Below are 144179 nucleotides of genomic sequence, written 5' to 3'. Positions count from 1 at the left end.
AAATTGTATGTATAAGCGTACCAAGGATGAGAATGTTAACAAATAAATAGTGGTCAGCAGAGGGAACACACTATTACAAGATTTTTTAAAAGACAATGAATATAGATAATAACAGAATCAAATGAAAAAAATTATTATACATGTATGGGTATTTCAGTAGAAAAAAAATATATATCTAAAATAAAAAGCCATAATTATTACTATACATATATAGGTATTTCAGTGGAAAAAAAATTTGATAAAAGCCGCATAATAGAAGCCATAACAATAGAATCGGCAACACAGGAAAAACATTGTATGAGAATTAGTAGAAATTATTAACACTCAATAAAATTCGAACAATGGCAAAAATAATAATTACAATAATAATTTAAAGCACGCAAGGGAAATTATTAGCAGACGATGAAAATTATCATTGTCATTATTATCATTCCAGAGTGGATTCTGTTAGGTCATTCAAACCATTAGGATGTAGAGTCACAAGCTTATAAATCCAATAATTTTCCCTTTGTTTGAGTCTAATAAATCTATTGGGTATGTCTACTGGGATCTGTTCTATTGGGGTAACTGTTATATTATCAAAGTTGCAATCATGTTTAAACGTACAATGGCGTGAAACACTTTGCTTTAAAAAAACATTTCTGACATTTGATCTATGTTTATTGATCCGATTCCTAAGTGTTTGAGTCGTGCGTCCCACATATTCCAGGTTGCACGTACATTGCAGCAAATAACTCACAAAAACGCTTACACAATTCAGGGAGATTTTAATAGGGAATTTTTCAAGTGTTACTGCAGGAGAGTAGACTGTGTGTTTGTTTGTAATGCTTGTGCATCAAAGACATCTATTATGGCCACAACGGAAAAAGCAATTTTTTGCTGTCAGTGATTTAGGGACCTTATGTTTAATACTATGTAATTTGCTTGGTGCTATCAGATTTCTCAACGTATTAGCTCTCCTATATGTAATTATAGGTTTAGCAGGAAGTATTGATTTTAAAAAAGGATAATAAGAATGTACCAATGTTTGTTAAGGATAGATGTGATGAGTTTACTGCCATTATTGAAGGAGGTAATAAAGTTACAATTATATACACCGTGTTTCGTTTTTTTGTTAATGATACTCGGTGCTGTTGCCTTTATACACTCAGTTTGCGTCATACCTCTTGCTCTCAATTCTGCGCCCTTGATTAAACTCTTAGGGAAGTTTTTTCTTTAAATGTCTTTTTTTTAAATATCACATTCTTTAGTGAAACATACATCATCTGAACAATTTTTCCGTATCCTTCTGAACTGGCCAAAAGGAACATTTTTTAACCATGATGGATAGTGGGCACTTTTAAAGTCCAGATAACTGTTAACATCAACAGTTTAAGGCTGGATTCACACGAGCGTGGCGTTTTTGCGAGCGCAAAAACCACTTGACAGCTCCGTGTGTCATCAGTGTATGATGCGCGGCTTCGTGTTTTTCGCGCAGCCGCCATCATAGAGATGAGGCTAGTCGACGTCAGTAAATAGTCACTGTCCAGGGTGCTCAAAGAGTTAACTGATCAGCAGTAACTCTTTCAGCACCCTCGACAGTGAATTCAGATCACAATATCGAGCAACCTGTTAAAAAAAAAGACGTTCGTACTTACCGAGAACTTCCCTCCCGGCCGTTGCCTTGGTGACACGTCCCTCTCTTGACATCCGGCCCCAACTCCCTGGATGACGCGGCAGTCCATGTGACCGCTGCAGCCTGTGTTTGGCCTGTGATTGGCTGGAGCTGTCACTTGGACTGAATTGTCATCCCGGGAGGTCAGACTGGAGGAAGAAGCAGGGAGTTATCTTTTTTTTTTTACACGTTCATGTATATTGTGATCGGACACCCTGGACAGTGACAATCTCCTGACGTCGCGTACCGGAAATTTTTTTGCCGGGTTCCGTCAAAACGAGTTCGGCCGAACCCGGTGAAGTTCGGTTCGGTTGTCCGGGTACGCTCATCTCAAAGATACTCCGTTTGGATGTTTGTAAACAGAAAAGCACGTGGTGCTTTTCTGTTTACATTCAGAGTTTGACAGCTCTTGCGCGAAGTTCTTCCGTGCGGCATGCGTGGTTTTCACACACCCATTGACGTCAATGGTTGGGTGATGAACAAAAAACGCAGAAAGAACGGACATGTCGTGACTTTTTTTCAGCGGACTCACGCTGAGTAAAAATCACGCACATGTCCGCACGGCCCCATAGACTAATATAGGTCCGTGCAACGCGTGTGCAAATCACGCGCGTTGCACGGACGTGATTCCCGTTCATCTGAATAAAGCCTTAAAATGGAAAACTGATTGACATTCTTTCCTATTGTTACATCCAAAAAGTCAATCGCACTATCTGTGTATGTATGCGTGAACATAAGACCGAAAGTATTATTATTCAAATGTTTTATAAAGGCATTGGCAGCAATCTGGAATGATAATAATGATCATTTTCATCGTCTGCTAATAATTTCCCTTGCATGCTTTTAATTATTATTGTAATTATTATTTTTGCCATTGTTCGAATTTTATCGAGTGTTAATAATTTCTACTAATTCTCATACAATGTTTTTCCTGTGTTGCTGATTCTATTGTTATGGCTTCTATTATGCGTCTTTTATCACATTTTTTTCTACTGAAATACCTATATATGTATAGTAATAATTATGGCTTTTTATTTTAGATATATATATTTTTTCTACTGAAATACCCATACATGTATAATAATTTTTTCGTTTGATTCTGTTATTATCTATACTCATTGTCTTTTAAAAAATCATATAAAACTTTGTTCCCTTTGCTGACCACTATTTATTTATTAACATTCTCATCCTTGGTACGCTTAGACATACAATTTTTTGCCTCCTTCAGACATTATAGATTTTTATTACTATTATCTTTTTGTTCTGGTTGTTTAAGTTTATTAGTTTTAATTAATTCTAATGAATTGTAATTACATACCTATTGACTTTATTATCCTTTTTCATCTGTTTCTCTTTAATATCATCTTTCAGTCTCCCTTCTTTCCTTTCTTGCGTACCACCTTGCGTGTCATGTTTTCCTTTTTGGTCTTCCTCGGCCACCGTACTCATTTGGTTGTCTAGACGCCAGGGACGCTTTTTTAGCGCCGCCTGTGTTTTACCCATTTTTGTTTTTGGGTTTTACATTGACATGTTTCTCTGATCAGTATAGTTTATTTCCTTTTCTCCCCTGCCATCCTATGGGTGAGTAAACTTTCTTTAATATTGTATTCTTTTTACTATTTTGTATTACGTAACCATTTCCCAAACATCAACATCGTTATCCCTATCGAACTATCGACTTCTGTGGTTTTTACTCATGTTCTCATATATGTTCTTACTCTCTCTGCTATTATCATGTTTAGTAATTTTGAACAGCGTTTTGGTGTAATTAACTGATTCTGCGGAATTGTGTTTTTATGTTGGGATGCAATGATTGACACTTGACTTTTGACATTCGATTTTTGACGGTTCTTTTTGACAGCTAATTGTTATCCATTTTCTCTGTATTTAAACCTTTGTAAATCTCACTGTCTGTATTGGCCTGATGAAGACGCCGGTCCGGCGTTGAAACGCGTAGCCTGTCTACTTTTAATAAATACTATTGAATGCTTTGAATTGCCTAGCCTTGCCATTAATAGCAGCGCCTTTTGGTCCATTTTTTCTGCTCTCTTTTTTACTAATACTTGACAGCAAACTTTGTTTTGTTGTGTTTTTACGGACCTGGCAGCAGCTTTTTTACATCTCTCCCCATTGTGACACTTGCCAGTGTCTACAACCCAAGGTGAGCACATTTAGCATATTAGTAGCTCCACTTCTATCCCGCTTTTATTTGCACTATGTGGCGCCGTGTCTCTTTTACTCTCTCCTAGTTTACTAACTACACAGGGCATTGTGACAGTTAATATATACTAGGGGCATTGTGACTGGTGCTATCTACAGGGGGCATTGTGACTGGCACTATCTACAGAGGGCATTGTAACTGGCATTATCTACAGAGGGCATTGTGACTGGCATTGTCTGCAGGGGGCATTTTGACTGGCGCTATCTACAGGGGACATTGTTAGTGTATGTGGTGTTTTACTTTACAGTGTTTGATGCAATTTAATTCATCGGGACAGAGTATGGTGCTATTATATTCAGTGACACTGCTTATAGTACTATTGTATTCAGGGGCACAGTGCGTGTTACTATTATTTTTAGGGGCATAGAGTGTGGCACCATGAGAATTTTATCTTTTTTAGAGGTTCTGAAATGGAAAAGTCAGGAGCCGAAGACATCTGAACGGCAAACTTTGCAGAGATGGGCTGTGGCCGGGAGAAGACAACATAAAAAGAAAGAAAAAATAATCTTAGGTGTCACCTGTGAGTCACTCAATGCTCAATGTGACTGATCAGTACTGTAGTCACTGTATGATCTGCAGCGAAATGATGAGTGTATCGTTCTTTTTTTTTTAGAAAAAAACAACTGCCAGCATAGCCTAATTATTGTTCTGTCTATACTGGGAGCTGTCGTCATATGTCGTACAGTGGTTATATTGAATTTGAAAATGATATCTGTACGGAGCTGTATTTGTGCTGGTAATGTATTTATATGTTGAGCTTTGTTCTGATGCTGTATATATGTACTGAGCTTGGTTCTGGTGTTTTATATATATATATGTACTGAGCTTGGTTCTGGTGCTGTATATATGTACTGAGTTTTGTTCTGGCACTGTAAATATCTACAAAGCTTTATTCTGGTGTTGTACTATATACTGAGCTTTGTTCTGGTGCTGCATTTATGTACTGAGCTTAGTTCCAGTGCTGTATATATGTACTGAGCTTTGCTCTGGTGCTGTATATATCTACTGGGCTTGGTTCTGGTGTTGTATTTATGTACTGAGCAAGTTCCTGGCACTGTATTTATGTACTGAGCTTGGTGTTATATATATATATATATATATATATATATATATATATATATATATATATATATATATATATGTTGTAGCAGTGCAGCTGCTGGACAGTGCAGAAACTGTTAGGTTTTAAGCAACCAGGGAACATGTTCAGCAGAGAGGATTTTCTCTGCTGTTGCTTTTGTGTAAAACCTGGAATAGGGCCTGGCTTGCTGGAGTATGAAGGAGAAGGGCGGGCTTCCACTCCGTACAGACAATCTGTGTCTTGGGCTGTCTGATGAGCCTAGTTAGGCTTCACCTGAGATGGCTCTTTAATTCATGTGTGTGCAGTTCGCACAGCTCTCAGTCTGGGGAAGACAGGCATACTAGCCTTTGAGAGTCACCACCATGTAAGGTAAAGCTGTGAAGGTTTTCAGGTACCGGGCACAAGGCTCTAGGTCTCTTAGTGAGGGACACGTAATGTTTAGTTAGAGGCTGGACGGCCTAGGGTTTACTTTGTATGTTTTTTGTTGTAACACTGCTTGCTGTGTTACATAGTTACATAGTTACATAGTTACATAGTTTGTACGGTTGAAAAAAGACACATGTCCATCAAGTTCAACCAAGGGATGGGAAAGGGGAAGTGGGATGGGAAAGGGGAAGTAAAAAATTTCTACACATAGGAGCTAATATTTTTTTGTTCTAGGAAATTATCTAAGCCTTTTTTAAAGCCTTCTACTGTCCCTGCTGTGACCAGCTCCTGCGGTAGGCTATTCCATAAATTCACCGTTCTCACAGTAAAGAAGGCTTGTCGCCACTGCAGGTTGAACCTTTCTTTTTCCAGACGGAGGGAGTGCCCCCTTGTTTTTTGAGGGGGTTTTACATGGAACAGGATTTCACCATATTTTTTGTATGTGCCATTAATATATTTATATAAGTTAATCATGTCCCCCCTTAGTCGTCTTTTCTCAAGGCTAAATAGGTTTAGTTATTTTAATCTTTCCTCATAACTTAGATTCTCCATGCCCCTAATTAGCTTCGTTGCTCTTCTTTGTATTTTTTCCAACTCCAGGGCATCCTTTTTATGAACTGGAGCCCAGAACTGAACTGCATATTCTAGATGAGGCCTCACTAATGCTTTGTAAAGTGGCAATATTACATCCCTGTCCCGTGAGTCCATGCCTCTTTTAATACACGACAATATCCTGCTGGCCTTTGAAGCAGCTGATTGACACTGCATGCTCTTATTTAGTTTATGATTTACAATTACACCCAGATCCTTCTCATCAAGTGACTCCCCCAGTATAGCTCCCCCTAGGACATATGATGCATGCAGGTTGTCCGTACCCAGGTGTATAACTTTACATTTATCTACATTAAACTTCATTTGCCAAGTGGACGCCCAAACACTTAGTTTGTTTAAATCTGCCTGCAATTCACAAACATCTTCCATAGTCTGAACTATATTGCATAGCTTGGTGCCATCTGCAAAAATAGAAATAGTGCTATTAATCCCATCCTCTATATCATTAATAAATAAGTTGAATAATAGTGGTCCCAGCACTGAACCCTGGGGTACACCACTTATAACTGGGGACCATTCAGAGTAGGAATCATTGACCACAACTCTCTGGATACGGTCCTTGAGCCAATTCTCAATCCAATTACAAACTCTACTTTCTAAACCTATAGTCCTTAATTTACCCATTAGACGTCTATGGGGACATTGTCAAATGCCTTTGCAAAGTCCAAAAACACTATATCCACAGCGGCCCCTCTGTCTAGGCTTCTGCTTACCTCTTCATAAAAACAAATCAGGTTGGTTTGACAGCTTCTGTCCTTTGTAAAACCGTGCTGGCTGTCACTTATAATACTATTTATTGTCACATAATTCTGTATATAGTCTCTCAATAGCCCCTCAAACATTTTCCCCACAATTGATGTTAAGATTACTGGTCTATAATTACCCGGTGAAGACCTAGAGCCCTTTTTGAAAATAGGCACCACACTTGCCCTGCGCCAGTCCCTTGGCACTATACCAGTCATGAGAGACTCTCTAAATATTATGAAGAGGGGGACAGAAATAACTGAACTAAGCTCCTTAAGAACTCTAGGGTGTAACCCATCTGGTCCCTGGGGCCTTGTGTACATTTATTTTATTTAATTTAGCTTGCACCATATCTACATTCATCCAATTCAGTATGTCAACTGATATATTAACAGCACTGGCAGCGGCTACATCAGCTGCTCCTTCTTCTGTTGTATATACAGAGCGGAAGAACCCATTTAGTAACTCTGCCTTCTCTTGATCCCCTGTGACCAACTCCCCATTACCACTATCTAAGGGTCCTACATGTTCAGACCTTGGCTTTTTTGCATTTATATGCTTGAAGAATTTTTTAGGATTTGTTTTACTATCCTTGGCCACCTGCCTTTCATTTTGTATTTTTGCTGATTTTATTATCTTTTTACAGATTTTATTAAGCTCTTTATATTTTAAAAAGGCTACAGCTGTACCCTCAGATTTGTATTTTTTAAATGCCCTTTTTTTTGTCACGTATTGCCCTTTTTACAGAAGGTGTAAGCCATGTGGGGTTTAATTTTAGTCGTTTATACTTGTTACCTGCAGGAATAAATTGTGCACTATAATTACCCAAAGTAGATTTGAAAATCTCCCATTTATCATTTGTCCCATTATTTAACATTAGTTCTTCCCAGTCTATATCCTGAATTGCAGCCCTCATCCTGGGGAAATTGGCCTTCTTAAAATTAAGTGTTTTTGCCCTCCCAGCCTGTGTTTGTTTTTTACAGTATAGGTAAAATATTACTATATTATGATCACTGTTACCAAGGTTTTCACGAACATTGACATTCCCAACAAGCTCTGCATTATTAGAAATGACCAGATCCAACAGAGCTTCTCCTCTAGTCGGGTCTTCCACAAACTGGCCCATAAAATTTTCCTGCAACAGGTTGAGGAAATGTCTCCCCTTTGCAGTTGAAGCCGAACCATGACACCAATTAATATCCCGGTAATTAAAATCTCCCATTATCACAACAGTACCCGCCTGTGCAGCCCACTCCATCTGTTTATATATTTGACCTTCTATCTCTTCAGTTATATTGGGGGGTCTATAGATTACACCAAAAGTAATTTTTTCAGTGTTTACCTCCCTTTGTAATTCCACCCACAAGGTTTCAACCTCCTCACAATCTTCACCCTCTAATGTCTCATTCACACTCACCTTCATATCGCTTCTCACATACAGACATACACCACCACCTTTCCTATTTGCCCTGTCTTTCCGAAACAGTGTAAAACCCTGTAGATTTACAGCCCAATCATGTGAAGAGTCCAGCCATGTCTCAGCAACACCAACTGTATCTATATCTTCGTCCAGTATCAAGGCCTCCTGCTCCCCCATTTTGCTTGCTAGACTTCTTGCACTTGTGAACATACACTTTAACTTGACTTTAAATGTTTCACTTTCAGTATCAGAAATGTGATTATTTGACATTTGGGCCTTTTTATTTTCACTGCTGTTTTGTTACGAAAGGATCTCCTTATCTTGTTGCCTAGTCCTCTCCCCACCGTCTGTTTCTCCCCCCACCAATATAGTCTGACCCCTCTCTAAGCTAACTACCCTTTATTTTCTACATTGGCCTCCCTCCTCAGCCCTAGTTTAAACACTGTGCCACCCCAGTGTTGAAAACAATAAAGCTAGCTGCCGCTGGTTTAAACCTTTATTCAATGAGTTGGAGTGAACTTTCTATGTGTGCCAACCATCTCACCCTGGAGAGGGCGATCCTGTGAGCTAAGTGTAAAGGATCTGCCAGACACCGATTCTGCAAATATATACGGTACAGTGTCATCAGAGTTCTGTCTTCAGAGTTTTGTGGGGAGCAGACTTGAAAAAGTGCCCGGGGCCCTTGGTACCCTTAATCCGCCAATGGTTCCTTTCTATAGTCATTCTCATGTCTTTAGTTAGCGTGGAGATTTATCAATATTGTCATAAAATGCATATCTTTCTAGAATAGTGTGATTCACACCATATGTATTACAAATGTATAAAATGGAATTATAAATTTAGCACAACTCACATGTTAGACAGTTTGCACTTCCTTATATCATCACATGGCTGGCGTACTTTGCACCACTATTTTGTGCCATTAAATGGCGCACATCATTAATAAATTTGATGCATTTTGAGTTTCCCCTTAGACACGTCATTTCTGGAAACCTTTAAAAAGGTAAGTGTCTAAAACATTTTGCTTAGTTAATCTCACTTAAAGAGGACCTGTCACCTGTCCTGACATGTCTGTTATAGGTAAAGAATTGTATTCCTTATGAAATAACAATTCAGAACATCTTTTCTTAGAATTCTACTGCATGTTGGGCTGTTCCTCTGTTAATACTTCTCCCCTCCAGCCTCCATTGCCGTCTTGCTGTGCACCATGATAACCTTTGAGAGCGGTGGCGTGTGGTCAATGGAAGCTGTAGCTGGATGTCTGGTGTTAGGGATCTGCCAGGTACTTCATCTAGCTATACTCCTGGGATTAATCAATCCACACCTGAGGCCAGACCTGTTCGACTGACACCATCTCCCACCAACCAGGGTGGCAGGCTCAGGAGTGGGAGAGCCTATCGCGGCCTGGTCTGTCAGAGTTAGCTCCGCCCCCTGCCCTTTATTACCTGCCCTGTGCTCTCCCTCAGTGCTTGTAATTCTTTTGGATTCCTGGCCCCACTGCTGCTTGCTCCAGCCTGCTTCTGCCGTGCTTCTGCCTTGCTGCAGTTCTGCTTGACCTGCTTTGCTTTGCCCCTGGCTTGCTTCTGTCTCCGTGCCCGCTCGGGTGTAATCACTTCGTCCTGGTCCTGACTGTTCGTTCGCCGCCCCGTTTCCTCGTGGCGTTCCGTGGCTACTGCCCCTTCCCTTGCGTGTTCCCTGTTTGTCTTCCTGTGCACTTAGCCAGCGTAGGGACCGCCGCCCAGTTGTACCTCGTCGCCTAGGGCGGGTCGTTGCAAGTAGGCAGGGACAGGGCGGTGGGTAGATTAGGGCTCACTTTCCCTTCACCTCCTTCCTGCCATTACATAATTACAAGCCCTTACCTAGTCTACCTTTTCTCCTACGCTGACGCTATCATGGACCCCCTTGAGACCCTGACCCAGCAGATGCAGGGCCTCTCCCTACAGGTCCAGGCCCTGGCCCAAAGGGTCAATCAGGGTGACGCTGCTTTAGTAGTACCCCTCACCTCACCTCTAGAACCCGACCTCAAGTTACCTGACCGGTTTTCAGGGGACCGTAAGACGTTTCTCTCCTTCCGGGAGAGTTGCAGACTGTATTTCCGCCTAAAGCCCCACTCCTCAGGTTCCGAGAACCAGCGGGTGGGTATCATCATATCCCGACTCCAGGAAGGGCCCCAAGAGTGGGCCTTCTCCTTGGCTCCTGACGCCCCTGAACTTTCCTCTGTTGATCGTTTTTTCTCTGCCCTCGGACTCATTTACGACGAGACTGACAGGACTGCTTTAGCCGAGAGTCAGCTGGTGACCTTACGTCAGGGTAGGAGACCGGTTGAGGAATACTGTTCTGATTTTAGGAAGTGGTGCGTAGCTTCTCAGTGGAACGATCCGGCCCTAAGGTGCCAGTTTAGGTTAGGATTATCTGACGCCCTGAAGGATCTGCTGGTTAGCTACCCCTCGCCTGACTCCCTTGACCAGGTTATGGCCCTAGCAGTACGACTTGACCGACGTCTCAGGGAACGTCAGCTAGAACGCTTCAGTGTGCTCCCCTCTGACTTTTCTGCGATCCCCCCCGAGGTCCCGTCTCCTCGCCCCTCCACGGAGGACTCGGAGGTACCTATGCAACTCGGGGCCTCCATGTCCCCTCGACAACGTAGGGAGTTTCGCAGAATGAATGGTCTCTGCTTCTACTGTGGGGACGACAAGCATCTACTGAACACCTGTCCCAGGCGCAAGAATAAGAAGCCGGAAAACTTCCGCGCCTAAGTGATCATCGGGGAGGTCACTTGGGCGCACAGGTATTTCCCGTTAATGTGAAACGCAATAAAATTTTGCTTCCCTTTCAGGTCTCGTTTGCTGGCCGGTCTGCCTCGGGCAGTGCTTTCGTGGATTCTGGCTCATCTGCTAATATCATGTCTGTGGAATTTGCTATGTCTCTAAAGATGCCTTGTATTGATTTACCTTATCCTATCCCTGTAGTAGGAATCGACTCAACCCCCCTTGCTAATGGTTATTTTACTCAACATACTCCTGTTTTTGAACTCCTGGTTGGCTCCATGCATTTGGAGCAGTGCTCTGTACTGGTGATGCAGGGATTATCGTCTGATCTGGTTTTAGGCCTTCCCTGGTTGCAGTTGCATAATCCCACATTTGATTGGAATACTGGGGATCTCACCAAATGGGGTAATGAATGTCTTATGTCATGTCTTTCTGTTAACTCTATTTCTCCCCGGGAGGAGGTAAACACGCTTCCTGAGTTTGTTCAGGACTTCGCCGATGTGTTTTCTAAGGAGGCCTCCGAGGTGTTGCCCCCCCATAGAGATTACGATTGCGCTATCGATTTGGTGCCTGGTGCCAAGCTTCCTAAGGGTAGGATATTTAATCTTTCATGTCCTGAACGTGAAGCGATGAGGGTGTATATCCAAGAATGCCTGGCCAAGGGTTTCATTCGCCCCTCGACTTCTCCTGTAGGTGCTGGCTTCTTCTTCGTGGGGAAGAAGGATGGTGGTCTTAGGCCATGCATTGATTATCGTAACCTGAATAAGGTCACCGTAAGGAACCAGTACCCACTTCCTTTGATTCCGGATCTTTTTAATCAGGTTCAGGGAGCCCAATGGTTTTCTAAGTTCGATCTACGGGGGGCATATAACCTTATCCGCATCAAAGAGGGGGATGAGTGGAAAACTGCGTTCAACACACCCGAGGGTCATTTCGAATACCTGGTCATGCCCTTTGGGTTGTGTAATGCCCCTGCTGTCTTCCAGAATTTTATTAATGAAATCCTGAGAGAGTACCTGGGTAATTTTCTTGTTGTGTACCTTGATGACATACTGGTGTTTTCCAAGGACTGGTCCTCCCACGTGGAGCATGTCAGGAAGGTGCTCCAGGTCCTTCGGGAGAATAATCTGTTTGCTAAGACTGAGAAATGTGTCTTTGGGGTACAGGAGATACCATTTTTAGGGCAAATCCTCACTCCTCATGAATTCCGCATGGACCCTGCCAAGGTTCAAGCTGTGGCGGAATGGGTCCAACCTGCCTCCCTTAAGGCGTTACAGTGTTTTTTAGGGTTCGCCAACTATTACAGGAGATTTATTGCCAACTTCTCGGTCGTCGCTAAGCCTCTTACGGACCTTACCCGCAAGGGTGCCGATGTCCTCCATTGGCCCCCTGAGGCCGTCCAGGCCTTTGAGACTCTCAAGAAGTGCTTTATCTCGGCCCCCGTGCTGATTCAGCCCAACCAAGAGGAGCCATTTATTGTGGAGGTTGACGCTTCCGAGGTGGGAGTGGGGGCCGTCTTGTCCCAGGGTACCAGCTCCCTCACCCATCTCCGCCCCTGTGCTTACTTCTCTAGGAAGTTTTCGCCCACGGAGAGTAACTATGATATTGGCAACCGCGAACTTCTAGCCATTAAATGGGCTTTTGAGGAGTGGCGGCACTTCCTGGAGGGGGCCAGACACCAGGTAACGGTCCTTACGGATCACAAGAATCTGGTTTTCCTAGAATCGGCCCGGAGGCTTAATCCTAGACAAGCTCGGTGGGCACTATTCTTTACCAGATTTAATTTCTTGGTTACCTATAGGGCTGGGTCCAAGAATATTAAGGCTGACGCTCTGTCACGTAGTTTCATGGCCAATCCTCCTTCCGAGAAGGATCCTGCTTGTATTTTACCCCCTGGTATAATCGTCTCTGCCACGGATTCTGATTTAGCTTCTGATATCGCGGCTGATCAGGGTGCAGCTCCCGGGAACGTCCCTGGGGACAAACTGTTTGTTCCCCTGCAATACCGGCTGAGGGTACTCAGGGAAAACCATGACTCCGCTCTATCTGGTCATCCTGGCATCTTGGGCACCAAACACCTCATTACGAGAAACTATTGGTGGCCTGGGTTGCCTAAAGATGTTAGGGCTTACGTCGCCGCTTGTGAGGTTTGCGCTAGGTCCAAAACCCCTAGGTCCCGACCTGCGGGCCTACTACGTTCCTTGCCCATTCCCCGGAGACCTTGGACCCATATCTCCATGGATTTTATCACCGATTTGCCTCCATCTCAGGGCAAGTCGGTGGTGTGGGTGGTAGTCGACCGCTTCAGCAAGATGTGCCACTTTGTGCCCCTTAAGAAGCTACCTAACGCCAAGACGTTAGCTTCTTTGTTTGTGAAACACATCCTGCGTCTCCATGGGGCCCCAGTCAATATCGTTTCTGACAGAGGGGTACAATTTGTTTCCTTATTTTGGAGAGCTTTTTGTAAAAAGTTGGAGATTGATCTGTCCTTCTCCTCCGCCTTCCATCCCGAAACTAATGGCCAAACGGAAAGGACCAACCAATCCCTGGAACAATATTTAAGGTGTTTCATCTCTGACTGTCAATTCGATTGGGTCTCATTCCTTCCCCTTGCTGAATTTTCCCTGAATAACCGGGTCAGTAACTCGTCAGGGGTCTCCCCGTTTTTCTGTAATTTCGGGTTTAACCCAAGGTTCTCCTCCGTCTCCCCTGGTTGTTCCAATAATCCTGAGGTAGAGGAGGTTCATCGGGAACTGTGCACTGTCTGGGCCCAGGTTCAGAAGAACCTAGAGGCGTCCCAGAGCGCACAAAAGATTCAGGCGGATAGTAGACGTTCTGCTAACCCCCGGTTTGTCGTCGGGGATTTGGTCTGGTTGTCGTCCAGGAACTTGCGCCTTAAGGTCCCGTCCAGGAAGTTTGCTCCCCGATTTATTGGACCTTTTAAGATCATTGAAGTCCTCAACCCTGTATCCTTCCGTCTGGAGCTCCCCCCATCCTTTCGCATACATGACGTCTTCCATGCCTCCCTCCTTAAACGCTGCTCCCCGTCCTGGTCCCCCTCGAGGATACCTCCTGTTCCCGTTCTCACCCCTGAGGGGGTGGAATTCGAGGTGGCCAAGATTATGGACAGTAGGATGGTCCAGGGCTCCCTCCAGTACCTGGTCCATTGGAGAGGATACGGGCCGGAGGAGAGGACTTGGGTACCTGCCCGTGAGGTTCACGCTGGGGTATTGATCAGGAGGTTCCACCTCCTCTTCCCCACTAAACCGGGTCCCCTTAGTAAGGGTCCGGTGGCCCCTCATAAAAGGGGGAGTACTGTTAGGGATCTGCCAGGTACTTCATCTAGCTATACTCCTGGGATTAATCAATCCACACCTGAGGCCAGACCTGTTCGACTGACACCATCTCCCACCAACCAGGGTGGCAGGCTCAGGAGTGGGAGAGCCTATCGCGGCCTGGTCTGTCGGAGTTAGCTCCGCCCCCTGCCCTTTATTACCTGCCCTGTGCTCTCCCTCAGTGCTTGTAATTCTTTTGGATTCCTGGCCCCACTGCTGCTTGCTCCAGCCTGCTTCTGCCGTGCTTCTGCCTTGCTGCAGTTCTGCTTGACCTGCTTTGCTTTGCCCCTGGCTTGCTTCTGTCTCCGTGCCCGCTCGGGTGTACTCACTTCGTCCTGGTCCTGACTGTTCGTTCGCCGCCCCGTTTCCTCGTGGCGTTCCGTGGCTACTGCCCCTTCCCTTGCGTGTTCCCTGTTTGTCTTCCTGTGCACTTAGCCAGCGTAGGGACCGCCGCCCAGTTGTACCTCGTCGCCTAGGGCGGGTCGTTGCAAGTAGGCAGGGACAGGGCGGTGGGTAGATTAGGGCTCACTTTCCCTTCACCTCCTTCCTGCCATTACAGTCTGGCTTTTAGCCCGATGTTGTGCAAATGCCTTCTGATGGTTTGTGTCGACACTGGTTCCTTCCCTAGGCTTGGGATGTGTCCAATTTCACTTGAGTCATTCTTCCGATCCATTTGTGCAGAGGTTCGCCTCTGCGCACCCCTTGCTGTCATTATTGTTTTCCCAACCTCAGGGACACGCAACGTTGAATAGTGCTAACATCTTGGCCTAGGCGTGTAGAAATCTGCCGGAGTGATAAACCAAGGTCTCTCAGTTCAATGATTCTGTCCCTCTCAGTTTTCGACAAGTGGCTATAACTGGCACATCGATGAACAGGAAGCATCGCACAATCATCCTACACCACTTTATCCAATTTTTAAAGTCTCATTTGGCTAAAAAAAACTTTGCTTTCAATCTGGCTAGGTGCTTGAAAATGTGATCATTTGCAGATCTTACCGAAACCCGTTACCTCCTCGATTTGCATAACCTTACAGCTTGTCCTTCTTGGTGTTGCAATTTCAATATTGAAGAGTATATATTAGTAAGATCTTATGGGAGCAAAATTCCAAATATCTTAAATATGGATGGCACTTAAAACAAAACTATTTCTGTAAAAATTGGACTTTCCCTGGGGAGTGGACAAATTTAGTGCTTCACACTTAGACAACTGTACTTTAAAGTTGCTTACCTCCCCAAGTGTGTAAGCTCCTTAAATAAATCTGGGACCAATATTTCTGGCCTGGTTATATGGACCAACAAATCATCTGCATATGCTGACAACTTCTATTCCTTTCCCCCATCTTCAAACCCCTTTATCTCTTTATACTTTCTTAAAGCATTCAAAAGTTATTTCTTTACTAAAATAAATAGACAGAGGCACAATGGACACCCTTGTTGATTGCCATTCAGAATTTGAATTGGCTTAAATGTTATTCCATTTATACGGATCCTTGCTAAGGAAAATTTATGCAAGGCTTTCATTTTTTCAAGGAAGCCTTTAACAAGGCCAATCTGTTCCATTGGCAGAAACAGGTAGTCCCAGCCGATGCTGTCGAAGGCCTTCCCGGCATCTATTGCCAAGAACATAGATTGCCCTCCTTACCAGCTCATCAAAGAAAGAGATTCAGTTGTATTATCTCTTAGTTCTATACTCCAGATAAAACATGCTTGTTCTGTTTGAAACAAATCAGGAAAAAAGAAGTACAATCTGTCCGCAATCAGCTTGGAGTATAATTTTAGATCGACAGTAATAAGCGATATCGGGCATTAGCTGCCACACAGCTGTGGGTCCTTTCCATCTTTAGGAATTAGGCAAATGATTGAGGAGGAGCTTGGAAGGACAACGAATTGAGGATAACGTTAAAGCAACTTAGAAGAGGGATCATGATCTCCTCCTGAAAAACTTATTTATTTAGCATTTTTTTTCAACAAAACAAGTTACAACATTTGTATAGTGGAACAATGAGTAAACCATTACAGCAATATATATTATTACCAGGTATACAGAATCCACAATTATAGTAAATCGGAGCCAGGGAGGTGACGTGTGAAGAGCAAGCCCAACAAAAGACTTAACTCACTGCTATACACCAACAACAATACATTACACACTCTGCATCCTGACCTCTCCCTCCACCCCAGCAATGAACTACAACAAATTTAAATTGCAGTCTCAGATGATTTGAAAAACTTTATAAAATCCATTTGTACAATCAGCTGGCCCAGTGGCCTTACCGGGTTTCAGACATTTTATTACATCTGCCTATTTCTTATAAATAAATTGTGCATTTAAATAAGATTTTACTTTCACTGACAGGGGAGTCAACCTGGTAGCGCTGATTTAGGACTTTAAATGTGCTATTCTCTTTTTTTCTCTCTCTGAGATCTTTATTGGGATTGACAATGTTGCCCTGTTGTGTCTTTACTGATGCAACAAAATTCCTGTTTCCCTGTTGTTGGACCATTTTAGCTAAAAAAAAAAAAAAGACTGGTTTCTTAGAACAATGCTAGATGTTTGACCTCTCCATGTTCATCACTCTCCTCTGTGTTTCCATTGTCAAACCTGGTAGTTCAACACTTTTTTGTGCCAATCTTTCTAACCTGTTCTCCGATAATGTTCTTTAATAGGCCCTTTTTAAAGTATGTATAACATCTAATAATGCATTAACTTATATATTTAAAATGTTTCTAATCCGAGCACCCTGTTGGATCGATTTCCCCCTTACTACACACATTACTGTTTCCTATTTGTTTAAAACAGTTGTTGTGTCCCTATGATTTGTTTAAACTATCAAGGATTTAATATACCTCACATATATTACATCCGACAATAGGCCCTCATTCAATCGCCATGTACCTGAATTTCCACTGCTACCCATACAATAGAATTCTGGAGAATGGTCTGAAATAGTGATATTTCCCAAGTAAGCCCCTAAAGTCGCCGATAACAAAAACTGTGCAACCAAAATATAACTATATAAATTATGAAATGCAGAATAAAATGTATTGTCCCTAGCTCCTGGGTTTGAGAGACGCCAACTATCGCACAGTTAGAAACGTTATAAACTATTTTCAAAATATTTCTGCTTCCTTTAGGACATAAAATATTTACCAGACTTCGGGTTTAGGGTGAGATTTTAATCGCCTCATAATATTAATCGGCCTTATTTAAATGGTAATAACTTATGCAAGGTTTGATCTATAAATGTCACTTGATCACAGTTTAGCACATATTTATTAGCAATTGTGTAGCAATTCCCTCTATTAAGATATTTAAAAAACTATATCTTGCCTCCTCATCCCTTTAACATATCAAGAACAGTATGAGAAACGTCTTTTTAAAAAAAAATAAAGACACATTTAGAGTGAGCTGCTGGATTATCTGAACGATAACAGAAAGGGAATAATTTATTCATTAGATTAAGTACTGTACCCTTCTTTAAGTGAGTATCTTGTAAACAAGCGATTGAATCTTTCTCTCTTCGCAGTAATCTGACTACAGCCAATCTATTCTCCAGTATGTTCATCCCCCTCACATTGAAGGAGACCACTTGTAAATCTAATGTCCTCCATGTGTCTGCAAACATCTCCAAACAGGGAAAATACAATAAACACAAATACTGTGCCAGAGAAGATTGTCTGGCATCCTCTAACTACGTAGAGTGTATATTATCTTTACACGACATGGTACTGAGAGGAAGCACCATTGATGATCTTTTCTACAATGGTTTAGATGGGGAAAGGCTATCTGAGAATATTGGCCCTCTTAAAGATGACCATGGGAATATAATTGTGAAGGACAAAGGCTGAGCTGAGATATTAAACACCTACTTTTCCTCGGTGTTCACTGATTATCTGCCAGTGCCAGACAGTAATAAAGATTCAACACCCAATTTTACCGTACCTACTAGGAGGAAGTACAGCTGTGTCAGAGCAAATTAAATATTGACAAAGCCCCTGGCCCAGACGGCCTTTATCCACAGATATTAAGGGAATTGAGCTCAGTACTGGACAGACCATTGTATCACATCTTCTTAGACTCTCTTGTAACAGGATCAGTGCCACCGAATTGGAGGACGGCTGATGTTGTACCAATATTTAAGAAGGGTAAGAAGGTGTAACCGTGTAACTACCATCCAGCAAGTATAACATCTGGGGTGTGTAAAATATTTGAAGGTATTCTAAGAGATGTACTGCAAAAGTATATAGCAGTAAATAATCTGATAACCGATAACCAGCATGGATTCATGAAAAACAGGTTGTTCCTGACCATCATGCTTATTTTCTATGAGGAGGTAAGTGTGAATCTGGATGTTGGTCATGCGGCTGATGTGATATATGTGGATTTTGCAAAAGCATTTGAAGCGCTGCCACACAACAGTCTTGTTCTAAAGATACAGAGGCAGGGACAGGGGCACAATATGTGCACGTGGGTACTAATTGGTTAAGGGAAAGAAAACAAAGCGTCATTGTAAATGATGCTTACTCAAAAAGTCAGCAGTGGGGTAACACAGGGACCTGTGTTAGGTCAAATTACTTTTTTCTCATTATCAATGACCTTTCAAATGGGATTGTTAGTAAGGTGTCAGTTTTGGGCTCCAAATGGTAAAAAGGATATAGCAGAACTGGAGAGGTTTCAAAGGCAGGCGACTAGGTTATTAAATGGGATCGGAGGTGTCCCTTACAATAAAAGGCTAGAAATTGGGCTTGTTCTGCTTGGTAAAAAGACACCTTAGAGTTGATTTTATTAACATGTATAAGTATATGTGTGGTCAATACAAAGCACTAGCACATTTTCTGTACTTTCCAAGGAGTTTACAAAGGGACCAGGGAACATACATTGTGTGTGCAAGCAAGACGTTTCAGACATCACTATAGGAAAAGCTTCTTTACAGTTAGAGCAGTCAAGCTATGTAGTGCCCTATCCCAAGAGGCAGTAATGACAGATTCTGTGTCAGCATTTAAAAAAGAGTTAGATGTTTATTTACTGTCAAACGGATTAGATGGTTATAAATAATCTGGCAATAAAAGGCATGTAATTGATGGAGAAATGTTGAACTTGATAGACCTGTGTCTTTTTTCAGCCTTTGTAAGGTACACCAGCACATTCACTTTATGTACCAGTACAGATAAAGTGCTCCATTTGGCCAAAATATGAAAAAAAAACAAAAAACATTTCTCAATACTTGGCCAGAAAAGTGGTATTCCATTCTTGAGCATTTATAATTGATACATTTTGCTACTGTAAAAAGAAATCTGGTAACTCAGATGGTTTATTTAAAGATGGCAATTCCGTCTTTACAGACATTCAAAGAGCCTGGAGGGCCCCATTTAAACTGAATATACTTGGTCTTCAGTATCTCTAACGGAGTCTCCTATCCAGGTCTTGAAATAATAAGATCTTAGTTACCTTTATATTCAATATAGATTTTCTTCCTTGCTCAGTTTATTATTTTTTCTTTTAGGTTATAAAAATTTATCCTGCAAATCACATCTCTAGGAGAATCTATGTATGTTTTTTTTAAGTTGGCGAATCCTATGGGCCATGTTGATCTCAATAACATTGGGATTTTATATGTCCAGGACATCATTAAAGATTTCTTCCGGGGTTGCAGCTAAGTATGGGGGGTTAATAGTCTCAGAGAGGCCCCTTATTTTGATGTTGTTCCTTCTATTTCTATTTTCTTGATATATTAATTGATCCTGAAAGTCAAATGTTGTGTGGATAGGGACTTTACTGAAAATTGTAAGACAGTCGCATCTCTTTTTAGAACTTCTGTAGATTTTACAGCATCTCTAACAAGTCCGGAGAGATGCAGAAGTTCCCCCTTAAAAACCTCCAGATCTGCTTTGTGTTGTGCCTCAATTCCTCCATTATGTCTGTGAGATAAATTTTTGGTTGGAAGGTTCTGCAGGAAGCCGGATATTTCTACTATCGCCTCAAAAGGACTAGAACATATATTATCCTTTGCTGAGTTGCCTCTACTTCTATATTTTAAATGTGAACTTATCACATGCTTTAGAAAAGTAGAAACCTGGGGGGGCACTGCATAGTCTGCTTATATTCTGAATTTGGCCTAAAGAGTGGACTGACGTTCTCTGTGTCCTTTATTAAAAATATTTTTATCGCGACTCTCTTTTGAATTTGGTAAGTCACCAAACTCCTGTCTAATCTGGATTCCTACTTTGATCGGGGTGCTATTGTGCAGAATTTTTATGGTCTCCTTGGTTTTATCAAAACCCTTAGGTCCTAATTATAATAAACTCCTGTACATCCATCTGTTGCAACAGATAAGCTGATAGGGGGATTTTTGGAATTTTCCTTTTTTTTTAATCAGCTATTTCTGCTGTCATTGTGTGGGGGTTTATATGAGGCGTTGAGATTCCCATATAGGAGTTATCACTTATGGATTGTAATGGGGTAATGTTTGCAATATTCATATCTTCTGTAATGGAAGTTTATTTTGGTTTAATGTGGTCTCTATTACTCTCAGGGAAATTTCTCCAGGTATTGTTTCTACAGTTTTCCCTCTTTGGGATGTCAAACAGTTTGATTCCTTTGATTTAGAATGTTGTACCTGAAGGTTTGTCTTAGTACTCATGTTAACTAGTTGGAGAGATGAGGCATTAGAGTCTTGCAGGGCAATAGTGAACACTTTTCTAGTAGTGAACAACAATTTCTAATCTGTTATATGAGTCAAGTGATTGCAAATTTTAGTGAACTTTATTTATTCTTCATTTCCCATTTTTATCTGTAATCACAGTTTAATTTGATGGTGGTTTATGCTAAACTTTATTATTTTAGATCCTAATATTCAGTGTTAAGTAATAGCTTCAATTTGTTGATATGTATTATATATTTCAAACTGGATTGGTTATTCCAGGATGAATGAGAATGAAGAGCTTCTTACATTTTTAGCTTTAGTTAACATAAATGACTCAATTGATTTAATTGATTCAGCTAATGACTCTTGTGGAATATGAGCTTCTGAAGTTGGCTGAAACTCAATTAAAACCCATACAAGATGTCATAATTGAATGACATGCCATGAATGAAAAGGTCTTTTGGGATGCCAGTTACAAACACATAACCAGTGAATCACAGGAATTAAAAAGACAAAAAGTATATGAATTTGGTTTTCCAATTAAACCGGTTCTAGTGTGCTTGTTTTCATTTACTTGGACAGATCAATGGAAAACAACATCAAAAGCATGTGATTTTTTTTAATTAACCATGTTAGCATGCTTGCATAATGGTATGATGCATAGAGCAATTGACACACAGTATGATCTATTATGATCTATTAATAGCAGATTAGTGCACTTCAGGCTTATGTGTTTTTGAAAATAGCATTTTATGCTCAAACTTTGCTGAACTGAGAAGTCTTCTTCAATTATCACTCTACTGTATTTCTTCATATATCATCCATAACTGACTATTTTCCTTTAGAGTAGCTGGATTTACAAAACAGCAGCCATTTTAGCTTTTAAGGAGCTTTTCTGCCACAAACTCACTCAGGCTCCTTAAAAATACATAGTCCCTGCTCTCTCCTTTATTTTCTTAGTGTCCTGTCTTTGTAGTTTATCCAGTTAGGTTTTACACTGAATTTAATGTTCTTCTCCTAATCCATTGCAGCCTGGGAGTGATAGTCTTGAAAAATCCAGTAAAATATAATTCATTATTAAGGCCACCTCCTTTTTAAGTTTTAAAGCAACAACCAGAGATCTGTTGAAATGTTATCTGTGTTTTGGTTTTACATAATATGTATGAACATCAACAGATTTGGGTTACGGCCCTCAGTCTAATGTGTAACACATTGCCATTCACACTTCAGCAGTTATTGACTCCTGCTCTGCAGCTCTATCACTCTGCCAGATATTCTTTATAACAGCAGTTTGCCTCACTCTCTTTGGTTGGCACATAATACCAAATTGGCTGCCACATATAGAGAAAATACAGACATATAATCTGTGCTGTTATACATAGGCTTTTACAGGGTGCGGCAAACATTAGTACACCCCCTCTGAACCCTAATAAACTCATCAATTTGTCTTTAAGACTTTTGGAGTTCCTATTTGATGTAATGTTCCAGCAAGTCTGGTCTATCAGTTACCAATTAAAAAATTTAAAATTTCAATACTAAACAAGAAATTATGACTAAAGGCCATGTTTCAAAAAATGCAAAGAAAGGTACAAAATATAACCTAATAAACATTTTGGGCTTGTTAAGGTTAATTGATCAGAAGATGAGTATGTTAAACAGTTGCAAACTGCCAATAGACTTTAAGCATCCAGGCGGTCTGCACCTATCTCTGCAAGGACGTCTGAGAACAACCTGCCGACTTTCCCCCTTGGGGCCCCCTGCCCCGCTGCCTGTAGCTCTGAGAATTGTCCTGAGACCAAGGGTACATGATTAGCAAATCTCTTTAATGAAGTTGGAAAATAAATTAAAAAATATGTCTGACAAGCGCGTTCAGACCATCGCTGTAAGCTTTCACTTCGCGGTGAATGTTTTTTCTGAGAAAAGTGCAGGAGCTGGCAAAGGCTGTGCCAAGCCCAACTGGAGTGACTGTTTCCTGGCACACTGTTAGAAGCATCCTGCATAGAATAGAAATGCATGTTTACTATCCACACAGGAAGCCACTGCTAAAGCCAAAGTACAAGAAAGCCAGTAAGAGGGGTATCCAGCAGGATTAAATTGTGCATTTTGAATTGTGTGTGTGTGTGTTATTTCTGTTTACAGGTAGCGAGTTCTCAGGGGTAGAGAGTTTTATTGCAGGATAATCTCTGAAAGGACAGCCGGCCTGGGTCACCATAAAACTTGTGAACATTGAGACAGTGAAGGGGTACAGCCCAGCCGTCAGAGTTTGGTGGTACTCTGCCAGAGCCAGGGCTTTCTACCCTGCTAGGGTACATTCTGCACTTGGGCGCTTTAAGCCCTTGGCAGTTTTATTCCTAAGGCGCTATTTTTGGGGAGGTACATACTCTAGCGTTGAACCCTCCGAAACGCACCAGCCTGGCCACGTAGATGAGCATCTTGAGTATGGAATGGATGGAGCCCCGGAAAAGAGATTATAGGGGCTTGTGTATTGGTGCCAAGTTTGTGGGCGTTTGCCCTGGTGAGCAGTAAAGACTTGTCCTTCCTTCTTGAAAAAGGTGTGCGGTGCCAAATCGCTAGATGGGGCGGTAGCGCAAAAAGGCTGTAAAGAGGCAGATTGCCAGACATGGTGAATGTTGTCGTATGCCAGACAGGGCAGGAGCTGTTCTATGCCATGCGGGGCAGAGACTGCGTAGGCCTGCTAGAGTCAGATTGCCAGGTAGGACAGAAGCTGTTGAGAACAGGCCTACTAGGTGGACAGTGTTGAATAGGGGGCAGTCATCACTGCCAACCATTGTACAAAGTTGCTTTTATTTAAGAAACTGTGTTAATGCATTTGTAACGTTCAAGAATTCTGCCTCTCCAAGGGAATTCATCTACAGTAAAGATTCTATTTGCCATCTTCAGCGTGTCTGTGATGATCATTTCTATAGATAAGCAGCTGCACAGGTTCTCCCGTGGGGAACTATCAATACTGCTATTAAGCTATTATGCTAGCGAGTGAGGCCTGGGATCCGTTGCATGGGCCACTTATATCCCTGTGCCAGGACCCCAGCACCCAAGAACCCATGACCAGGGCCCCCGTTACAAGCCCATTTAGCTTTTTTGCAAGGCTAATAATGGTAAAGGTCAAGACTTTTTTGGAATCCATACTCTGGCCTGATAAAAACCTATGTCAATTATTTTGGATCTGGTGGAATCCAAAATGTATTGTGTTGCAAGTGGGAGGATTATGGTGAGAAGTACATTGTCCCCTCTCTACACACCTTGGGTCATCAAGCACTTTTTCAACATGACAATGATGCCAAACATTCTTCCAAGGTCACTGCTGCATTGTTGAACAGGATAAAAGTGCTAGATTGGCTAAGTACTGTATGTCTTCCACCTCAACCCTATTAAGCACCCGTGGGGAATTTTGAAGAGACATGTTCCGCGGCACTCCCCATCAAGCATCAAGACATTTAAGGAGGTGATCCTTCAGTAGTGGAACAGGATTTGTACACTCCATGCCATGAGGGGTCAGTGCAGTATTTAAAAATAAAATGTTCTCTCTCAATGCTTGCTATACTAGTGCGTTATTCCTGGTAAGAGCTGTGCTATGTTCCCTGAGCCAATCATATGTCTCTCATTTCCCTCTTGTGCTCTTTAACTGAGTTAGAAACTGCAGTCGCATCCCCCTCTTTCCCCGTCTTCTATTTACTGATTTACAGTAAAAAAAAAATTGACTGAGGAGATGTCTGAGCATTTACAGAGTCTGCAGGCAGGGAAAGAGAAATTAAAGGCTGCTGGAAGTTGATGAACAAGTCACTTCCAATATTACAAAGTGTTATGTTAAATATTCACATCTACTACTGATACAAATGATGTAAATGAAGACCATGACTAATTAATTTGTTGGTCAAACTAATGGTTGAGGCAACAGTGAGCTTTACAAATGAAGGCTTGTATAAAACATAAATATCATATTAAAATTATGTTTGATGTTTGTTAATTTTTATAGCTCAGGCCTTATTCAGACAAACAATGTTTACGTCCGGTTGCTGTCTAAGTGTATAACTAACACTGACACACTGACTGAACATTGACACATTGAATGGGACACATTAATGGGCCTAACCACATATTTGTTTTCTGCACGGACTGTTGTGCAGAGAAAAATTGCAGCGTGCACTAAATTGGTCAGATTCTTGCGCTAAACTCGCCCATTCAAGTCAATGGATCAGTGAAAAAAAACTGTGAGCACACAAATGCCGTCCAAGTGCAGTCAGATTTTCACTGATAGATTGCTAGCAGATGCTGAAAAAAAAATAGAAAGTACTGCCAGAAAAACAACAGTTGTTCACTGACGTAAAAAAAAGATTATCACTGGTGCTGCACGGACATTAAAAAACTGACAGACGGATTGCACTCTGACACAATCCTGATTGAACTGTAAAGCCTCATGCACATGCCCAAGTCCCGTCAGTGATCCGAGGAAAGATAAAGTAAGTCCTATCTCTCCTTGGATCGGAGAATCGGGTCAGTTTGGACCCGATTCACGCGCTAAAGTTAATGGGTCTGTGAAGACTATCGGGTGCCACTCTGATGCCATTAAAAACAGCCCGAGTGGCACAACGGTCGTGTGCATGAGAGGTAATTTACAATCGTCCGTTTTTTCCTGAAGAAACCCTGACAAGTTTTTCATCGATCATGTGAATACAGCCAAACAATGTACTTATACTGACTGTAATATTTACAATTCCTGAATGAGCTGTACAACTCCTCGACAAGGTTCCTCAATATCCTGGGAATTAGATCAACAAGATCCATGCATCTAGATTATCAAGAAGTAAATTTAACAAGGAAAAAAATAGATGAGTCATTTTGAATATTTATTTCCTTACTAGAGTCAGAGTGCTGGAAAAACAATGGCATTAGAGGTGAAAACTTGACTGAAACCCTGGATTTTGTTTTTCTCCAGGAATTCTGCTCTTTTGTGGCGGTGGATATGAAGTCTAATGAATAAATGCATTCAACACTGCAAGCATTTTCCACAGAAAATTGAATAAATGAGTTGTTTAAAAAGAATTAAACATCTGGCAGGTGTACAAAATCTAAATGCATGTATTTATCTTCTGCAAACACTAAATTTCATTTACTGGTAGTTGTAATATTCTTAGTTTTAACTGCTGCTAATGTGCATAAACAAAGGTGATAAGAACATGTTGTTTTGCTTGTATTAATCCAACCCACAAAATGGTATGATAAATAAAATTGTTTCATGGTGGATTCAAATATTATTAAAAAAAAACAAATTAAATGAAAGTCTCACTAGTTAGAGGTAGTCTGTCAGCATATTTTAGGCTAACAAACATCTGGCACCGCTAGTTAGCGATAGGGTAAAGGGAAATGTACGTATTTGTTAGGTGGATCATAGGGTAAAAAATAACTTTTATTCCGCCGCACGCTGTATGCTAATTAGGTTGGATAATGCTCCAATCACTCCCCTCCACTCTACAGTTGATTGATGACTCTACTTGTATGATGATTAAAAGGAGCAGAGCTGTCAATCAATTGCAGAGGGGAGGGGAGTGTTTGGAACATTATCCAACCTAATTAGCATACAGCACGCGGCAGAAAAAAGTTTTTTTTTAACCTGAGGCAAACCCTATGATTCACCTCACTGGTATGTACATCTTCCTTTACCCTATCGCTAACTTGCGGTGTTAGCCGGAAACGCGCTGATAGACTCCTTTTAAGTATTGACTGCTAATAACCGATTTTAATCCATTGTGAGTGCACTCTTATTTGCTTCTTTAGTTTCCTAACTGGTTCCAAAAATGTTATTGAATTTGCGTAAGGACTCATGCACACAGATGCAATTAGATCCCATACAAGTTTAATGTTTTAGAGAGCCATATTACAATACCCACAGAAGCCATACTGTACCTCCAAGGACGAAATAGGAAGTCCAAAAAATAAATCCTGGTGTGATATATAGCTTTTCTCACATAGAAGCATTCATTCTAGGGGTGAATATCTCTGTAATACGTTGCAGTATGTATTGTAGAACACAATGGGGGATATTTACCAAGCAAAATGCTCCATAATTCTGGCTCAAATTGAGTAAAAAAAACTGGCATACATGACGTGCACAACGTTTATAAAGTGTTTGAGATACTAGGGGCATGGAGTCATAAAATGTGTTATTAATTGCATGCGCCATTCTTTTGGCGCAAAATATTAATGTAAAACATGCCAGCCTATAGATAGTGTAAGGGTAGGAAACGTGTCTAAAATGTCTAGCGAAAAGCTTTTAATGTATCATGATCCCAGGTGCTGATGAGTTGTTGTGATAGCCAGGGCCTAAATAAGACCACAGGTCTACCATGTTGGCGCTCCCCTAAAGTAATGTACACAATAAAAAAATAAACATAATTGGTATATTTAACGTTATTTATCCCACTCGGTGAACATTGTAAACATTTTTTATAAAAAGGGCCAGAATTGCTGTTTTTGGTCACTTTGCCTCAAATGGAATAAAAAGTGATCCAAAAGTCACATGTATCTTAAAATAGTATTAATAAAAACTACATTCACTCCACAAAAATCAACCCCACACATTGCTACATGGACAGAACAATACAAAAAAATTATGTGACACAAAACATCTCTTTCGGCACATTGTTTATATTTTGTTCAAGTAGTGAAACATTAAAAAAAAAAAAGCTATAAAAATTTTGTATCACTATTATCGTATTGTTTCACAGAATAAAGTTACCTTGTTATATTTACTCCATTATTACTAGCGATGAGTGAATTTCCTGAAATAAATTTTCGACCGATTCTATTGAATCGGCTGTCCGATTAGGTCAGAATAAATTTGCTGTGAATCGCCAGTACCATGATTGCCCTAAAAACTAATGTCTGACTGTGATGTCTCCTAGGACTTTTTAACTCCGGGCCATTATTAGTAATGTCATCCACCTATATCCCTCATGATTGGCTGTCCTAGAGGGAGGCATAACCACAGTGCATTTTGCGAAGGCAGCGTGCAAAGCATTATGGGGAAACCTTCCCAGGACTTTGAGGAATCCATAACTTTTTGGAAATTCGGACTGAATTTGATCTGTGTGAAATCACCCATCTCTAATAATTACTATAAATAAGAGTATAGATATTACATATCAATCTTGAAGCAGTTTAACAATAATAGGAAATTTACATATATAACCTATAAAATGTCAGAGCTGCTACCTTCAAGAGATACTATTTATTTAACAACATACTGTAGACTATATTAGAATGCAATTCTTCTATTTTAAGTATTCTATTAGTATAGGTTAAATATGTGAAATTGGTAGCCATTGATATAAATCTATATATAATAAAGAAACAGGCAATAATACTGTCAGGATAGTTTTATTTAAAAAAAAAACAACATATTTTACAAAATGGATAAACAATCCTATTGCACCAATGAACTAGTAAACAATCCCCTATTTACAAAGACATCAAAGTCACTGACTGTTCTTTACTGTTTCTTGTGAATAAAGTTTCCAAATTTTTGCATGAATCTGCCAAATTTATTTTCATTTGGTTGGACAGAGTTATAAACATGTGAATTGTAACTTAAGGTAGTTGGTGGTCTTGAATAATTGGGCACAACTCCCTTACTTTTATAGTCTAAAACCGGAGCGTTCATACTTTGTGTATTAGAAGAAGGTACATTGTTTTCTGGCTTACAAAACTGCTCAAAACGACTATAAACTCTTCTGTCATTTGACCGAGACATGCTGGAGTCCTCTTGAGGTTTGGAAAATTCTGGCATAGGCTGCACCATATTCATATCCCTACGTGGTAGCTCTTTGTGCTGCATATCTCTGTGCGAGTGTCGTAAATGCATCTCTCTCTGCATGATATGAGGGATATTACTATGCTGTATCTCTCTCTGAGACAATACTCTATGAATGCCATCCTTGGGATGTCTTAAGATTTCTCTCTGCATTGCAGGAGTTACGACTCTGCCATAGGGATTATTTTTGACTTGTGTCCTTGTGTCTTGAAATTGCATTTGTTCTGTATTAAATCGAGGAGCAGATACATCACCTGTGTTTTCAAGAAATTTATTTTCAACACTACTGATAGTAGGTGACCGATTTGATTTGCCATCATCTGAAAGAAGTGTGTTTGATCTACTAGATCCTATAGTAACATTTTCTTTACTTTTATTTAGACTTATTTGTGACATGGACAGTGTCTTTTCTCTTTGAGGAGAGGAATCATTTTTTGTGTCAGATTTTTTTGGACATTGTTCAGCATCGTCTTCCGAGATCAATGTGTCAGAACTGCTGCACATTCTATAAAAGGCAGGTGCTTTGTTTTTAGATAGGGTTTCTTTCTTTTCTGGAGCTAGATTGAGCAAAGATTTCAGTTTCTTTGAGCCTTTTTTAAGAAAGCTGGGAGAACCTTTATTTTCTTTCTTGCCCGGGGAATCTTTGCTATCATCTTCATCCAATGTTTCTGTGGACAATGATTCCTTAACAGGTTGTATAGCATCACTGCCAACAGGTTCATTTTCATGGCTTGTATTGTGGCCTTGTTTGTCTGTGCTGTGGAAATCTGAAGGGTTTTGGCGTACAGGGTTGTTTGGCTGCCTATTCATTAATGATGTATAAATATAGTTTGGCGGGATTACGTTTACCTTACGACTTTCAAAGAGAGGCAAGCTACGCCTTTTTAGAATGTTGTCATTTGGTTTCCTAATACTGTCTGGCTGTTTGTTGGTACAAAGTGTTGTGTAGAGGTAACTTGATGGCCCTGGGTTGGTATTGTAACGTAAACCATGGTTTGTGAGTTGGGCGTTGTCTGTGACCTGCAGACTATGCCTTTTTAACACATCATGATGTTGAGAAGACTGTGATGTATCATAGCTTGGAAAGTTGACTTCTTTTGGCTCTGAAACCCTAACATTTAATGGGGGAGATGCTTTTGGCGTTTGACTTCCCTGAGAATCAACAATAGTTGAATTAGAATGAGAGGAGTTTGTCGTACCACTGCTAGCTTCCTTTTGTTCTGGCAAAGTTGGCTTGTACAGAATTGATGCCCGTAGCCTTGAGTGGCTGTACATTGGATTGTCCATTGAATTATCAGCCCCCTCATTACCATCTCCTCTGTTCAGCTCCGTTTCACTTGATTCTGGAGGTATATCAGAGTGGTCATTTAAGTACGATTCAATTCTCCAGTTTCGAAGAAATGACTTGGTAGTGTGCTCCAATGTGGGCATCCTCTGCTGTACCGTACGCACATGATTGTCCGTTCCATGAAAAGATCTTCGTACACTTGAATTTCTTTCAGAAAGATTTGTTGTTAATCTTTGTGACAAACGGTTGGCAAAGCTTTGACTAGCAGATCCATTGTAATTACTTGAGTACCCACCCCTGGATGATGACCCTATACTATTAACATCTGGCTGTCTATTCCATTGAACAGGTTGGTGATTAATCCTACTGTTTGCAGCTCTATTAAGCATTAAATAGGGAGACACATCTGTCTTTTCCCCTGCTGCATAACTATGTCGTTTCCAGTTGTCATTCCGATCAAACTGCTGGAACTGATTAACTTTATTCTGAACATTGAATCCCCTATACGGCAAATTTCTTGTATTGTATTTTTCATCTTCATTATTGACGAATCTATTCCTTGATTTTAAATAAGAAGAATCCAATATGCTAGTTTGCTCTTTTCTTCCAAAAAGGCTTCTTTGACTTGAAGCAGAGAGTAAAGAAGATAATGAGTTTTGGTGTGATCCATTTTCCCATGGTATTTTTTTGTGTTTTCCAGTCACAGATACTTCAGGTCCAAATGCTGCAGGGATAGAGGAACGAGCATAGAGCGTTCGAAATTCCTCATCAAAGCACTTTACTAGATTTCCAGTGATAACTTGGATCATACTTAAGTGAACCTTTTCATATGACCACATAAAGCTTTAAAAACAAAAAAGAAATGAATAAAGATTAGCTGTTATGATGAATCATTTATATTTACACATTTACATTTACTTAGAATTAGTGAACCATAGAATACTTTCAATCCAAGGCTCAGCGAAATTCAATTAATATTTATACTTTTTTTATCTCTAGCCAATGGACGAATTAATAAAGCAATATATTGTTTTGTAGTTAGCACTAATCAAAGGTATTTGTCTTTAAAATCAAAAGGAACACTCCAGGAAAAACTGACACACTATGTTATACCTAGTGAAGGGAATAAGGAGGCAGTTCAGTGATTTAAAGAGGCTCTGTCACCAGATTATAAATGCCATATCTCCTAAATAATCTGATCGGCGCTGTAATGTAGATAACAACAGTGGTTTTTATTTTGAAAAATTATAATTTTTGAGCAAGTTATGAGCAATTTTAGATTTATGCTAATGACTTTCTTAATGCCCAACTGTGTGTGCATCGAAAGAAGCTGGGCTGGAACAATGAGAAGTGTATGACACTGATTGGTCAGCGTCATACACTTCTCTTCCCAATGCCCACTTGGTCAAAAGTAAAAACACACCCAGTTGGTCACTAACCCCTTCCTGACATTTGACGTATCCAGACGCCAAAGTCGGGTTGGGGAAGTATAGAACGGGCTCACGGAGTGAACCCGCTCCATACGATGCCGGTGTCGGCTGTATATTACAGCCGACACTTCTGAGTAAAGAGCGGCATCGCGCTGGAGCGCAATCCTGCTAGTTTAACTCTTTAAATGCTGCAGTCAATACCGACTGAAGCATTTAAATCATTAGAAAGAGGGGGGCGACCCCCTCTAACAGCTCATCGCGCCCCCCGCAACGCAATCGCGGGTGGGCGATGGTTGCTATGGCTGCCCAGGTTCGCGATCTTTGTGCTCCTATTAAGCGCTGCCCTCATACTACTATATCGACGGAAAATAAAGAAGTAATGGGTTTTGGAAGGTGGTGAGGAAAAAATGAAAATGGAAATCTGAAAAAGGGCTGCGTCGGGAAGGGGTTAAGAAACTAATTAGCATAAATCTAAAATTGCTCATAACTTGATCAAAAATAAGATAAATAAAAAACACTACTGTTATCTACATTACAGCGCCGATTAGATTATGTAGGAGATAGGCCACTTATAATGTGGAGACAGAGCCTCTTTAAAGTACACAAAAAATATATAGAATTCATGCACCACTCCTTCAGTTCCTGCACAGTGTATCAGTTTTTCCTAAAGTATTCCTTTAAAATATACATATTTGTATAATCATGCACAGCCATTAAATTAAAATGTAAGGCACACAAGGATGAAAGTCTGTGTAGCAGGTGTTATCCAGTCTCCTACATCTGCTAAAGAGGGTTACTCAGGCTGTAAAAATGTCAAATAAATTATGTATGTGGTAAAATAACAAAAAAAAAAAATATTCTCAACTTTGAAATACGCTCGTATGCAGAGAGTTCCCTCTTTCCCGTCTTTGGTTACACCTTTGCAGTGATGATGGGTCGTGTCACAACACTAGACCACAGAGGTCAAGTCAGTAAGATCATTATGTCACTGTTGCTGCTAGTGATTGGACAACACATCATCGCTGCAGTGGCGTAAGCAAAGGATAGTAATGGCATAGGGAACCATGGGCAAAAAAGCTGTGGAAGATTTAAAAGGTGAGTAAATCATTTCTTGTTATTTTAAAGCATTTACAGCTTATTTAAATATGTTTTGCAAGCCTGGGAAATCCCTTTAATTATTCCAATGCAAAGGGCTTGACCACACGTAACGGACTAGCTGTGATTTTATGTCCGGAACTATGTACGGCAAATATGCAGCATAATACAGTAGCAGCAAAGCGTGTGGGATTTAGCAAATGTCATCCACACGCTGCAGAAAAATTCCCTCCAGAAATTTTGCCTGCAGTGCAGAATTTGGATTCTGAAGTATGTCAATTATTGCTGCGGAAAGTGGACTGTTTTCTGTGTTTTTCCCAATAGAAATCAATGAGGAACAACAATTCAACTACAATGTACTGCATAATTTGCTGCGGAAACTCTTACAGGAGGTGGAAATTATATCACAGGAAGAAGAAATATCACCTTCCCACAGCCCTTGAAAAGACACACCAAAAAAAACACAGTAAAAATATGCACTATTTTCCGCAGTAAAATCATATGAAATGGTGAGGATTTTTTCGCAGTGGATTGTCTGCTTGATGTGTAAATGCTGCGTAAATCCGTTACATGTGGACATGCCCATACAAGAAAAAATTGAAGCAAGTTCATAATTTTACAATTGTTCCATGGAAGTTGATCAAGAAAAATGAATGATTTTGCTCAATTATACAGTTCAGGGACAAAGCCATTAATTCAGACATAAACATTTATTTTTACATCCTAAATTGTATCTGTGCATTCATTGTTTTAGATAAGAACAGTGTCACTTGTGAATTTTAGAACAAAGAGTATTTGACCAGGATTCAAGACTATTGTGTATTTGGCAACAAAACAAAGGGCATGTAGTAAAGCAACAGTATTTCCTACTTATACTATGTTATGCTGAACAAGCGTACTATTGCTTTCAAATTCTCCATCCTCCTAGATAGTGAATCACAGTGTTCTTAACACCCTTGCCCTAGGCAAAATAAAATGCAAGTCTTAGCACATCTTAAACTGTAATTCGAGCTTACACAATTAATAACAATGTTTCAGTGAAGAAGTCTTTAGCTTGATAAATATTTTATAAATGTGACAAATAATAATAATAATAATAATCTATATTATTTTCATCATCACTGAGTATTTTACCTGTAAGTGCCATACATAACTTTCTCACAGTCAACTAGAAGAAACTTCTGTTCCATTTTTCCACAGAACTTTGCTCCTGACTTAGAAAAATATTCCTGTCCTTTGACTGTTCGAACTCTCATGTTCTGTGAAAAATAAATATAACAATAGTAAATATAATACACTGGGTTAAGGTAATGCATTTCTATGGTATAAAGCATATTTTCACATCAAACATCTCATTCTGTCTACCCTTTACCATGTGGAAAAAAAAAGTTGACAGTAAACTCTTAGGCTTCATGCCCCGCTTCAGGCTTTTCCTTCAGGGTGCAAGCCATTTTTCTGATGGCTAGCACCCTGACCCATTAATTTCAATATTTCAATGGGGCCATGCACACTTCAGTTTTTTTGATGGTCCCGTTGCTCATGGGGCCGTCAAAAAAAACTGAAGGCACACGGAAAGCATCTGTGTGCCGTCCGTGTGTGACGGAGCTGTTGCCTAGCAAAGGCCGGGCGGGCAGAAGTACATTAGCGATATTACACTAATCTGCAGCCACTTCTCTCTATCCAGCACTGATAGAGAGAAGAGTCTGCTGATAAAAATAAAATAAAAATCAGTTCATACGCACCCCGGTCGTTGTCTTGATGACGAGTCCCTCTGCTTCCTCCAGTCCGAGCTTCCTGTATGACACGGCAGTTCATGTGGCAGCTGCAGCCTGTGATTGGCTGCAGAGAAGTCACATGGAATGAATCGTCACCCCAGGAGGCTGGCCTTCTGACGTCATCCAGTCCAGCCTTCTGTTATAAATTTTTATCCAATGTGATCGCCTCTAGAGCCTGTGATTGGCTGCAGCGGTGACATGGGATGAAATGTCATCCCAGGAGGCCGGAAAGGAGGAAAAAGCAGGGAGTTCTGGGTAAGTATGAACTGATCTTTTCATTTTTTATTTCATTGGAATTGTATTTTGCGAGTGCGGAGCATGGTCATTCTTCAGCGCTACTTACTGTCCAGGGTGCTGAAAGAGTTACCGCCGATCAGTGCAGCCCATTAACTCTTTCAGCACCATGTACAGTGACAAACGCTGAACAACCATGCCCTTTCAGCACCCTGGATAGTACCATGCTCGGCGGAAACACGGAGTGCACATGGAAACCACATGGATAACAAAACGGGCACACGGATCCATCAAAAACAGCCGATAAAATGGTGAAGGAAGTGTGCATGAGGCCTAAGGTTACATTTCTTCTCCAAAAAGTTGATTTGATTAATGTTAAATTTAGTCATTGAACAGAGTACTATATATTGTCATAAAATAAAAAAGAACATAACATATTTACAAACCATCCATTATACATTTTCTAATAGAATGTGCTTTGTGCATCAGCACATGCATAAAGAAATAACTGAACTACTCCTTATAAACTACCCACTGAATAAGAGCATCCACTAGATTACATTTCAGAATATGGAATTCTACATCTTAGTTTTGGTACACACTGTATACTACATTTGGTGTATATGTTTGGAAATTAACCCAATGTACACCTCTAAAGTGCCCAGGGCCACCATCAGGGCAGTACAGATGGTACTCCCGTCAGGAGCCTGGGCTAAACAGGGGCCAATCACGACCGCGTAGCTATAGGGTTTGCTTCGGACGCAATTGCGACCGGGCCCTGTAGCCAGCGGGGACCACGGCCCCAGCACCATATCTAGTAAAAGTTACTATAGTAACTGGGGGTCTATGTCATAAACAACACGGCCCCTGTTACTTTATTACTAGTATACTTACCCTCCTCATTCCAAGCACAGCAGAGGTCCCGATATCTTTGATGTCATGACGTCACGAAGATGTGCGCGGCGCACAGGGTCGCAAGACTGGATGGTGTCAGGACCTCCACTGGGCTCAGAGCCGAAGGAGGAGTTTAAGTATACTGTTACTGTATGCTGAGGCCCTGTATCTAAGACTACTATGTGTTAGGCCTAGATATAGGGCCCATCAGACAGGATCTCACAGGGTGTGATCCTTCTGCTGGGCATGTATCTAAGCTTACCTTGTGGCAGGCTTACATACAGGGTCCAACAGACAGTATCGCACTTGGGCCTTGTATCTAAGCTTACCTCATAGTAGGCTTAGATACAGAGCCCCAGCAGACAGGATCACACATGTGCCCTGTATCTAAGCCTACCAAGTGATAGGCTTAGATACAGGGCCCCAGCAGACAGTAATCTTATTCTGCATAAGGTTACTGTCTGTTGGGGCCCTGTATCTAAGCCTACCATGGTGTGATCCTATCTGATGGGCCCCGTATCTAAGCCTACCACATAGAAGGCTTATGTACAGTGCCCCAACAGACAGTAACCTTATAATGTGTAAGATTACTGTGTGCTGGGGCCCTGTATCTAAGCCTGCCACATGGTAGGCTTATATACATGGCCCATGTGTGATACTGTCTTTTGGGCCCTGTATCTAAGCTTACCTTGTTGTAGGCTTATATACAGGGTAAAACAGTATCACACATGTGCCCTATATTTAAGCCTACCACATGTGTTACTAATGTTTTTTTTGTGTGTTTGTGCTTTTTTTACAGGTTTGATGTTTGGACTATGACGGATTTGAGGTCTACTTCGATGACGGCTTTTTTTATTTTCAATAAAATGGTTAATGAGGGTTGTGTGGGAGTTTATTATGTCAATAAAAAAAGTTTTTTCTATGTCTTTGTTTTTTTTAAACTTTATTACTACTGCTTTCATAATGTCCGCTGGCTGATTGACAACATCCAGTAGTAAGGCAGGGCTTAGTATTAGCCGGTGTAGAGGCTAACACTAACCCCCATTATTACCCCGGTACCTACCGCCACCAGCGGTGGAGATGGTCAGGTACTGGGGCGGCCACAGGCTGGTACTATTAGACCGGGAAATCCCAAAAATAGAGGCCCTTCCCACCCTGGTAATGACAGCCTGCTGCTAATATGTTGTATCTGGCTAGTTATGAAAAATTATGTAGACCCCAAAATTTAAAAAAAAAGATACCAGTAATTGGAAAAAACTATGTGGGGTGTCCCCCACATTTTTCATAACCAGCCAGATACAACACAGCAGCAGCAGTCTAGCATTACCAGGGTAGGAAGGGCCAAGGTTTCTGCCATTTCCAAGTCTAATAAAACCAGCCTGCGTCTGCGACCATCACTACAGACTTCAAATGAAATCAAGTCATTTGATTCTATGTATGTAAGAGTACACCACATGTTCTATGGTTCTCCAAGTATAAGATCCATTAGCTTCCTGAAATGAAATGCTATATGCGTGTGTGTGTGGGGGGGGGGGGAGGGGGGTCTATTTTAAATTACCACCGTAAATCAGGAAGGCTACAGTCACCCCCTTAAATATAGTTTATGACACTAATGTGTACTGTATATATATCATCAAATATTTCTGTATTAATGAGTGACAGTACAAGCCTGTGTATATATGGTTTATGCACCCTCATATCTACTGTATGTATTTTAGGAAAATGTGCACAGTTCATCATTATATAGCTATTTGCCTTGTATAATGTATGATTTTCCTATTTTTATATATATATATATATATATATATATATATATATATATATATATATATATTATAGATAGGTAGATATATATATATATATATATATATGCACTACTGCTCAAAAGTTTGGGGTCACCCAGACAACTTTGTGTTTTCCATGAAAACACACGCTTATATTTATCAAATGAGTTGCAAAATGTCTAGAAAATATAGTCAAGACATTGACAAGGTTAGAAATAATGATTTTTATTTGAAATAATAATTTTTTCCTTCAAACTTTGCTTTTATCAAAGAATGTTCCATTTGCAGCAATTACAGCATTGCAGACCTTTGGCATTCTAGCTGTTAATTTGCTGAGGTAATCGGCAGAAATTTTACCCCATGCTTCCAGAAGCCCCTCCCACAAGTTGTATTGGCTTGATGGGCACTTCTTGCGTACCATACGGTCAAGCTGCTCCCACAACAGCTCTATGGGGTTGAGATCTGGTGACTGCGCTGGCCACTCCATTGCAGATAGAATACCAGCTGCCTGCTTCTTCCCTAAATAGTTCTTGCATAATTTGGAGGTGTGCTTTGGGTCATTGTCCTGTTGTAGGATGAAATTGGCTCCAATCAAGCGCTGTCCACAGGGTATGGAATGGCGTTGCAAAATGGAGTGATAGCCTTCCTTATTCAAAATCCCTTTTACCTTGTACAAATCTCCCACTTTACCAGCACCAAAGCAACCCCATACCATCACATTACCTCCACCATGCTTGACAGATGGTGTCAGACACTCTTCCAGCATCTTTTCAGTTGTTGTTAAGGATCTGCCAGGCACAGCTTCTGTGTATACGCCCATAGGTAATCAGTCTGCACCTGCTTCTATGTCTGTGAGACTGACTCCATCTTCCACCACTCAGAATGGCAGGCTTAGGAGTGGGAGAGCCTATCACAGCCCTCTGTCTATTTATACCTGCCTTTCCTGTTCCTCCTTGCTTGTGATTCTTCTGTTTGGTTTCCTAGCCCTGCTGCAGCTTCTGTACTATTTGACCCTGCTTCATATGACCCTGGCTTACTGACTACTCTCCTGCTCTGCGTTTGGTACCTCGTATACTTCTGGTTTGACTCGGCTTGTTCACTACTCTCCTGCTCTGCGTTTTGTACCTCGTACACTCCTGGTTTGACGCGACTTATTCACCACTCTTGTTGTTCGGTGTTGCCGTGGGCAACTGCCCAATTTCCCTTTGCTTCTGTGTACCCTTGTCTGTTTGTCTGTCGTGCACCTATTGAGAGTAGGGACCATCGCCCAGTTGTACCCCGTCGCCTAGGGCGGGTCGTTGCAAGTAGGCAGGGACTGAGTGGCGGGTAGATTAGGGCTCACGTGTCTGTTTCCCTATCCCCATCATTACAGTTGTTCTGCGTCTCACAAATGTTCTTCTGTGTGATCCAAACTCCTCAAACTTCGATTCGTCTGTCCATAACACTTTTTTCCAATCTTCCTCTGTCCAATGTCTGTGTGCTTTTGCTCATATTAATCTTTTCCTTTTATTAGCCAGTCTCAGATATGGCTTTTTCTTTGCCACTCTGCCCTGAAGGCCAGCATCCCGGAGTCGCCTCTTCACTGTAGATGTTGACACTGGCGTTTTGCGGGTACTATTTAATGAAGCTGCCAGTTGAGGACCTGTGAGGCGTCTATTTCTCAAACTAGAGACTCTAATATACTTGTCTTGTTGCTTAGTTGTGCAGCGGGGCCTCCCACTTCTCTTTCTACTCTGGTTAGAGCCTATTTGTGCTGTCCTCTGAAGGGAGTAGTACACACTGTTGTAGGAAATCTTCAGTTTCGTGGCAATTTCTCGCATGGAATAGCTTTCATTTCTAAGAACAAGAATAGACTGTCGAGTTTCACATGAAAGCTCTCTTTTTCTAGCCATTTTGAGAGTTTAATCGAACCCACAAATATAATGCTCCAGATTCTCAACTAGCTCAAAGGAAGGTCAGTTTTATAGCTATTCTAAACAGCAAAACTGTTTACAGCGGTGCTAACATAATTGCACAAGGGTTTTCAAGTGTTTTCTAATCATCCATTAGCCTTCTAACACAGTTAGCAAACACAATGTACCATTAGAACACTGGAGTGATGGTTGCTGGAAATGGGCCTCTATACACCTATGTAGATATTGCATTAAAAACCAGACGTTTGCAGCTAGAATAGTCATTTAGCACATTAACAATGTATAGAGTGTATTTCTGATTAATTTAATGTTATCTTCATTGAAAAAAACTGTGCTTTTCTTTCAAAAATAAGGAAATTTCTAAGTGACCCTAAACTTTTGAACGGTAGTATATATATATATATATATATATATATACATATATATATATGTAGCCAGGAGGATGTCAGAAATAATGTAATTGAATTTTGGTCCACGAGGCATTGGCAATCTTATAATATGGAAAGAAATGACAACTGAATACTGCTAATAGAAATTGGCTTAATCTGTAAACAGAAGAGATAAGACTAAAGTGTTTTATTTTTTAATCTAGTATACATCATGACAATAAAGTAACTACTATGTTGAAAGTCTTAGAAATCATATTATATTTTTCTCTTTTTCCATATAACTAATATGCTTGATTATTTTCTGGCTTTAATACTGTATATTTTAATGGTATATCTAATGTAACAATCTAGAAAGTTAGACGTGGTTGCGTAACATTTTTTGTGCTTCTTTACATGAATATAAAGTATACCTCTGAGAGATAAATGGATGCAGATTTGGGATTGATAATATTTATCGTTATTAATAAAATCTCTCTTTCTAGAGAAGCCATAGAGAACTTAATTCCGTGCCAAGCTATCAGCAGACTTTTGACAGTTCAACCATGGTCTATAGTAATAATCTCCAGCTGGTGTGAAATCTGCAGCTTCCGGCATGCCTGCTCTTGTCAAGGTATGCCAGATGCTGTCGGTTTTCACAACAGCTGGAGAGCTACAGGTTGGGGAGCACTAATCTATAGTCTGCCTCCTGCACAGATATTAGTCACATTTCTGCCCCGGTATATCTGCAGATACTCATGCTTCTAGAAGAAGAAGTCGTTTTTGGATAATAATAATAATAATAATAATAATAATAACAACAAATTAATAAAACTGTTGTTTATAAAGTTATTTTCTATTTCTTTTAAGTTGCCTCTGGACTTTAGGTACTTTTAAATTTTCTAAAACTATAATGAAGCAAAATTTTCATATAGATAGAACATGATTCTTTATCTTACGTATCAAGAGGCTTCTTAATTACAGAGAAGAGACCAAGGGGGGAATAAATTATTAATTTCACATGCCAGTCTTAATAGAAAGAACACATTTATTAAGAGCTCAAACGCCTCTTAATAAATGTGTCGCATCTTTCGGCCATGCACTGTCTATTTCTCCCTAACCATCGGCCATATATTAAAAAGAAGCATACTCACCTCACTGCTCCTCTTCTACCCCCGTGTCCCCTCAGGCCCTATCAACACGCTGCACAGCACATACAAAGTTATAATGCCAAGCAGCGTAAGGCTATGTTCACACAGAGTATTTTGGGGGAGGAATATCTGCCTCAAAATTCCGTTTGGAACTTTGAGGCAGATATTCCTCTCCCTGCACGCCGATTTTCGCGGCAATTATCGCGCCGTTTTTCGCCCGCGGCCATTGAGCGCCGCGGGCATAAAACAGCGAGATATACGCTTTCTCCTGCCTCCCATTGAAGTCAATGGGAGGTCAGAGGCGGAAGCGCCCGAAGATAGGGCATGTCGCTTCTTTTTCCCGCGAGGCAGTTTTACTGCTCGCGGGAAAAAGACGCCGACGCCTCCCATTGAAATCAATGGGAGGCGTTCTCGGGCCGTTTCTGCCGAGTTTTGCGACGCGGTTTCCGCGTCAAAAAACTCGGCAAAATACCCCGTGTGAACATAGCCTTAGAGCCTCATATGCAATGCAGCACTCAAAATTATCAGGGCTGCGTCGCATACAACGTCCTGACTTTGCACGGCATCAGTACGTTGTATGAGCTGCAACATGCTGAGGGAGCCTGAGGGGACCCGGAGGGGAGAAGTTGATCAGTGGGGTGAGCATTGACTTTTTTTTTTTTTTTTTTTTATTATTAAATTGTCCAATAAGGGGGGGGCAGGGGATAGTCTGATGGGGAAGGGTAAGGTATGGCATATGCCTCTACCTTGCTATGCCCCACAGAGCGAAATCTAAGCCAGCTAGCAGCTGATGTAGATTTCCACTATAATTTACACCAGCTTTCTGGTGTAATTTATAATACATTTATCTGGCTGCAGTGCCCCTGTCCCCTTTTGCGAAGCCATGCGCTCTTTCCCCAAAAGTGTCAAGGACGACGTTAAAAATTACAATGCAAATTGTGACTTTTGAGTCCTTTTGAAAACTGACGTAGAATGGTTGATAAATTCCCAATTGTGTTTTGAATCTTTAAACTCTAGGATATGGGGCTAGCTTAAAGGGAATTGTCCTCTTTGGACTATTCCTACTTATTAGAAGGGCCCCTTGAAAATAACTGATCCCCAACAACTAGATTTAATATGTATAACCCTTTCCCGAATAGCCATTTAAAATTTTTCCAGGTTTGTTTATTTCTCCATAACTTTTAATTTTTCCGTCGACACCCTGCTGTCTAATGGCTTAGGTGATGTGGTCGCTATTCACCATGGCATCTAAGTAGTTAAAAGGCCATTATCGGAGTTATCCCTATAGCTGGCAGTTAGTGTGAGGTATCAGCTGTAATATACAGCTGACACCTGTGACATATTGAGCAGGCTCAGTTTGTGAGCCCGCCGCATACTTTTCCACTACTATGATCTACATTTACATAAAATGTCAGTCAGGGTTAATTTCCCTGCGGTGCTACAATGCCCATTCAAATTAACGTGTTGTCTGTTTAATGCACAGGTCCTCCAGAGTGAGAAACTCTAATTGACACGTCCTCCAAAGCAAGAGACGTTCTTTGTAATTACTCTCCATTTTGGCCAAGAGATGAGAATCCTAAACAAAAGACCTCCCCCCCTATATTAATTAACTAAGAATCCATAATAGGGTATATGAAAGCAGGTTTTCTAAACCAGACAACCATTTTAAGAATGAGCCATCCATGAGGTACGTTTAGAACATCACCCAGCAATGGGGTAGATAAATATCCTCTTCCTACACATATTTAATTTAGGAAAAATGTGGGTTGCCATTTCACTCTTCGCTTTATGCAGCAAAAGGCTAAAAGCAAAAGCTTGTGGCAATTTTTTGGCCGTTTCATAGTATGTGATTTAAATATTTTCTTGGAAAACATATGTAAAGTATACACAATGACATTTGATATAAATGCAGATGATCATGTATTAACAGTTTGTTTATGGAAGACTCATACTTTTCCATATACTGTAAAAGTGCATTTGCTACTCAGCCATCTGTGAAAAAATATGCTGCCGTAGAGGACTAAATTTACTTTTTTATTAAGCAGCAGCATGCATTACAATAACTCAAACTGCAGCTGTATCCTTGTGAAGACCTTCATTTTTATAAATAACAATTCTAGACATCATAGATAAAAATTTATGCTGTTGGACTAGCAAAGCTAGGAAACTTGGTACTCAGCAATTAAGAAGCACCACTAATAATATTAAAGCAAAACTAACTCTCTCAAAAAATATATTCAGGCTTAAAGGCGTTTTCCCACAAGGGACATTTATGACATATCCAGAGGATATATCATAAATGTCAGATAGATGCGGGACCTGCACTTATTTCTAGAACAGGGCCCCTAATCCCCGTTCTACCTCTTTGTGTTCTGGCTGATTTCCGACCATGAAGGAAAAAATAGCGTAGTGTTTCCATAAGCCCCATAGAACTGAATGATAGTTACGGAAATAGCTCACATGCTACGCTGCTTCCGTAACTGCCATTCACTACTATGGAAGTTACGGAAACAGTGTAGCTCTGTGAGTTACGCTGTTTCCGTAACTCCCACCCATGTAATAGAGATAGGTGCAGGCACGGCCGGCCGTAGGGGTGTAAGACCTGTGCCATTGCACAGGGCGCATCACTCCAGCAGGTGGAAGGGGGCGTGCACTGGCTCCCTTCCCCTGCTTGTTTCAGAAGCGCCCAGTGGCGTCGCTACCGCTGTAGCAGTCATAGCAGCTGCTAGCGGCGACACCGGGCATGAGGGCCCCATGGCCGGCGGTGCCACTAGCAGCCACTATAGCAGAGCAGGGAGGTATCTCCCTGCTCTGCTATCTACTAGCGCCACTGTAGCTCCCTGAAGGAGCGGAATCCCCATGTGGCCGGGGATTCCGCTCCTGGACATCAAGTCTCTGTCCATATGTGGACAGTGACATCAGGGGCAACTCCTGAAGCGGAATCCCCGTCCACAGAATTGCAGACTCTTTGACCGGGGATTCCACTCCAGGAGAGACTGTCCATAAATGGACACGGACGACAGGGGCTTCTCCTGGAGTGGAATCTTCGGTTACAGCGATGGCAACGCTGTGGAGGGGGATTATGCTTCAGGAGTTGCCCCTGATGTTACTGTCCATATATGGACAGAGGCATCAGGCGGAGCGCTACAGGAGCGGAATCCCCGGCCATGGCCACAGGGGGATTCCGCTCATTCAGGGAGCTACAGTGGCACTATCTACAAGGGGGCTGTGGGCTGTTTAGCACTACCTACAAGGGGACTGTGTGGCACTACCTACAAGGGGGATGTGTGGCACTACCCATAAGGGGCCAGTGTGGCACTACCTACAAGGGGCTGTGTAGCACTATCTACAGGGGGTTGTGTGTCACTACCTACAAGGGGGCTGTGTGGCACTACCTACAAGGGGCTCTGTAGCACTACCTACAGGGGGCTGTGTGGCACTACCTATAGCGGGCTTTGTGGCACTACCTACAAGGGGCTGTGTGGCACTATCTACAGGGGGAATCTGTGGGTGGCGGGCTGATGGACATTTTACTGTGAGTGGGGAGATGATGGTCATTTTACTGTGAGTGGGGGGCTGATAGTCTTCAAGTGGTTTCCACCTCTGAGCTCCAACTGAAATTAATAGGAGGCAGAAAATACCTGCGGCGCCCGTTTGGAGTGCTTTTTTCCCTGCGTGTTTTGCATTAGCTTCAACGGCTTAAAAAAAAAGACGCAAAAAAAAATATGGTCAAGCAACGCTGTCAATTCAAAATCTGCTTCAAAATTCCTGAAGGCAGATATTTTTTGCCTTTACACAAAACGCTGTGTGAACATACCCTACGAGTGTAGTGCTTGTTTTTAGCCATTTTCTGACTTTCTCCAAGTCCGAAAATGACTTTCTCGAAGTCTCGGAGTCTGAAAATGTTGGGAAACTCTGTACTAGGCTACAGGATCACGCCGGCCTATGCAAGGATCCCATTGTGGAGCAGCTTAGTTCGTCGTGGGAATGGGGCCTACGTGACTACAATTTTTGTTTTGCTTGGGGGCACTGTCTGCAAGGGTGGGCTGTATGGCACAATCCACAAGGAGGAGGTGGGGGATTATGGCACTGTCTATAGGGATGCTGTATGGCACTGTCCCCAAGAGGGAGGCAGAGGGATGTGTGGCACTGTCTACAAGTAGGAGGTGGAGGATTATGGCACGATCTACAAGGAGGAGGTGGGGGATTATGGCACTGTCTAAAGGGAGGCTGTATGATACAATCTAAAGGGGGGCACTATCTACATGGGGGGCTGTGTGTGGCAGCCAGGGGAGGGGGCATTGTACTGTGTGGGGGCCACTAAGCGGACATTATACTGTCTAGGGGTACTTCAGGGGGCAATATACTGTGTGTGGCATTTAGGGGACATAATACTGTGTGGGCACAATTAGAGGACAAAGTACTGTGTCCTTGAAGTGGTTCTACTACACCGCGTTCCAAATTATTATGCAAATGTTATTTTTCGCTGATTTTCCTAAATAGTCGATGCAAATGACAGTCACTATAATCTTCAAGCCATCAACCGTTGGAGTATAATGCAAATTTTATTGAACAAATCTCCTAATGATAACAGATTTTTTTTTAGAAGTAAAAAACTCAAAATGCACTGTTTCAAATTATTATGCACAACAGAGATCAAAAAATTTTAAAGGTTGTAAAGAGAACTAAAATGGTAATTTGTTGAATTTGCAGCATCAGGAGGTCATATTTACAGAAATCAAAAGCTCTTTCAATAAAAAGAAAACTTAACAGGCCAAGTTACATGTTAACATAGGACCCCTTCTTTGATATAACCTTCACAATTCATGCATCCATTGAATTTGTGAGTATTTGGACCGTTTCTGCTTGAATATCTTTGCAGGATGTCTGAATAGCCTCCCAGAGCTTCTGTTTTGATGTGAACTGCCTACCACCCTCATAGATATTTTGCTTGAGGATGCTCCAAAGGTTCTCAATAGGGTTGAGGTCAGGGGAACATGGGGGCCACATCATGAGTTTCTCTCCTTTTATGCCCATAGCAGCCAATGGCACAGAGGTATTCTTTGCAGCATGAGATGGTGCATTGTCATGCATGAAGATAATTTTGCTACGGAAGGCACGGTTCTTCTTTTTGTACCACGGAAGAAAGTGGTCAGTCATAAACTCGACGTAATTTTCAGAGGTCATTTTCACACCGTCAGGGACCCTAAAGGGGCCTACCAGCTCTCTCCCCATGATTCCAGCCCAAAACATGAGTCCGCCACCTCCTTGCTGACGTCGCAGCCTTGTTGGGACATGGTGGCCATTCACCAACCATCCACTACTCCATCCATCTGGACCATCCAGGGTTGCACAGAACTCATCACTAAACAACACGGTTTGAAAATTAGTCTTCATGTATTTCTGAGACCACTGCAACCGTTTCTGCTTGTGAGCATTGTTTAGGGGTGGCCGAATAATAGCTTTATGCACACTTGCAAACCTCTGGAGGATCCTACACCTTGAGGTTCGCGGGACTACAGAGGCGACATCGGCTTCAAATACCTGTTTGCTGCTTTGCAATGACATTTTAGCAGCTGCTCTCCTAATCCTATTAATTTGTCTGGCAGAAACCTTCCTCATTATGCCTTTATCTTAACGAACCCGTCTGTTCTCTGAATCAGCCACAAATCTTTTCACAGTACGATGATCACGCTTAAGTTTTCTTGAAATATCCAATGTTTTCATACCTTGTCCAAGGTATTGCACTATTTCACACTTTTCGGCAGCATAGAGATCCTTTTTCTTTCCCATATTGCTTGAAACCTGTGGCCTGCTTAATAATGTGGAACGTCCTTCTTAAGTAGTTTTCCTTTGACTGGGCACACCTGGAAAACTAATTATCACAGATGTCTGAGATTGATTACAATGATCCAAAGAGCCCTAAGACAGAATACCATTCATGAGTTTAATTGAAAAACGAATAATTAAATGTTTATGACAGTTAAATCCAATGTGCATAATAATTTGGAACACGGTGTATATCATATTATGAAATATTATTATTATTATTATACTGTATGGGGGCACTAAAGGTTCATTATACAGTGTGGGGGCACTATATAGGGCATTATACTGTGGGGCCAATATACTTTTTTATGAGGCATTTTTGTAATGATGGGGTGGGGCGCCGAAAGATAATTTTGCACGGGGCACCATCTATCCTAAGGCCGGCCCTTGGTGACATTATGTCATAAATGTCCCTCGTGGGAAAACATTAGGAAACTTTTTCAAAATAACTGTAACGTCTATGGCCAGGAGCCATCGTTCAGACTTACCCTCTGACTGCCCCGGCCATGGACATCTGTCATCTCGGCGTCAGCTCCCTCCAGTAAGACGCCGGCACTCACTTCCGGGTCCTCAGACACGGGTCCTCAGACTGTTTCCTGCAGGGCGTGCGCTCCCGTCCGTGCACAGTCTTAAAGGGCCAGTACGCGTCCAGGTGTCACCAACCAATAATTAGCCCAAATGGCTGCTGGACTATAAAAAGGGGCTCTTCCCACTTGTTCCTCACCTGAGCGTTGTTGTATACCGAAGTTTGTCTTTCAAATGGTCTCCCAGTGTTTCCTAGTTCCCAGTGTTACCCGTTCCTGTTGCCTGTACCCTGTATCCCGTGCTATCGTATGTACTGAGAAAGTCAAGTCGTGTCTTCCGCTGCATCCACGGTACCACCTGCTGCGAAAGTCAAGTCATTCTTCCGCTACTGTCGACATTGCCTCAGGTACCCATTCTGAACTATAGACATTGTTTTGTACCTTGTTGGCCAGCTGCTACCCCGCTACGCAGTATGGCCCAGTGGGTCCACACCCCGCGCCGTGACTCTAACTTAGTAATATTAGAAATCTAAATAAAAACATCTTGAAATGTGTTGTTTTTATTAATAGTCTGATTATTATTCAGTAATCTGGTAAGTAGGTGCTGGATTATACACTGTAATAGTAAGGGTAAATTCACAGGTAGGGTAAATACTACGGACTTTCTGCAACAGATTTAGTTGTGGAAATCTGCAGCACAATACTGTAGCAGCAAAGTGGATGAGATTTGAACAAATCTCATCCACACGCTGCGTAAATGTTGAGCAGAAAAAATGCTCTGAAATTGGCCTGTAGTGCGTTTTTTTAATCCACAGCATGTCAATGTATTTGCATAATCGCTGCTTATTTGTTGCGAGTTTTCCCCATTGAATTCAATGTAGAAATAAAAACCTGCAACAAATAGCAGATGTTGCATTTTTTTGCGGTAGAAAAGCAGTGATTCCGTCTCTAAAAATGCAACTCAGAAGAAAAGAAAATCTTACACTTCAGAATTCTGTGTTTCTTCGTCCAGGCCAGCCTCTTGGGAATGACGTTTCATTCCATGTGAACGCTGCAGCCAATCACAGGCTGCACTGGTCACATGGGAAGAAACGTCATCCCAGGAGGCCGGCATGTAGGAGGTCCCTGTGGGGCGCAGTGAATTCCCTGTGGCGCAGAGGGCGGATACACTGTATTTTTTTGTGCAGCGTGTCCGCTCTATGTGAACATAGTTTTATAATACTTATTTATACTAGAAGAATTATAATCCTTTCATAGCTTAGCTGATGGTTAATAGAGGCAAAAGGGTTATACAGGGCTTTATTATGCAATGAATGGTAGGCTTCCTGATGTCTATCACAGGTTGACTGCGTTTAACCCCTTAATGACCGCCGATACGTCTTCTCACGGCGGTCATTAGTAGGCTTTATTTTGATGCAATAGACTTTTCTCGGCGCTGCATCAGAATAAATAAACAGAGCAGGGAGCAGTTAAATGTCCCTGCTCTCAGCTACCAGAGGTAGCTGAGGGCTGGGAGGCATCCCTGCTTGAACGGGTGAGATTGATATTAGTATCGATCTCACCCGTTTAACCCCTCAGATGAGGCACTCAATAGCGAGCGCAGCATCTGAGTGGTTTTGGAGAGAGGGAGGGAACTCCCTCTCATCCCACTGACACCCGGCGATAAGATCGCCAAGTGTCTGTGTCTCCAATGGCAGCCGGGTGCCTAATAAAGGCCCCCAGGTCTGCCTGTAGTGAATGCCTGCTAGGTCATGCAAGAGGCATGACCTAGCAGATGCCTGTCCGTTTTAAACAGACAGGCAGTAATACACTGCAATACAAAAATTTTGCAGTGTATTATAAAAGCGATCGGCTGATCGCATAATTTAATAAAGTTAATGAAAAAAAAGGAAAAACACACTTTTTCCCCTTACAAAATGCTTTACTATTAAAAAAACATAATAAAGCAAAAACTTACACATATTTGGTATCGCTGCGCCCCCGATATTACATTATTTAACCCACACGGTTAACGCCGTAACAAAGAAAATAAAAAACAATGGAAAAATTGCTGTTTTCTATGAATCCTTAAAAAAAAAGTGATAAAAAGTGATCAAAAAGTCGCATGTACTCCAAAATGGTACCAATAAAAACTACAAGTCGTCCCGCAAAAAAAAAAGCCCTCATACAACCACATCGGCTGAACAATAAAAAAGTTATGGCGCTTCAAATATGGAGACACAAAAACAAATAATTTTGAAAAAAAAGTGTTTTCACTGTGTAAAAGTAGTAAAACATACAAAATCTATACAAATTTGGTATCGTTGCAATCGTAACAACCCGTTGAATAAAGTTATTGTGTTATTTATACCACACGGTAAACGGTGTAGACTTAGGACGCAAAATAATGTGGCGAAATGTCTGATTTCTTTCTATCCCCCCCCCCCAAAAAAGTTAATAAAAGTTAATCAATAAATAATATGTACCCCAAAATGGTGCTATTAAAAAATACAGCTTGTCCCGGAAAAAACAACACCTTATACAGCTATGTCGACGCAAAAATAGAGGGGTAAGGGGTTAATACTGAGAAAATGTACCACCAGTATGAGGAATAAAAGATTGATGTATAGAAATGTAATGCCTGTCTAATTTTCATACTATACTATAGAAGTCATGACTCGAAAAAAAAAAATTGCATTGCATCTTACTTTCAACAAAACAGCTCAGGGGGCTTTGACAAGGTTACACAATATTTAGACACCAATTAGTGTCAAAATTTGTGCAAAGTAATGTTGATAATTGCAAAAGGGCTCATTTATGTTTTATACACTCTGTTGACTAATTCTCCTGCTGGTATAAATTATGCAATAATTTCTGAAAAATGGGATAGGCTCATGAATTTAATTGCAAATCACGAACTGCTGACCTTTGTCCAAGTAACAAATTTAATCAATCAATCAATCAAGTTATCTTTCTCGAACGATCACCAGTTTGGTGCATTAAATGTAGCATTTATACACAGAGATTATTGGTTATATTCAAATGAAAACTGACAAAAGTGACAATATTCAGTTCATGTAAACAGGGTGAATGATAAATACTAACGTGAACATTTCCAATTTATGAATTTATTGCTGATATGTGGAATAATTTAAACAATCTCCCTTGCATAAATGATTTATTTTAGACTATTTAGATGACTGTAAAAGTATTACTGAACAATATAACTAATGGCTTCATGTAAATAGGCCTACTCTACTATTTGACATGTGATTTGAATAGACTAAATGACTAATTTCTACAAATATTGATTCATGAGTGAACTAAAATAATTGTATTTTAAGCATATGAGTACATTGCAGTCTGTTTGATTACTGGATAATTCTGTCAAAAGATGGTTGCTAATATTGAGAAGCACAATAAAGATTCAGTTTTATTTTCTATCATGCATATATTAAAGGGTTTGGCCCATCTGGACAATCCCTTCTCAAAATGTAGGCAGGCTGGGGATCAGCTGACCCATGCAGACAAGTCTTCTATAGCCCCTGGAGATCAGCTGATATTCTCAGGGAAAATTGCATACAACCAGGGTTGTACCATGCTTAGCCTTTTTTGCCCCACCCCCCTACACGTAACAAAAATCACCAATGACGTGACAATTTTATAGTACAGAATAGGTAAAGAAAGAAATATATGAATGCCATAAAGCATTTACCATTCACTGTGATGTGTTAATCCCTTCTCGCCGCAGCCACTTTTGGACCAAATCAAAAATAGATATTGGGATGCAATCCTCAATCAATTGGCGTGGTGCTAGTAAGGTTGGGACGAGAATCCCACAATATTGGAAATATATAACCCCAGCACACACAGAGGTACGCAAAAGATCCAGATGCAAACAAATTTAAGTTTTATTGCAACAAAAGATGGTAAAGTTGAGGTGGAAAGCGACTTGGTAAAGACGTTTCGGCCGAACCTCGGCCTTTGTCACGGTCGCTGTAAGACGCTATCACTGGTATGGGTTGTCCGCCGGATATTCCCTGTGTGGTTATATATTTCCACTTTTGGACCAAATAACAGAGCCCCATTTTTAAAATCTGACGTGTCACTTTATCTGGTAATAACTTTAAAATGCTTTTACCTATCCAAGCAATTCTGAGAATATTTTCCCGTGAGACATTGGACTTTATGTTAATGGTAAAATTTGGTCGATACATTGAGTATTTAATTGTGGAAAGTTTTGCAAAAAAGTTCCAAAATTAGCATTTTTATCAATTTTAAAGAATCTGCTTGTAAAAAAGATAGTTATACTACATAAAATAGTTTCTAATTAACATTTTCAATATGTCTACTTTAGATTGGCATCATTTTTTGAACATCCTTTTATTTTTCTAGGATGTTACAAGGCTTAGATCTTAGAAATTTCTCACATTTTCAAGAAAACTTCAAAAGGCTATTTTTACAGGGACCAATTCAGTTGTAAAGTGGCTTTGAGGGGCCCATACAATAAAAAACCCCATAAATCACCCCATTTTAATACCGCACCCCTAAAATTCCTCAAAACAGCATTTAGAAAGTTTCTTAAACCTTTAGGCGTTTCACAAGAATTAAAGCAAAGTAGAGGTGAAATTTGAAAATGTCTTCTTTTTTTTTTGCAGAAATTCATTTTTAATCCATTTTTATCTGTAACACAGAAGGTTTTATTGCCCAGATTCTGCTGTTTTTAGAAATATCCCACATGTGACCCTATTGTGCTAACATACTGAAGCACAAGCCTCAGAAGCAAAGGAGAACCTGGTGGATTTTGGGACCTTTTTATTAGATAATATTTTAGGCACCATGTCAGATTTGAAGAAGTCTTGTGGTACCAAAACAAAGGAAACACCCAAAGATGACCCCATTTTGGAAACAACATCCCTCAAGAAATTCATCTAGGTGTGTAGTGAGCATTTTATTAGAATTGGGCCGTGAAAATGAAAAATATTTTTTTTTCCAATAAAAGGCAGAATTTTTTCATTTCCACAAGGACTAAAGGAGAAAAAATACCCAACTTTTGTAAATCTATTTCTCCTGAGTACAACAATACCCCATATGTAGTCATAAACGGCTTTGTGGACACACGGCAGACCTCAGAAGGGAAGGAGCGCCATTTGGCTTTTGGAGCTCAAATTTAGCAGGAATGGATTGCGGAGGCCATGTCACAGTTGCAAAACACCTAAAGGGAAAAAACAGTGGAAACCCCACACAAGTGACCCCATTTTTTAAACTACACCCCTCAATGAAATTATTTAGGGGTATAGTGAGCATTTTGAACCCACAGGTTTTTTTTGCAGAAATTATTAGAAGTAGGCCGTGAAAATTAAAATGGACATTTTATTTAAAATAAAATGTAGGTATAGCTAATTTTGTTTTCATTGCCACAATAACTAAATGAGAAAAAGCACCCCAACATTTGTAGAGCAGTTTCTCCAAAGTACAACAAAACCCCAGATGTGGTCATAAACGGCTGTTTGGACAAACGGCAGGGCTTAGAAGGGAAGGAGCGTCATTTGACTTTTGGAGCTCAAATTTAGCTGGGAGAGTTTGTGGAAGCCATGTCGTTTTTGAGAAGTCCTTAAGGGGACAAAACAGTGGAAACCCCCACAAGTGACCCCATTATTGAAACTACATTCCTCAAAGAATTCATCCAGGGATGTTGTGTCCATTTTTTACCCCACATGTATGTCATGGAATTTAGCAGAATTGGGCCATGAAAATGAAAAATTTCATATTTCCAGTAATCTGTTGCTTTAGGCCAAAATTTACGATTTTAGTTAGGGATAATAGGAGAAATATCACCCACAATTTGTTACACAATTTCTCCTGGGAACAGCAATACTGCATATGTGGTAATAAACTGCTGTTTGAGTATATGGCAGGGCTCAGAACGTAAAGAGCACCATGCAACATTTGTAGCCTACTATGGTGGCCTTTACTGCCCTGTGTCATGAAAACAGAGGCTCTGGAGTGTCAAAATATTAGCAACCCCAGAAAAGTGACCACATTTTGAAACTAAACCCTTAAAAGCATTAGGCTGGGTTCACACACCCTATTTACGGACGTAATTCGGGCATTTTAGCCTCAAATTACGTCCGAAAATACGGCTCCAAAGTGTCGGCAAACATCTGCCCATTCATTAGAATGGTGTTACGATGTTCTGTGCCGACGGTCATCTTTTTTACGTGCCGCTGTCAAATGACGGCGCGTAAAAAAGACGCCCGCGTCAAAGAAGTGCCTGTCACTTCTTGAGACGTAAATGGAGCCGTTTTCCATTGACTCCATGGAAAAACAGCTCCAATTACGTCCGTAATGGACGCAGCGAAAAGCGCCTGCAACATGCCATTACGTCTGATATTCCGGAGCTGTTTTCTCCTGAAAAGAGCTCCGTAATTTCAGCCGTAACGGAGGCTGCCATGTGAACATACCCTTAATCTAGAGGTCTAGTGAGAAATTTTAGATTGTAAAATAACACCCTTCAAGGTATTCATATAGAGGTATAGTGAGAATTTTAAATTTGTGAAGTGGCACTCCTGTAGGTATTCATCTAGGGGTATAGTAAGAATTTTTAATTTGTGCAGTAACTGAGGATTACCTGAAAAACCTGCAATGGAGGGAGAGGGAATAGCAAGTCTCACTACCAACCTACCTACCATTTCATAAAATCCAGCACAAAAAAAAAAATCAAAGGTCTCAGCAAAAAAAAGATTTACTGAGACAACCAATGTCATGGGTGAGATAGACACTCCCTCGGGTTCTTGGTTTAGTGAGAATTTTTTGTTTTGTTTTATTTTGTTTTGTTTTTTTACAAATAATAAATAGCAATGGAGCTGGTCAGTAAAAAAAATAAAATTATTTGTCATGGCCAATAATGGAGATAGAAAAGGTGGATAAAGAATAAATAAATAAAAAATCCAAGGAGGTGTGATATATTTTGAAACATTGTTTCATGCACAGGCCAGGCTTTGTGGGAGACGTCTCACATTGGTATGTGGTGTCCTTCCGAATGCCGCACACACAGCATCTTTTGGGGGGCTTCTGTTTTTTTTTTAGTAAGGGGGGATTTCTGTGGGGAAATGCTGGCCGGGAATGATCCTGCTGACAGAAGGACCAGATGAACATGTCTTAATGTATTTTTCCTGAAATTGTAGGAACGTATCCCTACTGCCAGCATATCTGCAGAGGACAAAGGCGTTGTATAAAGCAATCTGTGTAAGATGGACAGAAAGCTTCTGATACCACACCTTTGTTTTGCGCATGGCGCTGTATGGTTTTATGACCTGATATGACAGGTCAACGCCACCCACTTATTTATTGTACTCCTGTACACAAAATGGTTTGAGGACATAGGTGGAGAAGGCTGCAGCTGCTGTCATGAATGCTGGTCAGTATAAGGATGTCCCTTTTATCCTTATATTTCAGGAGCAGCAGATCATCGCTGCAGACAGCTCTGCTCTCCCCTAATTTCAGTGTCTGACTATCAAAGTTTGGGGTGGCCCTTCTGATTTTTGCGGATTGCTCTGCATGCCAATGTGGATCTGGACGAGAGAACTTTTAGTAAAGGGACAATGTTATAAAAGTTGTCCTGATAATGATCATATCCTTTGTCGAAGTGCAAAGGATCAACAAGGTCCCTTCTGGAGATCTATATAGAAGTTTTTTCGCTCATAAATTTTGAAAGAGTGGGTGTAACCGGTGGCACTTTCACGTAATTTATACATTTCAATGCCGTACCAGGCTCTTTTAACCCCTTCCCTCTTTGGCCAGTTTTAACCTTCCTGACAGAGCCTCATTTTTCAAATCTGACATGTTTCAATTTATGTGGTAATAACTTCGGAATGCTTTTACCTATCCAAGCGATTCTGAGATTGTTTTCTCGTGACACATTGGACTTTATGTTACGGGAAAAATTTGCTCGATATGTTCAGTATTTAATTGTGAAAAACCCAAAAATTTTGCGAAAAATTGCAAAAATTAGCATTTTTCTCAATTTAAATGTATCTGCTTGTAAGACAGGCAGTTCTAACACACAACATTGTTGCTAACTAACATCCCCCATATGTCTACTTTAGATTGGCATCATTTTTTGAACATCCTTTTATTTTTCTAGGACGTTACAAGGCTTTGAACTTTAGCAGCAATTTCTCACATTTTCAAGAAAATTTCAAAAGGCTATTTTTACAGGGGCCAGTTCAGATGTGAAGTGGCTTTGAGGGCCTTATATATTAGAAACCCCCAAAAAGTCACCCCATTTTAAAAACTTCACCCCTCAAAGTATTCAAAACAGCATTTAGTAAATTTCTTAATCCTTTAGACGTTTCACAGGAATTAAAGCAAAGTAGAGGTGAAATTGACAAATTTCATATTTTTTTGCATAAATTGATTTTTAATCCAATTTTTTTATAATACAGAAAGTTTTACCAGAGGAATGCAACTCAATATTTATTGCCCAGGTTCTGCAGTTTTAGGAAATATCCCACATGTGGCCGTAGTGTGTGACTGGACTGAAGCACCGGCCTCAGAAGCAAAGGCGCTCCTTGTGGATTTTGGGGCCTTATTTTTATTACAATATATTTTAGGCACCATGTCAGATTTGAAGGGCTCTTGCGGTGCCAAAACAGTGGAAATCCCCCAAAAGTGACCCCATTTGGGAAACTACACACCTCAAGGAAATTATCTAGGGGTATAGTGAGCATTTTGACAGCAAAGGATTTTTACAGAAATTATTGGAATAAGGCCGTGAAAATTTAAATCTACATTTTTTCAAAGAAAATGTAGGTTTAGCGATTTTTTTTCTCATTTCCACAAGGACTAAAGGAGAAAAAGCACCGCAAAATTTGTAAAGCAATTTCTTCCGAGTAAAATAACCCACATGTGGTCATAAATGGCTGTTTGGACACACGGCAGGGCTTAGAAGGGAAAGAGCGCTATTTGGCTTTTGGAGATCACATTTAGCAGGAATGGTTTGCGGAGGCCATGTCGCATTTGCAAAGAGGGGACAAAACAATGAAAACACCCAAAAAGTGACTTCATTTAGGAAACGATACCCCTTGAGGAATTCATCTAGGGGTGTAGTAAGCATTTTGACCCCACAGATGTTTCATAGAATTTATTAGAATTGGGCAGTGAAAATAAAAACATTCCATTTTCTTCAATAAGAGGTAGCTTTAGCGCAAAATTTTTCATTTTCTCAACAAATAAAGGAAAAGAAAACAACATTTGTAAAGCAATTTCTCCCGAGTACGGCAATACCCCATATGTGGGCATAAACTGCTGTTTGGGCACACAGCAGAGCTCAGAAGGGAAGGAGCGCCATTTGGAGTGCAGATTTGGCAGGATTGGTTTCTGGGCGCCTGTGGGACCAAAACAGTGGAAACCCCCTAGAAGTGACCCCATTTTGGATACTATACCCCTCAATGCATTTACCTAGGGGTGTAGTAAGCATGTTAACCCTGCAGGTGTTTTGTAGAAATTAGTGTGCACTCGATGTTGCAGAGTGAAAATTTGATTTTTTTTTCCCCATACATATGCCAATATGTGGTGCCCAGCTTGTGCCACCATAACAAGACAGTTCACTAATTATTATGCAGTGTTTCCTACATGTGGCCCTAATCTTTTGCCTGGACATTTGACCAGGCTCAGGAGTGAAAGCGTACAATGTAAAATTGAGGCCTAATTTGGCAATTTACAAAGTATTGGTTCACAATTGCAGTGGCTCAGATGTGAAATAATAAAAAGAAACCCCTGAGAAGTGACCCCATTTGGAAACTACACCCCTCAAAGCATTTATTAAGGGGTGTAGTGAGCATTTTCACCCCACAGGTCTTTTCCATAAATGAATGCGCTGCGGATGGTGCAAATTAAAAAATTATATTTTTCCCTAGATATGCCATTTCAGTGGCAAATATGCGGTGCCCAGCTTATGCCACTGGAGACACACACCCCAAAAATTGTTAAAAGGGTTCTCCCGGGTATGACGATGCCATATATGTGGAAGGAAACTGCTGTTTGGTCACACTGTAGGGTTCAGAGCGGAGGGAGCACCATTTGGCTTTTGGAGAGCGGATTCTGCTTGGCAGTAGATTTGTTTGAGTATTGCTGGTGTTTCCATTTATAATGTGGGGGTACATTTAAGCCGGGCAGAGTACATCAGGGACATAGTCAGGTGGTATAATAATGAGGTAAAAAAACAATAAAATGATCCATAGATGTGTGTTACGCTGTGAAGCAATCCTTTCTGCACAGGCCGGTGTCGCACTCATATATGGCGTCCTTTCTTATGCCCCTTTTCGTCCACACTCTGCACCTTTGCAGTTTGGGGAATTTTGCTGGGAAATTGTTGTTCTGGTATAATACGGGCATCGTCGCTTCCAGCAGATATGTTTGGGCCCTCCCTTTCGTGGTTGCCTAATTTTAGGTCCTTGATAAATCGCCTCTTGAAACAGAAGAAATGTTCCCCTTGGGCCTGCACAACTGCATATTTTTTATTTCCTGATTTATTGGAGCCATAACTAATTTTACTTTTTCATAGACGTAGTGGTATGAGGGTTTTTTTTGTGGGACGAGCTGTAGTTATTATTGGTACCATTTTGGGGTACATGCGATTTTCGATCACCTTTTATCCTATCTTTTGGGATACTAGGTAAACCAAAAAACGCAATTCTGGCATATTTTTTTTTTTTATACAGCGTTCACCACGTGTTAGAAATTGGTACATGTTAGCTTTATTCTGCTGGTCAGAACGATTCCGGCGATACCTAATTTATAGCACTTTTTTATGTTTTACAACAATAAAATTACTTTTGTAAAAAGAATGTATTTTTTCTGTCGCCATGTTGTGAGAACCATAACTTTTTAACTTTTTTGTTGACGGAGCTGTATGAGGGCTTGTTTTTTGCGAGACAAGCTATAGTTTTTATAGGTATATTTTTGGATACGTGCAACTTTTTGGTCACTTTTTATTCCAATATTTGTAGGGTAAAGTGACCAAAAAACAGAAACTCTGGTATAGTTTTGTAAGTTTTTTTTTTACGCTGTTCACCGCGTGCAATAAATAATATAATATATTGATACCTCAGGTCGTTACAGTCGGCGATACCAAATACGTATGGTTTATTATGTTTTTTTCAATAATAAAGGACTTGATAAGAGAAAAAGGGCGATTGTGTTTTATTTCATTTTATTATGTTTTCATTTTATTATGTTTTCAAATTTTTATTTTTTTCACTTTTTTTTACACTTTTTTATACTTTTTCTTGAAGGTCTAAATGTCAGATATTTTTTTTCTAATACGTTGCACTACCTACGTAGTGCAATGTATTAGATTTGTCAGTTATTCACTGACAGCAAGCCGATTAGGCTTCGCCTCCCGGCGGGGCCTAATCGGCTTCCGTAATGGCAGAGCAGAAAGCCATTGTGTCTCCTGTTGCCATAGCAGCAGTCGCCAGTCCTGATTGCCTGTCAGGGCTGGCGATCTTCTAGCAACCGCTAAGATGCAGCCATTGCTGCATCAAAGGGATTAATGTCAGGGATCGGAGCTAGCCCCATTTCCTGCCGTTACAGGTGGATGTCAGCTGTAACATACAGCTGACTTCCACCGCTGATGACGCCGGATCAGCTTCTGAGCCGGCGCCATCTTGCCGGCGGCTACGGAAGCCGATCAGGCTCCGCCGCCGGGCGGATCTTAACCCGCTCCCATGCTAGGCAGACCGGGAGGCCAATATTAGGCCTCCGGTTGCCATTGCAACGATGAGCTGCAAACACCTTAAATGTAGCGATCGCATTTGAACGCTGCATTGAAGGGGTTAATGGCGGGGATCTAAGCTAATTTCGGTCCCCGCCATTACAGTCGGATGTCAGCTGTAAGATACCGCTGAGATCCAGCGATGATGGCACCGGCTCAGCTTCTGGGCCAGTGCCAAGCATTTGACGTATGGATACGGCAAATTGCAGGAAGCACTCGCTTTCCATGGCGTACCCATACGGCAAATGTCGGGAAGGGGTTAATTTGTAGATACTGCCTGAAATGTCTTTGTTGGGGGTATAAACTTGGGAAAAACTTTTACTGGTCTAATTTTATAGACCTTTAGGATAGCTTCAAATCGTGTCCTGCTCATAATTGTGCGGTACAGGGGGTGTTATATAAAATATCAGGGGACCAATAGTCTCTAATATTTGACTTTTTGACGAGACCAGAGCTTAAAAATAGGCCGCAAAACGTACCCAATTCCCCTGCGTCTGTGGGGGTCCAATTTTGGTCTCTCACGTAAAACGAGTCGGGGTTCTGGGAGATGAACTGATCCACATATATGTTGGTCTGCTGGACCATTATATTTAAAAGGGTGTCAGAAAAGTTTAAAATAATCTATGGGCTGAACCCTGTAGTATCAACTTGAATGCTTGAGGGAGCTGTAAATTCAGGCACCTGGGGGTTATAATCGTCCGCAGCTACCCATGTCAGCTCGGGCAGAGCAGGACCTATGGCTCTTCTGCTATGATGGGGGGGGGGTGCAGACTCTGAGTCGCTTGATACGGACGAAGATGAGAGCATGAACTGCACTGTCCATATCGGAGCAGAGCATTTCATATGCTTTCTCAGCTGTGAACACCCTTCTGGCCATATTGGGGGTTTTTACAAATACAAACTAAAACCAAAAACGTTTTTTTTTTTTTAAAAAAAACACCCCCGCTACTCCCAAGTGAGCAACGAGAAAGGACCAGCGACTAGCGACCCTGCTGTATTTGATGAGTTAGAATAGCTTAGCTACCAGTGGAAAATCTAGATGACAGGTGGCATTGCTACCTAATATGGAACTCGGGCAGGGCGATGGCGACCGGGTACTGCGACAGGTGATGGTGGGGCACAGATCACAGAAGGGCACTTTGGGTGGATGAACAGATGAATCAGATGACCATTGGGCACCAAATGTGGTGATCACTGGTCAGTGGCCAGAAATTGGGCAGATCTGAGAGTTTTATCAGTTATTCCTCTACTCTTCACTTCACTTGATCTCTTCACTAACACGACTGACTCTGACAAGCTCGAACACACAACAGAGCATGTCACAGCCTGTGAATCCTGCCTCCTATGCTGTGATTGGCCAGTCAGTACTGACTGACCAATCACAGCACTTGACAACAAGGGACCGTTCCGTTTGGTCCCATGCCGGTGAGTCCTGCCCAGAAACTGTCACTAACAACTGCGATCAGGACGCTGTCATAGTGTCACTTAACACAGTGGCAGTTTAAAGTTAGGACGTGACTGTACGCCTGATTGCAGCACTTGCAATCTGGACGTACAGTCATGCCCATTTGCAGGAAGGGGTTAAATTATAAACCAGTAAATAAATAATCAAATAAACAGTGTGGGGGTCCCAATTACTCAACCAGTCCCAGCAATACACAGCCCAGACTGATGCCACTAGAACAAGTGGACCAGCAGCATGGGGTCAGCTTGTTTTAGCAAGGCACTGGTTAAGGATTTGTGGGGGTAACCCCATGCTGTCTGTTTAATTTATCAATTTCATGTCACATGATATGCTTAGATACAGGCTCTCATCCTGTATCACACATGATATGCTCTGGGTCGTGTCCCCCCACAGGTACAGCACCACAGAAACAACGACCACCGCACAACACCACAACCAAGTGAAAAGAAAATGGTTTAGCCTGGCCGAATGGGTGCTATTGGGCCCCTGGGTTGCTCCCTCTGCAGTTGATGTGTTGTGGGGGGCATTGGTTTACATGCGAATCTGCGCCTAAGAGAGCAGGAACCCACTTAGCAGAGCAAGCGTAATCTCCCTGTAACCTGTCATTTACAGCGTGATCTTGCGAGATTACGCTTGCTCTGTTGTAAGTACCACAGAAACGTTAACGAAGTGTCGGGATTGTGAATAGACATCCCATACCAGCTGGAAGGAATGTCTATTCACTGTCTAAACACTTCAGTAACGTTAATGTGTCAGTATAAGACAGCACATAGAGAATAACACAGTGTCACTATGCGCTAACTAAATGAATGGGAAGAAGTGCATGATGCTGATTGGTCACTGATTGGTCAGCGTCATACACTCCTCTGTACAATGCCCACTTGGTATAAACTAAAAACACGCCCAGTTGGGCATTAAGAAACTAATTAGCAGAAAGCTAAAATCGCGACTAACGTGGTAAATATAGATCGTTTTTCTAAATAAAAAGCACTGCTGTCACCTACATTATAGCGCCCATCTCCTTATGTAGAAGACAAGACACTTATAATGTGGTGACAGAGTCTCTTTAAGCAAGTGAAATGCATGCTCAGGTTGAGATCTGGTGATTGACTTGGCCATTGCAGAATATTCCACTTCTTTGCCTTAAAATACTCCTGGGTTGCTTTCGCAGTATGTTTTGGGTCATTGTCCATCTGTACTGTGAAGCGACGTCCAATCAACCTTGTTGCATTTGGTTGAATGTGAGCAGAAAGTGTATCCTTGAACACTTCAGAATTCATCCGCCTGCTTCTGTCTTCAGTCACATCATCAATAAACACTAGTGACCCAGTGGAATCAACTCCAGACCTTTTAGCTGCTTAATTCATGATGGATTAACCCCTTCCCGACATTTGACATATTCATATGCCAAAGTCGGGTAGGGGAAGTATGGAACGGGCTCACGGAGTGAATCCACTCCACACGATGCGGGTGTGGGCTGTTTGTTACAGCCGACACTTCAGAGTAACGATCCCACTCGTTTAACTCGTTAAATGCTGCGGTCAATAGAGACCGCAGCATCTAGATCGATAGAAAGAGGGGGTGATCCCCTCTAACTGCTCATAGCTCCCCCCAAAATGCAATCGCGGGGGGAGATGGTTGCTATGGCTGCCTGGGGGTCTAATGAAGGCCCCCAGGTCCGCCATCTTTGTGCACCTATTAAGTCCAGCCTCCGGCAGGGCTTAATAGATGCCATGTCAGAACCACGATATACTGCAATACATTAGTATTGCAGTTTATCGTGCAAGCGGTCTAACGATTGCTGGTTGAAGTCCCCTAGGGGGACTAATAGAAAAAGTAAAAATGAGTTATATAATGTTTTGTTTTTTTGTGTAAGAAAAAAATAAAAAAAATAAAAGTTCAAAAAACCCCCCTGTTCCCATTTTCCCCCTAGAGCATAGTAAAAAAAAAAAATAAACATAATTCGTATCACCACATCCATAAAAGTCTGTACTATTACAATATATCATTATTTAACCCGCACGGTGAAAGCCATAAAAAAAAAATGATATAAAAAGTGATCAAACTGACGCATGTACACCAAAATGGTATTATTAAAAACTACAGCTTATCGTGCAAAATATAAGCCCTCATACCACTTAATCGACGGAAAAATTAAAAAAAACTTATGGCTCTCGGAATTTGGCGACACAAAATAAATTTTCTTTTTTACACTTAGGTTTTTACCTGTAAAAGTAGTAAAATATAGAAAAAACAATATATATTTGGTATCACTGTAATTGTATTGACCCACAGAATAAAGGTAACATGTTGTTTTAATTGCACATTGAATTCCCTAAAAACAGCGCGCAAAAAACCATGGAGAAATAGCAGTTTTTTTCATTTTCTACCCCACAAATAATTTTTCCCCCGTTTCCTAGTACATTATACAGCAAAATAAATGATGCTATGAAAACGAACTACAAGTCGTCCCGCAAAAATCAAGCCCTCATAGTGCTATATCGACTGAAAAATAAAGACGTTATGGCTTTTGGAAGGTGGCGAGGAAAAAACGAAAATAAAAATCTGAAAAAGGGCTGCGGCGGGAAGGGGTTAATGAGGGAACATAGATTTTGAGATAATTGCCCAATTACCTTTGGTCCCTTGAAAAAGAGGCAGCTACATATTATAGAGATGGAATTCCTAAACCCTTCCTCAAATTAGGATGTGAATACCCTCAAATTAAAGCTGAGAGTCTGCACTTTAAGCCCATATTGGTTATATAACTGTATATTCAATATGTTTCGGTAAACAGCTAAAATGCCAAAACTTGTGTCACTGTCCAAATAATTCTGGACCTAACTGTATAATTTTGCTTAGCCGCAATTGCTCAATGTATAACAAGTGGATGTTCAGTCCGGGTTTTTCTCCCTTGTTGGATTTGAATCGAATAGACTTACCCTGAGTCTTTGAATTTGTAACCCCTGCTTCTCTGCAATCGTCAAAAAATGTGGAAAGTTCACATCATCAAGAAGTAGATAGACAGGAACTCCTCGAGTTGAGGCCTCAACTAGTTCTTTGAATATATCAATATCAGTAAACATGTCCATGACAATGGCGATCACCTGTAGAATAATAAAAGTTCATGTCAGTCACAAAAAAACTTTTATAGAACTGTCAGGATAGTTGGTCACTGTATACACTAACAATACAGTACTCAGCCTCAGCACCTACTGGTTTTTATAAGCAGTGCTATTATAAAGAATTGCCTTTTAGCTCCAGAATTAGCATGAAGCAGTAATTTTGTCTTCGTGGACGGATAGAAACTGTTGTGTTGATAGTGTATATGGTATTAATACTATATAAATAGAGTATATAAATGTTGAATGTTCCAGTTGTGGAGTTACAGTACTAACATTTTTGTCATGTTTCATGCAATATAAGTAACATTGTTTTGTTGGACAAATGGACAAATGGCTAAAATATGTTCAAAGATCATCATACAAGTAAAAAATGGATACATTTGCAGTATAGGTACAAACAGTTGTTTACAATGTCAAAAACACTGGCTACTGTGCTTCCAAAAATGATAAATTGTGTGAGCACATTATTTTTAGACTTATCCCCACAACTCATAATTTTAAAAAGGGCGTGGAGACTATTTATTTTTACTTTATCCATATATACTCATTATACATATTGTTTGTTAGAACTATTGTACCAAGGATCATGTGGATCAAGTGAAATATTATTTGCTCTTGTTATTTAATATTTATCACAAGCAACATCATAAAAAAGCCCCGTTTAATTTTCTTATAATTGAATTTCTCTTTTTTTCTCATGTCGCTGGTATATGTCAGTCGTCAATGTAATGTGGGTGGTGCCTAAACATTAATCATAACCAATTCAGAGCAAAACTACTATGGGATATGGAGATGTGAATAATTTAAATTACATAACTGATGGATGCTTTATGTTGCTGGCCCTTTACAAAGTGAAATTACACTGCGGACTACATGCCGTCTTGATTTTGTGTCATACAAAACTATTCATTATGGCAAAACTATTCATTATGGCTTCGACAATTGCATCTGCTGTGTTTAAATAGCCCTATAACGAACTTTATCCTCTGCTTATATTAGGCGTCTTGTTATCATATATAGTATACAAAAAAATCCCCCATCTGTGCGTGACAGTGCACCGCCACTGGTTCAGTGCAAGCTCGACGGAATATATGCTGGTAAGGAGATAAAAGAACAAGATCATTCCTGCAGCAGCCTATTGCTTTGGGCTGTTGTGAGGATAGGTAATCTATTACTTCTGCCTGCGGCTGTTTTGTTTCCAGTGAAATCATTCTCTTTTGTTTGTTTACATCTGTGCAGCAAAAGAAAACAGCCTTTGGGAGTTCCCTTGGTAACAGGATTCTACAGGGAGGTAGTGACGTGCCCCTGCCCTGCTGCCTGTTGATTGGATGATCAGATGTGGGCATCACCTGAAGTCTGAATAGCGGATTGGTCATACAATTAGGCAGCTCCACCTAGATGAGCAGGGCTGTTGAGTTTAAAGAGGCTCTGTCACCAGATTATAAGTGCCCTATCTCCTACATAATCTGATTGGTGCTGGAATGTAGATAACAGCAGTGGTTTTTATTTTGAAAAACGATCATTTTTGAGCAAGTTATGAACAATTTTAGATTTAGTTTCTTAATGCCCAACTGGGTGTGTTTTTACTTTTGACCAAGTGGGTGTTGTAAAGAAGTGTATGAGGCTGACCAATCAGTGACCAATCAGTGTCTTACACTTCTCATTGTTCCAGCCCAGCATGATCCACAGCACAGTGAGATTGTGCAGTGAAAGAAGCTGGGCTGGAACAATGAGAAGTGGATGTCACTGATTGGTCACCGATTGGTCAGCCTCATACACTTCTTTACAACACCCACTTGGTCAAAAGTAAAAACACACCCAGTTGGGCATTAAGAAACTAAATCTAAAATTGCTCATAACTTGCTCAAAAATGATCGTTTTTTCAAAATAAAAACCACTGCTGTTATCTACATTCCAGCGCCGATCAGATTATGTAGGAGATAGGGCACTTATAATCTGGTGACAGAGCCTCTTTAAATACAGGCACTGGACAGTGTGGACTTTATGGCTGTTTTGCCACCACGCGGTCACTCTGCCAAACAAAACTAAAATGAGCGAAATGCAGCCCAGGAGGTTTTAAACATACCCCTGAAGATATAGCTATATAATACTGCTATTGAAACGCGTAGCATTCAGACATACTAGTTGATAAGGTGTACATGGTATTAGGAAAAATTAGGAGGTGGAATGTGAATAGGGACAGAAGAGTAACCCTGAATAACCACCCCACCTATACCGAGTACTCTAGCCAAGAGCCTGAAAAAGGTCCAAATGGACTAGTAGCTCATATCTTTTAATGATAAGAGTCAATAAAGTTGTTTTTATTTGTCTTAGTCAGGCAGATTAATGCGTTAGCAAAATAGATAGATACTACAGTCATTAATTATATATTCAGTTCTATGTCAGTCTAGTGTGATGACTAGGCCCAAGTGCCCGTTTATCTATAGCGAAGTAATGTCATGCAATGGCTTTTGGCAGCGCTGACATTATACTGTAGTGCTAAACATCTTACATCACCCTGAACGATGCATCATTATAAACAAATATAAGTGCAGCCAAGTCATTATACTGGATACTGGTGGCAGGAAGAAGATGTTAACAGTATGTCGATTACAAAGTGTTTTATTTTCATTTCCACTATTATTTAGAACAGGCCTAGTCCCGGACCTGTTTAAGCCTGTACAATAGTAAAGGCACAGCAAGAACGATGATACAGCTGCATTCTCAAGCCTGTCTATTGTTTGACTGATCATTTCTGACTGATCACATGAATACTTGCATGCAGATCCTGTTACCGAACTGTTGGGTTTAACTAGACCCTGTTCAGTTGGATAATGATAGTTAGAATCACACTCAATTATTTTTTTTCTGACCTTTTGGAAGACACATTACGTAAACAAAATTAAAAAGAATTTAGTACAAATAAAATAGAAATACTTATAAAGTAAAATAGATGAAAACATAAATAAACATCACCATCAGTACACTTGTATGTAATGTCATATATCTTAATGGCCACAAGGGAAAGTGCAAACCTGATTGAAAAATATATAATTTACGGTCACTTTAAGATGCTAAAAGTTAAAGGAGCATATATGTGAAAAACTATTCTTTTTTCAGTTAGTCTAATAAGTCCAAAATATATAGTTAAAACATAGATAATTATAAAGTTATCCCTATAACATGGCACAAAAATGTAACCATATCTGTCATGAAAAAAATATGCCAAAATCATGTGCATAGCCTACAGACTGGTTTTCACGGGCAAAATCCGTCACAAAATGGGCACCGATCAACAGGCCCTTTTACAATTGCCCCATGCAGTTAGCACGTATATAGACGTTTGCAGCGAGTATCAGGGTTTAATGTGAGCAGAAGCTGCTTCAGCGTGAGCAGCTCTGCACTAATCTATGCGTCGGCTCTCTTTACATGTGCTGAAACCTCTTTGACTTAGTTTCATAAAATAAACATGTGTTTCTTTATGAAACTAAAGTTACAAGTGCAGCGCTCCTCACAATGAAGCAGTCTGCACTTTTCTCTCTCCCCTTGTGTGTCCGCACCTCCCCTCTTCTTCTCCCTCCGTCGGTTTCTGCCCAGAGATAACATAGCCAGTGTGCTCATAATTAGGGCAGATAAGGTACTAAAAGATTTGTTTTAACTCTGTAGTCTTCTTTTCTCTCTTGGACAGTGAAGAAGGCTAACTGTTAAAGAGCTGCAACAGTGTGTGTATACATATATATATATATATATATATATATATATATATATATATATGTGTATATATATATATTTATTTATCTATGTTATTTATGTGTATGTGTATATATATATATATATATATATATACATATATATATATATATATATATATATATATATATATATATGTATATATATATATATATATATATATATACATATATATATACATATATATATATATATATATATATATATATATATACACATACACATAAATATCATAGATAAATATATTTAAAAAATGAGTTTTTTTCACATTTTTGATGATTTGTCTGCTCATAATAAAAATTTAAAACATGAAATTAATTCAACTAATCTAGAAAATTAAAGCTTTAAAGCTTCATAAGTCTTGTAAAACAAACCAAAGTGAAAATAGTTAGGATATTCAAAGCAGTTGTAAAGATATTATCTTTTAAATAAGTGCACATCAGAAATGGAAAATTTGACATGGACAATGGGGCATCAATGACCCTTGGTCATGAGAGGGTTAAACAAGAAGATGTGCTGCAGACATTGATGATTTTATAGGCTGCACAAACGATGTGTCTGCTCGTTTGTCGGCTGATCGCTGCCCTATTTACACGTGTCAATAATCAGGAACAAGCATTCAATACTCATTTTGCCGATTATTTTTGGCCCGTTTAAATGGGCCTTTACAAATAAGACACTTATAGCCATTTAACTAAGGCTTCACTCACATCTGCGTCAGGGCTCGGTTCCGACGTTCGGTTGCAGCTTTCCGTCAGAATAGTCAACTATGCTATTGATTCCGTCAAAAGGACAGAACCCTTGCATAACGGAGACAAATTGAAACCATTGGCACCTAATTCGTCACCATTGAAATCAATGGTGATGGAAACGGAAACCTATGGTTTTTCTGTTTGTGTCAGTCAGGGCTCCATTCTGACGGAAAGCTCAGACGGAACGTCGGAACCGAGCCCTGACAAAGATGTGAACATAGCCAAACACATAATATAAATTGTTTTTAATTTAGGCCATGTTTAGATGTGGCAGATTTGAGGTGCAGAATCCGCACTAAAAAAACATAAAAAATAATAACACAATACATGTGAATTGGGATATCAAAACTCCATTCATGTGTAGCAGACTTTTCCTTTGCAGATTTTAGAACATGCTGCGGATATTAAAATCTGCAGTATGCCTACTATATTATATATTTCCCATGGAATATTATTGAGGATTCCCCTTCTACGTTGTAAGGGGTTAAATACAGTGGCGTAGCTATAGGAGTCGCAGCGGTCACAATTGCGACTGGGTCCCAAAAGCCAGCTCCAGCGCCACATCTATTCACAGTTATTATAGTAACTGGGGCGTATGTAATAAACTACATGGGCCCTTGGTACTATAGTAACAGTATACTTACCCTCTTCGCGTCCGAGCGCATTGCTGGTCCGGACGTCTTTCAGTTTCATAACTTCACAACGCTATGTATACAACTTCATGACGCTGTAAGATTGCACTGTCTGCTGGAGCCCTGTATTTATGCCTACCATGTGGCAGACGTAGATACAGGGCTCAGCAGACAGTATCACACATGGGCCCTGTATCTAAGCCTAATATGTGGTAGGCGTAGACACAGGGCCAAGCAGACAGTATCACACATGGGCCCTGTATCTAAGCCTAACATGTGTGATACTGTTTGCTGGGAATAGTATCGAGGCCCGTATTTGTCACTATGCACTAGCGATCTGTCCGGGGACTCCAGCACTGCTCCCGAACTCACTGTCCATATATGATGTCGGGAGCGCTGCGGGGTATACGTTTATTGCTCCAAGATCTAATTCACATCTTCGTTGGAGGCTCTGTTAGGGGCCTGCATTGCAGATTCACAGAAAATTTCTGGAAACAGCTATTGTTTCCGATAAAACCACTGACACCCCGATGGAACCCATTAAAGTCAATGGGATCCGTCAGGCGCCGGTTGTCTCCATTGTTTATTGAAGCCTGCACTACCGTTGGGTCTATTTGCCCACGCTGAGTCGATAGGGGAAGTGTTTAGGGTCTGCAGTTAGAATTGGCTTATGCCTCTGAACACAAGACAGTGAGGGCTATTATACAGGCTGACTGCTAGCAATGCCCCTAGAAGCACTAATTATTTACTAGAGACATCCCTAGAGCGGATCTGAGATTGTCAAATTCTTATTAATAACTCAGCTGGAACTGCAGCTTTATAACAGATTCCCGACCGCCTGCTGTCTATATACGTCCGGCGGTCGAGGTCCTTAAAACCCACGCCATAGACTTTTCACAGCGCGGGTTTTAGCTTGCTGCCCGAGCGATCGGGCAGCTGAATGTCGTGTCTCCAGCAGTTAGTGAGCACACACCAAACCCCTGGCATCTAATACAATAAAATCAAAGAATTCAAAACCAACGATTGTGTGCCGAATACTTTTTCTACATAAAAAAGCAAAGCAATTACCTTTCCTTGGTTCAGTGCTGGAGCCACAATGTCAGCTAGCTACGCTGTTTCGGTAACTTCAGGAGTTAACTCTAAATACGGCCCTGCCTGTGTCTAAGCATATCATGTGTGATACTGTCAGCTAGGCCCTATAGCAAATCCTATCATATGAGATACTGTCTGCTGAGCCGGTGTATCTAATCCTATCCATAACTATAGGGGTCGTGGTGCTATAGATATTCTGTTTCCAATATATATATATATATATATATATATATATATATACACACACACACACACACACACACACACGCATTTTGGAAAGGGGGGGGCATATGTATTGGGGCTATTGCCCCTGATGTTTTAAAACCTTAGTAACGGCCCTGGCTGCTAGTGCTGCATCGTTGGGTCACTTATGAGACCCAGCGATGCAGCTGAAAGATGTGTGCCATCGGCCATGAAGAGAAGTTGGGGGGGCCCAAGAAGGAATTTTGCACCGGGGCCCATGACCCTTTAGCTACGCCCCTGGTTAAATACATGGCAAATCCACAGTAAAAGGTGTGACAAAATATTTCCGCTACATCTGAATGATGAAATAGAAACAAGTCACAACTGTTGAATGGACCCTCCAAACTTCTGTGTTTTAGGTGGGGCACCAAAGCAGACTACGGGCTACAAGTACAGTGAGACAATCTTGGCTGATTGGCCAAGAAGAGTCGTGTGGTACTTTAGCAAGTGATGCAGCCACGAGATCTCTCTTGGCTAATTCATTTTAGAATATTTGAATTTATCTGTAGCTTAGTGTCAGTTTTGGCCCCGACAAACCTGCTGACTTGTTTTTATTAAGACATCTAGTAGATTCTCTAATTTAAAGAGATCTGTCACTATTACAGATCCTCTTTAAAGCCCAAATTTTGCTTAAATATGAACTAAACTTTCAGAAAACTTCTGTGACATGTCAGAAGTTCTCTGAAAGTTTAGTTACCCTTTAAGGGTTAATATCAGTTGAGACAGAATAATAGTTCTGTGGTCACTGAAACAGTTGCAACACACCCACCTCCTAACTACGTATTTTACTAAAAGTGCAATGTATTTACAGGTAAATGTCATGCATAATAACCAGTGTGACAGGTGCTTAGTCATCTGCCCCAAACAACTGCTATCCATCAGTACTAGGCAATACAATGGATATTTCTGCTAAATAAATGTTTTACTACACATTTTATTGTATTGCTTGGAGTTATTTCAGGCACAGAAGGGTGGGATTCTAGTGGCATGGGAAGTAATGGATTATTCACAGGAACCCCCAAAAATGGTTGCTCTCATTATCACTTTCTCAGAATTCCAGCGCTCTGAGATGCTCCAGATTCTATTTTGGTTAATAAAATTTACATTTTTAAAATATATATTTTAAAGGAACACTAAACATAGAAAATGCACAAACAAATGTCAAAATATATCCCTTTACTTCCTCTCCTCATCTCCTCTAATTAAAACTTAGAAATGTATAAAGAAATTTTCTCTGTGTGTCCCAGGAGCTCAGCTATGTCTCCCCTCCTCATCCTCACTGTCCTGTGTCTTGATGTAAGACAACTGGCTGGAGCAGAAGCCTCCCTCTCTGCATAGTCTGCAGTAGGACAAAAAGATTGTTAAGCCAGGCCTCTTTGCTAAGTCCCATCCCACAACCGATCCTTAGCTGAACATGAAACAGATCAGCAAGAAACTAACCCTTTTGTTTTCTGCAGGATTTCTACAGGACTTTGTTTCAGAAAGATGTAGAAAATCCTGCAGACGGACAAACAGTGGGAAGCATATATACTTTATCTCCTGTTTACTTTTATTGCTAATTTATATAATTTTGGTGTTCCTTTAATGGACTCAAGTGAAGATTTTTCAGTAAAAAATATACAGTATTTTAAATGAGCAACCTGCTGGAGCCAACAATAGGCAAATAATATACATGGTCATTCCGCCAATACTCAAGGCATATGCCAAAAACAAACACACATAAAAGTCCATGTATACTGTAATGTATAGTTCTAGACACCATTTTTTGTTTTTGTTCTAGACGCATACTGCCAACTTCTTAGTGTGAAGTATTACGTTTTTTATTCATTATACTGGCAGGATGTAAACTATAGAAAATGCTGGGTAGGCTAATTCAAAGTGGTGGCATTGGTATTTTGCAGAATTTTAACTGTGGATATTATTTTAGAAATGTATATATGTGTATTATTATTAGTTAATAAAGACAATGTTAGTAAAATTTTCTTTAAAAGGACTGTAAAGGATTAAAAAAAAACACGTCTTCTTTCTTCTGGAAACAGTGCCACACCGGTCCACAGTTTGTGTATGGTATTGCAGCTTAGCTCCATTCACTTCAATGTAGCTGAGCTGCAATGCCAGACACAATCTACAGACAGGTGTGGTGTTGTCTCTGAATGAAAGCAGCCATGTTTTTCTTATCTTGTACAACTCTTTGATGGATACGGCTGAAGTTGACCATGGATTACAGATAAGTACAGTGGTCCAGCTGATCCATATAATCTTACAGAAATGTGCATGGATAAATGGGATAGATCATCAGTATTTGATCGGTAAGGGTCCGACACCAGGACCCCGCACCGATCAACTGTTCCGGCTGGCTCCAGCACCAGGAGTTATACAGTGTTTGGAGCCAGAAGCAGAAGTCTCTGTACACTGTATAGCGCCCGTGCTGCAGTACTGTAACTCTGCTCCTATTTAAGTAAATAGGAGCAGAGCTGCAGTAACCCAGCAAGGCCACTATACAGTGTACAGAGCCTTCTGCTACCGGGTCCTAATACTGTATAACTCCCGGTGTCGGAGCCAGCCAGAACAGTTGATCGGTGCGGGGTGTCGTCAGTATAAAAAAACACACCATGACCAGAAAGCCCCTTTAATATTATATATATACTATGAAATAATATAATAAAATTATCAACATGTAATTTACGTACATAATTTTTTCTTTAAATCTGATGTCATGGGTCACTATCGGGCAGGCACACCTAAATGACCGATGACATATTATATTTAATTATATATAGTATATTATATTTTATTATGCATGTTTACTACAATAACTTCTTTTTATTTAGCATACGAAAATTTTATTTCATTTTCTTTTTGGTGTTTTTATAATAAAAAGATAACTAATCTGTTTTTAATCCAATAAGAAATAGTGTCTGCAGGCTTAACAGAATAACATTTTCTAAATGAAACAATATTAATTGAAATGCAAATAGAGTTCACAGCTGCCCATGCAACTTGATTTAGGAAATCACATTGTGTTATCATGTTTTTCAAATACTTGTTTTGTGTACGTTAATACCATCCCAGCTGTGCTTGTAATGAGTTCATCTTGCTACAATATTTGAAATTATATTTCTCAAATCAAATGTATATTATTTATATAGTAAGTATATGCCATAACCTCTAGAAACTGAATGGAAACAACAATGCCCAACCTTTTAATTCATTCTTTTAGTAGATAGAGTGGCCGGTGGATAACTTTAATTTCTATACTATGGTCACTTACTAAGATAACTTAGTAAATGTAAAAAGAAACAATAAAAAACAAAAACCGTTGTATTTACAGTTTGGTCTAGAATTATTTGGACAGTGACACAATCTCTATGATTTAGGCTCTGCATGCCGCCACATTAGATTTGAAATGAAACAATTGAGATGCAATTGAAGTGTAGACTTTCAGGTTTAATTCAAGGGGTTGAACAAAAAAATATCCTGTGAAACGTTTAGGAATTGCAACTATTTTTCTACAAAGCCTCCTCATTTCAGGGGCTCAAAAGTAATTGGACAAATTAACATTACCATAAATATATATATTTTTGAATACTTTGTAGAGTATACTTTTCAGGCAATGACTGCCTGAATTCTGAAACCCATGGACCTCACCAAACGCTGGGTTTCCTTTTTGTGATACTTTACCAGGCTTTTACTGCACCTGTCTTCAGTTGTTGCTGTTTTTTGATCTTTCTGCCTTAAGTTTTGTCTTAAGCAAGTGAAATGCATGCTCGATTGGGTTGAGATCTGGTGATTGACTTGGCCATTGCAGAATAATCCACTTCTTTGCCTTAAAAAAAACTCCTGGGTTGCTTTCGCAGTATGTTTTGGGTCATTGTCCATTTGTACTGTGCAGCGACGTCCAATAAACCTTGCTTCATTTGGTTGAATCTGAGCAGAAAGTATATCCCTGAACATTTCAGAATTCATCCGGCTGCTTCTGTCTTCAGTCACATCATCAATAAACACTAGTGACCCAGTGCATTTGGCAGCCATGCATGCCCATGTCATCACACTGCCTCCACTATGTTTTACAGAGGATGTGGTGTGCTTTGGATCATGAGTCGATCCAAGCCTTCTCCATACTTTCTTCCTCCCATCATTCTGATACAGGTTGATCTTAGTTTCATCTGTCCAAAGAATGCTGTTCCAGAACTGGACTGGCTTCTTTATATGTTGTTTGGCAAAGTCTAATCTGGCATTTCTATTTTGAGGCTGATGAATGGTTTGCACCTTGTGGTGAACCCTCTGTATTTGCTCTTATTAAGTCTTCTCTTTATGGTAGACTTAGACACTGATACATCTACTTCCAGGAGAGTGTTCTGCACTTGGATAGATGTTGTGAAGGGGTTTTGCAATGAATGGTTTGAAAGGGATTCTGCGATCATCCACCACTGTTGTCTTCGGTGGACGTCCAAGCCTTTTGGAGTTCACCAGATCTTTTTTTCAAGAATGTACCAAAGTGTTGATATTTGGCCACTCCTAACATTTGTGCTCTCTCTCTGATGGATTTCTTCATTTTTTTTCAGCCTAACGATGATTTGTTTCACTTGCATTAAGAGCTCCTTTGACCTCATGTTGTGGGTTCACAGCAACAACTTCCAAATGCAAATGCCACACCTGGAATCAACTCCAGACCTTTTATCTGCTTAATTGATGATGGATTAACGAGGGAATAGCCTATGCAGCCCATTAAATAGCTTTTGAGATAATTGTCCAATTACCTTTGGCCCCTTGAAAAAAAGGCAGCTATATATTAAAGAGCTGTAATTCCTAAATCCTTCCTCAAAGTAGGATGTGAATAACCTCAAATTAAAGCTGAGAGTCTGCACTTTAAGCCCATATTTATTATATAACTGTATATTCAAAATGTTTTGGTAAACAGCTAAAATGGCCAAACTTGTGTAAGGGCGGGTTCACACATGGCGGAATTTCACTTAAATTCCGCTGCGGACACTCCGCAGCGTTATTCCGCAGCGGAGCCGTTTCTCCATTGACTTTCACTTTAATTTAGCAGTGTTCGTTTACACGATGCGTACAATTCCGCTGCGGAGCATAGGCTGCGGAGCGGAATTTGGTGTCCGCAGCATGCTCTGTCTGTTGCGGAGCAGTGGCGGACTCATGGCGGAATTTCTCCATTGACTTCAATGGAGATTCAAAGTTCCGCAATGAAGTCCGCAGCTGTCATGCACATGTCATGTGTGCTGCGGATGCGTCTTGCTTTTTTAACTTGACATTTCTTCATTCTGGCTGGACCTATGTATTTCTAGGTCTACAGCCAGACTGAGGAAGTCAATGGGGCTCCCGTAATGACGGGAGCGTTGCTAGGAGACGTCAGTAAATAGTCACTGTCCAGGGTGCTGAAAGAGTTAAGCGATCGGCAGTAACTGTTTCTGCACCCGGGACAGTGACTACCGATCCCAATATACATGTATCTGTAAAAAAAAATGAAGTTCGTACTTACCGAGAACTCCCTGTTTCTGTCTCCAGTCCGGCCTCCCAGGATGACGTTTCAGTGTAAGTGACGGCTGCAGCCAATCACAGGCCAAGCACAGGCTGCAGCGGTCACATGGACTGGCGCGTCATCCAAGGAGGTCGGGCTGGATGCCGAAGGAGGGACGCGTCATAAAGACAACGGGCGGTAAGTATGAATTTCTTTTACTATCACTAGGGAAAGTGCTGTCCCTTCTCTCTATCCTGCACTGATAGGGAGAAGGGAAGCACTTTTCCCGCAGTCCGCAGCAGCTAGTCCGCATCAATTTTCTGCACATTTTGTGCAGATCCGCAGCCGTAATCCGCAACCCGGATTAGGTGCGGCATTGATGCGGACAGTTGCGGAGGAATTCCGCCATGTGTGGTCATGCCCTTACTGTCCAAATAATTCTGGACCTAACTGTAGTTGTATTAAGAATCCTGGCTCTTTTATATTTGTTCCTTGCTATGTAAATCGGCTTAAAAAAGAATAATATTTTTCTCAATTAATCACCACTTGAATTTGTTTGGTTTTTGAAAATTTCCATGGATAGCTACTAGGCTAGAGTCTATAAAATGTTGCATTATTGTTGAGTGTAAAGACCCATGCACACAAACGTATTTTTTCCCGTCCGTAAATACCGGCGTAAATAAGGGTCCTTTGTCATCCGTATTCCACCAGTATTTACGGACCCGTGCCCGTAAATACGGGTCCGTTGTCACCCGTATTCCATCCATATTTGCGTACCCGTTTTCTCTGCTATATTGCACTGCACTAATCGGCAGCCCCTTTTCTCTATCAGTGCTGGATAGAGAGAAGGGGCAGCCCTTTCGGGCAGAGTTCCTGGTGGAACACAGCGATTGAAAGTAAAAGTAGTTCATACGTAGCCCGGCCGTTGTCTTGGTGACATGTCCCTCTTTTGACATCCAGTCCAACCTCCCTGGATGACGCGGCAGTCCACGTGACCGCTGTAGCCTGTGATTGGCTGCAGCGGTCACATGGGCTGAAACGTTATCCCAGGAGGCCGGACTGGAGGAAGAAGCAGGGAGTTCTGGGTAAGTATTAACTATTTTTTGTTACGGGTTTTTGAAGTTAACATTAGACATCTATATTGTGAGTGCCGCGCATGGTACTCACTGTCCAGCGGTAGTCACTTTCCAAGGTGCTGAAAGAGTTACTGCCGATCAGTGAAGCCCCTTCTCTCTATCCCACACTGATCGTTTAACTCTTTCAGCACCCTGGACAGTATCTATCCCCTGACGTCGCCTAGCAACGCTCCCGTAATTAAGGGTGCACACACGTAGCCACCCGTAATTACGGGAGCCACATAAGCTTCTATGGGCCTGCCCGTGCTGTAATTAAGTAAGCAAACGGGAAGGTACCCGTGGCCAATAGAAGTCTATGGGCCCGTAATTACGGCTCGTAATTACGGCCCGTAATTATGGGCGTTTTTACGTTCATGTGCATGGGGCCTTACAGTTAGGGATCTGTAAAATTATCTACAGTTCTAATTGTGAAAAATGAGTTACTGTACATAGTAATTTTTAAAATTAAATATAATGTTTAAAGTCTCGTAAGTAAGGTGTTTTTTCCTCAGGCACACGTGGTTACTTTGTAATTGTTTCAGATTTTAAAGTGATATCCAAACTTGAATTAGTAAAGGTCTTAAGGCTTATTCACATGAATGGAATAATCGGCCATATGACGGCCGTTTTTATAACGGCCGTCACATGGCTGCATTGAAATCAATGTACTTCTATGGGGCTAGTCACACGGCTATTTTTTTAACGGACTGTGTAAACGGCCCGTGAAAAAACAGGACATAGTCTGTTTTTGGTCGTTTTCAAGTCTATGAGGGATCTGTGAAATCGGGTCCCGCACGGATGCAAATCGGCCGTCAAAAACAAACATTTTTACGTGGCCGATTTGACACCCGTTCTTGTGAATAAGCCCTTAGACCATTGCAATTTGGCCAATGTAAAAGAGCTGCAGTTGGCACTACTCAAAGCTGTGGGAATTTCAGTACCGATACTGCTGTGGTCTGTAGTACTTTAGCTGCATATAGGGGTGGTTCTCAGTTCAAAGTACAAATGTGTACTTCCTTAACTTATCTCTAAACCTAACATCCCCTGAGATGTGTAGCACAAGATGTGAAACATGTAAAACAAAACGTATACCTCCAACGGATGCCTCTGATGGATAACATTTGTCAGCTATTCGTCGACTATAGAGGCCAATGTTAAAAAAGTATATGTTTAACGTATACTTTTACTGGATGGCTGTGATGGATGCCTCTGACAGATGCCATCTGTTGGCCATCAGTCGCACCCATACGTTACATTTAGGTATGTGGGATTTTTTTTACTGGATGGTGCAAGATTTTATGGAATTGGTATCATGACAAATTGTATAACGCAATTCAAGAAAAGTTACGTATGAACACATCTGAAAGTATCACTTAGAATATCCACACATGAGAAGAAAGAAGGATCCACGTCACTGACCCATCAAGATCAGCAGCAATTCTTTATTGTAAAATCTGTCCGTCAGGCGCTTTCACAAGGCCTCCTGGGACGTAGCGTGATTACGCTTAAATCTACAGCCATGCATCAACAAATAAAATGTAACATAGATGATACATGTATATAAATAGTAATAGCTATATAAACCATTAAAATCAGATACAACCCTCAAAAAATATTACTTATATTCATAAGAATGATAAGTAATTTATATTATTCAGGCCCAACGGTCCTAAAGCCTCTACCCGAACTATTGGGTTTGCCTCACTGCATAATATATTCTTACAGTATGGCTGTCACTCCTAATCATCAGAGACAGCACTCTTTGCAGTCCTGCAAATGATACAAATGTTTTCATTATGTGCATCTCTCACCTAGTTAACCCCTTAATGACCAGCCTATTTTAGACCTTAACTCCTTAATGACTGGGCATGTTTGTACCTTAATGACCAAGCCAGATTTGTCAAATCTGGTATGTCTGACTTTATCAGAGAATAACTCTGTGAAAGTTTTGAATATCCAAGTAATTCTGACATTGTTTTTTCGTCACATGTTATACTTTATTTTAGTGGTAAAAGTAGACTGACACAATTTGCGGAAATTAATTAAAAAATAGAAAAAAGGAAAAAAATTTGTAAAAATTACAATTTTCTCCTATTTTTAACTGCAATATGTCACATATTGTACAATTTTTTTAATTAAATATATATTTCTATCTCTTTACTCTATTTTGGCAGCACTTTTGAAAAAATAAAATACATTTTCAGCAATTTAGAGGACTTACAAATAATAATTTTATAAATTTTGAAGTACATTTTGTTTTCCTGCACCAAGCCAGGTTTTCAGAGGCTCATAGGTCTCAGAGTGATGGACACCCCCACAAATGACCCCATTTAGAAAACTAGACCCCTTAAGGTATTTACCTAGGGGTATAGTAAGTATTTTGACCCCACAGTTTTTTGCTAAATTGAATACATAGCAGGTGGAAAAAATAATAATTTCACTTTTTTTCATAAAAGTATCAGTTTGAAGACGAATTTCTTTGTAAAGCGACCATGAAAATGAAGAAACACACCCCAAAATCTATCACTCTATGTCTCCTGTTTTCAAAAATACCCACATTGTGGCCCTAATGCGCTGCCTGGACACACGGCAGGGCCCAAAAGGAAGGGAGCAACCGGAGGCTTTCAGGACTCATATTTTGCTTGAAAATGTTTTAGGCCCCACTGTACATTTGGAGAGGCTTTGAGCTGCCAGAACGATAGAAACTCCCCATAAACTACCCCATTTAGAAAACTAGACCCCATAACGTAATTATTTAGGTGTATAGTAATTATTTTGACCCCACAGTTCTTTGCTAAATTTAATGCATATCAGGTGAAAAAAATAATAATTTCACTTTTTTCATAAAAGTATTTGTTTGAAGACCGATTTCTTTGTAAAGCGAACATGAAAATGAAGAAACACACCCCAACATCTATCACCCTGTTTCTCCTGTTTTCAAAAATACCCACATTGTGGCCCTAATGCGCTGCCTGGACACACGGCAGGGCCCAAGAGGAAGGGAGCAACCGGAGGCTTTCAGGACTCATATTTTGCTTGAAAATGTTTTAGGCCCCACTGTACATTTGGAGAGGCTTTGAGCTGCCAGAACGATAGAAACTCCCCATAAACTACCCCATTTCGAAAACTAGACCCCATAACGTAATTATTTAGGTGTATAATAATTATTTTGACCCCACAGTTCTTTGCTAAATGTAATGCATATCAGCTGAAAAAAATAATAATTTCACTTTTTTCATAAAAGTATTTGTTTGAAGACCGATTTCTTTGTAAAGCGAACATGAAAATGAAGAAACACACCCCAACATCTATCACCCTGTTTCTCCTGTTTTCAAAAATACCCACATTGTGGCCCTAATGCGCTGCCTGGACACACGGCAGGGCCCAAAAGGAAGGGAGCACCCGTAGGCTTTCAGCTTTCATATTTTGCTTGAAAATGTTTTAGGCCCCACCGTACATTTGGAGAAGCTTTGAGCTGCCAGAACGATAGAAACTGCCCATAAACGACCCCATTTCGAAAACTAGACCCCTTAAGGTATTTTTCTAGGGGAATAGTTAGCATTTTGACCACACAGGTTTTTCGCTAAATATATTGGAATTAGTCTGTAAAAATTAAAATGTACTTTTTTTCTGAAACAACATAGACATTTTTATTATTTACAAGGAATAACGAAGAAAATGCACCCCAACATTTGTAAAGCAATGTCTCCTGATTACGACAATACCCCATATGTGGTAATAGACTGCTGTTTGGACCCACAGCAGGGCTCAGAAGGGAAGGAGCGCCATTTGGATTTTTGATTTTGCTGGAATGGTTTTCGGTGCCATGTCGCATTTGCAATGCACTGGAGGGACCAAAACAGTGGAAACCCCCCAAAAGTGACCCAATTTTGGAAAAACCTTCAAGGAATTTTTCTAAGGGTATAGTGAGCATTTACACCCCACGGGTCTTTTGCAGAGTTTATTAGAATTAGGGCGCGAAAATTAATATCAAATTTTTTTCCACTAAAATGTTGCATTTTCTCATTTTCACAAGGCATAAAGAAGGAAAAAAACAACCATTTTTTATAAAGCAATTTCTCCCGAGTACGGAAATACCCCACATGGGGTCATACGGTTTTTCATTAGAAATGAATTAACCCTTTCAGGACTGATCCATTTTTTGCTTTCATATTTTAGATTTTCACTCCCCGATTTCCAAGAGCCATAACTTTTTTTATTTTTCCATCAATAGAGCGGTGTGAGGGCTTATTACTTGCGGGAGGAGCTGCAGTTTTTATTTGTACCATTTTTTGGTACATAAAAAGTGATTCAAAAGTTGTATTACATTTTTTTTTAGAGCGAAGGTGACAAAAAAAACAGTGATTTTGGCGGTTTCAATTATTAATTTTTTTTAAGGTGTCCACTGTGCAAATTAAATAATGGTATATTCTAATAGTTCTGACTTTTACGGACGTAGCGATACCAATTTTGTTAATTTTTTTACATTACTTTAGAAGAAAAATGGGAAAAGGTGTTTTGTTTTTTTAACTTTAAAAAAAAAAATTCTCACTACTAATAACTATAATTCTTCTACACATTTTATTAATCAATCCCCTTAGGGGACTTGATCCAGCGATCATTGGATCGCTGGTACAATACACTGCAAAACTAATGTATTGCAGTATATTGTTATTCTTACAGGCTTCTGTAACAGCGCGATCGCTGTACCTGTCCGTTAGTACCGAGGGGGCCTGCTGTAATACACAGCCGACACCCGCAGCGTATGGAGCGGGCACAGCACGTGAGCCGGCTCCATACATCAACCGCCGCACCATGACGGGCAATTAAGTCATAGTACGCAAAGGGGTTAATGCACAGCGTATGGTTCAAAGTAAAAATTGCAATTTTCCACTGATATGCCATTTTAGTGCATAATATGTTATGCCCAGTTTGTGCCACAGAAGACAAATACCTCATAAAACGTTAAGCGGGTTCTCTCGGGTATGGCGACGCCATATGTGTGGGCGCAAACTGCTGCTTGGGCACGCTGCAGGGCTCAGAAGGGAGGGACGCCATTTTGCTTTTGGAGCGCAGATTTTGCTTGGTAGTTTTTCTGTTTTGGGTTTTGCTGGTATTTCAGTTTATAATGTGGGGGGGCATGTGTAATCTGTGCGGAGAACATCAGGGCATAATAAGAGGGTATAATAATGTGGTAAATAAATAATAATCCGCAGATATGTGGCCGGTGTCACACTGATAAATGGCGCCTGATCTTATCCACTTTTGGACACTGCACATTTTGCATCGCCATATTCTGAAAGCCAAAACTTTTTTATTTTTTCACCACCGGAGCCCTGTGAGGACTTATTTGTTGCGGGACAATCTGTCGTTTTCATTGGTACCATTTTGGGGTACGTGCGATTTTTTTTTATATCACTTTTTGTTCAATTTTTTTGCAATCCTGAGCAAAAAACAGGAATTCTGACACCGTTTTTTAGGTTTTCTTTTTGCGGCGCTCACCGTACGCTATACATTTTTACTTTATTCTGCGGGTTGGTACGGTTACGGTGATACCATATGTATATAGGTTTGGTCCTTTTTTTTAGCGTTTGCACAATAAAATGACTTATTTATAAAAAAAAAAAAATTCTGTGTCACCATATTCTGAGAGCCATAATTTTTTTATTTTTTAGTCACAAAAGCTGTGTAAGGGCTTGTTTTTTGCGGGACGGATAGAAGTTTTTATTGGTACTATTTTTGGGAACATGCGACTTTTTGATCACCTTTTATTCTTTATTTAGGGAGCGGTGGTGACCAAAAAAATTGTGATTCTGTCGTCGTTTTTTATTGATTTTTTTTGGGGTGTTCATCGTGCGTGGAAAATAACATTACTGTTTTATAGTTGGGGTCGTTACGAACGCGGTGATACCAAATATGTGTACTTTTTTAACGTGTTCATTTTTTTTCTATAATAAAAGTCTTATTATAGGAAAAAAAGCATTTTGTGTTTATAGACTTATAACTTTTATTTTTACACTTTTTTTAAAACATTTTTATTACTTTTTTTTACTTTTTTTACTTGTCCCACTAGGGGACACTTAGACTTGCAGCTTTGATCGCTGCTAGAGTACATTACACTACACACGTAGTGTGATGTACTCCTAACTGTCATTGTGACTTGACTGTCATACTGACAGGAAGCAGAGGAGGAACGGCCGGAGTCTGTTCCTCCGAGGCTTCCGTACATGGCAACCCGGAGGTCATTATCTGACCTCCGATTACCGTGACAAGCATCGGTAGCCCCCACGATCACTTCGTGGGGGCTGCCGATGTGCTTCAAACCACTTAAATGCGGCGACGGCAATCCGTCGCCGCACTTAAGGGGTTAACTGCCGAAAGCAGCGGCGATGGTCTGCTGTCTGGCGAGGCTGATGTCTCAGCTGTCTAGGACAGCTGTCAGCGCGCGTTTGTCACTCTGTGTTTACACAGAGTGACAGTTTGAAATGCGGACGAGAATACACGTCCTGGAGCGGGAACTAGCAGCCGACCAGGATGTGCATTTTCGTCCTTGGTCGTGAAAGGGTTAATGACCAGGCTATTTTTTACGTTTTTCCAGTGTCGCATTCCAAGAGCTATAACTTTTTTATTTTTGCGTCGATATAGCTGTATAAGGTCTTGTTTTTTGTGGGACAAGTTGTATTTTTTTTTTAACTCAATAAATTTTTATTGAAATTTTTCAACACAAATTTAACATACATTTAACATACATTTGTTTTTCCATGCAGAAGATGTGTATTACTTGCATCATCAGACCAATATAATCTAATAAACCGACATATACCATATTCAGACATATTCCAATAAAGAAAAACACTATACCTCCGCCATACAGCCTTACATTTGAGATAACACAGTATATATGAAATATGTAATCTTTCCCTACGTATTATATAAAAGCCTAGCTTCCCTTTTGACTCTTAGCAAATTAATCTCTTTATTTCTCTATCCTCCTCTAATTTGTTTTTCCTCTTTAAGAAATGAGGTTGTGCATGCTATGTAACCACGGGTCCCACTCTGTCTCATATCGAGCTATTGAATGGTTCTTGTGTGCCATCATCTTCTCATGCGAGCATGTGCTGTTGACACGTGCGATAATTTCTGTAATTGAGGGTAATGTTATGCTTTTCCAATACCGGGTTATTGCCAATTTGGTTTCAATAAAGATATGTGCGGCTATTATTCTAAATTCTCTCGGAATGTCTGTAATGTTTAAAAAAAGTAAAGCTAGTGAAGGGGAGGGAATTATTGTAATCCCTATGATATCTGACAGTAATTGGAATGAGGACTTCCATATGCTTTGGAGTAGTGGACAGGTCCATAAAATATGTATCAAAGTTCCTCTACCTCCACAGTTCCTCCAACAGTAATGAGAAGCACTTGGATATATGCGTTGAAGTTTATCTGGCGTGTAATACCAACGAAGTATCGTCTTCATCCCTGATTCATAATGAAGAGTGCATTTCAAGTGCTTTGCTATGAACGTGAGTGCACTGGTCCACTCTTGCTCAGAATGTACACTCATAAGTTCTCTCTCCCAGGCTAGATAAGGTGAAGACTTTACAAAGGTATTTTTAGATCCCAAAATATCATACAGAGGCCTCAATCCTTTAAAATGTCTCTCGGTTTGAGACCACATTCGGAATATATCCCCATTGGCTATAACCTCAAACGGACACTGCGTTTGCATGAGATGTCTGATTCTCAGAAATTTATAAAATTCCGTGTTTGGCATACCAAATTTAGTATGTAAGGAATTAAATTGTACCAATTGGCTATCTTCTATCAAAGATTACATCTGTGTCAGACCTTTTTCCTTCCAAGACCGAAGATCAAGATCAGGTATAAGGAGCTCTAGGACGTCTACTGGCGAAATTGGGAGAATAGAGAATGTAGAAACATCGCTTAATGTGTGAAATTTCTCCCAGTTTTGTATGGAGGTAGCTAGAAAATATGGCAGGTGAGAATTATGTGTTTTAGAGTGTAATTTTCCTATCAGGAGAGCTTTTAAATTGGTTATGGGGGATACTGATGTTTCAATGTGTACCCAATGTTTGGAGGTGTCTCCTTCCCACCAATCTTTTAATTGGGATATCTGGGTAGCTAGATAATAATGTTGAATATTTGGTAAACTCAAGCCCCCATATTTCTTCCCTTTATTCAATATCCTAGCAGCTATTCGCGGCCTACTCTTCTGCCAAATATACGTGTTTACCAATTTATTTGCTTTGTTAAAAAAGGAAAAGGGCATTTTAATCGGCAGTGTCCGGAACAAATATAGTAATTTCGGAAGTACTAACATTTTAAAAGCTGCTATGCGGCCTATCCATGAGACTTCATGTATTGCTAATTGTTTCAATTCTAATTCTATTTGGGATAACATATTATAATAGTTAGCTTGATATAGCTGCGACATTTTGGGCGTGATATTTATCCCTAGATATTTTAGGTGTGATTGCTGCCAATCCAACTGAAATTCTTTCCTCATAAATTCGCTGACCGCTGATGAGCAATTTAAAGACATTGCTTGGGATTTTCCCATGTTAATTTTATAAAACGCTATCTGTCCAAATTTCTGTATGATCTGAAATGCAACTGCCATTGAGGTTTTTGGTTTTTCTAGGGTTAATATTATGTCATCTGCATATAAGGATATACAGTGAGTGCACCCACCTATTGTTATCCCTGAGATCTCTTGTTGTTGCCTAAGAGCTTGAGCCAATGGTTCTATAGAGAGGACAAAAATCAAAGGTGACAGTGGACAACCTTGCCTTGTCCCATTTGTTATTTCAAAATCTTTAGATAGGGCGCCGTTAACGAAAACTCTTGCCGACGGAACCGTATATAAAGCTTTAATGGCATCTGTAATAGAGCCTTCAAATCCCATTTCCTCTAATACCGCAAAGACAAATGACCAATTAACCCTGTCAAAGGCTTTTTCTGCGTCTAGAGTTACTATAACGGCTTCGATTCTTTTCCTGTCTACATAGTCTAAGATATTAAGAACCCTCCTGGTGTTTTCCGTGGCCTGCCTACCTTTAACAAAACCAACCTGGTCCCTGTTGACCAAAAGTGGGATCACATCTGCCAAGCGATTTGCTAACACTTTGGCGTAGATTTTTAAGTCAGAATTAAGAAGTGATATAGGCCTAAAGTTTTGCGGTGTATCCGGCGTTTTCCCTGTTTTCGGAAGTGTCACTATTACTGCACTCAGCATTTCTTTCGGAAAAGAGCCTTTCAAAATTGCATGTTTCAAGATTTCAAACAGGTGAGGGAGGAGAGCTTTTTCAAAGGTTTTATAATAGGCTCCAGATAAACCATCAGGGCCAGGGGCTTTATGAAGCGGGAGAGCCCTGATTATTTTGGAAACCTCTATCTCTGATAAGGGAAGGTTAAGGTCTTCTAATTGCTGGGATGATAGACGTGGGAGCTTTAAGTTAGTCAAAAAATCTTTGACCGCTTGTCTGGTTGGTTGAGGATTTGCTGAGTGAGACTGTAAATTGTACAGGGATTCGTAGTATTTTTTAAATTCCTGCGCTATATCTTCAGGTGAATATTTTTTAGTAGTACCCCGGGGATCCTTTAGAAATGGTATTTTACTTTTCACAGCCCTGGCCTTTAATCTAAGTGCCAGAAGCTTACTAGCTTTATTATCCTGAGAATAGTATTGTGCCTTAATGGATTGCAGGTTCTTTTCATATTTGTACATCAAACAATCCTTTAATTTAATCCGAAGGTTTCTTATCTTTTCATTGTTGGCCTGGGAAACCTTCACCTTGTTTTGGGTTTCTACTTGGTGTAGTTGTGTTATTATCTCATCAAATTGTTTCTCCCTCTCCTTCTTTGCTCTATGTCCCCATTTTATAAAAAGACCTCTCATAAACGCCTTATGCGCATTCCATATAACAAAAGGGTCGCTTACAGAATTCTTGTTCAGCAGAAAATACTCCTCTATTCCCTTACACAATTCTTCCCTATATTTAGGGTGAGACATCAAATATGCATTGTTTCTCCAAAGAAAATGAGAAGTTGCGTTATGAACCTCCCTTACACACATAGTAATAGCAGCATGATCTGACCATTTAATCAATTCGATAGATGATTTTTCCACCTTTTGTATCAAAGAGCGACCCACTAGAAATAGATCAATACGAGAATATGACTTATGCGCTGAAGAATAAAAGGTATAATCCCTTTCTGTGTCATGTTGGATACGCCAGATGTCGTATATATTTTCCCGAAGTAAGACAGGTGTTAAGGATTGATATTGGGTTTTATGGTCGCTCGTGGAATCCATTGTGGGATCATGAATAGTGTTAAAGTCTCCGCATACCACTAGTTCTCCTCTTCTAACCTTATTAATTTTTTTAAATAATTTGTTGATGAAGCGAATTTGATGTGTATTTGGGACATATGCCACCACTATTGTAAATAACACATTATTGAGCTCTCCTATCTGGATAATGTATCTCCCTCCCAGGTCTGAAAAGGACTCTATTGGCTTGAAAGCAACTGTGTTTCTTATCGCTAATAATACCCCTCTCTGTTTTTTGTTATAATGGGAAAGGATAATGTTAGGGAATTGGGGGTGTTTTATTCTATGAGCATCTTGTTCTAGTATATGGGTCTCCTGTACACATAGTATATCCCCTTTCAAAGTCAAAGCTTCTTTCCACATAAACGCTCTTTTGTGAGGGCTGTTCAAGCCTTTCACATTTATAGATACAAATTTAACCATTGCAGTCTAGATTAGAGGCGAGAGTATAACCCTGAGTCACCTTGTAATATTCCTGTGCCCTTTTGGATCCTAACTGTTTATCTAGTCTGAGGGGGATTATGTATGTACCCATACCCACAAAGAACGACTTTGTATTTCTTCCTTTAGGCCTAGGTATTTCTATGTTATAATCCTCCGATTTCAACAGTGCATTATTCAAACGACATTGATAACAAATCAACATGTTTGGGTGCCTCATGACCCATGTAGAGTCGCAACAACCATACAAACATTTTAAACACATATACAGCTGAATAAGCTGTTGTTGTATATTGGGACAATTTCTCAGGGCTCGAATCCCAGAGACATGTCAGAACCCCAAACGGCAACTGTGTTGCGTTGGATTGAAGACTCTTTAGCGAGGAAGTCTCTTTCGTGTTGGCACTGTTTGCCAATCTTGCCTTATGCGATTGTGTAATCGCTCTTGTTCCTCCATCCTCTCCGGGCAGGGAAGATTCCTAGATTGTAAGAACTTTCGTCCCTCTTCTAAGTTTGATATAACATGGAAAGTTCCGTTATGGCGTATCAAAATTTTCACCGGGAAGCCCCATCTATATGCGATGTCATGATCCCGTAGAGTTGCCGTTATTGGAGCCAAGCTTTTACGCATGCGAAGAGTGGCTAATGAGAGATCCGCATACAGTTTGATATGCTGATATGGTGCTGGTATATCTCCCATCGATCGTACCGCGGCCATCAACGCGTCTTTGACATGGTAGTAATGGATCCTAATAAGGACATCTCTCGGTAAAGTTTCCGGTAAGTGCTTCGGTTTTGGCACTCTGTGTGCCCTGTCAATTATTATATCAGTATCTGAGCTTGTTGGTAGTATTGCCAACATGAGTGCTTGCACATATTTGGTGAGGTCTATGTTTTGGATGTCTTCCGAAATTCCTCTCACCTTCACATTGTTCCGCCTAGAACGATCTTCCAAGTCTATTACTTTAGCTTGCAAACTTTCAATTTCTGCTGCCATATCTGAATGTGAATCCACTAAGTTGTTATGAGATGTTGCAAACTCTCCCATTTTGTGTTCCATATGTTGAGTTCGTTGCCCCAGTCCCTGTAGTGTAGCCGTAATGGGGGCTAGTAAGGCAGTGAACTCTGCATGCATAGAGGTGCTAAACGCCGTCAGCATCTCCTTCATCAGAGTGCCCGATGCTGGACTATCATTAGTAGGGATGTCCCTGAATGATTGCACCCCTGAAGATGAACCCCGGGAATGAGAATCTTTCCCCCTGACCTCGGCGTCCCGACCTGTCTGCACCTGTAGCTTGAGGCGTTGCTTCTCAGGACTGAGTGAAGGGGAAGATGGCGTCGACCTCGTGGCGCCCTCGTCACTAACCTCCTCCAAGGGCTCCACCGCTAACGGACTGTAACGGGATCCCGAGATTGTCGTCTGCATCGACCTCCTGGATTCCGCCGAGGTAAGTGTGGATCGCCTCACATTCCGGGAAGAACTGGCGGCCTGGGGTGAGGCTGGTTTTCCCGGGCTTGAAGAAGGATGTGATGTGAGGCCAGCAGCCCCGTCCTCTCCCTCCCGGTCTTTCTCAAAGTAGAAGTCCAGTTTGCCTTGTGGTTTAAGGCTTCTCTTGCCCCTCGTCATCATGAGCGGTTATAACCACTTTTCAAGTGCCGAAATCACTTGTGGAAGAGTCTAGCTTTGAAAGTAGCTTTGATGTTGCCGGAGCTCCGGATTCAAGCTGCCATGTCTCTCGGCTGCCAAGCCACGCCCCCACAAGTTGTATTTTTTAATAGCACCATTTTGAGGTACATATAATTTATTGATTAACTTTTATTAACTTTTTTTGGGAGGGGGATAGAAAAAAATCTGAAATTTTACCACACTTTTTTGCGTCCTAAATCTACGCCGTTTACCGTGTGGTATAAATAACACAATAGGTTTATTCAGCGGGTTCTTACGATTGCAACGATACCAAATTTGTATCGATTTTGTGTGTTTTACTACTTTTACACAGTAAAAACGCATTTTTTTCAAAATGATTTGTTTTTGTGTCTCCATATTTGAAGAGCCGTAACGTTTTTATTTTTTCGCCGATGCAGTTGTATGAGGGCTTTTTTTTTGCGGGAAGACTTGTAGGTTTCGACTAGATGCGACTTTTTGATCACTTTTTAATCACAATTTTTTAAAGACAGGATTCACAGAAAACAGCAATTTTTCCGTTGTTTTTTATTACATTTTTTACGGTGTTCACCGTATGGGTTAAGTAATGTAATAGCTTTATAGTCGGGGTTGTTATGGACGCTGTGATACCAAATATGTGTAACTTTTTAATTTTATTTATTTTGGTTTTTTAATAGTAAAGCAGTTTGTAAGGGGAAAAAGTTGGTTTTTCATTTTTTTTTATTAACTTTATTAAACTTTTTTTTTTACTTTTTTACTAGTCCCACTAGGGGACTTCACTATGCGATCCTCCGAATCGCTATTATAATACACTGTAATACTTTTGTATTGCAGTGTATTACTGCCTGTCCGTTTAAAACGGACAGGCATCTGCTAGGTCGTGCCTCCAGCATGATCTAGCAGGCCTTTATTAGACCCCCGGCTGCCATGGGAGACACAGACTCTCGTCGATCTTATCGCCGAGTGTCAGTGGGATGAGAGGGAGCTCCCTCCCTCTCTTCAAAACCACTCCGATGCGGTGCTCGCTATTGAGCACCGCATCTGAGGGGTTAAACGGGTGAGATCGATACTAATATTATCTCACCCGGCAGAGCAGGGACGCTCCCAGCCCTCAGCTACGTCTGGCAGCTGAGAGCAGGGAGATTTAACAGCTCCCTGCTCTGTTTACTTATACCGATGCCGCGACGTAAAAAGTCTATGGCATCGGAATAAGGCCCGTTAGTGACCGACGTAAAAAGACTATGGGCCGGTCACTAACGGGTTACACTAACTAGTGGCACCCTTACCCATACCAAGGGAATAAATGTGTTCACAAAACCTTTTTTTTTTAAAAATAGGAAATAGTCTTGCTTATATATATATAAAAAAAAAAGCACAAAGAGAAAAGATAACATAAAAACTGAAATGGGACTGACTCGTAATCACATATTTTTATAGGTCTCACATGCACTGCCCTACCTGTGAGCATAAATTTACAGTAGGAGCAATGACAACATTTATGCTTATCCGCCGGGGCAAGATCATGTAACCTATTAGTTCTAATCACCTGGAATTGACTTGTAATTTACCCATCCCTTAGGTTGGGAGGCTCTATCAATCAAATCCTCATTGGTTTCAACGATTTACCAATGTTTTCTATTAGTATGTTTGATCTATTCCGCCAATGAACTATATTGAAAAGAAAATACAAATCGAGTATTGTGAAACTTTCTACGGTTTCCAAATTGCAACTTATTCCTATCCCAATTAATAGCTCTACTGAATGCATCAGACATCACAGTTTCTTCAAGGACCCCTTTTCCTTTACCTATCCAAGAGTTCAAGTGATTGTTTCAGAAAATTATTATATTCACTATTGAGCCACCAGAAATTGGTCCTATAGAAGAGAGCTTTTTACATAGTGCTTGGTAACTTTCGTAGTTCAACAGCACATTAATGGGCGCAGGTTTCCAACAGCCAGTCGTAATTAGGTGAAGCCCATCAGTTTTAACTTTTACATACAAAAAAATCGTCCTGGTCATTATTAAAATTAGCTGTAGACTCATCAAACTGTTATTCCATCCCCGACCATAATAACAAGATGTCATCAATAAATCTTTTCCAATATTGAATATATCAAATATAAGGGTTCTGTACATTATATACATATATTTCTTCCCAGGTAGCCAAAAATTGATTATCAAATGTATGTGCTACTGGTGACCTTTTCATCGTCCCCATTTAATGAGTATACATATGTTCAAGAAATCGAAAGACATTATGGGGAAAAACATAATCCAATGCTTCACACATTAAATTGACACAGTATTTCTCCTTACCTACTCTACACGGGAATAATTGTATGACCTCGATACAATCAATATGACAAATCCTAGTATATAGGATTAATCAATCTTAGCCAGTCTTTATAATACATGCTAAATTCTGTAACAGAGGCTGTATATCAAGCAGATACAATAGAAGGCTCTGATGGAGGGGACTAAGGTTCAGTAACTGATTTGTATCTCCCTTTTAGGCTCTGTTCACATCTCATTTGCAGTATAGATTTGCATACACGTTTGAAGTGTACCTCCAAACCAATGCTGTAGACATATGCAACTGTATACATACAACTGCCTGCGCATACACCTTTTTTTGTGAGATTTCCTGTATTAAAAAGTGTATTCAGAGGCATGGCCGAATGCTGAGGAGAGCGGTCGCATTACTTAGATCCCAGCTCCTAACCTTCTCCACAGCGGCTCACACACAGCTTTCACTGCAGGAAAACAGAAGCAAAGACTATCAGGATCCTCTGTAAAGGTTCCTAGATCACAGGCATGTGTAAGGGAAGACCCAAGGCGTCCGCTCCTGCAAAACTTACCTCATATTATCAGCCGGCAGGAAATGCGCATAATGGCGCCGTACATTCTGGCCACAAGGAAACTAAGGAGTTTAACTCTCCTCTGTTAGTCCAACGTACCGCCGGCACACCTTCTAGCTACGAAGGATCATCAAGCAGCCCACCTCTGCTGTTCAATACGGATCACAGGTCAGTTCCATTCCCACCTTTACTGCCTAATATGTGATTTAACTGAATCTAACTCTCATGAGGGGTCGGCCATTGCTATGGAAAGCATGATGTCTGAATTACGCTCCTCCTTACAAAAAGACTTCCAAACTGCATTTACCTCACTGTCTAAAGATATCAAAGACATAGGAGAAAGAACATCACATCTTGAAAACAAGATGGATGAATTCACTTCCACATACAACACATTAGAGGATGTGTAAAATGAGACAGATGAAGACATGAAGGTGGTTAAATTAAAACTAGCTGACCTAGAGGATCGCAGAAATAACATCCGATTTTGTGGCATACCATTTTACCTGGACAACTTAGAGACTTTCTAACTGATTAGTTTTCTATTATTCTCCCAGATGCAGAACAGAGAGATCTAATTATTGATAGAGTGCATAGACTGCCTAAACGCAAACAACTCCCACAAGCCACGCCGAGGGATGTGTTGGCGAAAATCCACTTCTATCAGACAAAAGAATCCATTCTAAAGTTCGCCTTCAAAAACGCAAAAATTCCTGAATGTTTCACAGGTATTTCTATGTATGCGGATTTATCACCTGTCGCCTTAAATCCCAGAAGAAAATTTGTTCCATTTACTAAACAGTTACGTGACCAACCTATACCCTATGAATGGGGATACCCGGTTAATATCATTTTCTCAAGACATGGTACTACAAACGTCTTCAATACACCAAAGGAAGCAGAGGTTTTGCTGGAGAAATGGTTTCCTGACTCTTCGCTGTCAGATCTGCAGTCGTTTAAAAAGAAGATCCCTTCATTATCACCAGAGTGGACACGGGTTGGTTCATCAAAACAATCAGCTTCCCATCCTAGCTGAGGACTCTGGATGGAACTATACTGCCATTATGATCTGTACCTCTATACTGTATGTATGATTGTCTTGTCATAACTCAATCTCTTTTTCCAGAATTTCAGGTCCTGAGAAGGTTAGGTAGGCACTGTTGTCATATTTTGTTATTGTGATGTACTACCACCCTCACCATCCGCCAAAAACTCACACAAGGTTTTGGTATGTTCACTTTGAACAACTTTTTGTGTTTATTCTATGGTTCAACTGTTATAATGTTCCGCCTACGATTTGTGAAACAAATATTCTGCAATGCACACGATTCTGTAAATTTACTGTCTTGTTTGATATAATATATGGACGCCCCCTATGGGAGATCAATATAGAGATCTGGTTATCTTTATCTTTATATATAGCATCCTATCTTCTCAAATACAATGGTCTTTAAAATGTCATCCCTAAATGTCAAGGGCCCTTATAGCCCGTTCAAACGTTCACTTATGTGTAGGGAATGTAGAATGCTTAATTGTGATATCTTGTGTGCACAGGAAACACATCTTTTGGGTAAAGACTCCCATAGAGTTAAAAAAGCCCAATTTCCCCATATTTTTTGTACTCTCAACACACATAAAAAAAAGGGTACCTTAATAGCTATTAAAAATTATTTGGCCTTTCAATTGACCCAAATTACTTACGACAAATGGGATAGATACATAATCTTACGATGCATTATTAACAATGAAAAATTTACTCTGGTTTCGCTATATGCTCCAAACAAACATCAGGGTAGATTTCTTAAGCACCTACTCAAACGCATTGAAGAAAACAAATATGGGGCCCTCATCATTTGTGGAGACTTCAATAAAGTACTAAATCCTCATCTGGATAAGAGTCAAAGTAAACCAAATGAGAAAAGCACAGATATATATAATATTACCTATAGAGAAAATCTATATGATGCGTGGAGAACATTCAATGCCTCTGAAAGGGATTATACCTTTTTCTCTCACCCTCACAAAAACTACTCGAGGATTGACTTTATTATAGTGGATCAATGGTTACTTCAACGAGTACTTAATCCTTCCATAGGCTTCCTAACCTGGTCAGACTACGCCCTAGTTTCTGCCCTTTTCAATGAAAAGTTTAATAATATTCCCACTTCCCCTTGGCGGATAAACAACTCCCTCCTAAATAATGTGAACAGCAGCAATCAGATAGAAAAGGCATTGACTGACTTCTTCAACCTTAATGACGCAGAAGATACTTCAACTTTTAATAACTCGTGTGCCCACAAGGCAGTTATCAGGTGTCATCTTATAAAGTTGTCTGCAACTGCCTAAAAAATAAGACAAACTAAAACACAAGAACTATTATCAAACATTAAAAAACTTGAAGACCTCAATAATTCTGCAGTATCCAAATAGTTGACTTTAGAATTAAAACAGTTAAGAAACCAACTTCAACAACTGCTGTACCATAAATGTGAATACACCTTGAGGAGAACTGGGATGCGTTATTACTGGCAAGGTAGCAAAGCTGGGAAAATGCTAGCCAACAAATTTAAAAACAAAACTTTCAAAGCCAAAATTCCTTATATCTTTAATACATTAGGGGAAAAAAATGAAACCCTCAAGGAATAGTTAACTCCTTTGCTAATTACTATAGTATATACAACCTGCACACTGATCCAAACACTATCCAACCTTCACAGCAGATTATTGATACTTTCTTAAAATATGTAAACTTGCCATTAATATCAAGTGAGCAGTTAACCAAACTGAATGCGCCCTTTTCACTTTTAGAAGTTCAAATGGTTCTTAAGCAACTTAAGATCAATAAATCTACTGGACCAGATGGTCTCACAAACGAGTACTTTAAAAACGTTTCCCATATTCTCTCTTCTCATCTTGTATCAGTGTTTATCCAAGCAATTGAAATCGGTATTTTTCCCCAGGAAATGTTTCAAGCTCCCATAATAACCTTACCCAAACCTGGTAAGACCCCAGATAAACCCAAGAACTTTAGACCGATTTCACTACTTAATAGCCATGTAAAAATTTATTCTAAAGTCATAGCTAACAGATTTGTTAACATTTTACCGAGACTAATTAAAAATGACAAAGTTGGCTTTATCAAGAATAGACAGACAGTTGATGGTACCAGGAGGTAATCTTCTTCACTTTGTTGAAGTACATAAAATACCTTCCTTGCTTCTATCACCCGACGCAGAGAAGGCCTTTGGTAGGGTACACTGGGGATACTTGAAATCGGTCCCAGACAAAATAGGTATTACAGGTCCAATTGGACGAGCCATCTTAGCCCTTTATTCTGGTCCTTCCGCAGCAGTGTGCATGGCTGGTTTCCTGTCCTCTCGTTTTACAATTACAAATGGCACTAGACAGGGGTGTCCTCTTTCTCCACTGATTTTTGCCTTGCTCATGGAACCTCTATCCGAAAAGATTAGAACATCTAATCTGATTAAAGGCATATCCATAGGTACCTATGAATATTGTATAGGCCTTTTTGCAGATTATGTCATCATAATGTGTTCCTCTCCATTGATATCCCTCCCAGAAATTGAAAAAATTCTATGGGAATTCAGCAAAACTTCTTATTATAAAATTAATACAACAAAATCCCAAATTCTTAACATGGGTCTTCCTCAGAAAACTGTTAAATATCTCAAGAAAAAAATTCCCTTTCAAATGGGATAGGGGGAACCCTTCCATATTAAGGAATTAACCTAACATTTCCTATTTCTTGTATGTTTGATCAAAATTATTTACCTTACAAAAAGTCATAGAGGAGGACTTGCACAATTACAAACATCATGGGGTGTCTTGGCTAGGTAGAATTGCAGTGATTAAAAGGCTAACTATCCCCAAAATACTTTATTTCTTTAGAAATGTTCCTATATGTGTGCCTATTACATATCTTACAAAGTTACAATCTGTATTGATGAAATTAATTTGGGGCAAAACTAAACCGAGAGTTAAGGCGGAGATTCTCTATAAGCCAATGCAGAAGGGGGGTTTGGGTTGTCCGTCGATAATACAATATTATCGAGCCTCTATTATGGAACAACTAAAATCTTTATGGTCTAAAGACCTCTCCAAATTATGGGTATCTACCGAATCCTATCTATTAGAAAAGTTGCATATTTCTGATATCCTTACTGCCTCTTCTTTATTTGGTACTCATGTACAATCCACACATCCCACTAATAAAGAAATTATGGATTTATGGAATAATTTTGTATACAAAACTGGCTTGTTCTCAACAAATTACAATAAATCAAATGCTACAATTCTAATGGCTCACATACCAGATCTTGACATATCAATCTGGATGGCCAATGGTTTACATATACTGTCAGATTTATGGAAAGAGGATCTATTCCTGTCCTTTGAAGATCTTGCTCAGACATATTCTATACATAAACATGACTTCTATAAATACTTGCAGATCAGACATGCGGCCTCATCTTTACCCTTCCCTCTTCCCTCCACATGCTCACCCCTATATAAATGGCTAACTTCCAACTCTACTTCCAAAGACAACATTTCACAATGTTATAAACTGATATTAAGTACATACCCAAATGCTCTTCAGAAGTATATTCATAAATGGGAGCAGGATTTTGAATAACATTTTCTCAGAAAACCAATGGAATTTAGTGTTTACTGCTATTTCTTCCATTTCCAGATATACCAATCATATTGAAACCGCTAGAAAGCTTTTATATATATATATATATATATATATATATATATATATATATATATATAGTATCTTACCCCCTCAAAACTTTTTAGTTACTATAAATTCTCCAATATTTGCTTGAGATGCAATGACATAGGGACCATGAAAAACGTGTGGTGGGACTGCCCCCCTATCCTAGCTTTTTGTAAATTCTTATCTTCCATATGTGGGTATCCAATAAATTTGAATGCTCCTTTAAAGAGGCTCTGTCACCACATTATAAGTGCCCTATCTCCTACATAATCTGATTGGCGCTTTAATGTAGATAACAGCAGTGGTTTTTATTTTGAAAAACGATCATTTTTGAGCAAGTTATGAGCTAGTTTAGATTTATGCTAATGAGTTTCTCAATGGACAACTGGGCGTGTTTTTACTTTTTACCAACTGGGTGTTGTACAGAGGAGTGTATGACGCTGACCAATCAGTGACTAATCAGTGTCCTACATTTCTCATTGTTCCAGCCCAGCATGATCCACAGCACAGTGTTATTGTGCAGTGAAACAAGTAAACACGCCCAGTTGCTAAAAACACAATACACGCCCCGTTGGAAATAAGAGAAAATATGCCCAGTTGTCCATTAGAAAGGCTCATTTGCATAAATATAAAATTGCTCATAATTTAGCCAAAAATGATCGTTTAAAAAAAAAACAAAAAAAACGTTACTGTTATCTGCATTGCAGCGCCGATCACATGCAATAGGCGATAGGAATTTGATAATCGGTGACAGAGCCTCTTTAACTCTCTTAGCCATGGATGACGACAAATTTGACCGTACACACAGAACGATTATTCTACATACTATAATTGTAGTAAGGTCCAAAATTGTGCAAAATTGGAAATCCGACAAAATTCTTACCCTGTCGGAAATCATACAGGGAATAAACAATTGTTGGTTTGAATCCATGATTGCTTCCTCATTGAACAGGAGAAAAGTGTTTGATAATAACTGGGATGTGTGGATTTCGAGCCGTTATTGTACAGTACTACAATGACAATCTTACTATTGAATCTGTCGCCTTTGCATTGAAAGTCTAACGTTACTACAAATGCAGATGTCTGTACCCTGATTTCTATGTTTATGTAAAACTATACTGCAGAAGATCGCGGAACCCTTAAAATGTTTATAATTGTTTTATTCTATATTTTATTTTTTACTCAATTATCACTGGCTTACTTTTGAGTGACTGTAACTCATTATTTGAATCTCACTGACTGTAAAATCATTACTTTACTACAAAAAAAAAAGTGTATTCAGCTAAAATTTTTAATCGTTTAAAAAAATAAAATAATAATTCTGACGTATACCTACCTACTTTTTGGCAAAAGAACAATCTATTGTCATACCTTTGGCTATGAAAGTCTTTGAGAACGTCCGTGTATGTTTACGGAGATTTTTCTAGTAAATATACTGAACATGCACCACAGGCATGGTGTGAATAGAGCGTAATCAAATTAGGACTGAGACTTAGTGGATCTCTAAAGTACATAGGTTGAGACATGCAGCCTGCAGGCTAAACTAATTGTCAATGAAATCTCTAACTTCCTGTTAATAATGAGATCTGACTAATGTTCCTAATGATTACTAAATAAAACTTGGCTACAAGTCAAATAAATAGATATATATGGTACATTTAAACTGTAGCCAACAACATTCTTTCCTTCATTGACAAGGCCTTCTGGTTTTATGTAAATAAAGTGTAATCATTATATAGTGAGCAGTTATGCAACCTTGTAAAAAAATGAGGGTGTCAGTTGCCATGTTCATGATCTCAATTATTTTTGCTATACTGGTAATAAGTTCCTAATAGGTCAGAGCTAAAAACCAGAAATACAGCTAATACTAAAGGATATAAATAGGTGGTAGTTCAAACACACACACACACACACACACACACACACACACACACACACACACGCACGCATGCACGAACGCACGCACACACACACACACACGCACACACACACACATATATTACCTGGACCAGGCTTAGTACATAAATACAATACCAGAACCAAGCTCACAACATAAATATAGCACCAAATTCAAGCTCGTTGCACAAATACAGTACTAGAGCCAAGATCAGTAGAAAAATACAGTGTCAGAGCCAAGCTCAGTACATATATACAACACCGGAAACAAGCTCAGTTCATAAGTACAGCACCATAACCGAGCTCAGTGCATAAATACAACACCAGCACCAAGCTCAGTACATAAATATAACAAGAGAACAAAGCTCAGTACATAAATACAGCACCAAAACCAAGCTAATTACATAAATACAGCACCAGAACAAAGCTCAGTATATAAATACAACACCAGAAACAAGCTCAGTACAAAAATACAGCACCATAACCGAGCTCAGTACATAAATACAATACCAGCACCAAGCGCAGTACATAAATACAACACTAGAACCAAGCTCAGTACATAAATACAGCACAAGAACCAAGCTCATTACATAAATACAGCACCAGGACAAAGCTCAGTTCATAAATACAGCAAAAGAACCTAGCTCAGTACATAAATACAGTACAAAAACAAAGCTCTGTACATAAATACAGCACCAGTATCAAGCTCAGTACATAAACACAGCACAAGAACCAAGCTCAGTACATAAATACAGCACAAGAACCAAGCTCAGTACATAAATACAGCACCAGAAACAAGCTCAGTAAATAAATACAACACCAAGACCAAGCTCAGTACATAAATACAACACCCGGAGCAAGCTCAGTACATAAATACAACACCAGAACCAAGTTCAGTACATAAACACAACAGCAGAAACACGCTCAGTATGTAAATACAACACCAGAACCAAACTCAGTACATATATGCAGCATCCGAACCAAGCTCAGTACATATATACAGCACCTAAACCAAGCTCAGTACATAAATACAGCACGAAAATGAAACTCAGTACATAAATACAGCACCAGAACAAAGCTCAGTATATAAATACAGCACCAGAACAAAGCTCAGTACATATATACAGCATCAGAACCAAGCTTAGTACATAAATACAACACCAGAACAAAGCTCAGTACATATATACAGCACAAGAACCAAGCTCAGTACATATATACAGCACCAGAATGAAGCTCAGTACATAAATACAACACCAGAACCAAGCTCAGTATATAAATAAAACAGCAGAACCAAGTTCAGTACATAAACACAATAGCAGAAATACACTCAGTATGTAAATACAACACCAGAACCAAGCTCAGTACATATATACAGCATCAGAACCAAGCTCAGTACATATATACAGCACTAAAACCAAGTTCAGTACATAAATACAGCACCAGAACAAAGCTGGGTACATATATACAGCACCAGAACAAAGCTCAGCACATAAATATAGCACGAGAACCAAGTTCACTACATATAGACAGCACCAGAACAAAGCTCATTACATAAATACATACAATAATAAAATTATTATTAGTATTTTTATTTTTTTTAAAGGTACGTATTATTTAAGACACATAATTCCCAATATATTGGGGACTTCAAGCTTGAAAAAACCCTCAAAGAATGTTTAATTACATAAATAAACAAATGTATTTGCTTATTACATAAATAGGTATGCTGTTGCCATTAATGATTAGAAAATTGTGACCTAAAACAGTTCCTATCTATTTCCCATTTTAGATTTTTCTGCTAACATACAGTTATCTCTTAACTAGGTATTAAATGTAAGCCCTTAAGACCGCACACATTTTCCTACTTTCGTTTTCTTTCTTTAGCTTTTTTAACAACTTTACGTATGTAGTACTTGTTTTCTTTTAGATAAATTGGGCTTTTAGTGTCTAAAAAAAGAGTACACTTTTCAATTTTATATAACATGCTAGTTAGTAGAATTACATCGGTACTAGGGCTGTGGACACAATCAAGCTATTGTTTGTTTTTGTTAATAATATTAATATTCGATTTATTTTCTTTTTTTCTTTGTTTTACAACTAGTCCCTCCAGGGGTCAGAACGGATTTTGGTAAAATTATTGGCAACCACATTTATAGGGGAAAACAGCCTTGATAATGTGAGAGTTTTCAAAATCATGGCTGTGATAAGTCTAGTTAGATCCAGCAGCACTTTCCTTTGTCAGTTGTCCTGGCGGTCACATGAGGGGCAACGGCACTGCCTCTATTTAATGCTTAGCACTCGTTGAGCAGAAAAGGTTAAAAAACGTTCTTGTCTTTTCTAGTAGTTGTTCGACTGTCTCTTACGACTTCTACCTGCATTTGCAATATTCTCTGTGCAGTGACTACTCTGCAGTGCCGTGTTTTTACTGGGCTGCAGAATAAAGCTACTTAACAGCTGACATGAAAAAAAATGTTGTTCAGTCGCTAAATTATGATAATAAAAATAATATAATCCCTCATAGTACATTTTAAAACCATCCTTCAACAGCTTAAAAAACATCTCAGATATATTCCTTTAAATCCGGATCTTATTAGTAATTTCAATCAGTCTCATTTTATTTGTTTTAATCTTCTGGTGCAGACAGATTAGTGCAGTTTTGCATCTAGGGAAATAAACTGTGATTCCAAATACCAGGGATGCGAGCTTGCTGGCAATGGTAATGAGAATTATCAGCCTGCCAATTATGTACTAACAAGCATAAATATAATTTTTTTATATTTTCATACCTATAATTATACTATGAGGCGTTATAAAAAAAAATCTCCACCCTTTTTGTTATATTTTATTTAGCACATATCATTACTATGACATTTAATAATGCTGTGTAATGAAATAATCCATATATAAACATTATGTTTCTATCATATTTTCTCTTTTTATTGATTCACTGTTATAATTCAATTTATGGTTGCTTACATTTTCTTAGAATATAAAGAAGGCTGAAATTAGGAAAATAAAATGCTAGATTTGGTGCAAATTTTACTTTGACGAACAAGAAAGAACATATCACAGTTTGCTAACATCCTAACAGTGCCCCTAGCTTTTCCAGTGCCTCACACCTATCTGTAAACTGCTGCAGCTTGCCCATGATTTCATGGCCAGAAAACCTACTGCTACTAGTAGGGAGGCAGTAATGCGTCTGCCTAGAATAAATACAGGCAACATCATGCCATCATGGTCCTTTAGCTGGCCATACACTAGAGATTTTGAATGGCTGAAAAAGCAGATTTATATTATTTTATGAAGACTGTTGGCGACCTTTCGTGACACAAACAGATGCCGACCAAAGGCAGAGATGTGTGGAAGAGTTGATCTGCCATGTTGTTTTTTTTTTCTGTCATTGTCAGGTTCAGTCCTTGGAAAATCGTTCATGCCAAACGACAGATCTGCATCCCTTCAAAAGAAGCCCAGATTGCACCACAAATCAAGGCTGATATCAATCAGTGATTTGTCACTTTAACTGGTGGAGTTGTCGTCCAAAACGGCAACCTTCTCAGATCAACCGTGAACGTCAAGTCGTTAAGAAAATCTCAGTCTGAAGTCATTAATATATAGCCAACGTTTGTCAACTCCCAATGTAAATTCTTTGGAGATTGGGTATAAGTCAAAGACCCATTGCTTCTCCAGAAAAAGGGCAATGGATTGGGTTACTTCAACCCCTGTCTTTGTTAAGCAATAGCAATTACAGGCTCTGCCATGTGTATGTGGTCTAAGGTGTTTCATTTATTTAGTACAGAGCTTCCTCTGTTCCTCCGCACACATATTCAACTGCTTTTGGACACTAAGGGCCAGTTCACACAGAGTTTTTTGGCGCTGTTTTTGAGGCGGAAGTCTTGTCGGATTCAGCACCAAAAAATGTCCAAAACTGCCTCCCATTGATTTCAGAGGCGTTTTTTTCCGCAGCGGCTCTTTGCCGCTCGCGGGGAAAAAAGTGACGTGTTCTTTCTTGTCGCAGTTCGTCCCATTGAAATAATGGCCGCAGGCGAAAATCGACGCGAAAACTGCATCAAGAAAGTGCAGGCAGGTCAAAAACTCAATATTCCTTCAGGAATTTTGTGGCAGATTTTTTCTGCCTGCAAATTCCTCCATGCGAACAGGGCCTAATAAGTGGCTGATATGCATGCAGCTTCTATGCAGGTCAATAGGAGTCGTGTACAGATTGTTTCCCGAAGCAGCAGTTAAATGTGTGGAGGAACTAGGAAATATTGATTTGTACTAAAGAAATTTAGTAAGGCTGCGGAGCAAGATTTCCAAGATACTCTAAACCATTTATGCTGCTGGCTTTATGAAACTAGTACAGACCAAGACCAATAGGTGTTGCCTAAAAAACCCAATATGGGCACTGCATTCACTTTCAGATGTGTTTTAAAAGAGTAAAAACTGAAATCTGATTGGTTGCAGTAATTTTAGCCAGTGTAAAAGTCAATAGCAGAGATGCATATTGTGACAGATTTATCAAAGAATGCACATGCAGTCCTAAATTTGTTGAAACTTATGCCGATAAATTAGCCGAGCTTTAACACTTTGTCTTAAATGAAGCCACTTTTATTAAATGTTGGCCAATATCTTTGACACGAATGGTCCAATAATTGTCCGATTGTTCAGCTGATCATCCGTGAAACTCATTAGTGTAGGGATTTCAGCATATGGCTTTGCTTTAGGGTATATTCCCACACACAGGATAAGCTGCCGAATTTCTGCAATAGAAAATCTGTAGCAGAATTTAAAAAAACACAGAAATCTGAAATTTGCAGCAAATTGTGCGTTTTTGCTGCGCATATTTCTGCATTTTACCTGTGGATTTAGTTTTAAACATTGATTATTGCAAAGTATATGTACACCTGCGGATTTTCACTGCGTAAACGCTGTACAAACCATAACAAAACAAATTTGTTGCAGAATTTATGCTCCCCATTGAAGTGTATGGGCCAAACAAGCATCTCCGCTGAGAACCCGCAGCATAAATTAACTTGCTGTGAAATTGAAAGTCGCACCGCTGAACACTTTCCGCACGTCTTTTCTGCATTTTATTTTTTTTGCAGCGTGTGGCTCAGATGTGCAAAATCTCATTCACTTTTCTGCTACTGTAAATTCTGCGGAATTTCTGCACAGAAATCCGTTGCGGAAAGTCTGCAGCATTTATGCTACGTGGGAATCCGGCCTTATTTTCAGATTTTATTTTGGGGTTTATACCTTATATTTTCCCTAATTTTTTTCTCTTCAGGAATGAGGTGCCAAGTATTTGGCATATATTTTAAATACTATGGAAATTTCATTTTCATTACTTTGCTTTTTATGTTTCTTGTATCTAGATAAAGTGTAAATGTGACATTTGAAAGAACTTTATTATAAAGAGAAGGGTCAAATGATTTATGGAGTTCACTTGAACGTTTTATTTGAAGATTAAATAGAGCAAATTATGCATTGTAAACCCTCCATGTGATTAAAATGTTTCAAAATGTATTATAATAAGGTCTAAAAGTATGATAAAGCTTAACTGATATATTACAAAGTGTATTGCAAGTCTGGCTTCCATTTCCATAGATACAACTTGAAAAATTAAAGTGTACATATCATTTTAGGTAAAACTTCAGAATAAGCCATAATGTGAATGTACATGAGGAATAACACTACATCTGGCCATTATATGGCTCCATATCCATCACTTCAGTGAGTTGATCATCCATCTTCATCTCTGCCTCACTTAAAATGGATTTTAGCAGTGAATTCGGAGTTAGTGATCAGTGCAGGAGGCAGGGGGAGGACAAGTCTGATAAGTGGAAAAAGAGGAATTTTTCTTATCTTCGCTTATACTATTGATTTATGGGGAAAAAAAATATTAAACGATGGTTCCTCACTTGAAACATTTACCTCACTTCTCCCGCTACTAAATTGAGAGGTCTTTCTACTGCTTATAAAGTCTTGTTACCTTCGGCTAACAAAACTAAACTTCCATACATGAGTAAATGGGAAACTGAATTACGCCTTACCCTAACAGCTGTAGAGAGGACGAATGCAGCGACGTGGGCCCAAAAAACTACTAAATGTATAAATCACTTTGTTGTAAACGTTCAAATTGTGTTTGTACTATTTCACCCACAGTATGCACATTTATATTTCCCTTTTAAATGTGAAAGAGTGTGTTTTGTTTTGATGTATATAGTTAGGTCCAGAATTATTTGGACAGTGACACAAGTTTTGGCATTTTAGCTGTTTACCAAAACATATTGAATATACAGTTATATAACCAATATGGGCTTAAAGTGCAGACTCTTAGTTTTAATTTGAGGGTATTCACATCCTAATTTGAGGAAGGGTTTAGGAATTACAGCTCTTTAATATTTAGCTGCCTCTTTTTCAAGGGACCAAAGGTAATTGGACAATTATCTCCAAAGCTTTTTAATGGGCTGCATGGGCTATTCCCTCGTTAATCCATCATCAATTAAACAGGTAAAAGGTTTGGAGTTGATTCCAGGTGTGGCATTTGCATTTGGAAGCTGTTGCTGTGAACCCACAACATGAGGTCAAAGGAGCTCTCAATGCAAGTGAAACAAATCATCGTTAGGCTGAAAAAAATGAAGAAATCCATCAGAGAGATAGCACAAATATTAGGAATGGCCAAATCAACAGTTTGGTACAGTCTTGAAAAAAGAACACTCTCCTGGAAGTAGGTGTATCAGTATCTAACTCTACCATAAAGAGAAGACTTCATGAGAGCAAACACAGAGGGTTCACCCCAAGGTGCAAACCATTATCAGCCTCAAAAATAGAAAGGCCAGATTAGACTTTGCCAAACAACATCTAAAGAAGCCAGCCCAGTTCTGGAACAGCATTCTTTGGACAGGTGAAACTAAGTTCAACCTGTACCAGAATGATGGGAGGAAAAAAGTATGGAGAAGGCTTGAACGGCTCATGATCCAAAGCACACCACTGTAAAACATGGTGGAGGTAGTGTGATGGCATGGGCATGCATGGCTACCAAAGGGGCTCAATTGCCAAAATATAAAGGATAGAGGGCACCCCTGTCTCGTTCCCCAGCCTATATTTATACGATCTGAGAAAAATCCCTTGATCATGACTTGGGCAGATGGAGCCGAATAAAGATTTTGCAAAAGGGTAATAAATTTATCTCCGAACCCCCAACGCCTCAGGACAAAAAAGAAATAGTCACAGGTCAGGGAATCAAAAGGCTTACGCAGGTCCAAAGACAGGCACAGTGCTCCAGGTCCCTGCATCCCAATGTGAACAAACAAGGGATATAAGATCAATGATTCTTCTAGTCCAATCTGCCGCCAGTCTGTTTGGAACAAAACCCACCTCATCCGGGTGAATGCATTGTTCTAGAAAAGCATTAAGTCTTGAGGCCAAGATTTTAATGAGAATCTTCATGTGAACATTACTTAATGATATTGGCCTGTAATTTTGACAAGAAGAGGGGTCTTTACCAGGTTTTTGTATTACCAAGATGTACGCCTTAAGGGCTTCAGTTCCAGGAAGACTACCATCCCTAAAAGCATTAAAGAGGATGACCAAGTGAGGGGCCAAAATATCCGCAATTTTTTTTAATAATATAGGTTAGAGAACCCATCCGGTCTCGGGGATTTAGCTGGTTTGAGGGATTTAATCGCAGCCAGAACTTCCGGAAGCGACACAGGGGCATCCATAGTATATCTGTGGGCATCAGTTAAGACGGGCAAGGATATATACTTAAGTAAGTTATCAGCTTTCAGTCTATCAAGCTGGGGAGGGAATTTATACAGGAAGGAATACAATGAAAATAAACTATTGAGAAACTCTTTAGTGTGCTGCATAAGATTACCATTCGCTAGCCTCAAGTTAGGGACCATGAAATTACGAAACAATGGCGCAAGTTTACGAGCTAAAAGGGTGCCGGGTTTGTCACTTTGGGCAAAAAAAAACGGTATTGTGTCCAACGAATGTGGCGTTCCGCAATAGTCGTAAGGCATAAGTTAAGTTCAGTCCGGGCGTCTTCTATATTAGACCGCAGGTCAAGGCTAATATCCGCTTTTTGTTGTCTCACTAAAGTTAAATAAGCCGCCTCCTTGTCTTTAATAGTTTGGTCTCCAGTTATTTTTAGACATGAGGCAATCTGAATAAGTTTCCCTCTAAGGGTAGCTTTGTGGGCCTCCCAGTTAATGGCAGGGGAAGTGTTGGACATATAATTAAATTGGAAATACTGTTCCAGTTCCATAGTGAGTTCTTTGAATATTTTGGAATTAGTCAAATGGGATTCGTTCAACCACCATGAGCTAGACCTAGGTTTAAGTCAGAAGCATTAAAATGTACGCTACACCAAATCATGAATCTAGTCTTTTTTTAAATGCTGACATAGTATCTGGGAAGGACATTCCATAACTTGACCACTCTAACTGTAAAGAACCCTTATCTATATTGATGTCTGAAACATCTTTCTTACACACACAATGGGTGTCCCCTTGTCCTTTGTAGAGTCCTTGGAAGGAACAGATCATGTCCAAGTTCTCTGTATTGACCACACATATACTTATACATATTAATAAGATACCCTCTAAGGCGTCTTTTTCCCAAGCTGAACAAGCCCAATTTTTCTAGCCTTTCGTTGTATGCGACACCTCCCATCCCATTTAATAATCTCGTTGCCCACCTTTGAACCCTCTCCAGTTCTCCTATGTCCTTTTTACAATGTGGAGCCCAAAACTGGATTCCATATTCTAGATGTGGCCTTACAAGGGATTTATAGAGTGGTAATATTGCATTTGAATCACAAGTTTTTATCTCTCTTTTTATACACCATAAAATCCTATTTGCTTTTGCAGCTGCTGTCTGACATTGAGTGCTGCTGCTTAGCTTATTTGTTACCAGAATACCCAGGTCCTTCTCTTGTTCCGTTATCCCCAGTTTTATTCCATTTAATGTATATGAATTAATGCTATTATTGCGTCCTAAGTGCATTACTAAATTTCATCTGCCATGTTTTTGTCCATGCTGCCAGCTTATCTAAGTCTTTCTGTAATATTTTAAAGTCAAGCTGAGTTTTAAAGAGGCTCTGTCACCAGATTAAAAATGTTCTTTGTAATACGCCCACTTGGTTAAAAGTTTAAAAAAACGCCCACTTGGGCATTAAGTAACTAATTTTCATAAATGTAATAAAGGTCATAACTTGCTGAAAAAAGATTGTTTCTCAAAATAAAAAACACTGCTGTTAACTACATTCCAGCGCCGATAAAATGATGTATGAGATAGGGCATTTTTAATCTGTGACAGTGCCTCTTTAAGTATCCTACAAAGTTTTGTATCTTAAACAAAAACTGACACTTTGCTCTCAATCCCATCCACAAGGTCATTAATAAAGAGATTAAAAAGAATTCGGCCTAACTCCGATCCTTGTGGTACCCCGCTGCTGACTTCAACCCATTTTGAGTAAGTTCCATTTATAAAAATGTTTTCTGTCCCTTAACCAATTCTTTACCCACTTGCATACACGTGTGTCCCTGTGTTTGTAGTTTCAGAACAAGACTGTTGTGTGGAACAGTATCAAATGCTTTGTCAAAATCCAAATAAATTACATAAGCTGCATGACCAGCATCCATATTTGCACTTACCTCCTCATAGAAACCAAGCATGTTAGTTAGGCACAACCTGTTTTTCATGAATCCATGCTGGTTATCAGTTATTAGACTTTTCTCTGCTATATACTTTTGTAGTTCATCTCTTAGAATACACTCAAATACTTTACATACCACAGATGTCAAATTTACTGGACGGTAGTTACTCGGTTCCACCTTTTTACCCTTTTTAAATACTGGTACAACATCAGCAGTCCTCCAATCTTGTGGCACTGATCCTGTTACAAGAGTGTCTAATAAGATGAGATACAATGGTCTTATCAACACTGAGCTTAATTCCCTTAACACTCGTGGATGAATTCCATCTGTGCCAGGGGATTTATCAATATTTAATTTGCTCAGACGTAGCTGTACTTCTTCCTGTGTTAAGCAGTTAATATTGGGTGGGGAACCTTTATCACTGTCCCACTGAATATCTGGTACTGGGAGCTCATCAATGAACACAGATGAAAAGTATGTGTTTAATATCTCAGCCCTCCCTTTGTCCTCTACAATAGTATCCCCGTGCTTATCTTTAAGAGGGCCGATATTATCAGATTTGCTCTTTATGGGATTAATATATTTATAAAAAAGTTTGGGGTTTATTTTAATGTCATTATCGATTTGTTTTTCTGTAGATAATTTGCTAACCTGATTTAATTTTTACATTTTCTATTGAGAACTGTGGAACACAAGTCTAAGTTAAGTTTCAATTTTACACAGTATATACAACTAATTCTATTATGTTATTTATAACAATTGAGAAACTAGTAAAAGTGATACAAGGTGATTATTATATTTTATTGATATTTGTAAACACTGCAGCTTTTACATATTTTGATGATTTCATGTTGCATAGGTAGAGAGCAGTCCAGTACATGAAGCACAGGTAGAGAGCAGTAAAGTTCATGTAGCACAGTTAGAGAGCAGTATAGTAAACATAGTACAGGTAGAGAGCAGTACAGTACAAGTAGTACAGGTGGAGAACAGTGCAGTAAATGTAGTATAGGTAGAGAGCAGTACAGTACATGTAGTGCCGGTAGAGAGCAGTACAGTGCATGTAGTACAGATAGAGAGAAGTACAGTACATGTAATACAGGTAGATGGCAGCACTGTACATGTAGTACAGGTAGATGGTAGCACAGTACATATAGTACAGGTAGAGAACAGCACAATACATGTAGTACAGGTAGATAGCAGTACAGTATATGAAGCCAGGACCCAGTGTTAGGGGGGGCAAAGGGGGCAAACTGGGCAATTGCTCAGGGCCCCCTGCCCACAGCTGCTTCGGGGTCCGAGGCATTAGGGAGCCCAGATGCCCGGCCCATAACATTTATGGGCTGGGTGCCATGGGCCCCTGCATGCCTGAGGGAGCCAGAGGGAGCCCAGATGCTAGCGACAGCCACATTCACTTGTATGTTCGTCTTCAGGATGCAGATACAAAAGAATACTATAGGCTGCAGGCCACGTTAAGCCAGCGTGATGAAGCCACTGCATCATGCTGGTCTACGCAAGCATCCCATCCAGAGGCTGTGCAACGCTCTGTTCAGCGCGTGAATGGGGCAAGGTAAGTACAATATTTTTTTGGGAGGGCTATGTGGCAATATACAGGGGGAGATTGCTGTGGAGCAATATATACAAGGGAGGGGCACTGTGTGGCACTATATACAAGGGAGGGGGCTGTGTTGCACTATATGCAAGGGTGGGCTGTGTGGCACTTTATACAAAGGGGGGGCTGTGTGGCACTATATACAAGGGAGGGAGGCTGTGTGGACCTATATATAAGGGAGGGGGGCTGTGTGGCACAATATACAAGGGATCGGGGGCTGTGTGGCACTCTATACAAGGGGGGCTGTATGGCACTATATACAACGAGGGCTGTAAGGCACTATATACAAGGGCGGACTGTGTGGCACTATATACAAGGGGGTCTGTGTGGCACTATATCCAAGGGGGCTGTGTGACACTATACACAAGGGGGAGCTGTGTGGCACTATCTACTCAGGGGGGCTGTGTGGCACTATCTACCAAGGCGGCTGTGTGCTACTATCTACTAGGGGGGTTTGTGACATTATGTACAAGGGGGAGAGGACTATGGTGCTATCTACAGGGGGCTGTGTGTGGTGCTATCTACAGGGGGCTGTGTGTGGTGCTATCTACAGGGGGCACAAAGGGGGCATGAGTACTGTGGGGGCACAAAGTGGGCACGGTTACTGATGGGGAACTTTTATGGTGACCAGGGCATTATTACTGTCTGGGGCACTGTGGATTACGAGTTTGTTTAGAGGATGGGGTATAGATGTGGAGGGTGCTGGAAAAGCGAGAAACCAACATGTCTGTGTGTCAAATTCTGCAGAGACAAGTCATGGCTGGAATAAGTCGTCACAGTGGTCTGGGCCGGATAGAGAATAAAAGGGAAAGTGAACGACTCTAATCAGAGAAAACATCACCTGTGAGTCACTGGATATAAATATGCTGTACTCACTTATATCATCAACAGAGCTCCTGTGTATAACTGCCATCTACTACTATATGGTCACTATATGGTGGTAATATTGGCCTTTGTATAGTGGTTTTCATTAAGTAAAAGTATGGGGGGGGGGTATTATTCAGTCACTATGTGATTATGATGTAGCGGTATTATTCAGTAACAGTATAGGGGTATTATTCAGTCACTGGTTATGGTGTGGCTGTATTACTTGGACCTTATAATGTATCATTATTGGTAATATTGGTCTTATAATAGTAGGTTATATTCAGTAACAGTATGCAGGTAATATTTCATCTCGTATAGTGGTATGATTTAATAACTGTATATGTATATAGATAATTTTTTTGTGTGAGAGGGGGACATATGCTTTGGGGCTTGCAACACTTCTGGAGGCACTAGAAATAAGCAATGCAGACTTCTGCACACCGCCATCTGAATTAACTACAGTAATTAGCATTTGGTTTCCGTTGATGGGTTCCGTCAGACCTTTCCGTCAGTGGAATCCATCGACTGCAAATCTGTTTCCACCAAAAAAAAATTAAACCTTACGAAACTGAGACAAACGGAAACCATGTGCAACAGAAACATTACCATTGAAGTCAGTGGTAATGCAAACGGAAAACTATGGTTTCCGTTTGGTTTCCGTTCATGGGTTTCCCTGACAGAAAGGTCTGATGGAAGCCATCAACGGAACCGCAATGTGAAAAGGCCCTAATTCAGCATTTGGGGCCCACTTTTAACTTTGCCCAGGGCCATACTTTGTCTACAACTGGCCCTGCATGTAGTACAGGTAGATAGCAGTACAGTAGATGTAGCATAGGTAGAGGGTAGTTCAATGCATGTAGTACAGGTAGAGAACAGTATAGTATATTTAGTACAGGTAGATAGCAGTCTAGTATATGCAGTACAGGTAGATAGCAGCACAGTACATGTAGTACAGGTAAAGAACAGTACAGTGTATTACAAGTAAATAGCAGTACAGTACATGTAGTACAGGCAGAGCAATACAGTACATGTAGCACAGGTAAAGAGCAGTACAGTACATGTAGCACATTTAAAGAGTACTAGAGTACATAAACTACAGGTAAAGATCAATACAATACATATAGTACAGGTAGATTACAGTACAATACATGTAATACAGGTAGATAACTGTACAGTACATGTAGTACAGGTAAATAGGAGTACAGTACACATAGTACAGGTAGATTGGAGTATAGTTCATGAAGTACAGGTAGAGAGCAGTACAGTACACGTAGTACAGGTAGAGAGCAGCATAATACATTTAGTACAGGTAGAGAGCAGTGCAGTACATGTAGTACCGGTAAAGAAGAGTACAGTATATGAGGTACAGGTAAATATCATTACAGTACATGTAGTACAGGCAGAGAGCAATACAGTACATGTAGTACAGATAGCAGTCCAGTACATATAGTACAGGTAGAGAGCAGCACAACACATGGAATACAAGTCGAGAGCAGTACAGAACATGTAGCACAGGTGGACAACAGTACAGTGCATGTAGTACAGGTAGATAACAGTACAGTACATGTAATACAGGTAAAGATCAGTAGAGTACATGTAGTACAGGTAAAGACAAATACAGTACATGTAGCACAGGCAGAGAGCAGTACAGTACATGTAGTACAGGTAGAGAGCAGTACAGTACATGTAGTACAGATAGCAGTACAGTACATATAGTACAGGTAGAGAGCAGCACAACACATGGAATACAAGTCGAGAGCAGTACAGAACATGTAGCACAGGTGGACAACAGTACAGTGCATGTAGTACAGGTAGATAACAGTACAGTACATGTAATACAGGTAAAGATCAGTAGAGTACATGTAGTACAGGTAAAGACAAATACAGTACATGTAGCACAGGCAGAGAGCAGTACAGTACATGTAGTACAGGTAGAGAGCAGTACAGTACATGTAGCACATTTAGAGAATAGTACAGTACATAAAATACAGGTAAAGATCAATACAATACATATAGTACAGGTAGATAACAGTATAGTAGATGTAATACAGGTAGATAACTGTATAGTACATGTAATAAAGGTAGATAACTGTACAGTACATGTAGTACAGATACAGAGCAGTACAGTATATGTAGTACAGATAGAGAGCAGTACAGTACATATAATACAGGTAAAGATCAGTACAATACATATAGTACAGGTAGATGAAAGTACTGTATATGTAGTACAGGTAGAGAACAGTACAGTACAAGTAGTACAGTTAAAGAGCAGTACAGTACATGTAATACAGGTAGATAACATTACAATACATGTAATACAGGTAGATTGCAGTACAGTACATGTAGTATAGGTAGAGAGTAGTACAGTACATGTAGTAAAGGTAGATAACAGTACAGTACATGTAATACAGGTAGATGGCAGCAAAGTGCATGTAGTAGAGGTAAATAGCAGTACAGTACAGTACAGTACAGTACAGTACATGTAGTATAGGTAAAGAGCAGTACAGTACATGTAGTACAGGTAGAGAGCAGCACAGTACATGTAGTACAGGTAGAGAGCAGTACAGTACATGAAGTACAGTTAGAGAGCAGTAGAGTACATGTAGCACAGATAGATAACAGTACATGCAATACAGATAAAGATTAGTGTAGTACAGTACATGTAGTACAGATAAAGAGCAGTACAGTACATGTAACACTATACTGTACCGCAGAGGAGAACTACTGCAAAGCCATTCAGCACATGCCCTTAAAGTGGTTTTCCCATAATAATAATTTATCATCTATCCACAAAATAGGTGATAAATATCTGATCGCTGGGGGTCTTACGGCTGGGCTCCCCCACCGATAATGAAAATGGGCTTACATTGCCATTTTTGAGAGCCCCATAGGAATGAAGCGGTAGTGCGCATGCTCGACCACCGCTCAATTCATTTTTATGGGGCTTTCTATGGGGCTGTCTTCGGCAGCCCCATAGAAATGAATGGAGGGTTGGCTGAGCATGTGCACTATCACCTCCATTCCTATGGGGCACCCAAGAACTCCAAGGTAAGCCCGTTCTCTTAATTGATTGGACCCCCACCAATCAGATATGTATCACCTGTCCTGTGGATAGGTGATAAATATTGATTATGGGACAACCCATTTAACTAATACAGCATCCACATTTTGGCTCTGCTTGCCCCCAATGTGATGCAATGATTGGCTATTTCCTGTGGCTAACTACAGGCATTTTACCAGTGAAATGAGCATGCTGATTGGCTGGGTCTTCCAGCTAATAACATGTGCCACAGATCGGCCATGGTAATGTTAATTGTAGTTTCCATTTACGATGGCCAAGGAAAGGACATTGTAAATTAAAATATTGTAATCTGAGGCCATTGTAATTTGAGGGACAACTGTACAGAGATTGAGCAGAAATATAGTCAAGGTTATTGTAGCATAAGATTATTTTCTTCTGCTATTATAATAATGGTCAGATTATATCTTATTCTCAATATGTTATGACCCCACTTAAATTGATCTGACCATTATTGGCTGTTCTATAAATTACGATTGTGGGTTTATGAAATATGATCACCTTCCGTCATCCATGATCATTCATGGGGATTGTAAAAGAGTAATGATGGCAAAAGTGTACATGTCACTGAGCTCAATGACAGGTTTATTCACCATTGATTCTTTCCGTATTAATCATGTTAAAAGTATATGTCATTACATAGATTTAAAAAGTACATTGAAATTATTTGACGTCTTCATTGCTTTTTTTTTTTGCTTTAAAGTTCAAAACCAAAATGTACACATTTTGGACAACCAACATTATGTTCTTATATTAAATACCAAATGTACACATCGTGGACAACCTACATTGTGTACTCATTCTTTATGAGCTTGCTTTCATCCTCACCCACTTAATAGACAGTACAGGTGAGTAACTAAAACATTATAGAGAACTCAAGCTGTAAATTGGTCCTGAACTATAATGCAACCTAATCATAGGAAAATGTAAGCAAAAGAAAAGAAGAAAGCTTCACATAAAGGACAACTAATAGAAGTATATTATACAAATGACAGAAGTCCACATCACATTCAATAATGTAAAGCCTTACAACGCTAAACTACAGATAGTTCCCGATCACAATAAACATCAAATTGTTAATGATAACTTAGGATAATATCCAGAGAGCGCCACATACCAATGACTCTCTTTAGCAAAGTGGTAGAATTAACTCATCACACCCTATTCAATGTCATATGATCTCATCTATCTTTCCAGCATGGACAAACCACAGAAGGCACTGGCGCACGTTCAGAACACATGGAACCCACCTTCAGAAGTTCTGCACCTCATAAACCACAGAAACAGCTACAAGGACAATCTGTGACTACTGACGTTGCCTCTAGCAAGTTGTATCTTCAGTATAGAACTCATGTTGAATGATTATAGGCTTGGATGACAATGTTCAAGTATTTGCTATTTGTGACAGTAGAAGCCCACCATTATATATTTTTTGGTACCCTAAGTAGCACCTTACGTTCCCCTGAACTGAATAGCAAATATATTGGTTCTTGTAGGTACAGTAGAATAAAAAATTATATGTAAAAATAAACATCCAAACATTTACTGAAATATTGTACACTTTTCTCAGACCTGGACTGTTTATTTTGCACATTATGGTAGCATATTCAAAAAGTTCACTAGCAATCTAATGGAAAACCACAGATCGGAGTGTTAGGGTATGTGCACACGATGAGAGGCTTTTACGGCTGAAATGACAGACTGTTTCCAGGAGAAAACAGCTGCCTCGTTTCAGCCGTAAAAGCTCCTCCTCGTATTATGCGAGGCATCTGTGACGCTCGTAAATCTTGAGCTGCTCTTCATTGAGTTCAATGAAGAACGGTCTTAAATTACGTTGCAAAGAAGTGCCCTGTACTTCTTTGCCGAGGCAGTCAATTTATGCGTCGTCGTTTGACAGCTGTCAAACGACGACGCGTAAATTACGGGTCGTCTGCACAGTACGTCGGCAAACCCATTCAAATGAATGGGCAGATGTTTGCCGACGTATTGTAGCCCTATTTTCAGGCATAATACGCCTTGTTTACGCCTGAAAATAGGTTGTGTGAACCCAGCCTTAGTACAGCACTGAAAGGCAAATTAAGCTCCTCTCTATTGTATTTACAAGCTCAGCTCTACTACGCCTGTTCATATACTTTTACACTTCTAAGCCCTCGGCAAAAATGCTTGTAATTCTCTTATATAAAAGAGAGGGTTGGGCAGTCCACAATATTTGACTCAGCAATTATTAAACAGGGTGGATTACTTTTTCCTTTTTTTTCTGGCCTTGTACATTTTACTTTCTAAAGAAATCAATTGCATTAGTGAATAGAAGTGCCTTACCCCTTAGTGATTTGACATATTCTATGTTTATGTTTAATCTGCATATCAATTCTTTTTTAATTGAAATGTAGCCTACAATACTTGTGAATGCAATAACATCTCAGCCTTATTTTATCAAGGATAGTGCTTTTGTTGAATAACCTAGTGATCTACATACAGTGAAGGAAATAAGTATTTGATCCCTTGCTGATTTTGTAAGTTTGCCCACTGTCAAAGTCATGAACAGTCTAGAATTTTTAGGCTAGGTTAATTTTACCAGTGAGAGATAGATTATAGAAAAAAAAAAAACAGAAAATCACATAGTCAAAATTATATATATTTATTTGCATTGTGCACAGAGAAATAAGTATTTGATCCCTCTGGCAAACAAGACTTAATACTTGGTGGCAAAACCCTTGTTGGCAAGCACAGCAGTCAGACATTTTTTGTAGTTGATGATGAGGTTTGCACACATGTTAGATGGAATTTTGGCCCACTCCTCTTTGCAGATCATCTGTAAATCATTAAGATTTCGAGGCTGTCGCTTGGCAACTCGGATCTTCAGCTCCCTCCATAAGTTTTCGATGGGATTAAGGTCTGGAGACTGGCTAGGCCACTCCATGACATTAATGTGCTTCTTTTTGAGCCACTCCTTTGTTGCCTTGGCTGTATGTTTCGGGTCATTGTCTTGCCAGAAGACCCAGCAACAAGCCATTTTTAATGTCCTGGTGGAGGGTAGGAGGTTGTCACTCAGGATTTGACGGTACATGGCTCCATCCATTTTCCCATTGATGCAGTGAAGTAGTCCTGTGCCCTTAGCAGAGAAACACCCCAAAAACATAATGTTTCCACCTCCATGCTTGACAGTGGGGACGGTGTTCTTTGGGTCATAGGCAGCATTTCTCTTCCTCCAAACACGGCGAGTTGAGTTAATGCCAAAGAGCTCAATTTTAGTCTCATCTGACCACAGCACCTTCTCCCAATCACTCTCAGAATCATCCAGATGTTCATTTGCAAACTTCAGATGGGCCTGTACATGTGCCTTCTTGAGCAGGGGGACCTTGCGGGCACTGCAGGATTTTAATCCATTACGGCGTAATGTCTTACCAATGGTTTTCTTGGTGACTGTGGTCTCAGCTGCCTTGAGATCGTTAACAAGTTCCCCCGTGTAGTTTTCGGCTGAGCTCTCACCTTCCTCAGGATAAAGGATACCCCACGAGGTGAGATTTTGCATGGAGCCCCAGATCGATGTCGATTGACAGTCATTTTGTATGTCTTCCATTTTCTTACTATTGCACCTACAGTTGTCTCCTTCTCACCCAGCGCCTTACTTATGGTTTTGTAGCCCATTCCAGCCTTGTGTAGGTCTATGATCTTGTCCCTGACATCCTTAGAAAGCTCTTTGGTCTTGCCCATGTTGTAGAGGTTAGAGTCAGACTGATTAATTGAGTCTGTGGACAGGAGTCTTTTATACAGGTGACCATTTAAGACAGCTGTCTTTAATGCAGGCACCAAGTTGATTTGGAGCGTGTAACTGGTCTGGAGGAGGCTGAACTCTTAATGGTTGGTAGGGGATCAAATACTTATTTCTCTGTGCACAATGCAAATAAATATATATAATTTTGACTATGTGATTTTCTTTTTTTTTTTTATATAATCTATCTCTCACTGGTAAAATTAACCTAGCCTAAAAAATCTAGACTGTTCATGTCTTTGACAGTGGGCAAACTTACAAAATCAGCAAGGGGTCAAATACTTATTTCCTTCACTGTATGTACAGTAAATATAGAAATGATGGATGATGAAGTTTAAACCAGTACTTTTTGCAATATACATCTTTTCAATAATTCCGACTATTACAATAACCCAGTTAGTGAAACCCAGAAAATTTTGTTTAGGTGATCCACATATAGAACAAACTGAACATACAGTATCCATGTGATGGAGTTATTGTATCTATACAAATTACCTTTATTTTTTAATCCAGTCTGTATTTAATATATGATGGATGATATGATTAAATATTGAAACTCCATAGGGGACCTTAGAGGATCCTTACTTGTAGGCAATTACCATGAGACTTTTGCTTGTTATAGTCATACACATTAGACAGTAGCACCAATTCCAATATCTCCATTATTAGTGAGATTACGCTTGCTGTACTGTAAATCCCACACAAACGTTACCGAAGTGTCGGGATTGTGAATAGACATCACGTCCCGGCTGGAGGTGATATCTATTAACTCTCAGGACACTTCAGTAACGTTAATGAGTGTGTATGTGGCTGCACATAGTGATCTAGTAAGATCACTATGTGCAGAATAATTTAATGGAGAGAAGTGTATGACGCTGATTGGTCACTGATTGGTCAGCATCATACACTTCTCTCCACAATGCCCACTTGGTCAAAAAGTAAAACACGCCCAGTTGGTCATTAATAAAGTCATTAGCATAAAGCTAAAATAGGTCTTAACTCTGTCAAAAATAATCATTTTTCTAAATAAAAAACACTGCTGTAATCTACATTACAGCGTCGATCACATTATGTACAAGATAGGGCACATATAATGTGGTGACAGAGCCTCTTTAAAGTAAATGGGCACCTTTTTGTCATAGAGACATGTCAGAAGATACTATTGTTAAGGGTCCAGGCTCTGAGACCACATAATAACTAGAAGAAAGGGGCTGAGGCATCCATCTCTTCTTGGCCTCTCTCAGACCCCGACCCATACTGGAATTTGTTCAATTTCTTTTAAATTCAATTAATTTACTTATTTCATTCACTGTTAGAAGGACTTTAATGAGACTAGTTTCTTTGCATATCATCTAAAAATATTACATTACTTTCTCTTATCTATATTTTGACCATGATATTTGCTTAAATTGTTCTTCATGCTTATATGATAAATATGCACATTTTCCAGTTCTTGTTCCTTCCTCATTTAGAACACAAATCAACATGAAATGATCGCAGGTTTGGAAAGTGCCAGCTATATGCATATTTCTGTAGTTAAAGTATTTGTACGGGCCGATGAGTTTCACATTACAGATTTACTATCCTTTCTATATTTTAAAACAGAGTTGAAAGATGAACTTACATATGTTACCTACAACAAAACATGATTGAAACAGAGTGGGAACCCAAAATTTGAGCGGTACAGTAATTGAAGGATAACTAAAAACTGGTTTCAGAACGTCATAATATAAGTGTGTGTTAACATCCATATTATGGCTTCAAGAATAAGGGCCCTCATGGTTATACTGAACCAAACTTAGATCAAAATAACTGTGAAACTCTATGGTGATTTAAGTTTATAATTTAATAGAACCGCAGGTGGTTTCAGACAGCCGAAATATGAACGTATTGTAATGTCAGTATATGAACCACAAGACATGGACCCATTTATTTCTTCTAAACTAAACTAATCTTAGATCATCATAGGGTTCTATGATGGTTAAATTTAGTTTAGTAGAACCACAGTAAGTCTAGGACGGACAACAAAATGCAGCCATATTTTTCTCAATGGAACTGATCAATATATGAATCAACAGATAAATGTAGGATTGGGGGTTAAAGTATTCTTTTATTCTATTATTTTTTAACTATTACATTTTTAGCCAAGTTAAAGTCGGGACCCCCTCCAAGTGAAGGGGCCACAGTTTTTTCACAGTATTTCCCTGCAGAGTGATGCTCCCAGTTACTTGCTGTGTAGGGAACTGCAGCACAGCCCCATTGACTTGAATGGGACTGTGTTGCAGTTGCCTGTACAGGGGTGGCAGGGAGCACAGTTGTGTGGCAGAAAAGTGGAAGATCCCTTCATGCTCCTGATCAGAGACGGTTAACCCACATTGATCATCATTTTGTGGCATAAGCAGAATTTGTTTAAAACAGTCCATCATGTTCTGAATGAAGAGTACTGCAGACAAAAAGTCTGTCCATAACAACCAGGTTGTTTATCGGATCAGTTAAATCTCTTTTGTTCTTCTATTTAAGGCAGATATTAGGTAAACTTGTATAAACTTTTTTTGTTCATGTTGCACTACACGTTTACATTAGCAAAGCATGGTAAAGATTATAACAAACTTAAAATTAGAAAAGAGAAAAACCAAAAAAAGGACGCTACCGTGGGACGCGGGAGACTGACACGTGTGTATTTCGGATTAATTTTTTGTGTCTAAAATTATCTCATGTAATTTCTGTACCATGCCTAAAAGAAAATACTGACACAACATTCTTGAGACACTTCTAATAGTTAATTAAAATGTTGGAATTCTTAATTATTGGTTTATTTTTTTAATTTGCTTGTGTAGATAATGATTCAGCCATGAGTTTGCAGAGTGCAATAATATAGAAGTCATTATTAGTTTTCTCATATCCTCAGTGTTTAGTCACCAGACCTGTTCAAAACCGCCTGGGAGCAAAATATATATTGCTTTACATGTGAACTCATATGCTTCCTGAATAGAATATATATTCTTTCAAAAATGTCACATTGCCACAAGCATGCCTGAGAACAAGAGTCCATGAAATATTTAAATGAGGTTGTATGACAAATCAGAAAAATGTCTTCTTTTTATTTTCTAGAATCTGCTTGCTGCTTGTCCCGGGCTGTGTGTGGTATTACAGCTCAGCCCATTTATTTGAATAAATTCTGCAAAACAATAATATGTTTCTAAACTTTTATCTAATTAATGCTTCTTAGTCAAGAAGCTTGAAAACAAGCAACTTTACAATTCAGAGAACCAGCATGTAAAATATTCATATTTTCATTTTAGGTGTCATGAATCTACAAATATTTCTAATATGATTGGGTTTCTTAAAGGGGGTATACCAGCCTCCAGCATTTTATACCTATTGGTGGGGGTTCGACCAATGGAAGGTGTTTTAAATAGAGAGGAGGCCGTCATGCGCAGTGCCGATCCATTAAAAGTCTGAGGAGCTGAGGGTAACAGCTGAGTGTTTTTTTGTTTTGTTGTTTTTTAATGTTATAGCTAAGAAATTAATTTATTTTTTTAATTTTTAGAACTAGAGATCAGTGAATCTCTAGACAAGAATTCTATGGCCCTACGGCGGGGGCTGATAATTATGGTAAAATTGCAGTATTATAACAAATCAGGGCCACAGCTTCAACGTTTCCCAATGTGACATTTTTAGCAATGTCCTTCACAATCTTTTTCTTAAGCCAGTCATGCTAATGTAGCAGTTTACCCTTGATTCATGGATGTTGTCATGGAGCATAAAAGCATTTGAGAATTTATTCTTCTATCCCTTCAACCACAAAGAACACTAAACTGTTTAATTAACACAAATATGATGCATACTGTATATACTGTTGAACATGTCATTTTAATCAAATGTTTTGCAAATATAATGAGCAAAATTTCACTATTAGGTATTTGTGTTGTAACATAAAGAGCATAAATAGAATGTGTCATACCCAAGCTCATACATATTAACGTATTGTGGCTAAGTACTGTACAACCTTTAAGTTTTAAGGAGCTACAATATGGCATTCATAGACTTCTATGAGGCCATACTGAGCCTCTTTAAGCATCCAATTTCATACATAGGTTTTTTTCTGTTGAACACTGTTTGAGGCCTTACACAGTTATAGCCCTCAATGCCTTCAGAATCTTTTTTTTAAAATATATTTTAGGGAATTCATAAAATCTTATATCGCCTGTAGTGAAAGCATAAAGAGACATAATGGAGACCTATACAAATCTTATAATGTTACCGCATTACATTATTATTGCTTTCACCTTTATTGAAATATATTTGACAACCAAGAAATGGAGCAGTTTCCCATAGCAACCATCCACATTCCAATTGTCATCTTTGTCATACCTCCCAACTGTCCCGGATTTAGCAGGACAGTCCTGGTTTCAACTGAATTTGCTTCCTCAGGACGCAGATACAATTGAATCCAATGCTGAAGCAGAGAACCGTCTGCTCACTGCTTAAGCATTCACTGTGTGAAACGGCCGTGAGCCGCGATTGGCTCGGCAAAGACCGGCGTGATGTAGTGACGTCAATGCGCCTGTCTATGCCTAGCCACATATCGCACAGAGCGGAGGAGCAGAGGGATCTCTCCCTTTGTCATAGGAACGGGGCTAGGAAAGTATTTCTTATATCATTTTTTCATTAGGCATTATGTGGCATTAAACTGTATTGGGGGCACCTGCTAAGGAGGCATTATACGGTATGAGGGCACCTATTAAATCGGAATTATACTGTATGGGAGTAGCTAAGGGGACATTATACTGTATGGGGCAGCTATGAGGGCATTATACTGTATGGTGGCAGCTAAGAGTGTATTATACTGTATAGGGCAGCTATGGGCGCATTATACTGTACGGAGGCAGCTATGGTGGCACTATACTGTATGGGGCAGCTTAGTGGGAATTATACAGTATTGGTGCAGCTATGGGGGAATTATACTGTATGGGGCAGCTATGGGGACATTATACTGTATGGGTTCAGCAATGGGGACATTATACTGTATGGGGTAGTTATGGGGTAGCATTATACTGTATGGGGGCATCTATGTGGGCATTATACTGTATGGGTGCATCTGTGTGGCCTTATATTGAACGCGGGCATCTGTATGGGCATTATACTGTATAGGGGCATCTGTATGGGCATTATACTGGTTGGGTGCATCTATGGGGCTTTACACTGTATGGGACAGTTATGGGGCATTATACTGTGTTGGGGCAGTTATTTGGCATTATACTGTGTGGGAGGCACAATGGGTTATTATACTGTGGTGGGTCAGCTTTAGGGGCATTATATTGTGTGGGGGTTCAATGGGGGCATTATACTGAGTGGGGGGTTCTATAGGGCATTATACTGTGATCATGTGTGCGCTCAACTGGGTGCATATGAGCGAGGATTGTGCGGAGTTAGAAGTGTGGCTTAATAGGGACAAAATTTGCATTGGTTGTCCCTCTTGGCAATACTTGAAAGTTGAGAGGTATGATCTTTGTAGCTTGACTTACAAAATGAAAGAAGATATCTGGTCAGTTGGTATATGCATTTCCTCCATATTTTGTCTGCACTATATTTCATAGAAGAAATCCTGAGTGCTGGTTATTATTATTATTATTATTATTATTATTATTATTGTTTTAATAATGTCTTGTACAAATGGGCAGCAAAGAGAATCCTAATGAAAGAGATAATCTAGTTAAGATTACTAACATAAATTATTGAAAAATTACTGTAGCTACTAAACAGAGGCCCATCCTCAAGGGTATCTGGAATATCTGTTCTCTGTTTAATGAAATCTCATTCATTACTGTATGAAATTGGAATTGTAAGAGAACATTAACACTAGCATTTTTGCAGCATATTTTTGTGAGACACAGATCCTATTCATTTCTATGAGTCAACTGCTACCAAAGTGCATTAATTTTCAGTGATCAAAAGAGTAACTACAAAACAATGCTAGTGTGAACATGTCTTAAATAGTGCTAAGAATAAAACAACACAATACTGTGATGGCCTCCACTCCCTATAGAAAACCCCAAATGATCCACATGAATACGATATTCACCAAGTTCACTATAATACGAACGTGCTTTAGTACATGATCCTGTGTAGCCATTAAAATATACAGTAAGAGATGTTAAATACTTTTGTGCCATGCAAATAAAATATATTGCTCAAAATAAGCTACATAAAAGTAGAAAGCAAAAGTCATTGCTTTGCATTAAAGGAACTCAACATAGGAAATACACCAGCAAATTATAAAAGAAAAAAATAATCCAAGCAATTCCTCCATTCCTTTGATCCTGTTGCAATCTAAAATTATAAATATATAAAGAATTCTTCTATATGTGTTACAGGAGATCTGTCACGTCCCCCTCTTACTCCTCACAATTTTCTGTCTGGCTGTGAGACAACTAGCTGCAGCAGGAGACTTCCCCCCAGTGCCCTGTCTGCAGTTGGAGTCAAAAAAATGTTAAACCCACCCCCTGGCTAAGCCCAGCCCCCTCAGTAAGTATGGAAAAGATAAGAAGTCATTTCTTTCTTTGCTACAAGTTTTCTAGGCTGTTTGTGTCAGGAACATACAGAAAATCAGACAACCTGACAAACAGAGTAGGCAAGTTTATCACCTATTTACTTTTGTCCGTAATTTGTAAGTTTAGTGTTCCTTTAAATAATATGAATTACAACAATTTATAAAAGACATGCTAACATAGTGACCAGATAAATAAATATGTCAATAACTTCATCATATCAAGTAATTCTCATTGTGCATGGAATCTCTGTCTCTCTAAAATGTCACTTTGTTTGCTGAAATATTGTTCAGATATATGTGTCCTGCTTTACTTTTAATGTTGAAACATTGACACCAAAGTTTGTTTATTCGGCTTTAGTGGAATCTATGGAATTTGATTATAAAAATGTGATGGCTATCGCAATCGCTAAAGTGGTTTTATTTAGACTTGATAAATATTCCTTTTTCTCTGGAACATTCTTGTCCATGTTTTAATCAAGACTCATTCCTTTTACAACTAATATTTAATGTAACGTCCTAAGAATTACTTTGTGTCTGTCTTAAAGAAAACCTATCATGTCACCAAAAAAGTAAAACTGCCACCACACCATTCTCTCAGTGACCCCATTCCCCTGCAATCAGTGTCATTACATTCCATGCCTGATATGCATATTAATGAAGGAATTGACAACTAGGTAGTCTCCACTGCCCTGTGTCAAAGGTGTGTGCACCTGAGCCATTCTGACACTGTCCAATCAGCATGCACAGGGTCAGAGCGGCTTCTGCTGAATGATGTTGTGAGACTTACACATCTCTCGAGAACATGCTGTTTTTCTTCTGACAGCAGTCCACACAGAGGGGATCCAGAAGCTGAGCCACAGGCAGCCGGCTGCAGCAGAGCAGCAGCAGGGGATGCAGAGGAGATACAGACGCCGGTGAGGGAAAGCAAAAGCTCCAGCCATGCTTCCCCTTGGTGGCATCCAGATCCCCTATGGTTCTCCTACTACTGTATGCTGGCTGTGTGTGTTTCAGCTTCTAGATTCCCACTGCATGGGTTGCTAGCAGAAGACAGCGTGATCTCGGGAGATGGTATAAGAGACTATTGTGAGACACAAGATCACGCTGTTGGAGCCGCTCTGACACTATCTGCACTGATTGTACAGTGGTGGAGTAGCTCAGGTTCACACCCCTAGGGGCCACCCATTTGTCAATTTTCTTAGCACGAAAGAGTTCCAACTTTGTAATATACAAAGATGGTCATAATACAGGCACATTTTTCAGAATCTAATACAGCTGCAACACCCGGAGTCATAATACAGACCCTAAACTCCTTATCTTAAAGATTGGTCCCAAGCTTAGACTTTGCGGACTGTGTTTACCAGCAGAGACTTATTTTTCGTTACCGTGCACTGTATGTCTTTATGGACATGATCTGTATATAGAGACCAATTTAGTGCTTAATATATGGCCACCAATGTGGCAATACTATAAAAGTCACAACTGATATTATATTTCCTGTTTTTCCGAAAGCACTAGCATATTGCTTAGAGCAGTATGCAGATTGTTTCTACACACATTGGGTCAATAGGAAGCCAGAAAGCCTAATTAAATCGGTAGTCTCATAAGGACAACCCCTTTCCATATGCTCTTTTAGGACATATATACATCCTAGAGAGAAGTCCTTTGATCAGGACTCACCTATATGAGTAGAACAACTAGTGTAGAACTCAAGAGGAGTTGGAAATAGCAGCTAGGTTGATAGTTTTCTTTACAACTTACCTTAGAGTACCTTAGTAATTTATTGGTCATTAATATGACATTGAGTTTTATAAATCTCCAGGCCTGTAAAGCAAAGGCAGCCAAATGGAAGTAGATGTCACATTGACCAACTCCAGTTTATAGTTTTTTCTTATTTGCTTTTATTCTCTGATCGTATTTTTTTTGCTTTCATTACAAGATTATGAGGGCCACCATTTTGGCTGAGCTATGCACAGCAGTTCAGAGATTTGCATTACAGCAGATACCAGTACACCAGAAACCTGTCAGAAAAGATCTATATACTTCTATGGGAGAGTACTCTGGGCATGTTCGGTGACATGTGCAAAGGTTATTGTGCAGAAAGAGAAGGAAATGAGCTGTCTTTCTGCCTACAGCTTTTGTAATAGAGGTGTTACCTGCCCCCTGATAATAATGAGATGACTGCTGAAATGTAATATCTACAAAATAGGAAATTTAAATGCTAATTGGTCATTTAAGGATGTTTTGCTTTTTTTAATGTAGGTAGTGACATTGAAAAAACCCAAATTTTTTTTTAACAAAAACTGGATTTTCTTTTTTTTATAATTTTTTTATTGTTTTGACAAGAAAAGCAATACTTAACAGCGTAAAAACATAAATATTACATTATTACATATTGGCTACATACATGATTTAACCCAATCCCTCCTATTTTTACCCCCACTCTTCCCCAAACTGCAATGACAAAACAAAAGACACACAAAAAAAATATACAACACACCCAATGACATCATATATCCTCCAAAGCATCGTTTTTATCAGTTTGGTCCAAGAGAGAAAACATGCCTGTCATTTAGATTTAAAATATCTACTTCTGGCTTCCGCAGCAAAGTATGATTTTTCATAAAGTATGGTCTTATATAACTGATTCTTCCATACAAGAAAGAGTGGGGGATTACCAGAGATCCATTTTTTAAGATTTTCTAAGCGTGCTAAAAATAATAATTTAAGAATTAGCTGCACCTGTAATTTATTATATAGAGTGTCTATCCCAGTAGAGTCACCCAACAAGATCAAAGTTTCATCCTGATCTGTCCAAAAAGATACTATCCCTTTAATATAATCTAGTACCTGAATCCAGTATCGATGTAATTTTGGGCATCTCCAAAGTAAATTAAATGAATCATGTCAGCATCCGGAGAGCCACACTTCGGACAGCTAACAGCGGATCTACACCCCATTCTTACACATTTTTTAGGTGTAGCGTGTAATCTATTGATTATTATAAAGTTGGAAAATCTATGCGCCATATCGAGTGAAAAATATTCCATATTAATGTGATTAGATTCCCATTAGGGCTTAATAATTGGTCTCAGGCCCCTGTCCACTTATTTTTATTATTGGATTTAATATTGTTTTTAAGGCCTAAACTCAAATGTTTATAGCAGAGTGAGATTAGCCCTTTACAGTGAAGTCTATTTAACAAAATATCCCCAACGGGAAATGGTTTAATCCTATATTTGTGTTTATCTTTAGTGAAATTCCATGAGTGACATAATTGAAGATAGGATAACCAACCATCTTTTGGTAACCCAAAATCCAGACGGAGAGCCTGGAAAGATCTTAGATTACCATTTTCAAATAAATGAGATAGTTGCGTTATCCCATGCTTAACCCAGCCAAAGAGGAGTGAATTCTAAATATCTTCCATACAATAGTATAATCTTGGCTCCCGCCAGACTTTAACATGTAATCTCAACAAAGGATCCAACGAATATTGGAGACTCCTGATTCTAATATTTGGAGAACACTCCAACCCTGTCCAAACCCCCTCTCTTGCAATAAAATTTTATTGACATCTAGAATTGCCATATGTAAATTATTGCTGTTGAGATGCCAAGAAATATTTCAAGAAATCCGGCAGATCAAAACCCCTAATCTTAACTGGTCGACAAAGTCTATCATATTTAATACGGGGACGCTTGCCCCTCCAAATAATGTCTTGAATAATAAATTGAAGCGTTATAAAGATAGTACGAGGTAACCATACCGGGGCATTACCAAAATTATGAAGCACCAAAGGCAGGATTACCATTTTAATTATTGCTATTCATGACGCACATTGAGGTAATATCCTGTTTAAGATTTTAACCTTATGTCTTAAGGTAGCAAATAATGGGAGAATATTCAGTGGCACAAAGTCCGATACTGTTGTAGAGATTCTAATACCCAAATATTGAATAGAGTCCACCACCTGAAGTTTTTGTCCTCCTAGTACAGAATTGAAGTCAAAAGCCATCAGTGATGACTTTTCCCAATTAATCTTTACACCTGCAAATTCTCCAAAGTTCTCATATACTTTTATGACATGGCCAATGTCAGATGTATCTCTAAGAAATAATAGCATGTTATCGGCGTATAAGGAAATTTCTTCCTCTATTTCGTCCATCAGGAACCCTTTATCCGCCTATCCTTTCTTATTCTAATTGCTAGGACCTCAATAAGTAAGATTAATAAAAATGGGGAGAGAGTGCATCCCTGTCGGGTGCCTCGAGACAGAGAAAAAAAGGGGAGAATTATCTCATGCCTATCCTAGCCCTAGGGCTGGAGTATACCATTTTTATACATATTACAAAATTATCCCCAAGACCAAAAGTACTTCTCAAAGAAAGTCCCATTCCACTGTGTCAAAGGCTTTGCAAGCATCCAGAGACAATATAGCTCCTTGTGGAAATTTAACACCACCATATTGAATATTGGTAAAGGCCATCCTGAGATTGCGGGAGATTGATTTCCCAGTAAGAAACCCAGTCTGGTCTGGACCCACTAGGGAAGGAATAACTGCTGTAAGTCGATTGGCCAATTCTTTAGTTAAAATTTTTATATCTGAATTCAAAAGTGATATAGGCTGGTAAGAGTCCACATTGAGTGGGTCCTGAACCTTTCTTGGATTTATAATAATATTTGCTTCCATCACAGAGGGGGGAAGTTTTCCCTGAGAAAAAGAAGCAATAAAACATTGTAAAAATGTTCTAAAAGAACATTTTGGTACCTAATATACCCCTCGAAAGGAATAGGTAAATTTTTAATCACATCCCTTAACTTCTGCATTTTCAGGGGGCCTCCAAACCATCAAGTTGTTCAGCCATTAACCCTTGAAGGTCAACAGAGTTTACATCATTTTTAATTTGCCCCTCTGAGCAATTAGATTTTGAAGAGTGGAGGTATCTGTAATAGTCTGCAAACTCTGTTAAAATACTCTCTGAGTTTGTACATAATCCTGAACCATATATTTTCCTAATTACTGGAATAAAGGAGGATGTATTTTGATTTTTTATTATAGAGGCTAATAATACTCCCCCCATCTCAAAAAAATTCTTTTTACACAGCCTAAATTAATCTCTTAAGACTAAAGTAGATTGTGTTCATATTGGGCTTGCAAATAATGACATTTTAATCTGTTGAGATCCGAATGGTCTTGAACCAGATTATGTTCAGCCACTGCTAGCTTTAGTTTAAAGGCCGAATACTATTGGTTCTTCTTCAGCTGACTGAAGAAGAACCATCAAGCCTCTGAAGAATGCTTTAAAAGCATCCCAAACAGTGAAAACAGAGGCAGATCCCACATTTACAGAAAAAACGGAGCTGCTGCAGTATATTATCATTGAATAATGAAAACTGTAGTGTAGTGGGACTAATCTTAATATTACCTTGCCACCGTTTTTTGGTAGCAACATCAGTGAGTGATGAGATTCTCCTTGTGTGTCATATTGAACTTTTTAAATTAATCTCAGCATTCTCTCATTAGTAATTGCCATATCTATTCTGGAGAGAATATCCGTGCATTTAGAGTAACACGAGAACTGCTGTATGTCCGGGTGTTTAGACTGCCATCAGTCCAACCCACCTCTCCTAGAAAATCCATAAAGGGGTTATTTTTTAAAATTTATAGATAAATTACTTCTACGCAATCTATTTACTTTTTCATCAGGGGCAATATTACAATTGTGTATAATAAGTAGAGGGCATTCATATTATCCCTCACATATCCAAGAATAGTTTTGAACATATTTAAAGAAAAAGGAGGAGGTTTATAAACTGCCACAATAATTGCCAAAACACCCTCAAACCTACCATAAAGAGCCACAAATCTACCCACTTTATCTATAAGCTTATCCAATATCTGGGCCTCAATCCCTTTATGAATAAGAATTTAAACCCCCATTGAGAAAGATAAGAAGACCTAATGACAGGCCCTGCTCATCCACTGTCTTTCAATCCCTGTTGCAGAGTCCCATCTCGGCTTTCCTGGAGACACAGCACCGCTGGAAGATAGTTTCTAATTAAATTAAAGACTGCACATTTCTTTAACCTATGTCCTAGACCTCTGATGTTCCATGATAGTAACTTCATAGTTTAAAAAGAAACTAAGGAGAAAAGGAAAGAAAAAAAGAACAGACACACAGTGATACCAAATTTATATAGTTTTTGTTATGTTTTAGGACCCTTACAAAAATTTAAACGTTTGAAAGAAATGAAACATTTTTTGAATCGCCAATTTGTGACCCCCGTAACTTTTATATATTTCTGTGTACATAGCTGTGTAAGGTGGCTTTTTGTAAGCAGAAACACTTAGTTTTTATTAATACCCTTTTGGGGAATGTCTGGCAATTTGATCACATTTTATTACATTTTTTGGTGGGATTGAAGTGGTAAAAAAACTATGATTCGGCCATTTTAACCTTTTATACTGCTACGGCGTTCACCATATTGGAAAAATTAGTGGAGACCATAATAATCCTTATTTTTTCATTTCCTGGATTAATTTGATGGTGATCATCATGGTTGAATAGAGCCCCATTTCAAGTTTTCCTATGGGGTCACTTCTTATACTTTGTTTTAAAAAGTGTTGCACATGCTTTGTGCATTATCAGCCATGACTAAATAAAAAAAATTGTCAGTCAAATGTAAAAGATTACAAAAATTGGTGTGTGGTATATAAATAAGCCACAATTGCATATCCCATTTTCACGAGATCTTTTATAATTGAACTTTATTGTCTATTTTGCAAATTGGTATAGACAAACTTCCCAAAGAACGTTCTTCTGCATAATGTTACAAATGTTTAGGACATTAATGATTTACAAACAGGAGAAAAAACTTAGATGTTCATTACATGTGACAGGAAGCAGCACCTTGTGGATGAGCTTGTTCCAGTTTTAGACAAAATGCTTGCAAAACATCTCTGTAAAGGGTGCAAAGAAGGGCGACCAATGTAATTATAGGAATGGGTGGATTGCAGTACCAAAAATGATTATCAGACTTGGGGTTATTCAGTTTAGAAAAAATACGGCTTTAGGGTGATCTAATTACAATGTACAAATCTACTGTATAACTGGACAGTACAGAGATCTTTCTAATGATCTTTTTACACCTAGGCCTGTAACAAAGACAAGGGGGCATCCTCTACGTCTAGAGGAAAAAAGGTTTCACCATCATCACAGACGGGGATTCTTTACTGTGAGATCGGTGAGACTATGGAACTCTTTGCCACAGGATGTTGTGATGGTTGATTATTTAAACAAGTTCAGGAAGGTCCTTGATGGCTTTCTTGTAAGCAGTTATAGGTACTAGATTCTGGAGATGAAACGTTGATACAGGGATTTGTTCTGATTGGCATATTTGGAGTCAGGGAGGAATTTTTCCCATATTGAGGCAATTGACATCCGTCTCATGGGAGTTTTGCCTTCCTCTGGATCAACACGGTAGGATTATACGTTGGACTTGATGGACCTGCGTCTTTTTTCAACCTTATCAACTATGTAACTATGTAAATTATTGGATTGGGTATTTTGGGAATCCATACAGCAGTAGCTATGGATTGGTTCAATGTATACACTACGAAAGATATGACCTTTACAACTACATTTTTTTTCTCATTGTGCCAATGCACTAATACAATCAAAATTAAGAAACATTGCAAATAGCGTTAACATTTTCTTACTGTTTTGTGTCTATAGCTCCTGACCTATGTTTATTCACAGTAACAGACTGCAAACAAAACCTTTTTATTCTGATCCTGCAGTTATACTCCATTCTATATTTGCCCTGCTTCTTGTTAACTTACAGAATGTATATCAACAAAAACTAGTGACAGATGAAAGTTGGGACAAAAAATATATTAATGCAGAATCTCAGTCAACTGTCCAATGTATAGTAAAGGCTACAATCCTAGGCTTCTTAAAAAAATAAATGTAAAATTAAAAAGAAACATACAGCATGATCTATGTTTAGACAATGTTATTTTCTATTCACTCCCTATCCTCCAACATAAGCTTCATAGAGACCTGGATTGTAACATATGGGGGGGGGGGGGGGGCAGGGGAATGATACCAGTTGTTTTTCAGGTCTTCCAAACTGTGAGGCTTCAAAATGAAAAATTCATACATTTTACTGTTTCTGGTCCCTGCAGGGGAAAAGGCCCAGATCACACAGACTTATGTTTGGGCCACCAGTATTCGATTAGCCCCAACAATCAGGTACATGGTAGCTTTCCCAAGACCTATTCCAGGAATAACTTTAGCTTAAAGAACCTAAGCAGAAATAAGAACAAGTGGTTGCCCTTAGTAGTGGAAAATGCATAGTCGTACAGGATAGTGCGTAAGTACTGCAAAAAAATATTAGCAAGATTGTGATTGAGTACAAGTAATAGTCAGCAATAGTGGAACTGGCCCCTCTTAATGCAAATATAAGCACCCAAAATGTTTTTGGAAATCGAACAGGATTTATACTTTTACTACTCTAAGAAGCTTATAGGTCTATTTGTGTTGTAACGTAAAGCATTTCCAATGCTGAAATATATACTGACATTCTCAGGAAGACAACCAGTAGGATTTATCCACACGTAACGGAATTGCTGCAGAAAATTTCTGCAACATTTCCGTTAAAACTAGCAGTCAATCCGCTGTGGAAAAACTGCACCACTTCCTATGTTTTTTACTGCAGAAAATGGTGCGGATTTTGCGGCATTTTATTTCAATGCCGGAAGATGGTGACAGCAATTCAGTCCACTTTCTGAAAAACGCAACAATTCAGTCCACTTTCATTCAGCAGGAATTGACATGCTGCGGTACGTAAAATATGCACTGCAGGAAGGTTTTACGCAGCGTGTGGATGAGATTTGTTAAATCTCACCCACTTTGCTGCTGTATTCCGCTGCGTATTTTCCATCCGCAATACTGGATGGAAAATATGCAGCAATTCCATTACATTTGGACAAGCCCTTACTATTTAATTATGCATTTTGTAAGACTATAAATATTCATTGGGACTGTAGAAATTAAAACGACACCTCTGTTTGAAATGGAATTTTATATTTTATATAAATCATAATATAATAGAAAGAATGTGGTACCAAAAAGATTACCAAAATTTTCATGCCCTTATGCTTTTCATCAGCTTTTGTGATGTACAATAAGTGAAGCTGACAGCACTAAAATCCAATTGATTTTCATATAACCTTTAAACAGTCTCTCATCATAATGTTGACCTGCCCGTCAGAATGGCCACATTTTAAGAGCTTTGTACACCTTTGAGAGGCATTTGTATATATATATATATATATATATATATATATGTATATATATATATATATATATATATATATATATATATATATATATATATATAAACAGGTCAGTCAGTGTGCCTGGTGTAACTTTATAATTATTCCTTATTCTAAATTATTTTTACTTATTGAGATACAGCTGCTCTGTTTTTTCTAGATAAAGCAGTTGTATCTTTCGCTATGACCTGAAATAGTCAGTCCCGCACTCCTGACGGGTAGAGTGACAGTGGGTCCTGCGTATCTCTGACACGCAGGATCCACCTGTAATCTATCACATCTAAGTTATGAACTTAGATGTGATGGATTACAGGTGGATCCTGCATGTCAGAGACACGCAGGACCCGCTGTCACTGAACCTCTCAGGTCCATGGACAGGATTTAGCACTACATATATCTTCTCTGTATACAGACTACAGAGCAGTTGTATCTAAAAAAAGTAAATCTAATTCTTAATAAAGACTACTTAAAAAGTGACATAAACCAAACACACCGACTAACCTATTTAAACAATTTAAATAAATGCCCATCAAAGGTTTACATAGCCTTTAACTGCTGGCCAATAGGTCATAAGTCCTCTGTGAACTGGTATCCAAACTCTAACTCTTAGACTTGTTTGGTGAAAGCATACCCTTTGTTAGATGTGATGTCATAGGCAGTGGTTTCATTGTGGCCCACTTGGTCCCTAAAGTTCAGCATAATAGTTGTCAGATGGATATTCATTAATTTAACTGTCTTCTCTTGCTCCTTTGCCCACCAACATCTAGTGTTCTTATTTATACATGTAAATACTGATTGGTAATAACATTGGGGCAGATTTACTACTCTGTCTGCATCTAAAATATGTCATAAAATGAAAAAAAAAAAAATTGCCACAAAATGTTAGGTTTCATTTTAGCCTTATTTATTATGCAAAGGCACCAAAAAGAACAGATGTTTGTGCCTCACTATACACTTTTTAAAAGTGTCTATAAAAAAGTGTGGGGCTTAGAGGGGAAGGGGTGTGGCTTAAATGCGCCAAAGTGCGCAAAATTGTTGCCACATCAAACTGGTACAAACTAAGCCAAACAAAAGGTGATATAAGCAAAACTGTCTAGCAAGATGCCCCAAATTTATTGCACAGTGTGCACATCTTCTGGCTGCCTGGTCTAAATTATGCTAACTAAATCATAGGCAGCCTTAGTTAATCTGCCCTTTTGTTATTTACTAAAAATCTATAAATTGCGCCCCCTCATTCGGCCCGAGGTGACTGCATACTCCCTTTACTTTGTGCTAACTTGGTGACAAGTAATGGAGTGCTTTCTTTTACTCATTTTAGTAAACATGGAAAGATAAGAGATTTGGCGAAATGATTGTTAAAATTAAAGCAAATATATCAAGTATCATAAATAAGATGATCTTACCTTCCTAGCTTCTTTAATACTCTTTCTGACCATTTCTTTGATTGTGAGTGGATGTCCTCTTGGTGGATGAAAATAAAGGTTTATGTCTGTATTTCCTATTTGTCCTGGTGCCACGTATGGCCAACCCAGGTCAAGATTTGGTGCTTCTACATCAGACTCCATGGGCCAATAAGTTCCAGAAGATGAATTATCATCTGTTGATTCTCCCTGTGAATTGTCCCCATTCTCCACTGGCTTCTGAATATGACTTGTGATATAATTGACTTCATCTTCTGCAAGGAATTCTGTAGCTCTTTCCTTAACAAGAAAGTCTTGATATGAAGCAATACCTCCATCAATCAGAGCATCGATGGCCACTCGGTACCATTCTTTGTAGTGAGGCTCTATGATGCTTTCATTTATGCCTTCATCATGTAAAGATGAAAGCAATGATAGCGTATCTACCATTGCCGACATTTTGAAAAATTAGACCAAAAACCTAAGAAACACATAAAAATTGAATTAGATGACGCAGATTTCAGTATTTTTTGACATTACAGGTATTTTTTTAGCCAGTGGGAAATTTATTGCAGCTGCCTCATTAAAACAAACGTCTTAGGACGTCAAAAAAATATGATCGTTTCCTATTCAAAAAAGGAATGTGGTTAAGTGCCAGGAACAATAGACTTTCTGGTGATCAAGCATATCCAGTATCATAATTGTTTTTATGTTAATAGTAATTCTCCAGTACATGAATACAATGCAGATTAAATATATACATATACAGCCACATATTGTCAGCACACTTGGTTCACCCTGAAATTTGCATAATTCATGGTAAGACACAGTTTATAATAGTGATTATTTCCATGTTCTCTAATGTATAGGCATTCCTTCTGTTGATCACACCCAGTGTTTTATGATATTTTTATCACTAAAATTACTGCTAGCAGCTGCAGTATGTCCAGTTCACATCAGTATATCAAGAATTATGGCTCCAGGTGGTATATGCAGTTATACAGTTGCCTTGGTTTTCTAACAATTGGATAACAACCTTAACTGTAGACTCATTACTCATATGGCAAAACAGTCCAGTGCATCCGTTTTATGGTTTTATATTGCACGAAGAAGGCAAGGTCCAATGTAATGCTCTCACACAATAGACATTATGAGGTTATGGGCAGTTGGTAAGGACAACTTTCAAATGTTGGCAAAGAACCTCTGAGACTTACTTGTCATAAACAATACAAGAAACTAGATTAATATGAATTGGGTCAGTGAACTATTTTATTCTAAGTAGTCTGAAAAATTATATCAGATCTAAATTCCCTGTTTTAATCCACCAATCTTCTATTTAACTTCTACTGGGTCCTCCGCTGCTCTTTTTTTACTTGACTGCAGTGAGAACATTCAGTACTCAACATGTCTCCACAGTAACCAGTCAGTAGCCACAGAGTGAGGTCAGTGTGGACAACATGTCACCGTTATTGCCAGCAAATAGATGCTGCGGTCATGTGTCTAGTGCAACATGTCATCGATATGGCCAAGTAAACAAAAACTAGTGGAGGATTACGGAACTGATCAGAGCAGGAGCAGTAAGGGGTTTGAAAGGGGGGTATGCAACAATTTGTCAGTTTTACCACATGCAGCTTATACATGAGGTCATATATATTATTGAATTTTAGAAAAATGTAAGAGCCCATAAAACATTTGTCTGTCTATCTATCTATCTATCTATCTATCTATCTATCTATCTATCTATCTATCTATCTATCTATCTATCTATCTATCTATCTATCTATCTATCTATCTATCTATCTATCTATCTATCTAGAAAGTCCACAGTCCAGCAGCACCAGTCAAAGTTGTGGATGGGTGCACGCCATGGGAGCTTGATCACTGCTCCAAATCCAAGTATAGTCGTCCAAAGACAGGCAGCACTCCAAGTTTTAGTGAAAAAATGGCTTTTATTTAGCCCTTGTGCAACGTTTCGGCTCAGCGTATGGAGCCTTTTTCAAGCATCTATCTATCTATCTATCTATCTATCTATCTATCTATCTATCTATCTATCTATCTATCTATCTATCTATCTATCTATCTACCTGTAAAGGATCTGCCAGACACAACTTCTGTGTCGACGCCCATAGTTAATCAGTCTGCACCTGCTTCTATGTCTGTGAGACTGACTTCATCTTCCACCACCCAGGATGGCAGGCTTAGGAGTGGGAGAGCCTATCACAGCCTGGCCAGATGGAGCTAGCTCCCGCCCTCTGTCTATTTATACCTGCCTTTCCTGTTCCTCCTTTGCTTGTGATTCTTCTCTGCTGGTTTCCTGGCCCTGCTGCAGCTTCTTGAACTACTGATCCTCTGCTTGTGATTGACCTTGGCTTTACTGACCACTCTTCTGCTCTGCGTTTTTGTACCTCGCTCATCTCCTGGTTTGACTCGGCTCGTTCACTTTGCTTCTTGCTCACGGTGTTCCCGTGGGCAACTTCCCCATTTCCCTGGCTTCTTTGTACCCTTGTCTGTTTGTCTGTCATGCACCTATTGAGTGTAGGAACCGTCGCCCAGTTGTACTCCGTCGACTAGGGCGGGTCGTTGCAAGTAGGCAGGGACTGAGTGGCGGGTAGATTAGGGCTCACTTGTCTGTCTCATTACCCCGACATTACACTATCTATCTATCTATCTATCTATCTATCTATCTATCTATCTATCTATCTATCTCTCTCTATCTATTTATCTATCTATCTATCGATCTATCTGATATACTGTCGTTTCATAGGTTGGAGTTTATTTTCTAGCAGGATATAACAATGCATTATGGAGGAGTTGAGCTAAAATTCTAGGTGATGACACATGTTGACGACATGGGCAAGATAACCTCACCCTTATTGCATCCTTCTCTAATGCAACATAAGAAGCCTTTCTGAAACTGCACAATCATCAAAGCATCATTTTATTAAGCCATTATAATATATAAACTCATAAATGATCAAAGCAGCGTTAAGAAGTGTATGGTAAATATTTTACTAACAAACCAGTGTTTCAAGGATGTAAAAGATAACATAGCAGTAACATTGTATTTTGGAACGTTAGGTATGTGACTATTGGGTAAACCCGTATTGCGCTCTACAAAAGGTTGGACATTCAGGTTATTTCAACCTTAAAGTTTGAAGAAAACAGAACAGATGTAAAAGCACACACCTTGATACGGTCTACAATAATTTATTTTCAGAATATGTGAAAGGCAACAGTATGAATGAACTGAAGCATCCAAGCTGTGATAGGGTTGGACATTGATGCATTATTGAATACAAGAAAGCTCAGTGGAGTGTGGAAATTCATTCTTTGCACTGGTTTAATCTGTGTCAGTGACTTCTACTAATGATTCTGTTACTCGTAAAGTAATATCACACATTTTTTTTTTATAAATACAACATCATTTCTATGAACCCACATGTTTATGTTTACAGTTATGAGGTCATTTGATTTTTATTAAATCTCATCCATCTCATCTATTTTCAGGAATGCATACGATTACAAATATATCATGTATTCTTTGACGTCTTTATTGCCCATAGTACAATTGTGTGTTTATATACATGTTTTGGAAACACAGGTAAAGCTCAAGGGTAATTTATAACAACATAGTTTTAAGCCTTATTGATTTTTTGTTTGTTTGCAAGTAATAGACATTTCATATTACTAGCCAAAAATTGGTCATAGGCTACTGTAAATCACAAGTTAGAGCAGTAGCCTAGTTTTTTTTATTTATTATTATTTAAAGAGATCTTGACGTTATAGCATTCAGTTGTGGCAGTCACTTTTGCAATTTATAACAGAAACTGCAGCAACATTGTTTTTTTATCAGAAGCTGATGTTAAAACTTTCACTTTGTAGGTTATCATTTATAAGTGGATCTCAAAAGATTTCCCACGGGAAGTAGAATGGCACCATAAGGTGAATAGAGTGATGCTTTTAGAAAGATCATAATACTTGACGCTAAGTAAATAGGAAGGGGAATTTTTTTTTAATAAGACCTGGAACAGATGGATAGTGGAACTATCCCCCGAACAGAAAAAGACATTAGAGCTGGTTTAAAATGTGTTAGTAGCTGATTGAGTAATGTTTTTTTTTTTGTTTTTTTTCTTCTCTCCCCTCCCCACGCGATATTTTCCAGGGTTTTAGTGAGGGATTGTTTATTTTTCAGTATTATCTATTTGAACCCTTTTCAGGATAGTGTCTGTACTACATAATACTTTGGTTAATATAATGTTAACTCAGAACACTTTCTTAATTTTTTTTGTTATATAGTATGGAATATTTTGATATAATTCAACAATAATAAAAAATTATATTATTAAAAAAAAAAAAAACTTGCACTTTGTTTTTCATTGAATTAACTTGATTTATACATGGTTCCAGGTTTTGAGTGGAAATCCTTTTGAATATGGGAATCGAGTCAAAATTATCTATATTTTTTATATACATGTGAAAAGATACCATTGGTTAAATATGTAATCTCAGTCTGTAATCTTACCAGAAGAAAAGGCCTGTGTAGAGTTCTTAAACTTTTTTGACATTACTGAGAGATGTCTTTTAAAGGGGTTATCTGGAAATTTTCAAAATTAATGGCAGGGCAGGGGATGGCATTATATACTTGACTAACAAATACTCACCCCCTGAAGTCACCCCCCCCCCACTCCAGCGCCAAGGTCCCGTTCTCTGCAACTTCGTTCCCAAAGCTCCTGCAGTGGTCACGTGCTGTTCAGGGGTCACATGCCGCTGCAACCAATCGTTGGCTTTACCTGTCACGTGCCATTCATGGGAGCATCACCACTGAGGACGACTATTGGCTGCAGCAGCATGTGACCGATGAACAGCACATGACCGCTGTAGAAGCTTCCAGGACCAGAGCAGCTCAGAACGGGACCTCAGCACTAGACCAGGGGTCATTTCAGGGGGTGAATATCTGTTAGTTTACTATGTAATTCCATCCCCTGCCCTGCTGTAAATTTTGAAGGTCCCATATAACCCCTTTAATTAAAATCTGGCAACATTGTTATAAAGGGTCATCCAAGTCATTGTCAGTGTGCTAAGACTGTTATGTCAAATTTCCAGTAATAGAAATCTCTGAGCAGTGCCAAATGGGTGTAATGACAGTACAAATGATAGGATTATGTAAACTAGTAAAGGTCTAAGATCACATAATTCACTAATGTGATCATCTCGCATGTATCTATCACATATCAGAAGATCATTATGACTGATCATTTCAAGTATTTCTGAAATTTTTATTTTTAATAAAACTTAATTGTCCAAACATAAAATTTCTAGAGAATAGTCTGTTAGTATAAAAAAAAGCGAGAATGGCAAATACAATATCATACATTTTAGTTCATGGACACCAGAATGTTCAAGATAAATATTTAGATAGCTTTAAGCTGTTCCTACACATTAGATCAAACATGGACGAATAGGCATGTAAACATTGCAGCCAAAGCTTGGCCTGTACATGGCCTCCCCCCCTCCCCGTAAACAGAATAGCTCCGTACAACTGCCACATAGCTAGTAATAAGAGATCTGGTGTTGTACAAATACAGCGCCAGATTTATTGCATAAAGTGGTCATGCAATGTGGTCACATGGCCGCTGTATGGAGCTGTAAAAGAGGGGGGGGCATGTACAAATTGAGTCCCTAGCGCATTGTTTAAATGTAACCAGTCAGGCTGAAAGGCATAATAAAGTAAGACACCTTTTTTATAGAAATCTGTTTAAAATATGTTTTTCTAGTAACATGGTCACTTTGGCCTAGGCAAAATAATACTTTATCCCGGAAAACCCTTTTAATGCTTTTCAAATGTCATATTCCATCATTTCCTGATATGAACCTGACCTTTCATGTTTTTTTTTTACGGGAAGATAATAGTCTGGAAATAAGTTACAGTTACAACATAACAAGAAGGAATTACATGTCTATTTTTATAACATTGTCAGCAGGGACGTAGCTAAAGGCTCATGGGTCCCGATGCAAAGGTTATTCTTTCAGCTGCATCGATGGTTCTCTTAAGTGACCCAACAATGCAGCACTAGCAGCCAGGGGCGTCACTAAGGTCTTGAAACATCAGGAGAAATATCCCCAATACATATGTGCCCCCCAAAAAAAAATGTGTGCGTGTATGTATATGTGTGTGTATATGTGTATGTATATGTGTATATAAATATGAGACAGCAAATCTTTAGCACTACGACCCTATAGCTATGGATAGGATTAGATACAGTGGCTCAGCTGACAGTATCACACATGATATCATTAGGTATAGGGCCCAGCTCGCTAACATTGCGGCTCCAGCGCTGGACCCAGGTAAGGACTACTTAGATAACTGCATTTTTTTTAATTCTAAACAAAATGGTAAATGAGGGTTGTGTGTGTGATTTTTTATTTCAATAAAATATTTTTTCTATGTCTTTGTATTTTTTTAAACTTTATTACTACCGCCTTAGTAATAGCTTCTGGTTGATTGACAACGTCCATTACTAAGGCGAGGCTTAGTGTTAGACATGAAAAAGCTAACACTAACCCCCATTATTACCGCGGTACACACTGCCAAACGGTGTCCGGTAAGAGCCAGGTACGATCCAGTACCCGACTATCTGTAGTGACGAAGTGGCACTGGCGCGACCTTCAGGCTGTTATTATTAGTCTGGGAACGCCCAAAAACAGTGGCCTTTTGCACCCTGATAATGCTAGCCTGCTGCTGCTGTGTTGTATCTGGCTGGTTATAAAAATGGGGGAACTCCACATCGTGCTTTCCAATTATTATTATTATTATTTTTTTTAAATGACATGGTGTACCCCCCATTTTTCAGGACCTACCAGATACAACACAGCAGCAGCAGCCTAGCATTACCAGGGTGGCAAGGGCCACTGTTTTTGGCCTTTACCAGCCTAATCACTACTGATGGTCGGGTACTGGATCGCACCCGGCTCTTCCAGGCACTCCTGGTGGCGGTGGGTACCAGGGTAATAATGGGGGTTAGTGTTAGCCTTTTCACCGGCTAACACTAGGCCCCGCCTTAGTAATGGACGTTGTCAATCAGTCAGCGTCCATTATAAAGGCGGCAGCGATAAAGTTTAAAAAACATACAAAGACATAGAAAAATTAGGTTTATTGAGATAAAAAAAACACATAACCCTCGTTAACCATTTTATTGAGTATAAAAAAGCCGTCATCGAAGTAGTCCTCGAATCCGACGTACTCCAACGACCGAACCTGTAAAAAAACACAAACACAAAAAAAGGGGCCTATTCACATCACCGCTGCCCTCCTGTTGAGGGGTTCAGTCGGAGGTTTCTGTCGGGTAACCCATCAACAGAAAGGCAAACTGAAACCTCAGCTTCCGTTTCCCTTACCACTGATCTCAATGGTGACGGAAACGTTGCTAAAGGTTTCCGTTTGTCATCGTTGTGAAAGGCTTACGTTATTTTGCATTGTCGACTGTGCTTTTGATTCTGCCAAAACAACAGAACACGTTCACAACAGTGACAACGGAAACCATTAGCAAAGTTCCGTAAACATTGAGATCAATGGTGATGTAAACGGAAGCTAAGGCTTCCGTTTGCCTTTTCGTTGAGGGGTTAACCTGACGGAAACCTCAGACGGAACCCCTCAACGGAAGGGCAATGCTGATGTGAACAGGGCCTTATATACAGGGCCCATGTGCATGTGTGATACTGTTTGTTAGACCCTGTATCTAAGCCTAAGGTACGCTTAGATACAGTGTCCAGCAGACAGTATTCTTATATAGTATAAGATTACTGTCTGCTGGGGCCCTGTATCTAAGACTAACACATGGTAGGCTTAAAAGGGGTTGTCCAGTCCCTAAACATTGATCGCCTATCTGCAGGATGCACAAAAAGGGAAAGTTTCCACAGCACTGGACACAGAGTGGGTGCAAGCCTCGACAGAACCTGGTCCATAGTCCTAGATACTGGACAAAACAATAGACACAGAGGCAGCACTTCCGAAAGATAGTAGCTTTAATGACCCGTGCGATGTTTCAGTCCAACAGGACCTTTCTCAAGCAATGTGTCTATTGTTTTATCTGAAGGATACGCCATCAATAGCTGGTGGGTTGGGGTCCGATTCCCGGGACCCCCGCCAATCAGCTGTTTTGAAGGGGGTGCAGCGTTCGTATGAGCGCTACTTCCCCTTCATTTCCCTTACTTACTCACACTGTGAATCGCTGACAAGTCCGTGTCACAGTGTGAGAAATTGACCGGAATGAAGGGGAAGTAGCACTTGTACGAGCGATGCACCCCCTTCAAAACAGCTGATTAGCAGTGGACCCAGGAGTCGGACCCTGACCCATCAGCTCCAGCAGACAGTGGTATTAAACTTACCCTACTCTTCGACTGCAGCGGAGATCCTCACTCCACCCAGGGTCAGGATGTTGAGCGTAGCGCATAGCGTCGTGACGTCATGCACTGCGCACAGCGCTGTGATGTCAGCACCTCCGCTGCACTCTAGAAAGAGGGAGTTAAGTACTGTTAGTTACTATAGTAACAGGAGCCCATTTAGTTTATTACATAGGCCACAGTTACTATAGTAAATTTTCATTGCTGTTGTGCTGGGGGCCGCGGGCCCCCCTGGCTTCGGGGCCCGGTCGCAATTGCGACCGCTGCGACCCCTATAGTTACGCCACTGATTATTAGAACTTCATGTGAGAATTATATTTTTTACAAGCAGTGGTGCAATGTCTCTAAGCGAAGGCAAGAATTTCACCTCATACTTCATTATTTTATTATATGGTGAGGAAGGATGGAAATTATGCAAAAATTCTACATGGGAGTGTGGAAGCCAAGAATATCATCCCTATTTCATGTTACAGGAGAACGTCAGACGCAATTTACAAGCTCTTCTGCTGTGATTAACTAATTCACGGCTAGGGTATGTTCACACATTGCGCTTTTCACAGTCTTTCCAATTCCTCATGCTGTCCAATTCAATTAGAAAATAAAAAGTTAGCAACATTTTGTTGTTATATTATTTTTACATGAAGATCAGTGGGACAAAATACACAGTTTATTTTGTAATCATTTTCTACTGTACATTCTTCAAAGTTCACAGTTTGTGGAGTAAATCTTCTTGTATTTGACCACAGTTACCAGGCGTCTTTATGAGTTTGAATTAGAGTTTATGGATTTTAGGGGTTGCTCATCAGAGACAACCTCTTTCAGTTAGGAGCTGAGATGGTGAACAGCCTGGGGAAGTCACAGCCAGCCAGACATTCCACTGCAGGGGAAATGTAGTATTACATGGGCAGCCATAACATGGCTCCATTCTGGCTCATAGGGGCAACTTCTATGACATCTATATGCCCTAATAGGACATATTGACAAGGGTTGTCTTCACCCATTCAATGCTCACATGCAACTGTAGTAACCACTTAAAATGTGTGAGTTACTGCAGCACTCACCAGAGTCACTGTTTTTGTGCTAGACAATAACAATAGAAAAAAATCACATATAA

At 39.7% G+C, this 144179-nt stretch overlaps 1 protein-coding gene across 1 annotated transcript; it reads right to left on the bottom strand.

Annotated features, from left to right (window-relative positions):
• Nucleotides 1-28292: 28292 nt before the first annotated feature.
• FAM83B (family with sequence similarity 83 member B) lies at nucleotides 28293-135124 on the bottom strand. Its single transcript, XM_075864133.1, has 4 exons — nucleotides 134669-135124; nucleotides 63177-63341; nucleotides 33680-33804; nucleotides 28293-30863 (listed from the first exon to the last, which is right to left on the bottom strand). Exons 1-4 carry the CDS (start codon nucleotides 135122-135124, stop codon nucleotides 28412-28414), a joined length of 3198 nt encoding a protein of 1065 aa, XP_075720248.1. The 3' UTR covers nucleotides 28293-28411.
• Between the last annotated feature and the right edge of the window lie 9055 nt (nucleotides 135125-144179).

The sequence above is a fragment of the Rhinoderma darwinii genome, chromosome 4, assembly GCF_050947455.1.
Source record: "Rhinoderma darwinii isolate aRhiDar2 chromosome 4, aRhiDar2.hap1, whole genome shotgun sequence".
Lineage (NCBI taxonomy): Eukaryota > Metazoa > Chordata > Amphibia > Anura > Rhinodermatidae > Rhinoderma > Rhinoderma darwinii.
This window is presented reverse-complemented; position numbering and strand designations above follow the sequence as displayed.

Coding starts and splice junctions, on each gene's coding strand:
- FAM83B (XM_075864133.1), bottom strand. CDS start 135,124: ATGTCGGCAATGGTAGATACGCTATCATTGCTTTCATCTTTACATGAT. Junction 33,805..63,176: donor TACAAATTCAAAGACTCAGG/GTAAGTCTATTC, acceptor TATTTTTCACAG/AACATGAGAGTTCGAACAGT. Junction 30,864..33,679: donor GTTATGTATGGCACTTACAG/GTAAAATACTCA, acceptor TTGTTTTTAAAG/CTTTATGTGGTCATATGAAA.